Source organism: Crotalus tigris, unplaced genomic scaffold (assembly GCF_016545835.1).
Source record: "Crotalus tigris isolate CLP2741 ecotype Arizona unplaced genomic scaffold, ASM1654583v1 scf7180000017775.1145084777:2100578, whole genome shotgun sequence".
Classification (NCBI taxonomy): Eukaryota; Metazoa; Chordata; class Lepidosauria; order Squamata; family Viperidae; genus Crotalus; species Crotalus tigris.
Genome location: NW_024096626.1, coordinates 878,034 through 1,022,212, shown reverse-complemented (window position 1 = coordinate 1,022,212; position 144,179 = coordinate 878,034). Strand labels below are relative to the sequence as shown.

The window sequence follows — 144,179 nt, the reverse complement described above, 5'->3', positions numbered from 1 at the left end:
CCCTCACACCCCATTATGCACAGTTGATGCTGCAGAGCGCAGGCAGAGGGCATGACCGCCATAGCGCTGGTGGGCTGCCTGGGCGATCTGCGGTGGGCCTGGAGGCGGTGAGTGGCCCTGTGGGCAGGTGGGGTGGGGGATGGGGGGCAGAGTGGGGAGGTTTACGGGGTGGAGCGGGAGCGGGCCAGTTTTTGGGCACTCGGCCTCTAAAAGGTTCGCCATCACTGCTCTAGTCAGTATTGGAGTGAAGGATCACTAGAAAGTTAAAAACAATAATACACAAACAGCCAAGGGACACTATTTCAGTATTACTGCCCAGAAAATTCCATAAAGTTATTAAGAGGTGAGCTCAGTTTTGGAAAAAAAATCAGATCAATCTTTATTATGGTCATAAGCCAGCTTGGAAAAGAAACTTTAGTTTTTACAGGAGTCCTAGTTTAATCAGGAATATTTTCCTCTTGCTTCAGCTTTTGAGTCTCTTTTGGGTGGTGTTTCTTTTCTCCCTGCTTCTTCTTTTTACCCTATAATAAACTGCTTAAAAAGCAGAACTTTTGGGGGAAAAGTGAAAAAAGCATTCTTTGCTAGATTTTATGTATTCCAGTCTGAATGGAATAACAAAGAATGTCTTTTAAACTTTTACCCTGAAGTATTTAGGGCTGTTTAGTTGACCTAGAAGAAGTATGAAAATCCAAAGTGTGATTCTCTCAGGAGTCAACTATGATATTGCCCAGCTCCTTTGAAGTCCATGATACCAGCTGTCAGCTCCTCAGTTTTTTGCCTACATATCTTAAAGAAGCATTACTTCCCTTTTTTCAAAATATTATACTGCATCCACTAATATAAGGAAATTGCAATAAAGGAGAGAAAATCAGATATTTATTTTCTCTTCCTCTCTCTTCTTCCCCAGCATTGTGTCTATAATCTTTGCTCAAAGTCTGGAAAAGACTTTGATTGAGCAGCTCAATCAAATTCTTTCACCCTACCTGAGGTGGTGTGATAAGGGTCCAAATATAGACAAACATGCAGTTCCATGTTTATATTATTGAGGTTTGTGCATATGTAAAGTCATTTGACAGAGACTGAAGGGAAGAAATGAATAGATCCTTCTCAGCATGTTTGGCAATAGAAGTTCCCTACCCCTCCAAGAATACTACCGAATATACAGTATACATTCAGTATATGCAAACTAACAAGTTCCAAGTTTTGGAAGGAAAAAGACTCAGTAGTCATGGGGCCAGCCCGACACCTCTTATTTTTCAAATTCCTCAGCAGACCTGGAGCGGTCTTATTAATTTCACTTTGTGGAAAGAGATGCAATTTAGCATAATTATGTTGCCAGTACTACTTCTCAATGGTCATTCACATAGGAAGGGCATTGTGTGTAATTCTTAAGAGCCAACTTCATCAATGTGACTACAATGCCCATATTTATTTAATCTGTGAAGGATTTCATTTGAATGAATAACTATTTTTCTAAATATTGTCAAGCACAGTATTTTTAGCCCATTAATTGCTCCCACCACATGCCCAAAATATGTGAGTTTCTGCTTGCTGATCAAAGTAGCACTTATGGTTTAGTTGATTCATGACTAACTGGTTCTTTTTTGTAATGGGCTGACATTCTTGTAATCCATAGTATCTTAAGTAACAATTTCCAATTCAATATTTGAAGGTACTTTTCTTTCTCTTACTCTTTCTGAATGTTCAGCTTTCACAGGTGTACTTTACCACTAAGAAAAAGGTTTTAGCTGTTCTTATTCTTCATGTCAACTATTTTACTAAGTATGCTGCTTGACTTTACCATTTTGTTGTTAATATTTAATAGTCAGTCAGAACTTTTAGTTCTAATTCTTCTTTTCTTTCAGCTGATGAAGTGGCTGCATATTTCAAAATAACTATCTATTTAGACAAACAGATTAAGTCTGTTTTAGATCCTTACTTCAATTCCATATTTTTTTAATATGCTGTACTTCTTCTAAAACTGTTTTTTCCTAAGTTGTTCTTGTCCTTAAAGAGACTTAGACATTTCAAAATGAAGATAACAAGTCTTCATTTTGTGTGAACACAAGAAGCACAGTGCTGATCTCATAAAAAGTCAGTGCTGTATCCCCTTTACGGAAAGTAAATATTCTGTGTTGCTAATGTGGTGCCATATTCTAAATTAGAAGGCCTGAATCATCCCTTGTTTTCCAAAATTTTCCACCTCCCCCAAATTCCTAGAATACAGTAATCAGATAAAAAGAAACAACAGATTGAAAGCAACAGTAACAGTTTGGAAAGTTGATTAATAGAGATACATATATCGACTCATTTTTTTTTTGTTTGGACTTTCATTACAGATAAAGTTTAATCCTCCAGATTTTGTCTCTACTGCTTGTCATCCAGAACTGTTGATCCTATGATGGGGTTGATGGGAGATAGAGTCCAATAACACCAGCTACCTCTTTACTTTGAAGGCTTGGCCTGTAATGGCCAAGTCCATTTTCCCTGAAGTGGCAGAAGCCATAAAGGGGAAAGAGAACTAAACCTGGTTTGTTACAAAGGGGCTGTTTGTAATCTGTTTTACCCACAGAGGGAATAGAATTCTAGTCACATTTTCCTTGTTTTCCTGAATAAAAAGCCTGTAAAGTTTTCAGGCTTCAAAATGTTTCACTTCTGCAAATCTTAGTCATTCCATGTTACAATGGCACTAGTACTCTAAGATCAGTTTGACAGTTCCCATTATGTCTGGCTCATTGGGTGAGCAAATCTGAAGAGGGCCTCGCGGGACTGTAAAAACAACTGTCACACCTGTTCTTGTAGCTAGTGTGATCCAGCTGGCTCAGTGTGGCTCTTGGGAATGATACCTCTCTCCCTGTACGGTACATGCTACAACAGCATCTTTTTTCCAGTGCACGTACTGTATTGCCTGATTAACTGAATCAGCTTTTCTGGTAGAACTTAAATCTGGCAAGGATGAATATGAAATGTTTGCTTTTGTAGTAACTACCAGTCCCTCTCTTAATTTTCTTCTCTTTTGCCTTCTACATAATATGTATAACTAGTTCTGATGTTTATGTTAACATTTATTGCTTCTTTTTCTGCTAAAACAATTAAGAAAAAACATTTATATCTTCTGTTTCGTAACATCTATATGACTGGAAAATAAATGTACAGAGATGAAGTGAGGGGAGAAAATGGCTTGAATTATCAGACCATTTTGTAGTCTATAATAACATGGTATAATTTATATTCAGTGTAAAATGATGATTCTGATGCAAAAGCATCTAAAACAGACATGTCAAACACAAGGCCTGGGGGCCGGATGCGGCCCGCGAAATGGTTTCATGTGGCCCGTGAAGCCATTCTGGAAACAGTGAGGGAACGGCCCCCTCTGCCTTGGCCCTGGCCCAGGCCAGCCAATGTACAATTTTGTGGTGGCCATCTTGGCACTTGCCCCAGTCCCACCCCCTTCTGCCAGAAACCCTCAGATCTGTCCCACTCCTGCCCAGGCCCCCACAGGCACCCTTGACGCGAATGATGTAGAACTGGCCACACCCACCCAGTAGGCTGCACCCACTCTGGCCACACCCACCCGCCCCCCCCAAGGGCAACCGCAATGCTGATGCGGCCCTCAGTGAAATTGAGTTTGACATCCCTGATCTAAAATCACTCCTGATTTCTGACAAACATTCTGAAAGAACAGAACTTTGGGAACCATTTCCTATGCAATTAAATTAATAACAGTTTTAAAATAACAATTATACACGCAGCATTTCCTGATGCAGTCCTGTAGCCTCAGGGATCTTCTCCCAAGATGAATGGGCTTTCCCCTGTAAGATCAAAGACATAGAAAGGGAATCATCTTGCATGCCTATCAACTTTTGTTGCTCTGCTGTTCCCATCCTGATCTCAGTAAGCCTCTGCCAGGATCCTTACTTCTCCAACCTCTGCCCCTGCACCATCCAGACAGAATCTAAACCACCCGATGGCTATGTAAATAATTTCCCATCTCTCGCTTATAATGGAAAGGAAATATTATCACCCCTCCTCACCCCTACCTCATGGCCATTATTGCTCTGCCAGTCTGCAGTCAAGAGTGGGCTACTAGTTGCTTCTCAGATCCTTCTGAGGAAAATTCTGGGTTCTGTCTGGGCATCAAAGAATTGCCATATGTATGTGTTCATTTTGATCATCATAGGTTGATATCAAAAAAGGATCATATTGTCAGTCCTATACGGTAGTATGGGAAATGAGGGGGAAGAGGTTGTTATTAATGGCTTGCATAAGGTCCCAAATGGCTGGTCTTGACAAAACTAAGCAAAATCAGATCTGGTTAGAATTGAAATGCCAGTCCATCCAAAAATCTCAAGGTGCAGAGTGGTAGGGTAAAACCACAAAGAAAAGAATAGAAGGAGCAAGTAGCAAAGCAGTTTCATGTTGTTGCCAAGAAAAGAAGACCCCAGGAATTGAGCTTGACTCTAAGAAGTTTTTTTTCCTGATACAGCCCAACACTTTGTTTCTGACACATTCACCATTTGAATAGGGAATTCCTAAGTTAATCTTTCAGCAACCATATCATATCATACTATATCACTTCACTGGGCAATACTGCTAATGAAAGCCAGAAAACAGAGGATTTAAATTTAACACATATTATACTTTATGTTGGTTTATATTCATTTTGAGAGGCAAAAAGTGCAAGCAGAACTTCTAGTATCTTTTGCAAAAAATGCCGTAGAATTTAAAAATTAGAACAAACACTCCAGACTGATCATTGACTTGTTCTGGAATCGTATGACTAGCAATGCATAATTTTTCCATTAGATGTCTCTAGTACCTTGATGTTGAAGGGGAAAAAGTAACAATGAGAAATTAGCAATTATATAGAATTAAAAAGTGTTGACTTGGGGAACTAAAATACCTAAACATTTGATCAAGCCGTTCAAAGTAAATAGTATGAACATTACGAAGCTTTTGTATAGAATAAACAATATTTTATAAACTATATATTTACATGTAATTGAAGATAGAATTTGGCTGTCATTTTCATTTGAAATGGCACAAAATTAAAAAGTTTTCAAAGTGCTTGATGGTGGCTGCAACAAGCTTTTTTTAAAAAAAAAGTTTGACCAGAATATTTCTAAAATTTATTTTAAACGTTCAACTAACAAAGTTACTTTTCCTGCTTTTCCTTCTTAAAATTATTGTTTTAAATTCAGTCACAAGTTGGCAGTTACTTTCCAAAGGACTTTTCAAACATTAACAAATGATAACAGATTAGATTCTTTGAGAAATAATTTCCTTAGAAGAGTCACTCTTGTTGTTACTCAAAGGGATTAACAAAAACATTCCAAGGTCACACAGTGAATCAGTGGCAATGTGGCACTGAAATCACAAATGTCACAGTCCTCAAACATCACTTTCACGGTGGCCAACATGTTAATCTTTGGATATAAAGTGGTTTCAGCAACATGGAGCACTTTGTTCACTGTTCCAGCCAACTAACCAGTCACATCTATAAATTCCATATCTGTGATATCCATTCACACATATTAGCTGTAAGGTAAGCATTATGTAGTATTCTGAGCAATTGATTCTTTTTTTATTGTTGGAATGGTTATGCACCTTCATTTAGCCTGAACAAGAAATAAACAAATCACAATCATATAGTACTTCTGCAAATTACAAGGTTCTTCCAAGCTTGCTGTTATTAATCCTGATACACAGTATGAGAAATTCTATTCTGATCCTTTAAATAATGGCATCCAACCCAAGAGAACCAGCAGAATTCATTATCACATGTTTTAGAAATGGTCCCCACTCGGAGTCATTTTAGAAAGATTAGAGAAACTCCTGAAAAATAAAACTAACAGCTATTATTAGTCATCATAATTCCATAAGGGCTAGACAATGTTTGTGCCACCATGCTATATTTGGCTTTGTTTCAACAAAAGACTGGAGGGAGGGAACATACTCAAACAGTAAGCCAGAAAAAAAAAAAAAAAAGCAGGAGGCATCAGGGCACACCGTTAAAACAAATAAATCTAAAATTGAACATAAATGAATAAATTAACCCCTTGTGCATGCCCCTCCCCCATCTTTTTGCTGACCTTTATAGATATCTAAGATCAGTTTGCTGAAATTCGAGGCAAGGTGGCAGGAGGCTTTGATGGATATCCCAAGGCTTTCTGGATGCCGTGAGCAGTCCAAAAATTGCTCACTTCTATGCATTGATTCTTCTTGGTGTAGGTTTCTTCTTGGACTAGTTTCTAAGAAACACAAGTGATATGTTTCAAAATGTAACTAGCTAGTTTTTCAGTCCTGTAGTAGCAGCAACCTTCTTTATACTTTTACTTTTTTTGAATTTGTGTTTGCAAAATAGGGATTGGGTAGAATAGCACATATCTTTTTAGACAACTGACCATTCAATTTAAACCAAGCAAAATGGAATCTTCCTCCATTGTGTGAATTAGTTACAGATCCTAGTGTTTTTGTTTCTTACCTCTAATGAGGTTTGCATTTGAAGTTTCCTCGTTCCCATTCAGCCCATTAACATGGTGCTATTTTTCTGTAGAAGAATATGAATAGAAAGAAAGCTGTATCTATTCATTGCTGCTGACTCACTAAAGGTAATTAAGAATGCACGTAAATGTTTAAGTGAATGAAGGTCTCTAAGGCAAAGAGACAAGGCTAGGAAAAATTGTGAAGCACTAATTACATTAATTGCAATCAATTTGGGAGCATTGTCTTCCTCCATGCTTCTAATGTCAATAAGCTTCTGAAAGTCATGTGCCATGAAACAGGCTCAGTTTAGAGTCTAATATCAGAATTCATAATTATTTTATTTCATTTGAAAGAGTTGGGCAAAAACAAGATGATGTTTGTACGGAATTACAAAACTGGTTTTTAACTGTATCTATAAAGTTCAGAAATTACTATTTCCACCATGGCAACCATCCTTTTATATGGGAAAAAGTAAAGGAGACTCCTATGATGCACAAGTGATATAGAAGAGTTTTATGCTTTCTGCCCTTGGTACTTTAATCTTTAAAGAGAGGGGCAATGCTACTATCCTGGTTGACATATCAAATGTAGAAATACTTAAGGATGCAATGGCAACTTTTGAATAGATAGTCCTACAGTTGTAATATAAATTCAATTTCTTGGTTGTGGTAAAGCAGACTCCCCATGTCAGATAAGTAGAGTTCCAGCTTTTTTCAAATGTATGGTCTGAGGAGAATTACGGGAGTTGAAATCCACTACTTCTGGAAGGCAGCAGATTGGGAAAAAATTTGCTTTAGTGTAGCAGTAGGCTGGGACTCTGGGAAAAAATATTTTGAAGGAACTCGTAGAGTAGGTTTCAGGATTGCTGATCTGTTCCTTAGAGAGGAATAAACTGCTAATGATCAGATACAGTATATTCAGTTGGTGTTCTTTGGATGGGAAATAATGACAAGAAATCTCTTTCCTTGTATTGGAGAAATAACGAATGCCAACTATTAAGAGCAGCAAGGAAAGTGTTTTGTAATTTTGCAGTTGGAACTGGGAGAGGGGAGGAGAAATATTATTAGCTAGTATGAACTGAAGGAAAAATGTGGAAATTTACATTACTGTACTACTCTCTGGAAATGCAAAGTTAGATTAATATTTCTGAAGTCTGTTATGAAACTATATTTACCTTCATTCTCTTTTGCTGGCTTAATTAAATTTTCATTAAAATATGTCTAACCTTTCTTTCCTTCCTTCCCCAAAAGCCTCTGTTTATAGAATAAATGTTTCAAGGACACTCAAGTTTTTAGATCTCTCCCATCTAAACCCCCCCTCCAAAGGTATTGGAATTTCTCCAAGATATTCTCACTTATCCAGGGAAGTGGACTAGTTCAGTTATAAGTGATGATTTTGAAGATTTTTTTTTATAAACCTTTCTCAAATCATCCCTACATGCAGGCTATAGTGTTAAAATATACATATGTTTGATCCACAGACTTATGAAACTAACGAGTGATTGAAGCTGGCTTTTTTGTGCGTAAAAGAAGATATTGCTCTACAGAGATTCTCTTGTGTAATAGTGTGACTATAGACTCTCAGGCAGTGTTTATCAACCTTGGCAACTTTTAAGATGTGTAGATTTCAACTCAGCATTCCTCAGCTAGCGTGGCTGGGAAATTCTGGGAGTTGAAATCCACACATCTTAAAGTTGCCAAGGTGAGAAACACTGTTTAGGGCCTACTGGTAGATATTCTGGCTGAGCAATCTGTGCTTGGCTTTAAATCCCCCAATGCCAGTAGAGGCAAGCCAGCCAGCCCAATTTCTTTTCTTGCCATTTCCTCCTTTGACTATGCTGTCTGTCTGATCTCTCCTCTTGCTTGCTATAAGTAAGACTCTAGGGATGTTGGGATGGGAAGGGAGAGACAACAGGACTAGAGACAGAATGAATTAGAATAGTTGGAGCTCTTATTGCAATGAAGGAATTTAAAGACAAAGTGTAGATGGTTAGGTTATGACAAATATCCTTACCTACCAATGGCATAATCTCAATTCATCAGCTTTGGGTTCATGGTAAACCAAAGCCAAAGATACTATATTATAGCTCAGCATGCTATGCAAATCCCAATTCATTATGTCCATGAGCAATCTGAGTCCAATTCTCTCTTGTACACAGTTAAATGTTTTCCCATGCCTTCAATGTCATTGGTCTTGTGATTAAACTCTAGAGATCTATTTAAATCTATGGTTTTATTCTTGGCATTATTTGTACAAGCTAAAGCAGAAATATCTTTGCTTAGATACTTTATTTATTCACTGGGCTGTGCCAACATTAAACGTAGTTGTACTTATACTGCTTATAGGAGCTGCATAGAAAACAAAGAATCAACAAGAGAAACTTTCCTTGTGTTCAGCACTAGCTGCAGCTCTGACATTGACAGCCAGTCAGGCCAGCCTACATGTTAGACAGGCTGATTCAGAATCGCATCTGCAAGTGAGACAAGGTTCTTCAACATGTGCAGAATCAGAATGCTAGAGATAAAGCTTTTGGAATCCTCTTAAAATCAAGGAGTGGAACTCAAAGAAGAAATTCCAGAAATATATGTATACCAAGGCTACACAATAATGAAGTTTATCATCTTCTCAGCAACCTCAAAATGAAATCTCCCCATGAAGTTGAAGGAAGCCCAGATAGCTGGAACAGAGGAACTTTTGTTTTGAAAATTGCTATTTTACAAGAAAATAGGTAACCAGTCTAGTCAAGAATTTGTGTTTTATATTCTCTCCCCCCCCCAAATGGTGCTAAATTGTCTAATTTCTCTGTATAAAATCAGGACTTCCTCTGTGTAAGTTCTGTTCTCTGCATAAGATCAGGAATTTGTGCAGTCTCAGACTTTTTATTCATATCCAGATTGTACAAGAAGGAATAATATTGTCTTTATTTTTATAATTTGTAATACAAGAAAATTGTTCACAGCATCTCTTCAAGATGTTGCAAAGGCTAGGATGGCTCTCTTTGTAGTAGATCAGTGCCATCTTGTGGTCCACCTGGACCACTGAATTTTCTTCTGTAATTTTTTTTCAATTTGTCAATGACTTAGGCCAGGGGTGTCAAACTGCCAGCCCGCAGGCCCGTTGCATCATATGGAGACCGTACCCACCCCAGCTCGGCAATGCAAAAAACATTGCGATACATCGCGACACGTCACGTGACATGGCGAGCTTGACATCTATGATTTAGGCAGATGTATTGTTTACACTTTTCTATATAAGATGTTTACATTTTGATAACTACAGTTAAAAGGCAGTTGCATGCTATGTTTACTTTTTCTTTGAAAAAAGATTTGGTTTTCTTTATTTCTGATGAGATTGGTTTATCTTCCAAGGATAGAAGGGAAGGCTAATCATGTAGTGAAATACCTCTACACCATATTGCTAGGAGGTTTCACCATTGAAATTAGGTGTGACAGCTGCTGCCTCAGGCAGGCAAGTTGGGCCAGGATATGAAGACCGAGAAGCTTGTGAAAAGGACATATTGAAAATCTCTTTTCCTATGGGCTCAGCTGGTCTGCTACAATCTCCATGTCTAGAAAAGCTTTCTAAGATCTTTTCTTGTAAGGCATAACATAGGAGGCGTCCTTTAAAAAAGGAATGACTCGACTCTGCTTGATTCTGATTTTCTAGTACTCAGGTTTTCTTTGGGAAAGCAAGATTAGGCAGGAAAGACCTTGCTGATTTGGGGAAAGTTCCATTCTCAAATTAGCATGTATACCATGTACAATGGAAAAGTTTTGCAAAGAAGAACCTACAGTATAATGTTTATCTTGCTGCTGCCAAATCTTACATTAAAAAGGTAACTGAAGGGCATGAAGGAAATTGTGTGTGTGCAAGATTTATCACCAGCCAAATGTCCTTGCTCTGAGTTGAAAACAGTATTACTTTCTTCACTAAGAAACTGCAGCTGCAGCTCTCTCTAACATTTACTCATGTCAGGTTTATAAGATGTGGTCTATTTCTATTTTTCAAAATAGTTGTAGATTTCTTTTCAAGATGCGGATTGCTACTGCTTTTAAAGAGGATGGGAAGCAAGAACCTCCTCTCCGTATTGTGAGTCCTTCCACAAAATGGATGCACTGTTGGGAGGCACTGTTTATACACAAAATGGCTACCGGGATAAGTGTCACAAAATACTAATTTGTCAAACCTAGTGAGACTGCTCCCTGCTGCTTTCTCTAGCTGTCCACTCTCTCCACCATTCCAGATAGGTTCTATTACTTCAGTTCACTTCAATTCCAAAAGCTCTAGCAATTACAGCTGGCCAGGTGTGGAATCTTCTGTGTTGTAACACAGCCCTTTCAGCAGTTCCAAGAAGATTCCACACACCCATTTGCACTATTCAGGTGACCCTGAGGGCACAGATAAACCTCCAAGTGGCCTCCACAACTCTCAGAAAGAGTGCTAACGACCAGATGGCTGCAAGAATACTGTAGAAATCCTTCCACTCTCCACTATTCAGTCAGAACTGAAGAAGCTTCTTGGATGAGAAGTGAAAAATCTTCAAGAAAAAACAAAGAAAGTCCAAGTGCCTTTTGAAAAAGCACCTTTGGGACAACAATGATCTGGATGACTGAGAATCTCCATAGACAACCTATTCCTTCATTACTTAATGTTTCTGTCCTTTTCTGTATTTATAAATAGAAGGCAGGTATTTTTAATTAGACACAAAGCTTCTTGGTGTCTAGGAGACACTGAAACTGAATTTGGTTCATTTAAAAAACAAAACCCCTGAATCTTGAGCTCATCCGGGCAATTCACCCTGTCACCCTGTCAGTTAAATTTTCAGATCTGAATTTTGGGAACCTTACTAGACAATGTTAATGTTTTGAAAGAGTAGGGTAGAGATCTCTTAGATCTCTTAGAACCACTCAGCAACTGTAATGTGCTTCTCTTCCATTCTTGAGAGAGAAGCAAAGTTTGCTGGCATAAAAATCACTATTCCACAGCCTATTTTTATTATGTTTCAGCAACAAGACTAAGTAATACTGCTGCCCTTATAGAAAGTAACATGAGTTATTATTAGGATGGCAACTGGTACTTTTCTTACAAACAAGCTGCAAGAACACCACCACATCAACCAGCCAACTTTGAACTGGGAAACTCTACTGCTAAAATAACCACTCCTTTCTTCAGGGAACTGGAAGTGATATAATATTTTAAAGACATGGGCATCAAAACAATCCAGGTAGTCCTTGAATAATTACCACAATTAAGCCCAAAAGTTCCATTATTAAGCAGGACAGTTGTTAAGAGAGTTTTGCCCCATTTTACGACCTTTCTTACTACAGTTGTTAAATGAATCACTGCAGTTGTTAATTTAGTAATAAGGAATATGGCTTCCTCGTTGTGTTTGATTGTCAGAGGATCACAAAAGATGATCACAGGATCCTGAGATGCTGCAACCATCATAAATATATGCCAGTTGCCAAGCATCCAAATTTGATCGGGTGACCTTGGGGATGCTGCAATAGTTGTAATGTATGAAAACCAGTGATAAGTCACTTTTTTCAGTGCCTCTATAACTTTGAATGGTCATTAAATGAATGTTAACTCAAGGACTACCTAAAAATTACGGTAGAAGGGAATATATGTAGCTCAGGATTGAATTGTCTTTGAGTCCTTAGTGCTCTCTGAGTTTGATTGTCCGCTTGTATACATTTCATTACCCAACTGGGTAACATCATCAGTGTGAGTGCATGTGAGATTTTTATATAATGACTTGCCTTCCGGTTTTGGTGGGGTGTGGTTTTCTTCCCAGTAGTTCCTTAATTTGATATGTTTATTAATTTAACAGAATATAAAATACAGAAATAGAAAAAAAATGAAAATAATGAAAAAATAGGAGAGGAAAAGGGGAAGAGGAAAAAGTGTAGAGGAAAGGGGAAAAGAAAAAGAAAAGCATTGACTTGTGTCTCCTTTTGGTACAATAGAATAAGGTAATAATATACAACCTCGACTCTTTACTTTTACATATATATATATATATACACACACACACACACACACACACACAGTACTAGCCGTTTCTATAATGTGGAATTAATTGCATAAATATGCCCATAGACATGCTCCCACAAAGTCCTTGAGATAACAAACGGACTGCTCCAGACACGGAACACATTCATCAGCCATTTGGACAGGGTCTGATAAGAACACTGGAAGCAGGATGCATGAATTATCACCCACCTGCATAGCCTTGCATCTGGAGAGTGTCTGTTATGTGATACATTGTAACCACCCCTATATACGTCTTTTGATTACGCTGTGTGATGTAAAAACTATAGTAACAATAAAATAGGGTGTTGGAGTCAGCTCTGGGCTCCCATCCCGAGATACCTGCGTGCGTGTCTCATTCTCCATGGGAGACCACCACATCTGGTGACCCCGACGTGATCCACTGAGGGATACGTCCCTGCCGACCCTTTACTTATCGCCTGGAATAGGCTTGGTGCACCCGACGAAGTTGCTGGCAACTGACTCCTCTTCGTAAGTATGGGGGGTGGAATGTCTCACGCTCAAAAGCAGCATGTGGAAGAGCTGAGGCTACTTGGCAGGAAAAAATATCTTACTGATCAGGAACAGAAATTAACCCGTCACCTTTCTAAATCTGAGGCTGTTAAATTGCTTGCTTACGTATGGGCTAACTGCTCATCCTATCCGGAGTCTGGATCTTTAAAAGTAGATACATGGAGGAAAATCGGCGCTGTCCTCCATCAGTCTCCGAGAGCCCCCCCAGAGATTTTGTGCCTTTGGAAAATTGCCTATACCCTGATTCAAACCCATGCTGACTCGCCTCATCAGCCTTTATTAGACCCTCCACCGTATAAAAGTCCGTCTGTTATGTTGGCCACTCCCTTGCCACCTGGAGCTGGTTTTAACCCTCCTTCTGCCCCTGCAAATTCTATGGACCTGATAAACAACAAACAGCCTCTTCTGTTCCTGCCACGTTGCCGCCTGTCTCCCGGCCCGGAATCATCCGTGGCGCTTTTCAAAAAGCTTTGAACAATGGTGATTTGAGCGTTTCTGAACTATCCGAGACAGAGTTGTTCCCTGTTACTTATCAACAGACCGCAGCAGGCATAGTGGTTGATTGGGAAGCACTTCCCCTGGCTATGATCCGAGAATTGAAAAAGGCTACAAAAAATTATGGCATAACCAGTCCCTATACTAGAGGACTGATACACTCAGTTGCTAGTGCATATCAAATGTTGCCTCAAGATTGGAAAGATCTGTTCCGCATGCTTCTTAACGGAACGCAATACGTAGTTTTTGAATCTGAATATAAGAGAGAGGCACAAAACAGAGCTAATCACCCAGGTTCACAATGGACCAGAACAACTCTTCGGAGAAGGCAATTTTGCTACCCTTAATGCTCAGGCTCAAACTTTCACCCCCTTTGCATTTCTCATTAATACTTGTGTTCTTTCTGCCATGATGAGTCTGGCACCCCGATTCCTGCCATTCGCCAAACTGCGAAATCCTATGCAGACTGTGAATAAGTTGCCATTGAGCGTCAAATTTCAAACAGAGATGCAGCAAATGAAATCCTCATAAAATTGGCTTATGAACATGCAAATGCGGACTGCCAGTCCATTCTTAAACCACTTGTTTCCAGTCCCACGTGCGGACTAAAGCCTGCCGCATTGTGGGAACCAATGCTTTTCAAATGGACACTCTTGCAAATCCAAAAGGGGAATCAACCCCAAGGCACTTGCTTCAATTGTGGAAAACCTGGTCATTTTAAAAAGCAATGCAGAGCCCCAGGATCGACCCGCTGCCAGGAGCCAAGCCCAAAACTGTGTGCCATGTAAAAAGGGTTTTCATATCAGGGACCTTCATTTGCTTAACAATATGGACTTCTGATACTGTTGCTAATGGAAACAATCAACAGCATTAAAATGATTAATCAAGAAATGGGGACGAAATATTAGGGAAGTTGCAGTTTTGACTCCAAATGGCTCATCGCCAGTATGCTTTAGATAGGTTATTTTAGCAGCAAAACAGGCGGTGTGGATGTGGAACATAACTTAATTCATTCTCATTGGATTGTATGTATATACTTATTTGATTTTCAACCTAAATATTTCTGATAAACTACAGCAAGGAAAATGGAATCTATGGATCCAAAATAATGAGTCTCCTTACCCGATATGTGGCTACTATGTGGCCGTAGAGCTTATCGCCAGGTGCCTAAGGATTGGAAAGGCACCTGTACACTGGGCCTTTTGACCCCTGCTGTATATGCCTTGCCTCATCTCCCCGATGGACGCCTGCGGAACAAACGTGATACTGGCTCCTCGGATCCACCCCTAACATTGGGTGGTAGTTTAGTGACTCAAATCAGCAGAGGAATACTACCCAATCTAGGAGTTGCCATGAACTATAGGGACCTTCATTTGCTTAACAATTGGACTGTTCATATGTTTAATGAAACAATCAACAGCATTAAAATGATTAATCAAGAAATGGGGGAAATAAGGGAAGTAGTTTTGCAAAATCGGTATGCTTTAGATATTATTTTAGCAGAAAAGGCGGTGTATGTGCTTTAATTCATTCTCATTTTGTATGTATATACATGATTTTCAACCTAATATTTCTGCTACAGCAAGGAAAATGGAATCTATGATCCAAAATAATCCCTTACGCAGCGATGGATCAGGCACCGTGGATATCTGGGGTGCCCTTTGGTCCTGGCTACCGGATGGATCCTGGCTACGATCTTTGATTTCTATTATAGTAACCATTTTGATATTAATTGTATTGCTATGTTGTTGCATTCAATGTATTCCCTCCCTCCTGCAAATGTGCAAAAATGTTACGCCCTCCACTAGGAAGGATGCCTTAATCAGTGAATCAAGATCCCTTCTGGAACTGGAAGTGAGTAGCATTAAAAAAACACAAAAGGAGGAGATGTGGAATTAATTGCATAAATATGCCCATAGACATGCTCCCACAAAGTCCTTGAGATAACAAACGGACTGCTCCAGACACGGAACACATTCATCAGCCATTTGGACAGGGTCTGATAAGAACCCTGGGGAGAGCTTCCGGTACGGGGCGACGGCGATGGCGGCTACTTAGTAGCCGTCCAGCTGGAAAGGTGTCAGAACCGCGGAGCACAGCGCGTATCAGCTGGCCCGCGGCTCGGAATTCCCTTCCCGGGCAAAGGGAAGGGATAGAGAACGCAGGAGTAGAGGTAGAACCTCTGAACCCCCTCTGGATTTATTCCTAGAGGGGGTGGAAGGAGTGTTCCCTCGGAGCTCTTGCTGATCTCCGCCTCTCAGCTGTTTTTGTGCTTCTTTGGAAGCAAAAGAAACCGTCGCCTCTATCTCCGCGATTACAGTGTCTTGGTGAGTAACTTTTGAAGCGGACAGAGCGGTTTAAAGGATTCTTTTTTAGTCTAGTGTTTTATTTCTTTCTTTTAGTTAGTTTTGGTTACCTTTCCTTTGTTCTTTCTTGCTGGCATGGAGAGAGAAAATAAGATGGCGTTTTGAAAGTGTCGGAGGTTTTTTTTTTTTTGTCTCTTTGTTCTTAAAGTACTGGACTTAAATGACTGTTTCTGATCTCTTTGTTCCTGGTTTTGGATTTCTCTTTTGATTTTCTTCCCTTTTCTTTTTCGGACTTTTAAGGATTACAGTATTTTTTCTTTTTTTAAATTCTGTTTCCCTCCTCCCCCTTTTTTGGGGGGGAGAAGGGAAGAGAGAACTGTGTTTCATAAAATGGCTTCAAAGAGACAGCCGCCTTCTATAACACCTAAGGTGGTTTCCTCTCCCACAACTCTAATTGCACAACAATCACAACAACAACTCAAACATGCACCACCGACCCAGCCACCACCCTCCCCTCCTTTGCCAGGTCTGTCAGCACAAGAGATTAAAGGTATAATGGAAGATGTTGTATCTCAAATTAGAGATGAAATGAAGCAACTTGTTACACAGATTAAATCTGAAATTAAAGAAGAGTTAAGTGGGATGAAGGTCTCATTAGAAGACAATAATACCATTTTGCGGCAAGATATAGTTGCAGCTGTATCAGGCTTGGCTACGGTGATGGTGAAGCTGGACTCGAGAGTGGAGGAAGTGGCAGATAAAGTTGATTCTTTTGAGGATAAATTCCAAGATATGGAAAGGAAGATGGAGATTTCACAAGAAGATATCCTTATGTCTCAGTACAGAGAGATGGAGTATGCCCTGAGGATCAGGGGTCTTAAGGAAGACATGAATCAAGACCTGATGGAGATGGTGCTTACTGATTTAGCTGTTGCTATGAATATGGATAAAGGAGAATTACGCAGAGAAGTGGAAAAAATTTACAGAGTTAACTCCTGGATTGCGAAGCAGAAGAATTTGCCTAGAGATGTTGTGATTTATTTTACAAAGAAGTCTCTGCGCAATGAAATTATACAAGCTTTTTATAATAAGAGATTCCAGATTGCTGCCCAAGATATCATTATTTTAAAGGAAATCCCATCAAAAATTTTAAGAAACAGGAAAGATTTTGCTTTCCTAGTTAATGAGCTTAAAGCCAGATTGATGCCATTCAGATGGGAGATCCCGATGGGTATTGTTCTGAGCCATGCGGGGATGCGTTACAGGTTGAATACGGTTGATAAAGCCAAAGAGTTCTACAACACGGTCCTGGGTGCAGGCTCAGCTTCATCTGTTCAGAAACCTCTGAGTGGCAAAGAGTTGAAACAGCAATCCGAAGCATTAGGTCTGGTTTCCACTGGGATGCTGCAAGCTGAATGGCAACGTCAAACAGAGGTTAAAGAGCAGAGGATGACCCGTGCAGCATATAGACGTAAGGAGAAGGAGCAACACAAGAGAGAGATTAAAGAATCTTCTTCTGAAAGTGTTTCATTGCCGGTGGGAGGAGCAAGACCCAAGAATTCTGCAACACTTGCAGCAATGGCAGATCTCCAGGGAGTCTTCTCCAGGCTCTTGGATGAGGGAGATGGCAAAGTTTCTGACCTGGAATGTTAACGGTTTGAATTCCCCACAGAAAAGAAGGAAAATTTTTTACTATTTAAAGCAACACAACAATGATGTTATTTGCTTACAGGAAACTCATATTTTACTTAAGGATCAGAAGTATTTAGTTAACACCCATCTGGGATCTCATTTTGTATCTTCTGCTCCTGGGAAAAAGGGGGGAGTGGTTATTTATGTGAAGCAAAATTTACCAGCTTGTCTGGTAGAATCAGATCCCCAAGGAAGATATGTGATGATTGAACTTGGTTTATATGGTAAGAAAATACTTATAGTGGGACTATATGCACCAAATCAGCAACAGGAACAATTTTATAGATTGTTACATCAAAAAATAACTTTGCTGGACTATAGATCCGTAGTATTAATGGGTGATTGGAATGGTGTCTTAGATATACAAAGGGATAAGAAAGGTTCTTCCCCTCTTTTTAAACAGGCAAAACTACCTAAAGCCTTTTTTGATATGAAGGAGGATTGGGAATTAAGGGATTATTGGCGGGAATGTAATCAAGAGGAGAGAGACTTTACTTTTTTTTCGGATAGACACCAATCCTTTTCAAGAATTGACTTTTTTTTTATTACAACGGATTTATATAATAGAGTAAAGAATGTAAAGATTTTTCCTAGATCGTTGACGGATCATAGTCCAGTTTGGATGGAGCTGATTCAAGAAAAAGAGGAGAGAAGATCCTGGAGGGTGAATGAAAACTTATTCAGACAAGAAATGAATGTTCAAAAGTTAAAGGTGTGTTTAAAGGATTATTTTGCTTTAAATATGTATAAGGGGACTTCAATGTCAATGGTATGGGATGCAGGTAAAGCATTTATGCGTGGGATCTTGATAAAAATGAATAACTTTCACAAGCAAAAGCAGACTCAGAAACATAAAGAGTTGGAAGATGAAATTAAATTAAAAGAAAAGTCTTTGATTTTAAATCCTTCAGATGAAAGCATTAAAGAATCTATAAAGTTGTTAAGAACACAATTTAATATGTTGCTGGCGGACCAAGCTGCAACTAACTTATTGTTTATGAAACAAAATACATTTTGTAATGCCAATAAACCAGGGAGATGGCTGGCCTATCAATTAAGAAAGAAACAGAGACAGAGAATAATAGATAAAATAAATTATAAGGGTAAATTAGTTTTTCAGAAGGAATTGATCAAGAGATCTTTTTTAGACTATTATCAAAAACTATACAAATCTACTAATGTGCAAATCTTAGATATAAATAAATACTTAAGCGAGGCTAGTTTTCCCAAATTGACAGAGGATCAGAAACATGAAATTAATGGCATAATTACTAAAGAGGAAATTGTGATAGCAATTAAGCAATTGAAATCAGGGAAAGCACCGGGTACGGATGGACTGACAGCTGTTTATTATAAAGCTTTAATGGAGGAGATGATCCAACCATTAGGTGATCTTTTTAATGATATTTTACAGGGCTCAGAGATTCCTCCCTCATGGCGTAGTGCTTTCATATCTTTGATTCCAAAGGAGGATCAAGATCTTACTTTACCAAAGAATTATAGACCTATATCTCTTTTAAATGTTGACTATAAGATATTTGTTAAAATCCTAGTAAATAGGCTTATGAGGGTTGTGCATCATCTTGTGCATAAAGACCAATCTGGGTTTATAACTGGTAGGTACATGAAAAATAATGTTAGACAAATTATTAACTTATTAGAATATTTAGACAAGAACAACCAAGTCCCCGCAGGACTGATATTTTTAGATGCTGAAAAAGCTTTTGATCAACTGAATTGGCATTTTATGCTAAGAGTAATTGAAGAGATGAATTTTGGTGAAAAGATATTACAAGCTCTCACGGTAATATATCAAAAACAAACGGCACAACTTATTGTCAATGGAGGTTTGTCAGAGGTTTTTACAATAGAGAAAGGTACTAGGCAGGGATGTCCATTATCACCGTTGTTGTTTGTCTTAACACTGGAAATACTGTTGATCAAAATTCGAGAGTCGCAGGAAATTAAAGGAATACAAGTTAACAAAAAAGAATACAAGTTAAGAGCTTTTGCGGACGACTTGGTGGTTACTTTGTCGCAACCTACCCATTCTGCAGTAAAGTTACTACAGGTGATCCATTATTATGGTTTGGTTTCGGGTTTTAAGATTAATGTTAATAAGACTAAAATCTTATCCAAAAATATGACTATTCAGGAGAAGCAAATTTTGGCTAACTTGACGGGTTTTGAAATTGTTAATAAGGTAAAATATTTGGGGGTGATGTTATCTGTTTCTAATGCAAAATTATTTAAAAATAACTATGAAAGGTTGTGGGCTAGTGTACAGAAGGACTTGAAGAATTGGGAGAAGTTGCAATTATCTGTCATGGGAAGAATTGCAGTGATAAAAATGAATGTTCTACCCAAGTTTCTTTTTTTGTTCCAAATGTTACCGATTTTGAAGAATGAGATTAATTTAAGTGAATGGCAGAAAGGCCTCAATAAATTCATTTGGGCAGGGAAAAAGCCAAGGGTTAAGTTTAAAATCATGCAAGACTTCCGTGAGAGAGGTGGACTCAAGGTACCAAATTTGAAATTATACTATGATGCGGTGGTTTTAACATTAATTAGTGACTGGGTAAATTTGACAAATCTTGAGATACTCCATCTAGAGGGATGGGACTTACTTTTTGGGTGGCATGCCTATTTAATATTTAATAAAAAAGTGGACTGGGCTTTCAAATCTCACATTATAAGAATTTCCTTACTTAGGATTTGGAGAAAATATTATAAAAGTGATTTTAAAGTACCATTATGGGCTATACCTTGGCATGCGATAGAAGGAATAAAAAGGGGTGTTAAAATGGATATGGTGTCTTATAGACAGCTACTCAGATGGGACGGACAAAATTGGCAGCTAAAATCACGGGAAGAGTTAGCACAAGTAAATAATATTTATTCTTGGTTTCAATACAGACAATTAGCAGATAGATGGAAGCTGGATTGTAAGGTGGGTTTTCTTAGAGAAGATGAAAATTTTATTAAGCAAGTGAAGGATCAAAGACAAACTCATATTAAGAGAATTTATGGGGTTCTAGTTGAGTTGGATTCAGAAACGGAATTAATCAAAGATTGTATGATTAGATGGGCGCAGAACTTTGGTGAACCAGTTCCATTGGATACTTGGGAAACCATTTGGGTGAGAAATGTCAAATTTACACAAGCACAGAATTTAAGGGAGAATTTTTATAAAATGTTTTATAGATGGCACCTTGATCCACAAAAAATGTCTTTCATGTACCCTGACTTACAGCCTAAATGTTGGAGATGTGGTTGTTTGGATGCTACCTATTATCATATTTGGTGGTCGTGCAGAGAGATAAAAGCTTTTTGGATTAAGATATGGTGGAATATTCAGAGAATTTTTAGAAGAAGGATAAAATTTACTCCACAATTATTTTTATTAGGCATAGTTATTGATTGTGATACAAAGGAGGTTATACTGATGTTAAATTTGATTACAGCTGCAAGGCTGTTAGTAGGACAATACTGGAAGAAGGAATCTTTGCCTACAATGCAGGAATGGTTCCTTAAAGTGTCTTACCTGGCGGAAATGGCAAAGATTTCGGCTTTTTTAAAGGAACAAACGCAAGAGAAATTTCTTGCTGTTTGGGATAAATGGATAAAATTTATACAATTTAAATTGGATATAAAAAAATATCACATAGCTTTTTCATAACTTTTATTTTTATTTATATATATATATACATATATCTCAGTGTTATATCTTCTTTTTTATATTTATATATATATATATATATATAAAACTTTTCTAATTCTTTTTTAATTAAGCCTATATTCTGCTCTGGGAAGCTCAGGGGGGGGAAGGGGGGGCGTTTTGGGGGGGGTTGGGGAAGGGGAGTTTTGTTATGTCATGTTTAGTTCTTTTTTTGTATAGGTTGTTTTTCGTTTAGTTTTTTTTCTGTATAGGTTGTTTTTCGTTTCTGTATTGTTATTTTGTTTTTTTTGTACAAATTTATAAAAAATTTCAATAAAAAAAAAAGAAAAAAAATAAGAACACTGGAAGCAGGATGCATGAATTATCACCCACCTGCATAGCCTCGCATCTGGAGAGTGTCTGTTATGTGATACATTGTAACCACCCCTATATACGTCTTTTGATTATGCTGTGTGATGTAAAAACTATAGTAACAATAAAATAGGGTGTTGGAGTCAGCTCTGGGCTCCCATCCCGAGATACCTGCGTGCGTGTCTCATTCTCCATGGGAGACCACCACACTATAACAATAAACGAGACCCAGAAGAAGGGCATTCTCCGTGATGGCTCCCTCTATCTGGAACATCATGCCTCTATCTGGAAATTAGACTGACACCCACTCTAACACTCTTTCGGAAGGCCCTGTAGACGGGGAACGGGATGGAGCCCATTGAATGGCTGGTATGAATGTGTGTTGTTACTGGGGTGGGGGTGGGGTTATTATTTTATTGTTTTTATTTCTTTTATATTGTGCTTTTATGTCTTGTAAGCCACCTTGAGTTGCCGTGTGCGACTAGATGGCAATATAAATTTTCTAAATAAATAAATAAACAAACCTCTCTAGTCAGCAAAGCTCAAAATCAAAGTTTCACTTTTCTTCCACTTCATGCACAAAGTCCAAAAGCAGCTTCCAAGTTTTTTCTTTAATCAAAGCAATCAATTTTGGCATCTCTGCTAACTTCATCAACTTTTGAAGCCATTCATCCGTTATGGGTATCAAAGTATCCTTCCATTTTTGTGCATAAAGTATTCTTGCTGCTGCTTTAGCCATTAAGCCCAGAAGAAAAGTCTCTGGTTTGATCTTTATATTCACTTTAAGAATCTTCTGTGTTAAGATGTGAATCTTAATTGCAAGTATTCATTCCTTTGACCACAAGAGGGTCACAGGTACTATCAACACAAGGAGTATTTTAAGGCATTTGAGAGAATTTAAAATAATAATATCTGTAGTACTATTCGGATACCATCAGCATTGACAAAATTATCATCAGTCAATTGTAAAAGGCAGCTTTATGTGAAATAGCTTATATCCTATGATGATACATCTAACATCATCAAACGGCCACTTCTGCCTATCCTAGATCCTTGGGAAAGATGGATAAAAATGCCAAATCCACTTTAAACATTTGACTGACTGTGCTACCAACCATAAAATTAGAAGTAGTGATGGTAGTAGTAATAGTTGTACTTAAGGTTGGAAAGTCTCCCTAAACTAGAGCCTTTGCTTTCCCATTTTCACATTTATTTGGGAGGGAAAAAATATGTCACCAAAAATTTTTCTGCTGAATTTTAGCAGCCCAATTTCTGGATTTTATGATTGAAATGAGGGTTGATTTTCAGGACATTTTCCTCTGACCTTAAAACATGACAGGATCTAGGTTCAGTTCCTCATTTTACATAATCCAGTCAGACTATTCCTTCCCCAGAGCAAAGCCCCTCTAATCCTTCCCTTGTTGAAAATGAACAAGTATTGCTCACTGTTGACAAAGGCAGAAAGACTTTGGGCAGCAGAGATCCAGCCCTGTGCAACTGATTAGGGCAGACCTAATAAGGAAATTGTAATAAAATAGCTGGACAACATGGGCCTAATCCCATCTATATTCTGGTTTACTGACTAACAAGAGCCAATAATTACTTCCAGCACTGGTGCTGCCTCTACCGTAAAAGAAATTTTTCTTAACAATAAAATAGCTCTCTTTAAACAGTCAAATTTATCCAGTTTTCTCTGTATGGTCCCAAGATCCTAATAGCAAATCAGAATTCTAGAATTTCCTACTCTACAATTAAACATCATCATAAAACGTCTTGCTTTTCTTGCTCTCTGTTCCTCTCTTCGTGAAGGTGAAACCCAACAATCATTAAAATAAATGTCAGTTATTTCTTCCTAGTATTGTGTTTTCTTCTGAAACTTCCATGCTAGGGGTGCTGATTGTGTACTGAGAACTGCTTTTGGTCTGTGAGCCATATAGCCTTCCAATTTTTCTATTGTAGGAACATTTGCCATCACCTCAAGCATGAAGGAACTGAGAGAGAAAGGAAGCATGACGTTGAGCAAACGTTGGTATTCGGATATGTGAATATCGTAGTCTTAGTGGTTAAGAGATTCTGCATCTTGTCAGAAAGAAAGAATAACCAGTTCATCTGATTTTCACAGTAACCTTCCTTCCTTTTCTCCTTGCTTTTTCTGCGGCACCAAGTCACAGTGTCTTTTTCTATACAGTAGCTTTATAAAGAGTGTGAGTACATGAACACACTCACATGCCCAATATATGAGAAGTCAAATCAGTGGGGATTCAAGGGTGTTGTTTCACTTTATGGAATAATCTCTTCCTAGGAGCAAAACTTGTGCCAAGCTTAACAGTATTTCATAGACGGTTAATACTGAACTATTTCATTGATCATCAAGAGCTAATGCCAATAAAATACTGCTGGGTACCTGCAGCTTATGCCATTTGATATGGAAATTTTTTTTAAATAAATTGTTTTTATTTAATTTCTATGTTCTACATTCTGTTGTAGAATGGAGCTGTGCTTTTATTATTGTGCAAATGTAAGAACTTGATTGAACTTGTATTGGGTTGCAATGAATGATCTGGAAAAGGGACTTAGAAAAAATAAAATAAAATAGCAATCCCAGTCGCTCTCACAGTAAACTATTTTTGCTTATTTCCTTCTACATTTATCTGGCAATGTAGCCAGTGATGAAAGAAGCATACAATAGGTAGATAAGAAACCCCTTTTAATCTTGTTGGCCTCTGATTTCATTAAAGAAAGCTGAAGATCAGCCTAAAAACTATCACAATCTGGTGGCATTTGCAGCTATTTTATCCAGTGAATCAGTGCATTTGGGAAACTAGGAAGCCTCCATATGAGGCAACACATTACATCTTCATGCAACAGATTTTGCTGTTTTTAAGAAGCAGCTAAAATTTGCATCTAGCATCATCAGTGAAGTATAAATAAATCATTTTTATCTCTGTTAAAATAGTGCCTTTGAAACATTAACTCTGTTTTTGTTATTTGTATTTTTAGTGCTCCAGTTTGTCTTCTTGGTCCCACAAGTGATGTAAAAATTAGTTCAGACCAAAAGTGCTCAAAATAGTTTTCAAGGACAAAGAGCGCCATAACACACTCTCCCACTTTCTAATGGAACATAAATACTATCCAAGAGCTCAGAGGTGTCCTCCTTTATAACAGACGATACCCAGCTTAATTCAGGGCTCGGTGGGGTTTAAGCCGAAAACCTACTTTCAGAATGACAGATCTTGTAAAGATTTGATGAACATCTCTAAAGTGTTTCTTCTTGTTGTTGTTGCAAAGCAAATGATACAAACACCTGAAATCAAAGGGGAGTTCTATTTCTGTCTTAGAATTTATAACATTTGGTTGTTGAGTTTTCATTTTAGAAATTTGTCATTGCATTTTAGGTAAAACAGGAAACTTCATATTGATACCATAACCTTAAAAGGAATATTATACACTTTAGAAATGAAAGTTTGTTACATGTGTGCCCCATGCTCTTCCAAGACTAAGACTAAAATCTGGTAGTATCAGTTTAGGAGAAAATAATCTTCATCAAATGCATACTACAGAAATTAGCAATTGGTCTATTGTTTTCACTAATATTGTGGCAAAAGCTGCCTTCCGATTTCCTGAAAATTTTCTTCAGTTGCAAAACAAACTTTTATTTTTCTACATCATCCACAGTCCTTTAGAATAACTATAGGTGTTTTGTGCGGCATTTTGGAACTTACTTTATTGTTCTGAAGCAGCAGCAGATAGTTGCATGTTTTAGTTAATTAGTCACACACTTGTGCATCACTTTGCAACATCCCTGGCGGCTTTTGCTTCCTGACTTGAAGAAGCCTCATGTGAGAAATTTCTTATACAGTGGTTCGCACCGGTTCGCACTGGTTCAGTAGAACTGGTAGCTAAATTTGGCTGAGTTCGGAGAACCAGCTGAATGCACACTGCTTCCGGAAGTCCAGTCTAGGCCTTGGAGGCCTGAAGGAGGCTTTCCAGGCTTAGAACGGCCTGCCAGAAGTGCATGGATGCCACTTCCAGAAATCCATTCTAGGTCTCGGAGGCTGGGAGAAGGCCTTCCAGGCATAGAATGGTCCACTGGAAGTGCATGGATACCACTTCCGGAAGTCTGTTCTAGGCCTTGGAGGCTAGGAGGAGGCCTCCCAGGCCTAGAATGGCTCTCTGGAAGTGCATGGATGCTACTTCCGAAAGTCCGTTCTAGGCCTTGGAGGCCCAGGCCTACATCCAATAAAAGAACCAGTTGTTCAGGTATTTGAATCCCACCACTGTTCTTATAACTATTGGAAACCATAAAGTTGGCAGTTCTCTGGAAAGATTCTTGTACAGTGAACAAGACCCTCTCATACCGCTCAGTGATCTCATAACTTAGATATATTTTTAAGCCTACACTTCATGCATGAAAACTTCACCAAAATTTTATTTTTCTATGGAAAAAAAGGTTTCTTTTCCATCACAATAAATATGACTTTTGAAATTCACTGGAGCAATTTTCAGCAGTTTTAGGGTTTTTTTTTTCATTTTGTAGGATAGTTTCTAAGCCATCCTTGATTAAGATAATTAAAAGAATAAACATTATTTCCTGTGTTGTCATCTCCCTGTAGCCTCTTTGCATCCACCTCAGAAAATTACTTTGGAAGCTAAGAGCCCTCTTTCACAACCAAGGTTGATACTGGTGGAAGAAGAAGAATGTAACAATTATTGGTCAGTTAGTAATGTTCTTTCAAGGGTAAAGTATTTAAGCAAAGGGTGGCTATGCTCCTCTAGTCTTCTTGAATGAGGATACCTATAGGACACCTGCATGTATGTATATATGAACAGCATAAAATGGCAGGTATGACTGGATGATCAAAGACCTGCTTCTTTTTAATGTGCGTCACATATATGCAGATAAAAAGAGGTGGGGCTTTGATTGTCCTGTTACACTTGCCATTTTCCCATTGTTGATTCCCCCACTTCCTGGTGTATTCTCCTGGCTATTTATATGTACTGTAAGCATGTCAGCACTTATTATTTTAATTGTTCTTGGACTAGGTTCATGTCACCTTGAAATCTAAACTGTTTCAAGAAAGCTTTGGCAACAACGTAGGAGGTTTTCAGTCCAAACTGAGGGTTACCATGTTTTCCCATTTATCCCCTCTCAATTTTCTCTTCCAAAAAAGCAATGTCAGTACCTTTGGGTAGATCTTTCTAGATATTTTTGTTTGTAACATAGTTAAATTTATGCATACAAAATTAAATTATTAATATATAAATACACACACACACAAGCAGAAAGAATAAGTACATTAAAAATAATTTCTTTCTATCCAATTGCTTTTAATGACTTTTAGACTTTTAGATCTATCCTTAACATGATTGTTATAGTAGTATAGTGGCTTTAATTTTTCATTTATAAGTATCAGGTCATTAGTCAGAATTCAGCAGAAACTTTTAAAATTATATTTTTATTTTCTTTAGTTTCCTACTTTTCTTTGATCGATGTAATGATCTATAATTCTATTATCCATCTACAGATAATCCTCATTTAATGATCATTCAAAGTTATGACAGGTTTTAAAATGACTACTTGAAGTTATGACTGCCACTTGCCCCCTGCAGTTATATGGCTGCAGTTACAGCGCTTGGCAATTGTTTTTCATATATAAACAGTTGTAGCAGCCCATGGTTACATAACTGCAATCTGCAAAAAAAATAATAAAAATTGCCAGTTTCCAGCAAAATACGACCATTTGGAAGAATGTAATCGCTTAACAACCATTTTAAAAATGATCTTTAAATCAAGTCCAGTCACATGGTGCCTCAATTTATGATCACAATGACTTTTGACCAAACATCAGAGTTATGTTGTGGCCATAAGTCAAGGACTACCTACCTATCTATTGTAGTGGAGAAAATAAGCAAACAAAATGAAAGTTGCAGCCTTTTCCTCCCTGTCATGACCAAGATAGAAAGGCAATTCGGAAATAAACTTCCATTTGGTTATCAATGACAGACACTCATAGATACAGAACTTTTATTATACACATTAGAAAACTACAACATTATATTACTTTTCGACATAATCATCATTCAAATTGAGGCACTTGAGACACTTGTCATAACGTCTTACAAGGTTTGAAATCCCTTAGTAGTAGCCGCTTGGCGCCAAATCTGGGCTATAAGGAGGGTGATCAAAAACATCCCAACGGAACTGCTTCAAAAATTCTTGGGTGCGTTTAGCAGTGTGCTGACAAGTATTATCGTGAACCAACACCACACTAGAAGTGGTGCCATAGAAAATTCTGCCAAATGTGAAGATGCCAAAGGTGTACTGCAAGTGAAGTTCATGGAGCATGGTTCAACCATCAATTCAGAAGTCTACTGTGAAACGTTACAAAAACTCAGACAGCAATGTCTCACGGAAGCCAACGGATGCTTGAATACCATTCTCCCACCCATGCATTCCATCCATCCCCCTCCTTGTTATTGTCAAGCTGTGAGAGAAGGAAAAAAATATAGGTGAAAGTGGGAGTCAGTCTTGACAGCGAGGCAGTTTCCAAGCACACAAATTGCAATCATGCAAAGCAGGGGTGGTACAATTGTTGTAAATGGAAGGAAAGGTTGTAAATCACTATTTCCAAGGCTGTTGTAACTTTAAGCTATTGTTAAACAAACCATCATAAGACAAGGATGACCTGTATATCTTAAAGTATGTGCATAGGATTGTATCATATCTATCCCCAAATTTAACAAATCTAGGTTTTCTATAGGCACATACAGCATATGCTATGATATAAAGAATATATACTATTGGACTTAAAACAGAATAATATTCATCTCAATTTACTGGTTTTATAAACTATAATTTATTAACCCTTCCAACCACTGGGTGCCACTATTGGTTTGTAAGGTTAACTGAACAGAAATTTTGCAATTTGACCCATGTGTGCAAACATGGAGCGGCATGTACACTCAGATGATTTGGAATTCCAAAAACTTTGGAAGTTTATATATATTTACTCAAAATAACTTCTCTTCAATGGGATTTACTCCAAAGATAAGTCTTGCTTGTAGTGAATATGCCAGTGTGTGTTTAATAAGAACTTTCACTGAACTTTCCTTCACAGGAAGGAAATTGGCATTTCTTTTTTCCTATTTCTTTTACTGAACTTCAAGTGTAATATGATTGTAAAGTTCCATAAACAAGCATGGATAAAGATGAAAAGGAAAGATGAAGTCATAATCTTTTATTTCTATGGTGTTCTCCAGCGGTCCCCAACCTTTTGGGCATCAGGGACGGGTTCTGTGGAGAGAGGTTTTTCCATGGACCGGAGAAGGCGTGACTTCTCATGCTGCCTGCATCCCATGGATGGGGCTTCTTTTGCTTCCATGGACTGGTTTCTGATATGCTGCGGACCGGTGACAGTCCATTGACTGGGGGTTGGGGACTCCTGGTGTACTCCATAACAAGATTTTTTTTTAATGTCAATAATTATCCCTGGAAAGTTCTATTGGTTGCACTTTTTTGCCAGTTTGGAAGTACAGTAATCCCTAAATGCATGAATGAGATTCAGCGCAAGTTCCCTAGATCCTAGATTTTCTGTTGTCAAAGCAATTGTGCTACAATATTCCACTCCACAATACAAATATTTAACAATCACATTTTCTCAGAAACAGGTATTTATCAATTAATCTAAGGTTAGAAGAAAACCTGTGCATCAGAAAGATTGGTATACTTCAGTCTTCCTCATCTTTGCCATGCATTGCAATTCAATCTTTCTCTCTCTCTACCATGTTTACAGTTTCTACTTTCAATCCCACCTGCTCCAATACATGCATAGCAAAAGACTCTACACCTAAAAAAGATGAAATTCCTTCTATTTTATATTTAAGAACAATTACAATAATGGAGAAGAAGGTAGGGAATCCAGGCCCTTTTAATGTGGGCCAAGAAAAGTAAATGTTCTTAAATGCCAATTTGTATCTTGCCTATTAAATTCTTCTCTGCAGAAACAAACACATTTCACGTTTCGTCTTCTATTTCCTAAGACCATTTTAATAAAATTCATATTCGTGTGTGTGTGTGTGTGTGTGTGTGTGTAAATTTAAGGTTCTGACATTTATTTATTTAAATGTAGTAATAATAGACAATCTTCCTGACTGGCAAGATGAAAAAGCAGATGTTATATCGGGGAAGAGGTTTGCATTTTACTACTCAGTGAGAGAAATTCAACAGGAGGTATCTTCAGTTTTGAAGAAAATTTCTGGAATATCAGGCCATTTTTCTACTCAGGTTCAGGATCTTTTTCAGGAAATGGTAAAAAAAAAATCATAGATGGAATACCGCACCTTTGAGCACCTTTGAAAAGTGTTGTTCTCCCATCTTTTGGTTTTCAAATCTTTAGAGAGCCTGGACTGCTCTGCAGAATAAAAACTCCACAATATCTTTTCCATGAAAGCAGCAGACACTTAGACTGCAAGCCACTGATGTAATAAAACAGAGACTTGAATTGAAATTGCAATGGAAGAAATAGTTACCAGAGTCTTCATTTGAGATTCCTGTTACACATTTCCCTCCCCTGCCCCAAATTACCTTTGCCATCCTGTTCTCACTGCTGGCAAGACATGCCTGTCCTAGCCCTTCATGCCAAGAAGCCCCTTGGCACAAAGTTGGACAAGCCATCTGGCAAAAGTAAGACCCTTTGCCCTGGGCTGCTGGGCTGGGCTGGGTGCCACAAGAAGCAGAAGCAAGAAGGTAGCAAGGAAAGAGCAGTCGCAGATCTACAGCATGCTTGGGAACCCCATCAGAGCCTGGTCCAGCAGCAGAGCACAAAGGGGTCTGCTTTTGCCAACTGTGCACAAAGGGGCTTCTTGGCATGAAGGGCCAGGCCTCATTAGGAGTGGGAATAATAAGGTGGCAAAAGTAAACTGGGGCAGCAGAAGATAGGGCTGCAGGGGGCCAAAATGACATAGATGTGTGGGGAGATAGCTGAATGGGTTGCAGTGCCCCTGTGGTTATAAGTGTTGGTGGGTAGCCAAGCACCCTAATTTCAATCACATGACCCAGAGGGCTGCAGTTTTGGACACAGGTCATGAATCCATTTTTTCAGCATTGTCGTAACTTTGAATGGACTCTGAACAAATTGTCATAAACTGAGGACTACTCACACTGAACTATGGCAAATAATTATTACGAATAGAAATAAATAAGTTGAGATGTTTTAGTGTATGAAAGACAAATAAAATTATGTTACTGTATATACAGTATTTGGCCTGATACTGGAATTGCCTGAGTATTCTCTTCAAAACATCTCACCGCACAGGCTTGACCTTTTCTTTTCCGCTTTGGGGGAATAAAAATGAAAGTCATCTGCCTCTTCTCCAGGACCATAACAAAAACACTGAAAGCTACTTATTTATTTGTAAATGCACATCCTTCTAAATACTACTGACTTTGATGTCACAGACTACATAACACTTCTCTGGAAACTATTTGATATAACTGTTCATTTTGGAAATTCTTGTAACATTAACAATTACAGCCACACTGCAATGTTAAGGGACACAGGAAGCTGCCCCTAACTGGGTCAGAACTTCAGGTCATCTAGTCAAATATTGACTAGAGGGAACTCAACTTTTTTCATGGAAGACCTTATCTCAGATGTACATGATGATACTAATGGTTTCAATCTGGCCAATTTAATTCAAAGTTTAGAACTCTGCTACTGGGTTATGGATTTTCCCAAGGAAGTAAAAGGCTGACTTACACTTTCTTTACATTCAAAGATGTCAGCATTATTTTGATGGAAAATAGTAATTTGAACAATGAAATTCATTTGACAGTTTACATATATTTATCCTTCTATTCGAAGGCATTTTGGTGCAATGAAGGCTTCATCAATGAGCAAGGAAGCATCCAACCTCCCCATTGAAGCCTTGCTCCCATCTGCCATTAAGCAACCCATGAAAAGATTTTAGGAGATGACCTTCAGGAAGAGGTGGGTCACCCAAAACCACCTTATTCAGCATTTTGCTGACAGAAATCTCCATTAGATTTTTAAAAAGAGGTTCTAATTACTGTAGATACAGAACTAACCTTTAGTTATCATCAAGGTTGATTAGTACATGTTCATTTCTATAGATAAATCAATACATGAAAATAAGATAACTAGAAGAATGTGACAAATAAGACAAATTATTTCCATGGGCTACCAGAAATTCTGGGACATTGGGATTATACCTTAAATTGATATTGCTGATTGACTAGATGCCATCATGTATTTGTCAACTCTTAATAACCATGCAGATTTTCTTCTTGATGGCACTGCTTATTGTTGCTTAATATTAAAAACTATGCCATCATTCTCAAGATTGTATTGTTGAACCTCCTCTCTCTTTGGCTCACTGTTTCTGTTTCTGATTTCTTTGCCCACATCTGATTCTGTAGCTGAAACTAACCAAGAAGAACAGTGTTTTATTTATACTACTCATAAAGCCATTACTCCCTTCAACTACTCCCTTCAGTTACCATTTCCATCTCATGTTCGATGGGATTAAATGTTTATGTGGATATTCAGAGATGACTGTGCATTTTGTACAAATGTGGGAGGCGGCATTGGAGCATGGGAAAGATAATATATGAAATTTGTTTATTGATTGGACATATCATGCTGGTTTCTGAGTTAAGATAATAGTCTATACTGACAAGACTGAGAAAAGCTTACAAGTACATCCTGATTGTGCTGAGGTGCATGCACCAGATAATATACTAGACAAGGAAGACAAATAAGAGCCAGCAGCTCTGGATCATAGTGGAAATAAAGGTGCTGTGAAATGTGTACAATACAACTGAATATATTAAACATGCTTGGGCAAATACAATAAAGGAATAAAGACATTTTATGTGTGAAACTTAAATTGGTTCATGGTTAAATCAGGGTCTTAAGTACAAACTTAAAAGCTACATTGGATGCACCTTTGGTTTCCTTCCAACAACAAGTACTTTTAATAGTCAGTGTCACAGAGGCCAAGGCCACCCTTTTCCCTAGGTGGAATGGTACAGCTGCTTCCTATGGCAGATTTTCAGCGCCACTTAAGAGTAGGTGGTTGTCACTTATCCAAAGTGTTATGCTGTCTTATTACAGAATTATAACATTTTCACTTGGAGGGAGAACATGATTTTCTGCCTCTGACCTAAACACATCTTGGGCCTGCACTAAGACAAGCAAAGTATTGTATTACTATGATTGTGATTGTATTATGGTTTTTAAATGTTTTTAAAATGCGTAGGGGGCTTTCTTCTTGAGTACAATTATAAATATACATAAACATAATTTAATGTTTCTTCCTATATGAAACAATTCTTATGTACCGTATTTTCTCTTTCTTGGTTTAAAGCTTATCCTAACTGCTTTGCTAGACTGTGTTTTTCATATTATGGATAAGGATTGCTTTGCAAAAAATCACCATTTCATTAAGAAAACACACCCTGGGCCGATAATCCATTCTCAGAAGCTGGACAATTATTTGGACTCATTAGATCCCTTATAAACTGAAGTCCTTAGCAATGTATTTCTAGATTACAATGCTGTAGGCAAGAAAAATAGTAGTGGAGATCATTTAACACCCCTGGGAAGATGTCAGGAAGGAATTAATCTTCTATTGCTAATTCACCCAATGCTGGTGGATCAAAAATTGCCATTTACTGGGTGACAGTTCTGTATGGTAGAACCTGCACTAGTAATCTTGAGTCATATTTCCTTCCCCTCTTAAGAAATTGTGATTTAGGAAGGAAAGTGTAGCTATATTAAAAACAAAGTGTCTCTCCCTCAATCATATAATTTTGATTAATATTTTTGTTATTTATGTAACTGCAATGAAGGGTCAACACAATTCTTGGTTGATTGAATCTTCCCAGCCACAGTTTTGGGGACATAGGCAGCACCAGTAATATCGCCATTATCACACTATAGAGAAGATATGTAAAATTTAGACCCAAACCCTCAGACTTTGATAGGTAGAAATATTCTTCATGTGCCCAGTAAACTGTGACTCATTACAGAGAGGAAGGAATCCTGGAGGTGGAATATGAGAATACTGAGTCTCATCTGCTTCTGTTGAAGTTTTTTTGAAAAGTGTCCTTGATGTTGTTTTGTTTCCAAGGTGTTGCAACGCAGAAAAGAAGCCTGTTTGAAAAATATATTTACGTGTTCATTTACAATGTAGATAATTGTTCAGCCTTCCATTCTTAATCCAGTGCAGGAGTACTTAGTTGGTGGTCTATAAGGAAATTAGATCCAGCATCTAACAACTTTGTACTTGGATTCTAAGGGAATCTAGGAAATTTGGAATACGATATGGGGAAAAAATATTCAATTTCACATGCAAAGAACATAAATGATAAATCCATGTATGTGCTTCATATATTAATGTATTTATATTACTAACTCAAGAAGTTTATGAGAACATTTGCTTTCCTTTGCTTCTTTACCCTAATCATAAAAGGCTTCATCTTATTTGAATGTGTGAATCCAGTATGAAATTTTCATTGCTAAATTATTTTTTTTCAATTATCTGTGATTAAGCAAGTTTTTTGGTCCCTTAATTAATAATACGAAAATTAAATAATCATTCTTGATCCTTTATGATCTTATGGATAATGATTGCTTATGAACTAGGATTTCAATAAACTTTAGTAAAGATTAATCACTGCAACTGTCTTGTTTCTATTTGGTTTGCTTCCATTATGGAACAGGTTCTAACAACTTATAACCAGGAAAGTTATACTAAGGGATATAGTCTGCACATTAAGAACTGACACGAAATAATACTTAAAAAAAAACTAAGAGAGGATGTCTCTCAAATGGGAAAAAAGGTCCTATATAGGTATCTGCTTCCAAACTAAAGTAGTAGGGAAGCAGCCAGGAAGAATACATAATGGAAGGAACAGGAGAAGTTGCGACAGTAAGGGAACAGGAATTTTATTGCAATATGTATAATGCAGAGTTCTGCACTTCTTCAATATGACTCAACATGAACCATGCCAAAACAATTTATTGCCATTTCTAAAATTATTCCCAGATGTGTGGGTTAAATATATTTAACTCAGCAGTGACCCATGCTAAAGTGGAAGGGTAAATAAGCCCACAGGATTATGTACTTAGTGGGGAGGCAGAAGACAGACAGAGATGTTGGAGGTTGCTGTTTTCTGCAGATGCTTAGATGTGCACCTGAACAGACCTTTTGCAAAGGAATTGTTTCATGTAACATAGAATGGGTAATGTATGCAGTTTGTTTCTATTGATAGCTTATGTATCCCCACCCACTTCTACCAGCAATGTTCAATAATCACGTTGAATGTTCCATATGGCAAAATATGTTATGGCAAATTACCATACAACGTGGAAAGCCACAGTGTGAAAGTGTTTCATGTGATTTCCACAAATCCTTTGCCATTTGCAGAGAGATTTATTGAGAAAAACATTTCTTGGTGTGAAGAGGAAATAGCTATAAACAAAATGAAATGTTTGGTTCAAGGATAATATCCAGGTGACAATGACTGTCAATGTAAGAATTTTTCAAGTTTGCAAAATATATTTTAAAAACAAAGCAAACTAAGCAAGCTCTGAAGGAAGTTTTTAAACATTCCTGAAATATCAATTAATCTAACATTTTACTGTTATCTACCAAAGATTACAGAAGCATACAAATGATTTGCTGGATTGGGTAATTCTTGGTTAGTCTTGATGAGCTCTTCTGAAATGCTTGTAGTCTTTAAAATTATGACAGAATCACTCAACAGAATATGTCTTCAGGAAAAAAAATGAAAACAAAATTATATTTGTATAGTTTCATGGCTTTCCCTTCTTAATTTAAAGAACTTCCAGATGGAAGATTTCTTAAGCACAGTTTAATACATGTGACATCCAAGAATCACATGGGCCTTGTGCCAATTACTTTACTAGTCTCTGCTAAGCCAAAATTAGCAAACGTTCTTGTAGAAGCATCCTGGGTGACACATGCCAAGCTGAGATGCAACTTCAGATCCCCCCCTCCCACTTTTACTTCAAGATGCAGCTGGGGCAAGGGTGAGGGAAGTTAATATCTGATTAAGCATTTCCTCAGATTGACATCCTCCTTTTGAGAGTCTCAAATGCTAAAGGATGTCTCATTCTGGCACCATATTACATTCCACATTTTCTACAGCAGGCCCAGTGAAACTGCTCTTCTTTTCTCTTAGAAAATAAAACTACTATAAAGAAACAAGTGAGAGGAAAGAGGGAGATTAAAGGGCCTTTTCCCATCTCTGATATTTTTCAAAGAAGAGGGATTCAAATCCAACCAGTCTTCTAAATATATACTTCTCAGTGAGAACTCTATGCAGGTAAATGACTTAGAAAAGGATACAAACTGTACTAGAGAAGAAAGCATTACATTTCATCCTTGATAGCCATAGTTGTGAATGTATTCAGATAGTGGTAACTCATCCTTGAACACCACTCAGCTAGACTATGCAATGTGTATTGCTTCCTTTGGAGATGATTCAGAAGCTACAACAAATATAGAATGCAGTAGTTGGATTGATGATAGAGTGCAATCCACTATTGGAAAATAACATCAAAAATTGCTGCATGGGTTCAACTACATTCAAAGTTCAAGTCAACATTCTGATTATTATAGCAGTAGCACTTAGACTTATATAATGCTTCACAGTGCTTTACAGACCTCTCTAAGCAGTTTACAGAGTCAGGATATTGCTGTCAACAATCTGGATCCTCATTTTACCGACTTGGGAAGAATGGAAGACTGAGTCAACTTTGAGCCGGTGAGAATCAAATTGCTGGCATTCAGCAGAATTAGCTGCATTGTAACCCCTGCACCATCTGGGCTCTAAAAGTCCTTATAAAGTTCTGTATAGTATACATATCATCAAGCTATATCAGAAACCACCTTGCCAGATGTGAATCTTTCCAATCTGGACATTGAGGAAGGGCCTCCAAGGGTCCCATCTCAAGAGTTACACCAAATAGGGACTGAGTGTCAAAAGTTTTTAGTATTAGCCCCCGACTCTGAAATACATGAAAAAATATGAATACACCTCAATGAAAATTTTGACTTTTTCAACACATTTCAACATAGAGACTTGACTTTTATTTCAATAATCTTGATAAAAGAGATATAGCCAATTACATCGCCATTGACTCTTTGTAGTCCATTGTGTAATTTGAATAAATATAAATGCAAATTTTGCATGTGGAAAGCATAAGCATATCCCTACATTTATCCCTACCTCAAAATACCTAAACTTAGAATCAGGCTCACCAGATTCTCTGATACAGAGAGAGATCAGATTCTAGAGGATCTGGGAGGAACTTGTATAATTTACACCTCAGACATTTGGTTTTATTTGCTATTTGTTGTTAAAGAATATGGTGTCACCATGCCTCGATCAAAAAAGTTGTCTGAGGCCTTAATAAGAAGGTTATAGGTGCCTATAAGTCTGGGAAGGTTTTTTAAAAAATTGCCAAAAATTTGGACATCAATCATGTTACTGTCTGAAAGATCACTTACAAATGGAAATTTCAAACAACTGCCAACTTGCCCAGGCCAAGCCTTTCCAGCAAGTTCAGTCGAGGAGCACAATGCAAGATGCTGAAAGAACAGCAGAATTTCAACATGTGGCCTACAGGTAGCTCTCAGTACTAATGATGTCAAAGTCCATGAGAAAGAAGCTGCACAAATTAGATCTATATGGAGGTGTGCCAGGAGGAAACCTTGCTTGTCCAGAAACATCAGGACAAGACTAAAGTTTGTTCATTAATATTGAGGCAAAGACCAAGGTTTCTGAAACAAAACGCTCTGGATAAGCAAGGCAAAGATAGGAGATATGTTTAGCCAATACCAAAGACAGCTTATCATCAGAAGAACCTGATACCAACTGTAAAGCACAATGCTGGAAATGTTATGGTACGGGGCTGCTTTGCTGCATCAGGGCCTGGGGCACCACAGGATTCATTACGAATTCTTCATCGTACCAGAGGGTGCTCGAGGATAATGTGAAACTCTGTGTCAGAAGACTGAAGTTCAATCAAAAGTGGACATTGTGAGAATGATCCTGAACATTCCAATAAATCCACCAAGAAATCACTAAAAAAAGAGAAAAAAAATGCAGGGTTCTGGAATGATCAAGTCAAAGCCAGGATCTTAGTCCCATCAAGATGTTGTGGGCTAATTTTAAACGGGCTGTGAATGCTCTAAATCAGTGTTTCCCAAACTTGACAATTTTAAGGCATGTGGACTTCAACTCCCAGAATTCCACAGCCAGCATTGCTGGCTGTGGAATTCTGAGAGTTGAAGTCCACATGCCTTAAAATTGTCAAGTTTGGGAAACACTGCTCTAAATCCATCAAACATCACACAGCTGAAAAAAAATCTTCTCTGTGATAGGGAAAAAACTATCAGAGACTGTAAGAAATCCCTACAGGCAGTCCTTGGCTTACAACTGACCATTTAATGACTGTTTAAAGTTATTATGGCCTTGGATAAGATACTTTATGGTCTATAAAGCATTTCCTGTTGTTGTAAAACATTGTGTGTGCCTCCTCCACAGTCACATGATCATATTTTGGGTGCTTGGAAACCAGCTCACATTTATGACCAGTTACAGCAGGGGTGTCAAACTGCCAGCCCGTGGGCCGGATGCATCATAGCAAAACTGTACCCACCCCATTGCCAACAATGGCAAAAAAAGTCGCAATACGTCGCAACATGTCACGTTGCAAGTTTGACACCCCTGAATTACAGCATCTCACAGTCATGTGACTTCAATTTCCTATTTTATTATTTTTTTTTGCCACTTTTTAGCAAAAAACACCCATTCGGGAGGATGGATTTACTTAACAACTGCATAACTCGCTTAACAAACTCCATAAAAATTTTTGCAAACTTGTTGAACCCCCACATACTATAGATATTTTCTTCCAAAACAAGTCTCCCTTTTTAGCTGAATAATAGAAAACTCAAGATTACCTTTATAAAATCAGTATTCTGAAAAAATATTTAGTATCCCTTTGTTAAACAAAAACATTTTCCCATACTGTACATCCAGAAAAGGAACAGTAAAATACAGTTGCAAGCTTTAGCTCTTAAATATAATATATCCAAATCTAAACAGATTAGACGAAACCAGTCCTCAGGTTTGTTTTGTTTTGTTTTTAACACTCAGCAGCATGGATATCTCCCTATCAGCCTTAAATTTCCGCTATCTTGAACTGCTAATTAAATCATATATTATATTTGATTGGATAAATTGAAAAAAAAATATTAAATGAATGGCCATTTAATTAACTAGTATTATCTCCATTTGAATGGTCAGAAACCCAGGGAATAAAATAAAGTCTCAAGGCCATTCATCTGACCCTCATACACTAGGATGTTGCAGGTGTTATTACAACATTGTGTTTGAGCGTCCAAAACTTTTTGCAAATAGGGAAGCTGAGATCATGGACAATATATCTTTGTAGTTCATTAATATGGAAAATGGCAAGCTTGCACTTGACTTGCCATGGATTATGATGGTAAAACTGAATTTCACGAGATGCCATATTATGTATTGGTGAGCTACATTAGCTTCAATCAGTTCATTCTACTATAATACAATTTTGCTGAAGATGTCTCTGGTTTAGCCACAGGAAATGCAAGATGTGCCAGTGATGCAGAGCTGAAAATAAAATATAGTCCTTTAAATAAATAAAATAAATAAAATAATTAAACTGTCCTTTAAGAATTAACCCAATGTATATTAATTATAGTAGAGTACAATCTTAAAAATATAATCCTTTAAAATATTAAATATGGTTACTTTAATTGGGCTATTTCAGTTTGGTGATTTCAAGAGAAAATAATGTATGAAAATAAAATTTTAATAAATTATGCTTTGTCCAAGAGTAACTATGTCTACGTACATTTTCAGTGTGTTTCAATATTGTCATATGCAGAAAATAAAAATTATTGCATTGACCATTTTTGTTAGTGCGCAAGCCAAATGAAATCCTATCCTTCATTACATATTATTTTAAAACATGTCTTCAAGGTTACTTTTAAACATTTGCTTATGTCATGAGTTCATACATCAAAAGGGATTCCAATCCTTCCTCCAGTCCTATTTTTTACTCTCGCTGATCATGAGCTACCAGTCCCACTTTAATTCGTTTTACTCTTTGAGAACAAAATTAGTTGATGCACTGCAAAATTATTTTCAAGCTCAAACTTGAGCTTATCTCCTCCACAGCCATTTAATTATACTTTTAAAAGATAACAAATCACTTTTCTTATCTGTCTCTTTAAGCTAAACCAAACAAACAGGTTTCCTGAACTTGAAGAGTCCATTTAATGATGATTCTCAGAAAATGCTACTGCTAGATACTGGCCATTTTTCAGCTTTCTGAAAATGGAATTCCAGAACACATTTGTTCACATGTAATGTACAATAAGATGCAAATGTAATGTATAATAAGGTGCATTATTCTAGATTTAGGATTTATTGAAGATATTTTTCCATTATTGTGAAAACAGGTTCAGAAATTTTGTTATATTCAGCACCAAAATTGAGACACTATATTTTCTTCTCTTTTGCTTTTTTAATTTTATAGTAGTTATGATAATGGCTTCATTGCCATCACTGTGCTGAGTGGTGTGGTAGGCATCAAATTCAACCAGCTTGCAAAAAAAAAAAAAAAAAAAACAATTGGCTCTCACAAAGCAGATTCAGCATACTACTACTTACAACCCATCCCAAAGGAATCCAGATCTCAGGAAGAGGAGGAAGAAAAGAACTTAATACAAATTAATATAAAAAAGATAATATAACCACCAAGAAAAATAAATATAAAACCAAAGTTCAAAGTTGGTCACCTTGGATTGAAAGCCCACTAAAATAAAACAGCTTTAACTTGTCTATGGAAGCCCAGCGGAGGCTGCTTGAGCTTCTGGTGAAACTATTGCATAAGATGGGGCCATCACAAAGAAGACCTGCCATCTCATCCATGTTCTGCAAACTTCTTGAGAGGAGGCCATTTTCAGCAGGCCCATTCAGGATGACTGGACTGGACAGATTAAATTCTAGCATCTCCTAAGGGTGCCTCATTTAAGACTTGAAACAGTAATAACTAGTACTTTGAATTACCTCTGGAGGCCTACTGGCAACCAGTGCAGTGATATGAGTAAAGATGTAATTCTGTATTGGTGGACCACTTGCATTTGCCACAGCTTCTGGGTTAACTGCAATGTGGCCTCATGTAGAGCACATTATGCTAGCCTAGTTGAGTAGTCATGAACATATGAATTACTGAGGTCAGATCATTCTGGTCCAGGTAGGATTGTATTTAGTATACCAGCTAAAAGTGGTATACATGAGTTTTACCTCCTTGCTAATCGTATATTGATAGATAGATAGATAGATAGATAGATAGATAGATAGATAGATAGATAGATAATCTTTTTACGTCCCTTTGATCCCTTATTTCAGGGTGGAGTCATGGTGACTGAATAGAGCTGAGCGTTTATTGGCCAGATGCCCTTCCTGATGCCTACGCAGAGTTCCCAGCAGATATTTTCTCTTTGCACTGTGATAGAGAAGCATCTGCCACTGCTGGGATTGAACTCTCAACCTTCCAAGTGGGAGGTGAGTGTCTTCACCTCCAGGCCACCACACCACTCATACATACATACATACATATATAGCAGTGGTGGGATTCAGCCAGTTCGCACCACTTCAGCAGAACCGGTAGCTAATTTTTTGTTGCCAAGGCCCAGAACGGATTTCCGGAAGCGGCATCCACACAAAGAACCAGTTGTTCATATATTTGAATCCCATCACTGATACATAGTATGTATATATTAATCATTTTCAGACATTTGTGCTTACTAAACTCATCCTTATATGAGTTGCTTTACTTTCACAAGAACTTCAAAATGTAGCCAGAAAGCACCTGAAAAAAATGCTGTGTTGCATGTGTTTTCCACATGTTATTTCTTTGTGTCCTGTATGTACATGTGATAGGAGGATTGAAGGAATCAGATGAGCCCAGGTAATAACTACGGTAAATGCCTTTCAATGAAAAGTTTCCAATATATTTCAGAAATACTTTAACTGTCTCTTTTGGGACATGCAGTCAACATTTTTAAAGCTATAGTCATATACATATCTACCTAGAAGTGTGATGCTTTTAATAATGTGGGGTTTGCTTGATCTTCATATGATTAGATTTCAGATAATTGCACAACCTTCCATCCACATTTTAAAACAAATAGCAACTGCATGCCAAAGGTTAAAATATTTAAACTATAGTATAATGGTAGATATGGATAAACTGCAAATATTTGAAAGCAGAAACATCTCAAAAAAGTAGGGCATAGGCATTTTCATTTTTTTAAAAAAAACCACTATTCTGCTATTATATATTCTCATGCATTTTTCTTGAATTTTATACTACATACAAAAGTATCTTTCATAAAAAAACATCAAGCATTACATGTTTACTCCAGCCTTTCTACAAAGAATTAGAGAAATGTGTAAAAGACTTTCTTCCACTGCATTCTTTTTATAATTCCATGAATGAACAGAAAGGGAAAACAGTACAAAGGCATTCCATGAGTTTCAAAGCTGAGCAGAGATTTAACCTGATGTTTTTGTGGCCCAAGACAGCACTAATACAATTTCCACTGCTAACTCTGAAACAATGGGAAAGGAACAGCTATAGAGCAAGCATAAAGTAGGACTCATAATCCTGCAAATGCTTGATTCAGTCTTGCAATCTTGCAATGAAATCATTGAGACTTGAAAAAAAAAACTTAACTTTTATTGGATCATGACTATGATTAAGCTAAAGCTACTAATCAAATTTCCCATTCTTTAATCTAAAATGAATCTAGGGCAGGAATTCACTCCCAAAGTGGCTTAGGATAAATTTCATGAAAACAATGGGGAGAAACCTATTTCAGTATCAGCATTTGAATGTACTTTTTTCCAAGTGTTTGCTTCATGAAATCATCATATAGTATTTATGTCATCATACTGTTGCCTTGGAAATGCATGTAATATAATATGCAACGTTTTGTTATTGAAGGAATGAATGGGAACAGCAGATGGCTGAGCAGACAGAGTAAAAGCACTGTTTAAACAACAGATATCATTTATACATAGCACAACTAGCAAAGAAAATGGTGACACTCTTGCAAACACAGGTCTGTCTTTCCAAAACAAAAACTATCATACTTTGTCCTGAAGAACAATTCAATCTTCTAGAATGATGGTTGCTCCCATCATCTCCAACCAACAGTCTGTTCCCACAACTCATTTAACTAAGTTAATTAAGTGTTACAAGAGACCAAAACAGGAGTTAACTGACCCAATCAACTAACACAATGGCAAAATTTAAGTCATAGTAGACTCAATCCTGTGCAAGATTAAACTAATCCCATTCCGTAAGTTTTGCTATGAGAACATATCGTATCAATTAATTGACCCATTTTGCACCAAGAAAAGGAGCTGGCAAAATAAAACTGCTTGCAGCCACTCACTGAGTTCCTTGTAGGACTTACTGAAGTGAAACACTGCAGTTAGGACTGACTTACCTAGACCAGTCTGTGCCACAACGCACATTCAGCAGCAGCTATTTTCCAACAGCCTAGATCAGCTGATCTCACTCAGTTCCATTGCTTTCAGTAGAACTGGTTTGTCTGTTTTGTAATAGGGTTGGGATACTATTCTTGCCAAATCTTTCTCTTTTCTTATCTGGGCTTAGTACTGGCAATAAGAGGATATTTAAAAATTGGAGTGAGTTCAGCAAGATTTCTTCCAGGTTCTCTTTCTAGCCCAGAGTTCTATCTTTATATTTGAATGTCATTCAAATCAATATTGTGAAAGAATTTGAAATGAACAAAACTTTTGTTTCTAATATGAATCCATTATTGTACTGGAATAGATCTTACATATCCCAGTAAACTTAAATCATTTGCTTAACTGTTTTAGAGAAGAAAGAATCATGAAAATATTCCTTGTAGCGGTATTTTCAAAAAGGAGAAGGTCAAAGAACACAAGGAGGCCCAGAAAAAGATGGAGAAACAACATCAAAGACATATTACAACAATAAAAATTAACAATGGTTGAGACATCAGAAGAGCAAGAGCCAGAACTTTGTATCTCCTTCAACACTAGAAGCAGTAAGTGAGGAAGATTCCTGTATTATAGGTAGAATGTAATAAAATAGTCCAAACCCTACACATGTGGATCTGGTTGCTTGCACCTGACATAAACAGGTTTCATTCAGGCGGAGCTCCCAAGTAGGAGCATCTATAGTATCAACACAGTAAAAGTTAATTTGGACTACACATTCATTATGATACCAAGGCCTACCAGAATAATGAAGGTATATTTTGGATGAATAGTCATGGTTATAAGCTTAAAACAGATGAATGGAAGACCACAAAAGGTGTGAATTAAAGGTAAATATGTGGGATAAAAAACATACCTTGTGCCCTTAGAACTTAGACATGTTTGCAATAAATTGCGTACACAACTCTAAAACTATTACTTGGAAGTAACCAGAGTATATTCATATATAGAAAGGGTAAGAGGAAAATGATACTATCTTTGTCTTCCCAGATAACAAAATACCTTGAACTGGCTTTGGATATTTTCACCTGGCCACATATTCTCAAATATATCAAAGTACAAACTTAACACTGTCTTACATTGAGCATTCCACAAAACGAGGCATGTTATGCTGGAAGAAAGAAACTAAAAGGGCCAAGCTCTAATGTTTCAACAAACATGCATTATCTCTGAATCTCCGCTACACTGTTTTGTACCTTTCCAAATTTCTCAAGTCTGTTGGCACATACAGAAAGTTCTTTAAACGAGTATCATTTCACAGATGTCCTGCACTAAACTCCTATCTTTCCCTGGGAATGCTGATTTGGGAAGTTGTACCCCTATTCGTCTAGGGATTCCTTCGCCAAGGAAGTTTGATTTCAACTGCTTATTTTTTGTGGTCACAATTCTGGTACAGAATGACCGTACTAACAATACGGAGGAGCGGCGGAGTGGGGTATGAATCGGAGCACAAAACACACCATGCAGAAAGGCTCGTCCTGGGTTTCCGGGCTCGAGGAGCTGAGAGAACGAGCAAAGCCCAAAAGGAACGCGATCCTCTTAAAGGCGGCAAGAGGAGAGAGACCGGGGGGGGGGGGAAGGAAAGCTAAGCGCTTCCGCTCAGGGGAAGGACTTGCGGCCGCCTTCCAATCCAGGGCCTCCCCTCTGCTACCCGGCAGGTCTGCACGCGGCCGTCTCGCTTCTTTGTCAAACGGGCAGGGAGGGGCGGAGGCAGGAGCCGGCTGGCAGGCAGCGGCTGCCCCGAGATAGAGCTTCATGTTTCGAACAAGGAAGCTGCTTTAAGGAGGACTGTGTGTGTGTGTGTGTGTGTGTGTGTGTGTGTGTGTGTGTGTGTGTGTGTGTGTGTGTGTGTGTGTGTGTGTGTGTGTGTGTGTGTGTGTGTGTGTTTTTGTGTGTGTGTGTGTGACCGAGAGGGAGCGAGCGATTGTGTGTCACGTGCTAAGCCGCTGAGGAAGGAGCGGGAGCAGCGGCCTCGAGGAGCAGCGTAGCTGACCGATTGCTCCTCAGGCGGCGGCGAAGGAGGGGAAAGAGATCTGAGAACCGCAACGCCCAAGCGGAGCTGACCTTCGGCTACTTGATAGCAGCTGCGGGGGCGGACGGGCGATAACTTAGACTGGGCCACCAACCCGGCGCCTGAAATGTTTTTCCTGGTTGCAGCGCAGCGTTACGTACTTAGACCAGATCAGACTCACCAGCTTCAGGAAGAATTTAGCCGGCCCTTGGAGACCCCAGCGCCACTCCTCCGGTTGAGATTCTAGGAACTGTAGATGGGCTCCGGGTTCATTAGGCCAGAACCGCCACCCACCACCATTGCCGGCCTGTTCTTAAGAATGACCTGAAAGAAATGGCCCGAGCGCTCGGTTCTTTCGCTGGGAGAACGGTCTGAGAGAAGGAGACTTTGAACTCCACGCCATTATCTGCCAAGTTTCAAATCGGAAGGTGTATAGCACGTAGATCAGCGAGGGAGTGCCTGTTTAGCAATAGCACTATCAATGGTGTGAACTAGGAAGCCGAAATTCTTTGGAGATCCAACTTGACCCATTTTGGACCTCCGCGTAACAAGCAGTTTTCCGTTTCCTCCGCTTCCTCTATCCGCCTTCCTAAGACGTTTAACTCAAAGCCATTATTAGAAGTGACACCCCCACCCCGCCAGTTCTGCAGCAAATCCCGTGAAGAATGCGCCGGTCCTAAAACAAATTGTTTAAAAGTGAGCTGTGAAGTGAAATACAATTAGTGAAATAGAAGATTCCCTTTCCTCTTCGGGCCTCTAACTTTTGCCAGTAGAAGGAAAACAACACTCGGAGTGATTTATTCTTCAACAAATAGAGCTGAGGTCTGGTTTTTATGGACAGGCAAAAAAAAAGCACCTTATTTAAGCTACGTGCAAAGTGCATGTTGCCTGCTACTATTGTAAATATCAGAGATAAATATTGGAGAGGGGTTTTTTTTAGAATCTTCATCTACTTTTAAAGTACTATTCACTCGTCCTTGAGTCAACAGAAAACAATACCAATACATAACCCACACTGCTAATCCCTGTTGATAATTCCTCTCTTGCCTCTGTTCCAAGTTATTGCCAGGTTCCTGATTAGGTTACAGGGTGACAAGAATTGCAAGTTGCCAAATGAAAGAATGAATGAGTAAGGAAGTATTTTAAACACTATGACCCTGCTCTTGGTCAATCTTGGAATAAGTGGGGAGAAACATTAACCCTGGAATAGCTATGAGCTATTCTCACATATATTCTGGGGATGAAATGAAGGCAACTTCATGGAGATAGAGCAGAAACATGTGGCAAAAGAATCTGGGTGGTGTGATAAAGTACAAGTGAGGGAGAGCCTTGAAACTTACAGATTTTGAAGGGCAAAAGACAATCTAGTCAAATCCCCCCCCCCCCATTACAGCAAGACTGGTAATTCAGGATACAGCTTCAAGTCCCTGACAGTTGTCTATCTAGTTTCTATTTATATATTTCCAGTCAAGAAGAACCCACACCATCCTAAAGCAGAAATTTCTCCTAATATTTGGCTGCTTTTTAGCAATTTCTGCCAATTGGTTTTGTTCTTATCTGAAGCAACAACATGCATTCTCTTCTGCATGTCAGCATTACAGGTATTTGAAGGTCACCATCTCTCAAAAATCTCATTTCTAAGGATTATTTATCCTTTGATTTGGTTTCTAGGCATTTCACGATTCAAGGTTGCTCTTCTCTGGGTTTGCTGCAATTTGTCCACTTCCTTCATAAAATGTGGTGCCCTTTCAAATATAGAACTCCTAATGTGGACTGGATAGTGCAGAAGCAGGAACTAGATTTCTGGCCATGGATATATTTAATGCAGATAAAGAGCATGACTTAGCCTCCACTTGTAGGTCATTATGACATCATAATGTTCTGGCAATTCCAAATTTTCTCTTGGACACACAGTGTTATCTTTACCTTGACAGCCTTAAACCATCATTGATTAATCATTACTGATTTTAAAATATTGTAATATATGTTCTCTTTAATCAGGCACTACTATTTTCCAACACAGCTTTGAGACATGTAAAATTTGTAATACTTTATCACCCTTAATTTTGGAGGTGAAGTAGGCTGATCTGTTGTGGACATGATTAAAGGTGTGTTTCAGGAATCCTGCATGATGCAGTTATTTCAAGATGCTTCTGAACACTACCAGACTTAAGTTTCACTATTTCTCTCTGAGCATTCAGTCTTTGCATTAGCACATTTTTTTCTTAAATATCAACTCTTCCATCCCTACTTTTGAAATAATCTTTTCCAACAAAGAGGAGAGCTTCAGTATTTTATTTGAGGATGAGGCATATGAGTTCTGCCATTTCAATAGTGTTTTCAGATGTATCCTTGCTTCAGCAGACCATTTTTCCTCATTGCATGTTAACATAAATTCCATTTTACAATACAAGACTTAGCAAACTGCATAATCATAGCTCCTTTCTGGGGCTATTTCAGCCCTTGGGTCTTTCCATATGTTTCCTTATTTCGCATTATGTTTACCTTGAGAGATGCCCACATGGTTTGTAGGAAGTGGGGCAGACAAACCATTTCAGAGAAACTTGGCAAAATCAGACTCATCCCATTCGTGCTGCAGTGCCATGATTAGTGTATGGTTTTTTTTCCTGCTATATAATGACCTATAACCAGCGGCATACTCATAAATCAGGATAATAGCATTTGGCAGTGACTTGGAACAGATGCAGTAGAGACAGGATAGAGATTGACAAAAGGGGCAGCACATTTTATATTAGCTTTATTTTATACATACATTACACATACACATATACATGTAACCACACCTTTCTATTATTCCAAAACACTCTTACTCTTACATTTCACCCAAGTATTAATGCACAGATGTTATTCTTTAAGCTTCTCACATCTGTCTTTTTGAGATGACTTTCTCAATCTTCCCATTCTTGACCCATTCACCCTTCATATTTTTGTTTTGTAGTCTGATCTTCATTCATTCATGACCAAACCACTTCAACATACATCTTTTGTACTGGTCATTCACTTTGGTATTCAGTCCACATTCTTTCAACATCATTCATTCTTGACTCTTAACATTTCTTTTTTAATCACTCACAATTCTTATATATTCTGTTCCACTGCATTCAAAATTCTTTTCTTCTGGTACATTCAGCTTTCACCTCCAAAGTAGACTAAAGCATGCTGTTATATGTAGCCATTTTTTACTTTTAACAATTCCATTCCTTTTAACCATTCCATTCCCACCCAAAACATTTCTACCAGCGTTTACATGTCTTACATTTTCTTCATCCATTTTTCTGTTTTCAGTAAACATTCTACAAGGTCACTTTAGATAGTGAAATGGGCAGCACTGAGTTAATTAACATAAAGGTACACAAAAGCACATAGATTCAGCTATATGCTCTCGTTTCTTTTGGTCATTTATGTATATAACTTGAGTTGTTTGTTCCATTTTCACCTGTCCAATACAATTACAGTATCTTGGTCTTTGATTCTTTAATTCTCAGGTGAATAAACCTTGTGGCATTATATTATCTAATATTCCCAGAAAATAATTTGTTTTCTTAGCCAACCACACATCATCTGAATACAAAAGCATATATTTACCCACAGCCAACCAACATACCTGTATCATCATCACAAGCTTTTCTTGCACATTTAGGCATTACTTACTTTGATTCAGTTTTCCTATTTGGGTAGTTTAGTATCTAAAATGAAAGTACCAACAGATGCTAGAAGTCTGTTAGCGTTGTCCTTTAAATATATCATCCTGGGTCTTTGGCTTGCCCTTCAGATCTTTTATTGGCTATTTCTAGGAAGTGATAGGTGGCTTCCTCCTGGAGTCTGCTAGACCTGGAAAAGTGCAGCTCTCAAATGTCCAGTCTTCAGAATTTTCCCTGCCAATGTTTTACCTACTCTTTGCAAGGTTCTATACCCATCCTTTTGCAGTGCTGGTGACCACTAGCTTTCCTCACATATTTATCTTGCCACAAGTTATTTGCCATTACCACTACTTGGAGGAGTCAACACTAACAGTCATTTATCTATAAATTTATTAAACAACCCAGAGGACATCACACATCCTTTTCATATTCCCTACTCAATGTTGGACCATTTAAATATTCCATTTATTCTCATGCATACTTTATTCCATAATATATCATTACATTCTATTACTACATTCAGTAACCAACCTTCAAATCATATTCATGTAAAATACCCTATAATTCAAGTCTATTCATTTTATCAAATGCTTCCTCTAATCCCCCCCCCAAAAAAAAACCTGCTGTAAAGTTTCTATCTCTCTCACACACATTTTTCAATAAAAACATTAAGCAAAAGTCTTCTTTGCAAATACTTTACCAAGTATAAAGTTATACTGTTTTCATATTTTCCTTATTGTCACTACTTGTGTCTCTTCATTTAGAATACTTTTAAACCCTTACCCAGGAATATTTAACAAGTTATTCTCTGAATACTTTTTGCATTCACTCCTGCTATCTTTCCATTTTTATGCTGGAATAATAACTTTCTTCCAATCATCAGACATAGATGCAGTCTTCATATATATTAAACAAGTGGCACTCTATAAGCAAATACATTCACATTTCTTCACTTATATCATTGACATATACAATATTATGCATTTTCTACAGATCCCCAGTATTTGTAATTTCCTATTCATCATAATTTGCTTGGATACTAATATTTACAGCATTAGTTTTAATTTCATATAATTCTTTAAGTTACCCCTTCTAAAATTCCATTTCTGTTTTATCCCAATCATTTAATCACATTTATTTTCAATTCAATTCATTCTGCTGAAAAGTTCATGTTTAGCCTTTTTTACTTATCCCAAAAACAATGTTTTTATTTCTATAAAAACCACTCTGCATTTTCTAATTTTCTTTCTTAGGTTTAATAATTGTTTGCTATCTTTGAATATCTTCTTTACAACTATGTATTTATTTATTAATCAAATTTATTTGAGCCCATCTCATGGTTCAGGCCACTGAGTGAACTACATTTTCTTTTCTACTTATGTTATACCATATATTTCTCTACTTATTTTTATAGTGCTCATTTATGTATTTTTCTTGTCCGTGTTTTTTTTTAGTTTATCATTCCTTCAAGGACCTTTTTAAATAGTTCCTATTGTCCTATATATTTTATGGCACTCTATAATAATTTTTTAACTCTGTTTCCAAGCAGTTTCCACATTCTCTGTCTTAGATCTAATCCCATTCATTCTTGGAAGATTGATCTATTTTGCATTTTTTTAATTTATGACTTCTACATTCTTTTTTGCAGTTATTTTGTCTTTACTTTTGATTCTTTTACTTTCCTTTTCTTTCAATGTACATTTTTCCCAGGTTCCATATGGAACATTTTTGGGATAACAAAAAATGCCTTGTTTCACAGAGCTTCTTGGACCCTTGTATTTTTCACTAACTCTCTGAAGTGTTTTTTATAAGCAGTCAAACCAAATCTTCTTTTAGAGATAGCCATGGTTCACAAATAGTGTGCTGGGGCACCCTGGAACAAGACATGGAAATTATAGGATGCTGGGCTATATTTGAAATGTTGGCATTATCCATTTAGGAAGCTGGGTTTTCAACACTATTTTGGCCTGGGGCTTGATAAAAAAAATCCTAAGACACTAAGAAGCAATGAACTGAGAAAATTTGGGAACCTCTGAAATGTATTTTCATTCCTTTATATATGCATGTATGAACAGACATGCTTAAAGTATGAATTTAAAGTAATAAACCCTTTTTGTAAGCATATACTCTCTGGTCACTACAATTCTTGGGTCTCCAAACAGCCCAATAATTTTTTTCCACTTTCTTGTTTCATTATCATCCATCCATTCATGTCATTTAGAGGAATACTTTTGCCTAATTAACTGCATTAATTCAGAATTAACACCACTTGAATATCACATCCAACTATTATCAATGATTTTCTTCTTTCATATGTTCCTGCTATAACATAGAAGACACCAGTCATACTTTCTGACATATATGTTAACCCATATATTTCATAATGAAACCTATATCTTCCCTTTTCTACATGTGTTAATTAACTTTTCCCCACAGTATCAGACCACCTTTATTCATATTTATTACATTCTTCCATTTAGTTTCATAGACTTATACTGTCTTTTTCTTTGTTTCATTTTATTCACTAATCCCTGCTTTTCACATTTATTCCTCCCACATGCCAAACCATAGTTTTCCATATGCTCTGATTATCTTCAGATAATCCAACAGAGCCTGACCTCTACAGCCCATCATGCCTTTCCTCAAATGAGGTTTTTACATATTGATAAAATAAAAATAAACCCTGTTGCTGAAACAGAGAAAGTGTAGGCCGATTTACCCTACACTAGACTGTGAATTGTAAGAAGGATTAGCATTAGGATTTGTCACATTTTGGTCAGTACCTTATGCTACAAGTGCAACTAAAGTCCAAGGTTTACCCTAAGCACATTTACAGTATCATTTAGACATCATCAGGCAAACCAATGTAACTGTTCCTTGCATCCCACCCTCTATAAGATATGTACATATGTGTGTGCATATCTTTCTCTCACACACACACACACACAAACATATATAGAGATATATACATATATGCATGCACATATGCACTACCTACACACAGGAAACCTTTCCTTGATTGCCAAATGCAAGGCCACCCTAGCATTAGCAATTACATAAGAGGATGCCAGAAAATTAATGACTTTACAATTGGAGTGCGGTTCTGCTGCGACATTGGCACAATTCGAGGTCACCAAGATTTTCTTTCAAGTCGTCTGTCTAACGGAGGAAATACCAGCCTTTGAGTCAGTTTACACTTGGATTTTTTTGGCCACAGAATAAATCGCTGAGCCTACACAACTTCGGTGACGATTTACTAGATGACAAGAGATTTGTGTGTGCGCAGCCACACAAGCGACAGGAGGGAGTTTCATCATAAGACCATTCTCGTGTTTCCCCCCCCCCCGCCGCCTCCCTTCTACCTCCATGGAAACCTGCTGTGCGATTTGCTTGCTAAAGGGACAGCTTTGAGAAAAGCAGGCTGCCTTGCAAAGCGAGCGAGCAAGCGGGCCTGTCCTCCCTTGACAAGGACAGTTGGCATGTGTGACAGCTGCACAGTGGCCGGGGATTATCTCTCTGGCGCACACAGCCGCCTTTGCGTGGCAGGCAGGAAGGAAGCCAAGGGCAGTATCTCCCGGGACTCACGCTGCAATTTTCGGCGCGACCGAGAGAGGCAGCCTGAGCAAACAAAAGCCTTTTCTATCCGCAGCTCGGACGAGGTTCCGCACAAAGACGCTTTTCCTTGCCGTTTGACCCAGCCACCCCCAGCCAGCACTGAGCTTCTCCCGGCAATCCTAACCGCGAACGAGCGCGGCAGCTGGTCACATTCGCTTCCTGCTCCAAAGATCGAGGAGCAGAGCCGCCTCTCGTGGCCTCGGGAGGGGAGCGCGGTGTTTTGTGGTCGGTTAACCGGCCGGCTGGCCGGCTTGCCTTCCGCCGCTCGTTCACCCGTTTGCCTGGCGCTGCCAGCCAGCGCAACTACACAACGGCAAGCTCCCATTTGTAGGCCTTGGCCGAGAAGAAAGAGCCAGTGTGCGGCCGTACCCCAAGGTGGCTGAACGCCAGCAATTACGGGTTCCCGCTCTGGCGCTTCCCTCTCCAGCTGGAGGTGGAGTTGGCGAGGGAGCGCGTTGATTACAAGCGGCTTGCGTGATCGCGCGCAGGATTAGGGCTCGGGCTGAGTAAGGAAGAAGACGGAGGCGCCATTTGCTGCCGCAACACACCACCTCTCGGGCGTACGAAAGCGAGTGGCAGTCGGGAACCTCCACAGGGCATGCTGAGGCGGGGAGTGAAAGGGGCGGGCGGGGCCGGGCTGTTGACAATCTGCTAGGCAGAAACTTACTAGCTCCCGGCCAAGTGGGAAATGCGGGTAGTTTCCAGTTTCCAGACATAGTAATAGGAAACCACATGGCGGAAAGTCCTCCTACCCTAGCCCTGAATGAGTTGCAGGCTGGCGCAATACTTAAAGGGCGAGACGCCCGCTTGCATTCCCTAGTGGAGACGTTCGTTTAAAAATGAAAAGGGGGAGGGAAGATTGCACCTAATCTCTCCCCAAAAGATTTTTTGACAGGACGGTAGATGAGACGGTAATATACATTCGGTAAAAAAGCCGCTTCCCATACATTTCTATTCTTCTCCGTTTAAAACAAGGTGGGGGTGGGGGAAATCCGACAGCGCTGGGCTGCTCCCAAGCCTCTAGTGTTAAATCGAGACCGACTCAGTCAACCCCTCGGCTAATCTCCCATACGCTAATTGAGAGAATGTCTTTATGAATGAATGCGTCCGACTATGCCCTTAAGGCAATCGGCGTTGCCTACCTCTGAGAGGGGAACTGGTAACGAGTCAGGCACATTACGTCAGACTGGAGGTTTTTCTAAAGAGAAAAATGTGGAAATAAGGCTCGAGGCTTTGGTTCCTGATGAGCGATCCTGGGTTAGAAAGGATAGAGGAGTGTTGGTTGAGAAAGACAGCCCACCCCGGCCCTTCCTTTTCCCGCGGATTGTGTTGAACTGCCTTGTGTTTCAGTTGGACAGGATGCAGGTTAGTTATTAATACTCCGGCTGCATGAATGCTTTGTCAGTGGATCCCTGACATGATACAGCTAACAATTAAAAGTTAAGAAGCGGTTCTCTGCAAACCTTCCTATTGTTGGTGCCAGGTTTCTGTACTGAATAAACAGGAAAAGGTTAAAAACCTGAGCCTGCCCACCTACCAATTTATTACTGGTAGGCCAAATGTTTTTCACAATGGTGACTTCCTCTGAAAATCTAACGCTTGAAAGCCACACTTCCCACCCTTCTTCTGTGTTTTTTTTGGGGGGGGGGGAGTTGCCAAGAATAAACTCTCATATGAATGTTGTTCACCATTTGCAAGCAACACAGCAGGAGTGATAGCTTCTGACCGAAAGACTAGACAAGCTTGAAGTGACAGGCGCCGGGATGTCCTCACTGCTGCGGCTGCTCTTGAAGGAGTAGCCGATTAAGAGTGAGGTGTTTCCTGCTTTCACAGTGGGCTTTGCGCTTGTATTTGTGCATCGAACAGCATCTTGGCTCTAGGTTCAACCTACAAACATTTCTTGGCAAGACAAATAATGTGCCTGATTACTTGTGTCTGTTTTTCAATTGTGTTGATGGAGCTGGGTGGCCGAAAAGGAAGATTTCAAATGTGGAGTTTGCTTGCCAGGGCTCTTCAGTCTGAATCATATTTGGTGATCTTCTTAACTAGGCATGCTGGTGTTTTGTTTAGTTTTTTTTCTATGCTGTTCATTAGCAGTAGGATTTTCTATGAGCAACACTTAAAGAGCATTATGCTTGGGGACTTTGAGAAGAAATTAGAGGGCCACCATTAGTTTATCTACTTCAGTATGAACCCTGAAAAGATTTAGTGTGAATAAAAAGAAAAAGAATGATCATTTAATTCATATGCCAGTCTAGCATTCAGTTCTCCCATTTGAGAAATAATGAAATGTTTCCTGGGTTGATTGAAAATAAATTAAATAAATATTACTTGCCATAAAGCTAATGATAGAAACTATTTAAAAACATAAAATGTGGCACTTCAAGATTATCTGGTAGGTGTCTTGAAAGATGTCAATGGGGTAATTATTAATTTTGACTGTTACTTGTGTCTGAATCTTACTTACAGAATAGATTATATCCAACTTAACTGGATGCTATTTATTTAAGAATTTGATCAGAGGGCAACACATATGAATAAAGTACATTAATAGTCTTCTCTTTCCCTTTCTATTTCCACTTCTAGTTTGTTGTTCAGAAAAGGGATGAGAAACCCACATATTACCAGCAACAGTAGAGTTTCAGAGTAATCCTTAGTGACCTGATTGTTAATGAGGTAAGTAGATTTGACCTGTAATAAAACATTGTGCTGTCCTGTGTGATATACTGGAATCACCCTAACATTAAAAAGAGCAATAAGCAGCCTTTTCAATCTACTCAGGCCAAGAGATTCTGATAAATGAATACAACAATGCTTTAAACCTTTCTGTGTAAAAAATCTGATAGGCCAAAATCTTTCAAAATTTTGATTCCCATTATTAAAAACATTGGGAATGAGACTGCCTCAGGGTCAGGGTGAATGGCTTCCACTGCAAGATGTATTACCAAAGATGCAATAGAATAAGCAGTTTTTGCTGGCTGAAATGGACAAAGTCTTCATATATAGGCAAAACAAGGAACATCTGAAACATGGTAGGCCAATGTAAGTTGTACTGAATACAGTTTATAACTACAGATAGAGAAAGAATGGCTCCATAGGTGCATTGTACAATCTGATTCCACCCTGATTTTTTTTTAAGAACCAGTGCCAAAAATTTATTTCCAAGTAAATACAGTACGTTTGTTTAGGATTGCAGTCCAGTGACCACTGAGTTCTGTCTGATTAAGACTTTGATGAGAATTGGAAGCTTACATCGTCCTTGGAAATATTACTTTCCCTTTTTTAATTAATATTCCATGGGTCAAACCAAACACCGGGTCCATGTTAAGTAAGAAGAAATGGGGGGGGGGGCTCAGATTTCCTAATTGTAAAATCGGGCCAAAAATAAAAAAGCTGGCATGGAGACAACCGTAGCTTTCATTTGGGAGAGCAAACACGGCGGTGCAACATTAATAACTGGGCCTTGCCTGTCTTTTAATAGCTGTTAACGTCAGTGAAGGCGCGTGAATAAAGGTGTTGAAAAGAAGTGGAGTCTCAAAGGGGGGGGGGTTCTTTTTCTCATATGCACCCCCGCTCTTTTTTTTTTTTTTCTATCAGGCAAGGCAACATCTGCTGTATGTTGCATAACGACCTCTCGGTTAGTCGTTTCAATGCAACCTTATTTGCATCAAGGAAGAAAGGCGAATGTTTTTCGGCTCTCCTCGAGAGCCCTCCCCCACCCTGCCTCCGAGCCCTGATTTGCAGCCTCCTCCGGCGGGAGAGCTCTCCCTAATTACAAGATCTTTTCCAACAGGGGGCGTGTAAACCCAGCAGCAGTTTGACTTCAATTCTGTCTTGGCGACATTTAATAGATTCTGGCAGCGTTTTCACTTACAGCCCTTCGTTAGGAGGGGGAATCGGGAATAATTACCCGGCAATAAAATATCTCTCGGGCACAGAACCTCGTGGCGCGAGGTCTTCGCTAGGAGGCTATTACTCTTGTCAATATTTTTTAGAGAAATATATTTGATTGTGGTTCCCCTCCCCCTCCTTCCAGCCCTTACACACCTGACAATTAGAAGAACCGGTGCGCACACACGCGCACGGGCACTCCTGCTGATTCGCACTGATTTCTGTGGAATGTGTTTACTCTTCCATTTGCATCGGAAGCGGGTGATAAATTTCATGTCCAGTTAAAAGAGGCTTTATGGAATGGGGACGGGGAGGGAATTCTTTTAAACTGTCCTAGGCATTAAATGAACTATGTCTGACTTCCAGAAAAACTGCAGTAACTGGGTGATTTGATTGAAGGACTGTGGCCTTTCACTCTAGGCTGGGATAATTGGAATAAGAACCTTTGAGGACCAGGGTGTTATTTCTTTTATTAGGCCCGCAAATTATTGGTAGTTGTGCTCCTGAAAATCTTCTAATCTAAAGGCATTCAGAGTTTTGGGAAAGCTGCTTTCAGTACTTTCAGCCTTAACCTCAATCTTCCCAGTGACTGGACAGCTTGTCCACCCCACCCCACCCCCCACCCCGGAAAAAAAAGAACATCGCCTGCAACCCCTCTCTCCAATTGAAGAATTCTTCCTGAGTTAACGTGTGCATTTCATTTCATGAAGGAGAGACAGGGACACATGTTAATGGGGGAGGGGGGCAGAGTGCTTATTTGTTTTAAATGGCTGCCCTGATAGAATGGAAGAACCCCCTCCCCTCATTTGTTCTCAAGAAAGACCTTTTTGCCTTTTTGCTATCTCATAATTCATAAACAGGGACCTATAAAATGATGAAATAAAAGGTGATGTGTTTAATTTTGATTGCTGTGTTGTATGAATGTAGCCAATTACATGCTATGTGATGAACCAAGTGAAGAAAGTAGTGGTTTAGTATCTGTTATTGATCCACGCTTAATCTTACAACCTTGAGGTAGAAATTGTAACTTTCCAGCTGGCTTGAAATCTGGCATTTCTTGTCTATATGATTAATGCATACCTAAACGTCTGCAAAGAAAATCAGAAACAACTCTCTCCCCCACTTTCTAATGGGTGATCCATTCCGATCTGTTCCCGGGATCAGCATCTCTCTGCTGCCCGTTTTCCCTTCTCTGCTAGAATAATGCTGGTTCTCCTGAGGCCCAATGCAAAACCAGATCAGGTCAGATTGCTCTTCAGGATCCAGCTAACAGCCCGATGAATGCAAAAAGAGAATCATAATCCAGCACACACTGCACCCACCAGATAGGACACATCCAGCATGTGAGCAAATATAAATGTATGCATTCCTTCATCACATTTCACATTTATAGGAACCCGGGATGAGTGGCTCAGGAAACCTGGACAGCAAAAGAACTGCCTTTCACCCTGAGGTATCTGGGCCAATTTGGGATCAGCTACCATAGTGGTTGCTTCCCCCTTTCCTCTGGTCATGCCTGCTCTTGACCGGGAATCCGATTACCTCACCCTCCTTACATTGACATGCTGGTAGTCGCTCCAGGCCACTGGCAGACCTTGTTCTGTCAGCAGCAGCAGCAGCCTCTCAGAGGACTCCCTGCAAATGCCGAAGGCTGACACTCTTTCTCTCCCCTTCCCACCCAGCCACGAAGTCCGATCGATCAAACAAATTATATTCAATAAAAGCTAGCAGGAGGCAGGAAGCTGGATCCAGGAAGAGCAGCAGCAGCTGCCTACACATTTTGGAAAGGCTGCCAGAGGAGTAAATAAGAGGAAAGGAGGTTTCCCACACAGGCAGACTGATTTGTTCCACTCCCCAAGAAAGCTGCAGTAATGGAAGTGGCCCCTAAGACTAGCTCTCTGGCTAGAGCCAGCCTGCCTGCTTTCTTGAGCTAAATGGGATGAGCTCCACTGGACGCCAGCGGTCTCACATGACCCGTAAGGCACCAATGCTGGAAGCACATTTATCTGGAAAAAATATTCTTTCTGGACTTGAAGAAGTTAAAATTTTCTAAGAGGTTACTGGAGGCTGCAGATATGTTAGATTAAATTTTATGACCACTCTTTTCTTCAGATTTAGCACCTAGCCAAGCATGATTGATTTAAAAAAAGAATCAAGCTTGGAAGGTCCTTGGATAGGAGATCCCTAGGATCTATGGACTAGACTAAAAGCACACATACAAACACAGACCAAAAGAAGGCAATGACAGACCCTTTTGTACCGTTGCCAAAAAAAAAATTACAGAACTATTACCTTGTAGTCAAGCTCAGCTGGAGGAGCCTTACATTTGTGCTGTTTCCCATTCAGAAAAGCCTTGGGATTCCTACTGCACTAGATTATTAGAGGTTGAATTTATGTAAATATTGGGTACTTGTGACATGAAAACAAATTCCTTGTCCTACCAGAATGGAATAATGTGAGTCACAGAAGGAAATGTTATGGAAAAATGTAAGATATGCTGGTCAGATCCTTGAACAGGAATCTGCTTAGTCCCTCGGGGAGTCGGTCTTTTTACAACCTTTGTTGCAGAAAAACAGCCTCAGAACATACATTCCCCTTCAATATTAAGCCTTCTGATTTTACCTTAAGCCCTGTCCTCATTTGCACCAAAACCCTGACATCTTTCTTGCCTTGACCTCAGAACGTCATCCTTAGCTTCTCCCAAGCCCCTGAACAAGTCATTAAGTCATTATTAGCAGCACAGGTATGAAAGAATACCTGCTTCTTATTCTGAAACAACAGCCTTAAAGCATCTGAAGCTTCAGATACTTTAATGTGCATCAATACCTATTACTTCAGAGTAGGTTATTAGTAGTAGGTGTAAGCAAAGGTGTGTTTTGCTCTGTATTTTCTTTACCTCTTTCTTCCCACCACACCCCTCCTCCCCATCCCCCACAATTCTGGAAACAACTCTCCAGGCTTCCAACAAAGTTGAGAACAGCAAAATGAATTTTATTTCATGGTATATGGTATGGGAGGAGAGGAAATGATGCTAATCCACCTCCATCCTATTCACAAATGAATCTTTAATTGGAGGCTAGGGTTAAAATGCAGACAGATCTGCCTTTCCTCCCTGCTTCCACTGGCACTTCCTAACTGAATAATGATAGAAGGATTTGCTTCCATTCTCTTCGAGGTTATTTTTCCCTAGCCTAGTGTGTTCCCATGCACTATTTTTAAATGTCACATGATTTTAACTTGGGAGATATCCAATAGCATGTGGAAAGAGGAATAGGCTTACCAACTTAAGAGAATTTCAGATAGAGCCTCAAAGTCAGAGTTATCCCATTCGTTCTGCAGTGAGTGTTTTCCCACTGGGTGATGATAGGTTGAAAGGAGAAAGAAACACAACCAAAAGAGAAAACCAGCTGTCTTGCTTATAACCATTGGCATATTCTCCCTCTTCTAGGACAAGACCATTTTGGCTTCATCTTGGGACAGATACACTAGGCAGCACAGACTTTCACAATGGAAATGGCAACTGTTATGTTAGCATTGTTTTGTGCTGATTCAAGGAACAGTAGGAAGCATTTTAATCCAATACTGTGGAAAGTCTTCCTCCTTTTCTTGTTTTTCCCCTCTTTTAGAATGTTCTTTAGTGATTCGGGATTAAGTGGACTTTTCTGCAATGCTCTGGCTTCAAATGCACAGATGCAAAGTAAAGCATAATAAAGAGTGTAGGATCACATTGTTTCTGGAGCATAACAGTGTCTGCTAATCTCCCATCCTGTTCTTTCGCCCCACTCATTTAAAACAAACTGCCTACTCAGTGTCTGTCTTACATGTAATGTAAATGAGAGAGCATCCTTCACATTACAAGGATAATTTAAAATGAAGTTTAACTTCCTGAATCTCTTGAAAAAGCTGGGTGTTTCCTTTTGTGAATGGCAAAATTGACCTGTTATTGAAGAGAATATATGTAACTTCATAACAATCAAATAAAATAGTAACCTGCCAGCTCAGAAAATAAGAAATCCATTTAACCTTTTTTTAAAAAAATATTTCTTGTGAATTTATAGTGGCTGCCATTTCTTGCGGATATACTTGGAAAGTATTGCTGAGATAAGGGACAATGGAAAAGCTTCCAAACTGATCTTGCCTCTATCCTAGTGCTTTGTCTTTATTCATAAAATGCAGGTATTAGTCAACTAGAATCAAGAATAAAAAATGCAGAAATGAAAGGTGGACATTCTGTGGTTCACAAAGATTGGTGGTCTGCATAAATCATCTCAATTAGTCATGCTGTTTAAGGCTGCTAGAAGCTGGAATCCAACAAATTCTGGAGGGCAAAGGTTACCCATCCCTGTTTGGAATAAGGCTTCATCAGCTGGTGTCTCCAGAAATCTTAGCCAAAACTCTGGTTATCTGCATTTGCCATTCTGCTGGAGGATTATGGAAGTTGAAACCTATTACATCTGGAGGTCATAAATATACATCTGAAAGAACAGAATTACAAAGCTTGTTATAGATGGACTTTAAGTAGAGGGAGGAGAGAAACAGCATTTTTCTAACCTGAATATTAATGAATAACTGTCTAGAAAATGTTTAAGTATTAGTCTAGTTTTACCAGCAACATTTTGCTCAACATCTTACTTGCAGGATTAAATCCAACTTCTCAACGAGTTAAATAAGAGTTGTGTGCATATGCATAACTCACACTAAAGTTCATGTGTATGTTCAGAACTGTGGCTTTAATCAATAACACCCTCATCACAGAAGAGTAGTTTCCCTTAAACATTTGTGCCAATTTCTTGTAATGAGGTAAACACACACACACACCACACCCATACACAAATGCTTTTTGAAACAAACTTGAAAGACCAAATACCTTACATCTCAGCTACAGATATGAATATTTCTCAGTGCAGATAAGACACCTTTGTCTTTAACATTGCTGTGCCATAGTTATGGTGCTTAAATAGCTATTAGGAAATCTCTCTATTCAACATATATTGATGGTGAGACCTGAGGATTCCAATATACCTGAGCGATACCGATTGGGGTATATCCTTACTAGGTATGTATAAATTAAAAAAAAGCATGACCACCTCTTGGGCTGTGGTGGTAGAACCATCCTTTCTTGAACTATAGATTCCTTATTTACTTAAGTTTTTATGTATTTATTGCTCAAAGCAGTGAGCATACCTAATACACCTCCTCCCTCCTATTTTCCTCACATCAACTCTATGAGGTGGGTTAAGCTGTGAGAGAGTGACTTGTCCAAAGTCACCCAGCCAGCTTTCATGCCCAAGGCAGGATTAGAACTCTCCACCTCCTGGTTTCTAGCCTGGTGGCCTAACCACTAGACCAGTGGTTCTCAACTTGTGGGTCGGGACCCCATTTGGGGTCAAACGACCATTTCACAGGGGTCGCCAAACCATGCTGTCCGCCATTTTTTTCCCTTTTCCCTAGCTGTCCTACTCCCTCTTATTGGTGGCCACACCCACTTGGGGGTCACCACAACATGGGGAACTGTATTATGGGGTCACAGCATTAGAAAGGTTGAGAACCACTGCACTAGACCAAACTGGCTTTCATGCCAAGTATAAGAATCCCAGTTGGTCAGATGTGAACTTCATATGGTAATAAATAATGTAGTCTGCTTTTTCCCTTTCAGCCCAGTGCATAAGGAATGCATTGGAAATCAAGATGCAAAACACAGAAGCATGTACTGAAAGATCCACACGACCTGGGAGGCTGCATATGAAATGTTCTTGCTTGCCTAAAGAGGAGGAATATAGAATGTGATCAATATATTTGAGTTGGATGTTTAGCATTGAAGCCAGCCTCTGAAAGCCTAATTAATAGGAGGGTCCAGAGTGACAGAGACTTTGCCTTGGGGACACAACAGAATACAGGCTCCTGAAATTGACTAGCTCTGTCTGGAAAGAGATAGGAAGACTCCCTCTTTTATTTTCCTTCAAAGGCTGTGGAGCTGATTCACAGGTCCTAGAGCAGTGGTTTTCAACCTTTCTAATGCCGCGATCCCATAATACAGTTCCCCATGTTGTGGTGACCCCCAACCACTTATACATCACCGGGTGCCAGGGGCATGGCCAAAGAAAAGGGGGAAAAAATGGCGGACAGCCTTGTTTGGCGACCCCCCCCCCCCGTGAAATGGGGTCCCGACCCACAGGTTGAGAACCACTGTCCTAGAGAAATGTGCTGGACATCTCCTCATCACATCTTCTTTCCGAAGGATTTCAAATAATGCAGCAAGATCTCTCAGATAGCTTCCAGGATATGTGGCCTTGCTGTTAACAAATGTTTCAATTTGGGGTGGAGGCTGTCAATTACCTGCTGTGCTGTGAGTCAGCCCCCCTCTCCCACCAGACTGGAAAAAGAGCTGTGGACTGTTAACCTCCCAAGCCTGGCAGAGCCTCTTTCACTTCCCCTTTCTTTCTTATGACATATTCTCTCCCCACCGCCCACAACCCCCAAGCAAGCCACCCCTGCCTCTCCCACACCAAGAGGGTGTGCTTGCATAGGATTAGTCAGGTCCTTTATCTTGTGAATTATCACTATGTATATCTACATTTGAACCATTTCAATAGGTCATCTTTTGCTAGGAATGAGGCTGCCTTCCTCCCACCTTCAATCTGGCTTATTTCCCCGGCCTTCTAAAACCAGAGTGGGAGGACATTCTTAAAAAAGAAAAGAAAAAAAAAAGATAAACCTCAAAGCCCCTCAGTCTGAAGCAGTTAAGTGTTAGTGTGTTGGTTCACCTACGAACATTCAAGCCTTAAATGCAGAAAAGCAAATTGTAGGTTTGCCAATGGCTTGATATTTTTTTTTCCTTTGTAAACAACAGGCCTATGCCATTTAAATATGTCATTTAGTCTCCAGAGTCAAAGCAGCTCTAGGATGAATGAAGAAATACCACCAAGCTCATTTTCTTGCAAATTAAGTCTTGAATATTCCAAAATAAAGCAATTTATCTGTAATTTACCTGGAAACAAAATCTATTAATCTCCTTGGGAAATAAACTTTCTGAAATGTCACAATCAATACAAGAATTTTAAAGCAGACTCGTGTTATGAGTATTGGATCAAGCTCACTGTCATTTGAAAGGTACTAAGTTTAGAGGGAAAAAATAGATGACAGTGGATCTCTTTTGGAGAGCCATTTCTTTAGTCATGCCTATCTGCCTTCCGCATCTAGCAACAGAAACGCAAGGGCCCTTCCTGTTTGCTCCTTCCTTCTAGGTGGAATTTTATCGTCAACTTCTCTCCAAGCAAGGCGCCCGCTACCCCGGACCCATTGCGCGGGAGGTGTGAAGACGCGTTTCCTCTCTCGACACGCCGCCACCGCTGCTACCGGCCGCTTGCCTTTCATCTCTTTTGCCAACGTTTTGGAGATCTAAGCGGATCGGTACCCTCCGCGACTCCCCTTCACCCATCGCTTCGCCTGCCTCCCCATCGACCACGCCGAGGCTTCTCTGACGGTGAACGCCACGTAGGCGGCAGCCTATAAATAATTTCCATTATGTTCAGCTGACAGCGCGAGACGATTAATTTTAATAGCTGTATATTTGCCTGGCTCGCCTAATGCCCGGTAATGAGATGAGAAGCCACCCAACCCCAGATGGCTCCCTCTTTCGAGGGAGACGGGGACGGAGACGACGGCAGAGAGGAAAGGACAAGGCGGCCGGGCTCCCGTGGGCACGGGCTCTCCTTAGCCGGAGCAACTCGGCCGCCGGGCCCTGCAGCGTCCTGGGCCTCTGAATCCCACCCCCGCGCCTTTCTTTCTCGGTGTCCGGCCCATTTCCTGCCCTCGGCGTGGGAGGTCTCGGCGGCCAGTAAGCCCGGCTCCTTCCTCGGCTTTGAAACCTTGGGAGAAATGGTGGATGGCCGCGCGCTCGCTGGCCTTTTCCTTCTGGGAGCGGTTTAACTTTTGCTGGCCTCTGAACCCCACCCCGAGCCTCGTCCTTAGGGAGCGGGGAGGGGATGGCGGATCCCAGCCCGTCCGATTAACCTAAATATCCCGACCTCCGGGCTAAGAGGCGAGAGATTCCGCCTCTCCTTCAGCGCGCCGGTCTGCGTGTGGTGGCGGGAAGCCCGCAAGGAGCGGGCGCTTCGGGAGGAGCTGCTGCCCTTCTTTCGGAGCGTTCGAAGGGGGGCGCGCGCGGGCGCACGCGCTTTGGTGCGGGAGCTGGGAGTAAACACGCCGCGGCCGCTCCTCGGGCGGCTGAGAGAGAGAGAGAGAGAGAGATGGGGGAGGGCGGGGGAGGGTTCCTCTCTGGCTCTCTCGCTCCTGCGATTGACAAAAGCCGAACTGAAGAGGGAAGCGCGCTGGAGCAGCGCGGCGGGAAGGAGGGTGATGGGGGAGGGGAAAGAGAAGGCAGGGATTGGAAACGCCACGGAGGGGGACTTCTCGCTCCGCCGGGGGTGGGGGGAGGGGGAGGGGGGAGGGGGGAGGGGGGCGGACTTCCTGACCTCCAGCCCCAAGCAGGCTGTTCCTCGCTTTGCCTCCTGAGCCAGGTGGGCTGGTTCTGCGGCGGCAGCAGCGAGAGAGCACCTGTGCCTTCCTCTCTGCCCGTCACGCCCCCACACACACAACCCCCCCCCCTCTGAACTACACAATACTAATTGCCACAGGTAATTGCGTTTCTCTTGAAGGTCATATGAAGTCCTCGGCTGCAGCGTGTGTTCAGTTCTTCTTTCCTTTCCCTTTTATCCTGGCAAAAGGCCTCGGTGGGCGCTTTGGCGTCCTCCCTCCCCCACTCCCGGCTCTTGGCGGTGTTTTAAATATAAATGGGCGGCGGGGGTGGAGGGGTCTCCCTCGGTCGACGCAGAAGGGCCGTAGCCTCTTTTCTCTCTCTCTCTCTCTCTCTCTCTCTCTGCCAACGTTGAGGTAGAGGCGAAGGGAAAACGGAATAAATAAATCTCCGACCAGCCGATTCTGCCTGAGTTCTCAGCAGCTGAAAACGAGGAGAAGGAAAGAGTAAAAGGAAAGGCGAGGACAAGCGGAGTTTGAGGAGAAGCGGGTGTTTTTTTTTTTTTATTGCCAGAAAATAAAAACAAGTAGAGTACAGACACAGCCCCCCCCCCTCTAAAAGGCTGGCTCGGAGAGCCTGCCAGGAGTCTCAGACGAGCACAAGCCCGGAGCAGCACAGGGGAGAAATGCGAGGAGACCGGGTCTAGAGTCTGACCTCTGCAAGTACTAGAGCTGTCCCGGAACAGCCTAGAACGACTCCATGAAGCAGGAAGAGAAGGTGCAGTGAATGGGCCTCTCTCTTTTCAGGATTTTGTGTGAAGCCGGAGAAAGGTGCCTCCAATGTGTCAGGAAGGGGAAGAGAAGTTTAAAGGACCAAGCTGGTTTTCCACTGAGTCTTTCCCAGGACCATTCATTATGTGTAGGACTCCCCTGTTGCACGAGGCACTGCCAGCAAGTGTTTCCAGAGCTTCTGAAACCCGGATACTATTAAAAGTAGAATGGGAACAAGCTCAGCCACATTATATGGAGGGTCTCAGTCATCCAGGTCATGGTTGTCCCAAAGGTGCCTTTAAAAAAAAAAGGCAACTGCACTTACTGATTTTCCTTTAAAATATTTCACTTTTTATCAAGAAGCTTCTTCAGTTCTCTGTCACATGCTTTTGAAACCTGAACATGTAGAAACATTTTAAATGGCATTCTTGTTTTCTCCACACAAACTTGGACAAGATTGATCTAGCTAGTTATCCATTGCTAGTTATAGAAAGCAGCACAAGAGCCAAAACTAAAATTAACCCGTCTAAAATACAATTGTTTTGGTAGATCTCTTTGCAAACTAAAATACTTTTCCTAGTGTATGAAATCTAAAGGCTTCATGACATTCTTGAGATTAGTGTAATAGCAATTCTACTCATCAGCCTTGTTGTACCTTGAAAAATACAAGATCAAAATATTTAAATTTACATTCACAGCAATACTACCCTCGCAAAAACTCCCAGATCATCTACAACACCCCCCATGTCACTACAATCTATTAGATTCTAGAAACAGAAGACATTCAGTACATTACATTGAATAATCAGCGAGACTTTAGTTTGAACAAGCACCTAATTGTTTTAAATGATCGCTTATTTTAACTGAAGAATTAAGCCCATGCTTAATTTTATCTGAAATTAATGAAATTTAATATTTCACTTAGAGCACTCAGCATTTAATTTCTAAGCAATTACTAACATTATCTGTAGTTGGATCTGAAAACTTACCTATAAATTCAGGTGATAGAACAGTTTTATAAACTATTGATATTTCATTTTCATTTTGGTTCTTAGGTATGGCTACCAGATTTAGACAGAAAAAAATCAGGACACCATTATCTGGGGTATGAACATTTTAACTCTTTGCTGCCATTCATGGTCATATGGATTTCTTCAGTCTAGACCTGATAGTCCTGCTTAAGCACCTGTTTTCAATTCTTTGCTACTTCCAGATGTCAGACTTTGATTCCCAACTATAATTTTCTCAGCAATAGACAAGATGGCAGAGGGATTCTGTGAGTGGTCGTCCACACACCTAGAAATTGCCCAGGTTGAGAAACACAGCCTTAGGAAAAAGTGAAGATAAATGTCCTCCAACACCAGATCAATCACTGACTTACCAGGTTTTCTTGGCAACAATACATAAGTAGTTTGCTATTTTTTCTTTGATATATTAGGTGTGACTTATGCTGTAGGACTTAAGCTCCTATAGCTCTGGAGTTTCCCCGTGAAATCCTATCCAAGTAATAATCAAGCCTAACCTTATGTAGCTTTAGAGCCCAGAAAGTTCAGCTCATTATGTCACACTCTGAGGCTGTTTAAAAACTCAGAATAAATACGTGAGGGAAGAAAGAAAGATGGAATGGAATGAATGAATGTATGTACAAGTCTGCTGGAGGGTAAAAAAAGGGACAGTGTGAGGTAACTGGGTCCCACATTTAAAGATTTAGCCCTCTCATGGTTAGAATTAATCTTCCTTAGAACATATCTTCTTCCCTTCTTAAAATCCAGGAATATAAGCAAGTCACTGGGGTTTTCCCATACTTTTTAGGGTCTTCATTTGCACATTTCTATTTCATCTCAAATATGCAGTACAAACTTACAGGCTTGGCTTTACTTTCAACTAAACATGCACAAAATAGCAATATAAAATTTCTACCAGCCTCTTTTATTTCCTAAATTCACAAGAGTGCTTCCTTTTAATTTTCAGCTATTTCAAAATTTAGGGTAATGGGAAAGGGCCACTTTCTCATACAGCATCACATTCTGCAATTGACTGGTTCAACAATCTCAAAACAAAGGACGAAATTGACAATAGAGCTGACAATTGGATAAAGAATAGTGGGAGGAAAGAGGCACTCTCAAGCAGGAAGTGGATTAAAGATGCAGTTCTGAGCTGCACTTGATCTACAGCAATACAGTAATGAACTCTTAGCATATATATTATCTGCAGACTGAATATGGAAACTAATGTAATACTGCCATATTACAGATTCCCACCTAACATCTATTCTGGGTAGAGGAGTGAGTATTACACATTCAAATAAACAAAACAGTAGCATTGAGTTGTTTCTTCAACTCTAAATACAATTATCCATCCATTCTGGCTAACAAAGTGGACTTTTTTTTTTCCCTTTTTCCTAGAACAGTCTTCATTCATTGACATTTCTTTGTTGAATTCTCTACAAAACTAGTTTATCATAACTTTTTTTTGACAAGGTAGACTAGCCATCTGGACCCATTCAGACTGCAAAATAACAATAGCTTTTCATAGGAATCTAATGCTTAACAGGACAATCTGAGAATATCGGATTAGAAAATATTTATTATTATTCAGAGTACTATAAAGTAAGAAATCTGGGCAATTAGATCATGAGCTTCGTCTGGGACAGGAAGGGTCAATTTGGGTCTGATAGGGTTAAGCAGAGATAAACTGGGGTTGACCTTGGTCTCATCTACAAGACTGGGAGTAAAAGAGTAGGGTTCCCTTTTTGTTTTTATATTTATTTTCTCCATACCAAAGTTATTAATCCCTAAGTTAATTCAACTAAATTAGTTTGTGATTCACTGCCTGGGATTATTTTCAAACCAAGTAAAGAAGGGATTTTATACCAATATACTCTTACTTAGCTACTTCTCATTCAAATTTATTTAATTCAAGATCACCCAGAGCTACTTCTAAACACGCCTTCATTCACAAAAATATTTTCCATTACAAATGAATATGTCTGCACCTCTCTATCTTTGATATTCAAATTGTTGCCATTACCATTCAGATCAGTTTATTGACTATAGTGATGAATTCTGATCAACCCCTCTCGGCAGAGGCCCCAGATTAGTGGAGTTGCTTTTGGTTCACATTTTGTACCAGCTTACAGAAGACTCTGCAAGTTGCTGCCTGTTTTCCTCAAGATTCAATCACATAGGAGGTAAGATGTACCTTAGTTTAGTGTTTATACCAGAAATAGATCACTTTCTTGCCTATTCTATTCTGTTATCCTTTGTATTATATTATTACTATTCTTACTATTATATGATGAACAGTTGATGGGTGGCATATTATGTATGGGATTTTATGCTTCTTTAGCTGAAGCTAAACAATAATAGAAGCAAACCTGGGGCAAATGGGATTCCAAACCAATGGAAGGAAATCACAAGAGTGTTCCAGAATCTTTATTTCTTTATATTCAGGAAATCAAGATCACTTTCTTGGCTAAAGTACTGATATGACACCTAAGCTTCATTCTGATCATAATTCTTAAGGGAAAATATTGCAACCTCAAAAGGAACCTCAAAAGCAAAATTTGTAACTCTGGTATACACATTTTTAGTTTTGGAAAGTTCGTGTGGTACTAAAAAAGTACAACTGGATTGAGTTTTCCTTCAGAGTTACTTTTACTTTTCACTTATTCAATGTGGTATCAATTATCTGAGTCAACCTATCTTCTGATAATGAGGAATAGAAATAATTCCAATCAAATGGTTAGAATATAAGGATAATTTCATACACACATGTGATACTAACTTAACAATGTCAAAAATTATTTGTCTATGAAGAATGTCAAGATCTGTGAAGACATTTCATGTACAGATTTGATGATGTGTAATTTGGCTTGTGAAAGGTACCCCAGTCTCCCAATACTTAGTCTCATTCCACAGGTATTCATCCCTGACACATAGATGTTTCAGTGATTTGGGATTCTGCTTTTAGCAGCATGGAATCTTACTCCCATAGGAAAGGCGTCATATAAGATTATCAGTCTTTGACCCAGTTGATGGCTTTCAAACAAGCTTGCCTTTTCTTTGGGACAGTAGGGATTACATATTCCTAGGATGCATTTAGCTCCTTCTGCCAGCAGGTCAGAGGCCAGAGTGCTCTAGAATTGAGGAAAGATGTGGTTGGCCTCCTTCTTTACTCCACATCAACTTGCTCTGTATTTTGCTTTAAGACTGTTACTCTTGCCTCAATGTCTTATTTCCTGCCATAGCATATTACTCCTAGAAAGTCTCCTTCACTGATGGTACAGCAATAAAAGGCAATGTAAGATTCCTTAACGGAAGGATCAAAGAGGAGGTGATGGTAGGCTAGTTTACATCCACTTTCTTAAATAAATAAAACCCGGAAGAGGCAAGGTCTTCTAAGAAAAGAAGCTATTGCTCAGAGTAGACCCATAACCTGAAAAAAAAAAAACAACTAAGCAAATAAACAAAAAGGAACTTTTACAACACCTCCACTGAAGCAGTTTTTCAGAGGAAAAGCCAGCATGGAAATGGAAATTGTGCTGAATTAATCATAAACCCCAAAGTGGTAATTAGAGAAGTCAATGAGGAAGGCCAGAGAGCATTTTGCAGGAGATGGACACCTGAGATTGCCTAAGCAAGAAAGGAGAGGGAGTTGGCTGAAGCGAAACAAGCCAGAATCATCACTACTCATACCACCAGCCATCCTCCCAGTTTTTCATGGGTCAGAGAACAGGCTGCTTTAAAAAACAAAAAAAAAACCAGAAACCTTTTCCCAGAGATTCCAAGAAGAGATGAGCTTTTAATATATGGGCTGCGGGGTGGGGGCTAGAGGTGACTTTGTAAAGAGGTGGATCCTTCCGGAAAACTACCCTTCCACCCAAATAAGCCATTTGTGTCCTTCGGGAAGTCGTCTGACGCCTTCCTTTTACTTGGACATCCGCCCGTTCCCTCGAAACCCCCCCCCCACCTCCACGTCCAGATTGTGACCCTGCCTCTGCCTGCTCGGGGTGTCAGCCAGAGCGCTTCACGAAAAGGCTGGCCCTCTGCCTGCAGCTTCCCCTACGAAGAAGGGAGGGAGCCTGAGAAACGCGCTTCTGCCGGGGGAAAGACAGCAGTAGTCCGAGGGAGGCTGGGCGACAGCGAGCATCCTAAGGGGGGGGGGAAACGCTCGCTTTGCTCCTATCGGTGCTTCAGGATTTACAGCACAAAGTGGCATCAAATAGGCTGCGGCAGACAAGACGGTCTCGGCCCCAGGGGGAAGAGCTGGTGGCCCTGCACGGGCCTTAAGATCTTGAACAGGAGACCTTCCCCTTCTTCCCGCTCCAGCCCGGCTCAGCCCGGCCCAGCGCGCTGCCGCTCCGTTTCTCCTCCCGCAACCCGCCTCTTGTTACCCTGAGGCACCCGAGCGCGAGGTGGAAGTGGGGGGGGAGGCTACCCAGCTCCGCTTTTCAGCGCACTCGAGCGTTGCCGGAGAGGGAGCGTCTGCCCGGGAGGATAACCCAGGCTTAACGCGGCCCTTATTCGCCGAGCAGGCAGTTCTTGGCCAGATGCCAGAAGCTTCCTCCTTCCTCCCCGCCACGCCCTGAAGTGCCCTGAAGTGCAGTGAAACTCCGGGGAATTTAGATCCGGATGTGGCAGGCGCGATCCAGTTAAGCCTGCCGTTTCTGAAGGGAGCAGTCCGCTACGACTACCCTGGCTCCTCGTTCAAGGCACTCGACGGTGTAAGAGCTCGATGGAGCAACTCGGTGACATTTAGAGTTTCAGGGGTTTGCCACCCGTGTGTGTGTGATGGAGGAAGTCATCTCAGAGCCCGACCTATTTCTCTTTTACTCCAAAGAAAGCCAGACCCCGCGGAGTTCAGCGAGGCTTCTGCTTCAGCCAAAGCTCGATCTACAATCTGAAAAGACGAATGCATGGACAAAAGTACCTATACGGTGTGTGTGTGTGGGGGGGGGGGAATAATTCCCAGCGCTCAAAAAGGAACTTGGCTAGGCACATTCAGGGGGATGGTGGAATAGGTCTGAATTAAAATCGGTCTAGCTTATGAGTAGGGATGAAAAGCAAGTAGGGTTGGTTTCCCCTGTGTCCAGGGGGCAAGGCTCTAACATGGGCAGCTCCTGTACTTTTGCCAGTTCGCTCCTTAGGCGGGCCGGTCGTGGGCCTGGCACTGTACTTAGGGAGGCAGCAGACAAGACCACAAGAACATGGTTGACTCTCGCTGTGCGTCCCAGGCTTGGCTGGGACCCAGAACCCTAGCTAACTCGCCAGCTCTGGATCCCAGCCAAAGCAGCCAGCTGAGAGGTATTGCTGCAGCTTTCCTACTGGTGCGTGCTTTGCCGTGGCTGCTGCTGCTGCTGCTGCTGCTTTCCGCTCCTCCTTTCGTTCCCGAGCAGTGCAGAAGCGCCTCCGCTCCGAGCCCCCTCGCTTCGCAGGGGATGATGGATCGTGCCTGGCGGGGGTGATTTGGTGTTGATCGCACATTATCGCTGGCAGGTTGGACTGGTTGCTGATGGACTGCTTCCCCCAGCGGCGCCCGCCCCCACAGCCCTAAAGAGAAGGATATAGAGAAAGCTGCTCTCGCCGTTTTTCTCTTTCAGCTCTTTCTCTCGAGTGAGAGTTGGCGCTTCTAGGGCAGAGACGGGCACCGCGTCCGGTCCCTACTCAAGAGAAAGTTGCCTTTGGGGCTGCCAGTGGTCGGGATCTGCAGAAGCTGCCATGTGCGTCGCTTTCTGTTTCCACCGTCGTCGGTCTTGGGAGCCTCAGCTCCAAAAGAGAACCCCGATACTGTCTATTCCACGTGACTCCAACGCCTTCCTCGGAGAAAAACGTTTGGCACGCCAGAGATTCAACGGGTAGCCCCGGTTCGGTCGACTTGTCCCCTCCGCCTAGAAATGCTGGATTTCTTCATCCGGCATCAAGAAACTCTCGACGTCCCGCGCTGGGAGCGTCTGCTGCCGGCGCTGTGGAAAGTCCCACTGCCACCCCCGTTCTCCCAGATCCCTGGTAGGATTTTATTGTCCTCGCTGGTGTCACTGCAAATGAGCAGGATTAGGAACTGGCAGCCTGCCACCTCTGCTGCCTGCTAGACGGAAAACCCAGTCTTGCCAATGGCACGTTTCTAGTCAGAGTGGAAAATAAACAGTCCAAACATATCCAAGCCCCAGCGCAATGTTTATTGTGATCGAAGGCTCCCTGGCAGGGATCCCTCTCGCCAGATGCTCCCAACACATTGGAAGGAAGATTAGCCGCTGCTGCCTTCGCGTATCAGGTTAAGCCACCGTGCGCTGGTTTGTATGAGTGGGATTCAGAAACAGGCCAGTTTCTGTGGAATGAAAACCAAGGCCTATGACTCATCCCGGAGAAAGAAACAAACAATTGGGTTTTGGTCAAGTATCCGAAGTCGAACAAATTATGGCTCAGCACAAGATGTGAATTTTAAAAAGATGGCCCTTTCCTTACTTCCGGTATAAACAAGCCACTGAATGCCGTGGCAATCCCTTTTTCCCACTTTAGTCAGAGGATACCGGCCTTATTTCTAGCTTGTGCTTTAAACAATATCAGCTCCCGGCCTTTTTAAAAATAGCTAAGTTTTTTTCTGCTCAATATGAGCATTAGTATAAGTGTATACACTTTCTTTCCCTTTCTCCTACCCATTCTGGATAGGCCTATTAGATCTGTACTGTACAGATCTGAACAATGGCAAAGAGAGATAAATTTCAATTTCTTTGCGGCCACCCAGTAGTCGTGGTCCGGAATTTTACGTCTTAGAACCGGAAACTTTATTGTGACTGGCCACACTTCATGAAGCAATGGTCGAGTCTAAGAGGAAGTGTCTCTGTGTTGTGAAAGAGGCAGAACATCAGCAAATCACCCCCTTAAAATATCCCCCCACCCCGACCACGAGAACAGAACAGGTTACTAGCTAGGATCGCAATGGATCAGAGCAATCTATCCCAGTGCAGGCGAGAAGTGCAGCAGGGCCAAGTTACGAGGAAGATCCCTGCTTCCTCAGTCTTTGCTGTCTTACGAAGGCAGCGCGGACTGAAACGAGCACGGCTCTTCTTACTCCTGTGCCAAGCCAAATGTAAGGCTGTGAGAATTGGTTCGATATACTGTGAAAAAAGAGCGGTTCGAATATTTTCCAAGTTCCACTTAGGTAACCCTCTCCCCAAGACCCCACCACCGCCACCCTCGGATTTCAGCCTCCCCGGTTTGTGGTGAAGCCGATGGTGTCTGTATGGAAATCACGTGGAGTGTACGAAAGAGCAGCACGCGCTCCCAGAGAGGAATGTCCTCAAGGGGTCCCTTTTCCGAACCCTCGGAGGCCCCCGCGCCTCGTTTGGCTACCAGCCCTGCGAGCGTGCCCGGGGACTTGGGCTTGGAAGACGGAGAGAAGTTCTTGGACTTCAGCACGGGTGCGATCGACCCCCACAGGACTGCGCAGGCGCTGGCGGTTGCCCTGAGCCTCCAGCTCTCCGAAAAGCCCTTTGGAATGAATGGCGGTGGCGGTGGCGGGAGCGGTGCTGGGCGTACTGGACCCTCTTGGAGCAGGTGAGTGGACGCAGAGGAGGCGGGAGTCGGCCAGCAGCAGGCGGATCGAAGCCGGGAAGATTAACCCCTGGGCTGCCGAGCGTCGCCGATCCGCCAGCTCGCCCAGCCACGAGCGTTCTCCCCTCAGTCCATCCAGGCTGTCCTCTTGGGCTGCTGGTGTCAAACCCGGGGGGGGGGCTGTCGAAAAGGGGGAGCGGGGGACCTTCCACCATCCCTCTCGGCTAGGAGGGGACGCCGGGCAAGCATGGCAGGCGGTTTTCCCAGCTCTCTGGGGTTAACTCCTCCCTGCAGGTTCAATTCGCTAAGGGTTGTTTTCTGTTTAGAAATCGGAGAAGCGAAGACTGTTGACAGGGAAGCTTTTCCTCTGGAGAGCTCAACAGCTGCTCTCGGGCAGGCAGCGCCTTGAAATCTATTTAAAGGGAGGGAAAGGGGAGGAGAACAAAGCGGAGATGGAAGAAGCCGGGAAGACAAGCCGAAGCTCGGAGGGGAGGGGAGGGGAGGGGAGGGGGAAGAGGTGGAGAACAGCTACGAAACGCCGCTTAGCTGTGAGCCCCGAGCTCTCACATCTGTACATGCGATCGATGGCAAGGATAATCCTGGTGAGCTGCAGACCTTCGCCTTCTTTGCTCCACCTTCTCATTCCAAGAAAGAGAAGACGGCGGCGTTGGTAATGAGGGCTTTCTGCCTCACAATCGCGTCCTCTCTGTTTAATAGTAATTAAAAAAAAAAAAAAACAGGAGAAGGGGGAAATCCCAAACCGAGCAAAATGGGTCGATTTACTCTCTGCCCGAATTCACAGTTGACTGGTGAAATCCAAAATCTTAGACTGAAGCAATCCGCCCTGGCTTGATAACTGGCTGCTTTTGTGATATGGCTTTGATGATAGAATAACACATTTTCCAAAGGAGTGAATTTAGGGCGTGTTTTGCAATACATACTAAGACGGTTGAACTGGGACCAGCCTGATGGAAGAAAACACACGCGCGCTTAACTGTAATTAAAGCCCTCGGGATGGGGTGGGGGGGGCGGTGTTTTTGACTAGATGTGCGTAGGGGCTGTGCTATTTCGGATAAGAACCCTAACTGCCTCATCCAGGTCAAAATATTTCGATGTGGTTTTTGTGGGAAAACCTCTCCCCCCTATTGAGTCCCAAGCCTTGAGATAATCAGCATAAATCTATTATTTCGATCCAACTGGCCTATGAATCTTTTCCAACAGAAGGCACAGTAGTGACCACGTTTATCACAAATTTATACTAGACCTAGCCTTTACTCTTAAAATAAACATGGGGGAAGAAGGAAGGCAAGTGGTTCTTAAATTGGTGCCACACAATATAAATAATGCAGTCTTGTCTTGGGTAGGGTTGCAGCCTTATCCGCAGCGAAGGCCACCCTTTCCCCACAACCAGACAAAACCTTCTGAGATGTCAATAGATAACAAGATAATTCTCCGAAGTAGCTGAACCTGACCAGGCGGGCTATTTTTTTCATGCCTCCTGGTATTAAGTGGGCTCAGTGGCTTCATTCCTAGTAGATTGGCGAAGGCCTTAGGATGGGCATCGGTGTCCCACGTGGCTGGTCTCCACTCACCCAGCTGGGTTATAGATAGGGTGGATTGCTGGGTCCTATCACGCAAACCCCCGCCAGCCCTCGGCCTCCCAGAGAATAGTTCACGCACATGGTCCGCATTTGCAGAGGTAACAGCCTGTTTCCTTTCGCTGCAGGCAAGCAGGCAGGAAGGGAGGGAGGGAGGGAGCGAGGGAGCAAAGAGGCTCCGGATCAGAGGAGGCCGATCCCAAGCCCCGAGGGCCTTGTGCACACACCGCGGTCTTCACCGCAAGCGAAGGCCCAGCGGATCTCGGCTCTCTCCGCTGGGCTGCGTCTCGGGCAACCTCCTCCGTCAGCGCAGCATGCAAATGTCCCAGCACGCTCCAAAGACCCCGCGGCGGCGGCTGCGAACTAATCGGAGCTCCTGGAGCTTCCTTTCAAGCTACCCTTTGTGCGTCGGCCCCTCCGAAGGCGAGGGAGGGAGGGAGGAAGTGGGAGCGTCAGTGCCTCCCTCTCCGCTGCATTGAGGGAAGGTGAGGCCTCCTCTGGGAGAGGAAAGGAGAGTCCCAGCTTGCGCTTATCAGTCCAAATAGAGGCTTTCAGGTGAGCAAAGGAGGGGGCAGGAAGGGTCGTAGCTGTTCCTGTCAGCTGGACCTAGCCTCGCAGCTAATTTTAAAATACAGTCTCCCTTCTCCTCATAAAAAATTAGCCGAGCAACTTTGCTTTCCACTAACAGGGATTGGAAGCTGGAGGTCAGAACAGAGTTGTGCCTAGGAAAATTTCCTCCCCACCCGCCATTTCCAAGCCAGTGCACTGAGCAGTGCTCTCTCAGTGGTAGAATGGATTACCGGGGATTGATACTACCATAATATTGTACCATATTATATGGAATAGCGAGTTATATGGAATAATTTGAAGGCAGCAGCCTATGGGCCCGTTGTTTCTGAACTAAGGTCCATGGAAGTCAGTGAGAGATGAGTTCTCCTAGCGAGCAGATCTGCACTGAGTGGGTAAAAGGAAACTCAGGATCATGTGCTTGTTCCTCTGTATCACACATTTAATGGCATGCGCCACCCATCCCATAAAAGGCATTTAATTTCCAAATATAGTGGCACTTTTTTCTTTAAAAGGAAAACTACTATTTCAAATTGATTTGCTACCCTTTTAATCAAAAAACGATAAACTGTTTTTAAAGAAACTTTATGTATCACCCAACATTGAACAGAGAGAACTTTTCATCTCAAGCAATGACCATGAAATGATATTTATCAAAGCTTAGCTGAGCAAAGATTATGGGCCAGCCCAGAGTAGAATCATGTCCTCTTTTCTCTGCTGCAGAGGCCTGTTTCCTGCATATAGGAAAGCGCCAGCATAAACAATCTCTGCAACTACTTTTGAGTTTAATTTTTTTTTCCAGCAGGGAAGCTGCTAGCCAGGAGCTCTGGTTCCTTTGCCTTGAATTGGATGATTGTTTGCATAAACTCTGCTTTACAAGAAAAGAATGGTTGGCATGGGGGGGGGGATATTGCTGCTTTAAGCACAACCATATTGGTGCGAAGATTTTTCAGTCAGCCAGGGCCCAAATATTCTTATACAGCACCCACTGAAGAGCGGTGAAAGTAGCAGGTTGTTTCTGAAACAAAAGTCATAATGAGAGCTGAAAAGCTGAGAAGGTACACCCAATTGGGTGTCACATTATTGTCCTCCCTACTAGGACACATTTCCCATAAATGAAGCTGCCATTTGCCCGTTCCTGCTTGGTATCCAGAGTGACAGAGACATTTTGATGGAAAGGACAGTGGTGCTGCAGCAAAACTATGTTGCATTCCATGTACTCACAAATTTTATTTAGTGCCCTCTTAAGAATCTCCCCAGCAGTCCTGTAATATTAGATGAGGTATAGACCGTCTCTTGCTCCGCAGATGTTAACTGCCTCCTCCCCACTATATAATTTGATGAGGGAGAGTGGATGCAGGGTCTCAAAGACCTCACTCCTCTGACAGAGCCAGTCCAATTGGCTGTAGCAGCCTGTTTGTTGGTCTCTCTTTGAAGCCAGAGGCTTTCCTCAAAAAGTTCTGCACTTTGCCTGCCCACATTGCCTTCCCTTGGCCTGGTCTCACCATGCTGATTGCCCTTTTCTTTTCTGACCACTGATTAGCCAGGGGAGCCCAACCACCCCCCTTCCTTACCCCATCTCTCCAGCTCTGGCCTCCTCTGCTCTCCTAAGAAGCCCCCTTTGCACCAGTTCTGCTCTGCTCTCCTAAGAAACCCCCTTTTCTCTACTCTGGCTTTTTAAAAGAGAAGGCTTGTTGTATTCTCCCATAGAGAAGCCCAAGGTTTTCCCTCACAAACAATGCTTACATTCAGCCTATACAGCTCCCTTCTGTGGGACTCTGGCAAAGAGAAGTACCATTCTTTATAGTTCGTGACAAAGAAATTGCAGCCCAACGGGACTAAGGGAGGCTTGCAAATTGGGCTTTTGCAGAATCAGAGGCGGAGATCTGCAAGCTGTCTTAAATACAATGGGCTCTGCCAGGAAAAAGAGGGCTCTTGAAATCACTTAAGCTGGCCTATCTGATGGGAATGCCTCTAACAGCATGAACCACCCAAGGGCCTAAGAGGAAATGCACCCATCTGGAGTGGTTCGATCACTCCTTGAAATCCATGGGTCTTTTTCCCAAGATTTTGATTGCCTATGGGAATATCTTGGTTCAAATCACCTTATTGTACAGTAAAACACAAGGATTCTATAGTGAATCAGACCAGTAGGAAGGGGTCTAAAGTTGCCAGTGGGTCATTAAGATTCAAAGTGTCCTGATTTGTTGTTGATTTTCTTCAGATATCTGGGGCTTACTTCTACATTACTTACTTTACTTTTTGGGGAAAGGAAGGGCAGATTAGTTTTTGGATGGAATGTTTTTTTCTCTCTCAAATGATAAGATTATTTCTCATTTCATCTAAACTGGACTGCACGCTTTTGTACATATTAACCAATTTAAGTTAATGGAAAACCCAAGTATATAGAATTCGTGAAGTTTGACTGTGATAGTAGAGCTGATCTTATTCTGGCAGTAAGGATTTTAAAAATATTAAACCAGATCAGGTCATATCTTTTGGATAGATTTTATTCACAATTCAATTTTAACTATAAAATAGCACAAGGTTCAGTGAAAAATATTTCTCTGGGCCAAATTCTTCTGTGTGTTTCATGAAATTGTGCTTTCTCCCAAGTCTTTCTTTATCCCTTTCACTATCTGAGGTATATGTATGATACTATCACTTATAGCAACTGATTTATGAGTTTAGGTCTTTCCACCAAGAACCCATGGATTGCACTAATCACTTTTTGGAGGTCACCTGGGGCAACTGTGGCTGGCACTGAGTGTTCCTGTTATGCTGAGGGCTCAGGGCAAGGGAGCTTGGAGGCCCAAGGTCAAAGGTCTTGGCCTTTGACTGGATGTATTGAGGCAGATATTGGAGGATTTAACACTTGGTACACTGAGTTGCAGCACAGCAGCAGCCAAGGCAGCTTGGAAATGTCTCTAGTTAGTTCACTAGAAAAAAAGCTCCCCCCCCCCAATAGTGGAAAGAGAAAGCACTTAATGGACTGGGTTGACTGGGAACTGTTCCCCACTCCTTCCCTCCCTGGCTAAGGATCATAAAGGTATTTGTTTTATTTCTATGAGAATAATTGGTAGCTAGCCCTCAGTTTCAATCTCCCAAACATCATGGTTACTTGGTCAAATGCTGAGGTGTCTGTAGTTATGCTTTATCAGTTTTTAAGGATCCACAGGGTCTGCAAATCAATTTCTACTTGTTATTGCTACATGCAAGGCAAAACAAAGCCTTGATTTTACAAGATATCACTGAGAAGTCCAGGGGATGTGTATGTGCCTCTATATCAAATTTACTCCAGTTATAAGCAGAGCACAAGGAATGGACATAGGTATGTCCTGAGAAGTTCTCTTTAATAAGTATGGACTGATTGGGCTTGGGGGGAGGGGAGGAGGGTCTGTACTTTAGTTCTGCTTAAGTTAAAATGCTAGTCCACAAGAAGTGGCCTTGGGCTCCAAATGGCCTGGGGCTATTATAATCCATGAGGCAGTAGAAGGTTGATATGTCCAGATAAAATGTGCCTTTGACCACGTGGAGGTTACTTTGTGTTGCAGTCCCCCTAAAGCAGTGTTTCTCAACCTTGACAATTTTAAGGCATGTGGACTTCAACTTCCAGAATTCCACAGCCAGCAACGCTGGCTGTGGAATTCTGGGAGTTGAAGTCCACATGCCTTAAAATTGTCAAGGTTGAGAAACACTGCTAAAGGGAACAAGGCTGCATAGGAGAAATGGGTCATTCAGACCCACTCTCCCTTAACCAGTCAGGAGGTTCTTCTCTTTCTCAGCAGACTGTAATTGACCTTGACTGCTCTGGCTGGACCGTTGTTCAGCTGAGGGAGGCTGAAACACCCAGAACGTTTTTCCTTCCTCTCCCCTGTCTCACACTTTCTCTTTCTGTGGCTCCTCCAGCAACTGGTCTTGGGAGTGTTATTTCTATCTTTTGAGAAGACCACAATTCTCTCTGTGGCGATTCCTTCCCACCCAGAGAGGGACCTCGGGTTGTAGAGAAGCCAAAAAGCAAGGTCTGAGGAGGATCCTCTGCTGTTGACTTCTAATCTCTCTCCGTCCCCCCCCAAAAGAATTGCCAAGCGTAACTATCACTTACTTTCTCTCCCAAAGGTGCTGGAGCTTGGATTTAAATGGGGGTAAAAGGGCAAGGACTTCCGTTGGGCTATTGCACCAATTGGATTCTGGCATAATAACTTTGGGTAGGCCATGGGACCATTAAAGAACAACAATGAACGAGGGGCGCCGCCGCCGTGTTCTAGGGAGCCCTGCAGGGGGAGAGACCTCTAGGAAACCATAGGAGATGGCGGGGGGGGGGCATGAGATTGGCCCTCTCAGGAAGAAGACAGCTTTCTGGGTGTGTTTTTTTCTTTCTTTCCCCTTTTTCATGACCGCATGCCTGCTGACTGTTATATGCAAGGCATCGCTGTAAAAGCCGAGCATGTAAATAGTTGCCTAGGCATTGAAACGCTAATATAAAGGCAGAGCGCCGTGCGTTTGACCGCCTTTGGCAACTGAGCTGAGAAAATGCAGCACAACATTTGGAGAGCGAATGGATTCGGAATGGAAAAGTTGATTGCCTGGGAATCGCAGTCAGGCCCCTGATTCAAACCAGCGGCTGTGGGGCCGGGGCTACGGCTCTCCGTCGATTTTAAAGGTCTCCCCCTGAGGGAGATGGGAGGGTCTGGAAACACGAAAGACAAATAAATAAGTCAACTATTTGAAACGGAGGAGTTTACTGTGTCCTCGGAATTCAGAAAGGAGTTGTGCAAGAAGGCACGGAGAGAGCCTGGCCAGGCGTGGCTTCGCTCAGGTCTCCGCGAGTGGAAGTTCGGAGAGATTGCAGAATTCATCTTCTGCTTCTTCCCGGCTGCCTGTTTGCCCGGGACGCATCGCGCCTGCGCACAGATCCCCCCAGAGGAACGCCTGCTCAGGAAGCGTGCCCTGAGCTTTCCCTGCCGCCCTGAGCAGCCTCTCCGGCATCTCGTTCCAGCAAGGCATAATGCCACATTAATATGAAACGGCTTGCTACACAAAAAGGCGTTGCTAATTAGGAAATTGATGGGAAGGGGGTAGGGGGCTGCGCGCTTTGTATGAGCTGCCTGTCGGGAAGATGGAACAGACGATTCCCCTTGTTCTGGGGCTCCCCAGCTTTACAAAGTTTTAGAGGCTTTAAAAAAAAAAAAAAAGCAACAAGAATCTGGACGTGCAGATGGAAGACTCAAGGCCGCTCTAACAGCTGCTCTGTGCTCCGCAGTTTGCCAGCTATGCCCCTTTTGACTCCCCCCTACTTGGATCTGAGAGGGTATCTTTCTAGCCACTCCAGCAAAACTCCCAAGGCCTGGTTCTCTCGCTGAGCTGGAAAAGCATAGCCTGGATTTGTCATATTGCCAAGGAGGGTCTTACATTGTGGGATTCCTCACCCTTGTCATTAAGACAAAATAGTCACTGGAGGTGGAAATCTCACATGCCAAAGAAACCCTTGTTTTGGACAGAGTTTTTGATGTACAGCAGGGGTAGTCAACCTTGGCTCTTTTATGACTCGTGGACTTCGACTCCCAGAATTCCTGAGCCAGCTGTGCTGGCTCAGGAATTCTGGGAGTTGAAGTCCATGAGTCATAAAAGAGCCAAGGTTGACTACTCCTGATATACAGTAACCAGATCTCTCTCTCTCTCTCTCTGCCCAGTCTTATAACATTCCCTCCCCCAAAGTTCTGTAGTCTCTAGGGTCAGGTTTTCTCTCTTAGTGAGTGATGGATGGAGTTTATCAGATTCTCTGGTATTTTGAAGAAATTTGGACATCCCATTTGCTCAACATGTTGCAGGTCAGAATCTGTTATGTTTTCTTTGTGCTGCTTTCATCTGACCTTCTCCTTTGACCTCAGCTTGTAAAATAAACAGAAGAAATTTTCATTCCCTGCATTTGAAAATTAGTTTACTGCATGGGTTTCACATCTACAGGGATACTTTGCTTGCATTTTAATTGGTTTTTATGTCATTGATTTCTGCAACTATAAATTGACCTGAGTAAATGCAGGAGAGCACATTCATGTCTGTGAATTGGTTCAAAATCTTAGAATAATGTAAGAATGTTTTAAAAGAAAAACAAAATATACATTCAAAGTTGAATAGAACTAAAACTTTGAAACCTCTCAGGGTTCAGCTCTGTTTATTTCATAACTTTTTTACATGCTAAGGAGTATATGGATACTAAATATATATGGCATATTGGTTCTATAGAGCTTTTGCCAAAGAAGGTGGCAGAGGACTGCAGGCTTACTTTTTCACTGTATCTGTCAGGACAAATTTTGTTGGACTTTTTTAGAAGAAAGACATGATAACAGCAGTAACATAAAGTTAGTTGCATTGGTAGAACATGTTCAGTTTCAGCTAATCTACAAAAACTGTTCAATAAGGTATCAAGAATTAGTTACTTAATTATTAAGGGTTCCTTATACCAATGGTTTTCACTTACTGACTGCCTTGTTTAGCAACTGTTTGAAGTTACAACAGTGCAAAAAAAAAAACCCTAGCTTTGTGACCAGTTCTCACATTTATGGCCATTACAACGTCCTGTGGTTACATAATCACCATTTTTATGATTCACAACTGACTTGCATTTGTGACAAATAGAATGAATAGAGTAGGTAGAATTAAATCATGGTCATGTGATGTTTTGCTTAATAACCAAAGGGCAAGTGAGATTATAAGCCCATTGTGGTTACACAATTTTCCACTTGATAACCATGGTCTTAGTGATGGGCTTGCTGCCTCTAGTTGCAGTTGCTAAGCAAGGACTATCTGTGTTATGAAATTAGTACATGTGAGTACTTAAATTTGCTATGAGCATTTTAGACACTTTTTGTCTGTAAATTTTTTTTATAATGTGCATTATTATTGTTTTGGTATTTTATGATTTAACTTCTATTTGGGGACAATCTAGAAAACTTTGGTGAAGGGTAGCATAACCCATGTAGAAATATATATTTGTATCTGCAAAAAGCTGTGCATTGCTTTCTTTATAAGGAAAGTTATTTTTCATGCTACATCTTGAAATGTTTATCACCAGAATTTTGTTTTAGCAATGTATTTACCTTCTAAAGCCTAAATAATTGCTTCTGCGTGGCTTTATAGTTATCATTAGATTTTTATTCTATACATACATACACACACACACACACACACACATGAATATTCAATGAACATTCAGTGAAAAAAAATTCAAATTTGTCTAATTGTATATAACATTTTTAATATGGGATATTGGATTGGCAAACGTAGGTATACGACTTTGAGAGCAGCCCTATATGTTTAAGATTATAAGCCATGCTTTTTTTCATAATAAGTTTATCCTTGTCTTTATCCCTGCAAAACAGTCCCAAATGTGCATAGTATACAAGCTGGGCAAAAACTGGTGAAAAGAGATTTTAAAAGAGTAGCATAAGATTGTCCTCTGAGTACCAATAGGAGATATAGAAAATGGCCCAGAAAATTCCTGGAAACCTGAAAGGGACATGGGTTCAGTCATTTCTATAGAGGTATCAAGAAACTGAATGGATCTAATTCCCAACTTATTACCATTTTGACCTGAATTTGAGCCAGACAACGAACCATTTGACAAACTAGTTTTCCTTCACAGCTGTTTTGGTTCAGGTTTTCATCCACCTCTTCAGGTCCTCCTTATTCATCCCATAGCCCTTGCTTAACATTTTCCTGCTTTGCAAGAATCCTTTCCTTTGTCCTGTCTACCACTCTGCTCAGCTAGATGGGAGAAAGTCCTTAACATGTAGGCTGCGGGGGGGGGGGGGCTCCTTGGATTGATTATCCAGATCAAATGGCCATAGTGAAGACTTTGGGCTCCCCAAAACCCTATTATGAAATCCACCAACAGATCCGCAAATGTCCTCTTATTTTGAGAGCTCATGCCTTACACTTGACATTTGCAATCTGACTTGCATTCATTTTTCTAAGACTCATTTTGAATGTTTGAGGGGGAAAAAAAATCACATGTTGAGTTGGGTGCAGCAATTCCTCCTTTCTCACATCCCAGTTTGTTCAGCTTTGGGTATTAAAGCCGTCAAATAGCAATGGGTCTCTCATTCCAGCAGTAGAATCTGGTGGCGTTAAGCTGTGATAAAGAAAAGAACCGTTCCCCACCCCCCTGGATATGGCCGGAAACAAGAAGGCAATGAAATGGACCGTTTAAAAGAGTCCCAGGCTTCAGTAATGTGGTTCATTTGGCAGGCAGATCGTAATCTACAATGTGGCATCTCCGTTGTTTTCTTCCCAGACGGCGCCTCAGCAGGTGGCAGCACCTGGCTGAAGTTGTCTAAGTTCAAATGCTAAGCAGGGTCCGGCTGGCTTTAGAACTTGGACGGGATTCCTCCAGAAAATAACAGGGCTGCGTTAAATTAGAAGAAGGCAGCGACAAGTAACTCCCATGCCTGGCTGCCAAAGAAACTCTAGCGATCGTTCCCGAAGAAGTCAACGAATGGAACTTCCTGAGCCCTAACGCCCTTTATACAGCACAGCAGCTCCTCAAAAAGCACACATGCCGCCTTGGTGATCCTCAGCCACCTTTGTTTACTTGACCACAGGAGCATTTAATGTGTGTTGACTTAACAGAAACCGCTCTCTCAAGTTTGCTCGCTTTGAATCGGGCGCTCTCCTCTGCTCTACTCAGAGGAGACCCGAGCTCGCTCAATGCTTTATTCATTCCTCGGGCCTCCATATTGGCTGCCCCCCCCACCTCCCGCCCCGAGGGTGGGGGAGCTTCTCGGCTGCCTGGCTTTCGCTTCATCCCCCCCCCCGCCGGCGCACCGCCTCCCGCCTTGGCCAGTTGGGCCCTGGTGCGAACGCGGCCGGCGGTGTGGAGAGTCGCCGCAAAGGGAGAGCGCCGCTGCCGCGCTTCGCCTGTTGTCAGTTTCATTCCGCGGCCACCAGCGGAGGCGGTGCGGCAGGGAAACACAAAGAGGGGAGGGGAGGGGAGGGGAGGGAGCGAGCGAGCGAGCGAGCGGCGAGGCAGGCAGGCAGAGAGCGAACGAGGAAACAACAGTGGGGGCGGGGGTGGGGGAGGAGGAGGAAGAAAGAAAGAAAGAAAGAAAGAAAGAAAGAAAGAAAGAAAGAAAGAAAGAAAGAAAGAAAAAGAAAGGAAGGAAGGAAGGAAGGAAGGAAGGAAGGAAGGAAGGAAGGAAGGAAGGAAAACCCGGGCGGGGGAGAGAGAGGCGGGAGGGGGGAGAGAGAGAGAGAGAGGGAGCGATCTGGCAGCTCCCAGCGAAGGGGGAAGGGCTGGATTCCAGCCGGGAGGTTTATCACCTCGTCCTTGGTTGCGCCGGAGACTCGGCTGAGAAAAGTTGAACCTCCCTCACCCCGCCTTGCAGCTGCCCGGATAGCAGAGCAGCCGCTTTTTAGCGAGCTGCAGGCTGGCGATCCTCCGGCGCGAAACGACTGGCTGCTCCCCTTCTGCTGAGAGTAGCGCTTAGCCGTTCGTGCGTCGTGTGTGTCAAATAAATGCCTGATTGAGGCCCTCAGCGGAGGAATTAGCTCGCCTAGCGCTGTAAATGAACAAGAGACAGGCTGGCAGGCAGGCAGAGGAGAAAGTGCTGAGGCATCCTGGCTTCGCCGTTTAGCCACGTACACGCCAGGATTTTTGATGGCTCCGGTGCTGTTGCCTTCTCCGCTTCTCACTCCTCCAGATGCATTCCTTTCCACTCTTCCCCCACAAAGGGGGGCGGCGGGGGGGGGGAGAGAGAAAGACAGCTGGGTCACAGGAGCCTCAAACGAGGCTGAACGACAAGCTCCGCCAGAGCGCTCAGTTTAATTAAACCAAACAGCATTCCCGCGGTGCTCTCTCGGAGACGGAACGTTCCGGCCCGGCTCCATTCGCCACCACCCGTCCCCTAGCTCTTGCGCCTATCTTCCCTTAAGCCCAGGCAGTCTTTGGATTCCCCGTAGTCCTTGTGACATTGCCTTCATCTCATCCCGCTCCACGAAAGAGCCAGCATTAACTCGTCCTTGAGTCGTGTTTTCCACTTATTCAGACACCGTCAAGGGCAGCCTGTACAATCCATTAGGCTTCGGGTCCTTCCCCATTGCTGAGGTGGTGCTTTCAACTTCAGAAGGCAGGAAAAAAAAAAAAACTCTGCCTCTCGACTTTTTTTTATATCAGCTGACTTCCTTTCAAGTTAATGGGTGATAAAAACTAACAAATGCCTTGGGGCTAACCTAGGATGTAGCCAGAAAAAGAGGGAACACCCCCTCTTTTTTTTTACACTACTACAGCTAAGGATGACTTAAGCCTCAGAGCTGAAGTGCTACCCACTACTAGGCATTGGGGCAGCTTGGATTCAAAGAAAATTGCTTGGGAACATAAAGGGATGCAAAATCACACTTGTCCGGCAACTCTTTTGTGCTAAAACAGCAATGAGAACAAGTTTCATACCCTCCTCTTCCTCAATCTACTACCGGGTTGATTTGATCCTGGTCCAGAGAAATTTCTTGGACTAACTTTTGATACAGAAAGATGTGGATGAAGGTGAGACAGGTGTTATATCCTCCCATCAGACTTCCTTTAAATCAGCCTTTTTCAGTGCAATGGCCTCTAATGGCTTTGGATGGCAAACCCAATTGTTCCTTTTCAGCAGACACCCAGATAACTAAGCTGGGGTCAGTTGCCAAAGGCTGGAATACTTTTCATAAGAAACTGAGAAGCAAAGGGCAGTTGGGAGCTGCCCACTGTCTGGGGCCTCAGATTTGTGCTGCAGCACACCTTTGGCCTCCCTTTGCTGCCATTCTGATGGGTCCTGGGTTTGGAACCAGTTGCCTCAGACCCAGAAGGCTTTGCTCACCAAAGGTGCAGAGATGGGACATGCTGAAATGACCAGTTTGCTGACTGAGATCCATGCACGGATTTTTTTTTTTTAAGGAAATCCTTCCTAAAGCAGTTAATAAGACTAAGACCAAGAACTAAAATGTCGTCACTTTTTGCAGACCTATATAATTAAGTTCAATCAGGCTTCCCTGAGGACTGGATTTTATGCAAGCTACATTTTCTTGGGGAGTAGGGATGTTTGCTTACTTTCCAACATATCTTTGAGAATCCTTGTGTTGTTGTTGTTGTTGTTAATTGCGAAGTCATGTCCGACCCATCGCGACCCCATGGACAATGTTCCTCCAGGTCTTCCTGTCCTCTACCATCTTCTGGAGTCCATTTAAATCCTTGTGTACTTACCTGTAATTCCAACTGTGAGGCAAAAGGACTTGATAGATTTCTGGGTTTTACACACATTACAGGAAAGCTTTCCGTATTAATCACCTTACATCACTTACACCTGCCTATCTGCTCATCTGTCTAACCCACTCCTCTGTGTGGTTTGTTCACACTGAAAATCGAGTGTCCTACTGGCCAGGCATTTAGGGAGCAACTGGACTCTTCCTACTTGTTCCACAGCTTCCCTGGAATATGTGGCCAAATATCAGACCATGCACAGAGGCCCTTGTCAAAACACCGACTCAAGGGTTGTGCTTGTGTGTTCAGAGACTATTTAGCAGCTGATCCACTAAGGCGTTTGGCTTCTTCGTGTCAGATGGCAGAAAAGCACTTTGCCATGCCAGCCCTCCGGATGTGAACAGCAGCATCTGGAGCGTGTGCCCTGGCAGCTATCTGAAGCTGCTCTTCCCGTTCTCCCTGTGAGAATGTCAGATTTCTAAGGCAACCTCTCCCGCGATCTGCATTTTCTTTTTTCTTTCTTTTTTTTAGGAATGCGGACAAATCACCCTGACAAACTCTAAGTTAACTTATGTGATAAATGGGGGGGGGGAGGGAGGCAGAGAGGAAGGATAAAGGGAGAAGGTGAGGAGGTGGAAGCAGGAAATTGCTTTAGGCTGCTATCTGTGTTTCAGATTTCAGCCCTGGCTGACATATCTGGCTGAACGCCACAGTCCTGCAAATGGAAAATCGGGTGGCGCTGAGACAGAAAGGGAGGAGGAAGTGGGGCGCGGGTGTGTAGGCGCTCTACGCTACTGGCAAAAGAGCCAGGCCACCGCCAACCTTCCACCCCCCCCGCGCTTGTCTCCATCTCCCCTGGGCGCAGCTAGTCAGCCTCACCGTGCAACAGAGGGTCTGACTCTAGTAGCGTGGGCATCTCCCACAATCTGCTTGGGGGCAGACATTGGCGCTCGCGAAAAGCTGCTGATCGCTGCCATTGTTGCACGAGGCCGAAATGGGAATTAGAGCCCAGTCCGTGGCGGGAGATAAATAGCCTCTGACAGCACCTCCTGGCAGAGAGATCATCTTCAACTGCAGGCGGGCGGGCGCTTCCAGGCCGGAGTTGCTCTCTCTCTCTCTCTCTCTCTCTCTCTCTCTCTCTCCTGCGCTTGGCAGTTGCTCGGCACCTGGGTCCGACCCCCTCCCCTCCGATGTCTCTGCTTTCCTCTCCGCCTCCACCGCCTCGAGCAAGATTGCCGCGGTTGCATTTTTAGGCTCAGTGCAGATCTCAGAGGCTGGGTTGATTTTGTCCACCTCAAAGCTCAACTTCTCGCGAAGCCTTGAAACCCTAAAGACCCCAAGCCGGGTCTTCGCAGTCCTCAACCGCCTGGGGAAGGCGAGCTCAGCCGCTCCTCTTCTGGAGCGCCTTCCAAGAGACTCCCTGGGCGCCTGGGCTGCGTCCCAGACAGCAAGTCAAGGATATGTCCCCTTCTTCTTGGCTCTTGTGTACAAAACGTGCGCCTTTTGAAAGGGCCGGCGTTAAACCTGTAGACATCGGGGTAAGGCAAGAAAAGAGTTGGACAGTGCGACCTTGGGCTTGTTGGCAGGGAAAAGAGCAGAGTGGATTTACTTCCAAGCAGGTGGGCATCAAGCTGCAGTCTTAAGCGGGGGGGGGGGGGGGATGCAGCAGGCCTACCCGTGCGATTCAGTTGCTGGGCGACCTTTGAAATGACCCCAGCTAGCCAAGATACACTAGCTAGGAATACTCACCAATCTCCGGGACTGAAGTGCAACTGAAATCCGGAGCTCTATGCGGTGCCAATGAAAACTGATCCGCCTTCTTGAAGGTGCAAGGCTGTAAGCGCTGCCTCTCCCTGCCTCTCCCGGAAGAGGACAGCTGTTTCCTGAAGGCCTCCAGTGGGCAGCTTTCCTGTCATGACCAGCCTTTCTACACTCTCTCCCGGCTTAGGTGGAGCCATATGGGTAAAAAGGGACAGAATCTGGTTTTCCCTGCTAGGTAAAAGCAATCTCTTAGGGATTTAAGTTGCAATAACCCACCAACTGGGCTGCAATAAGTTAAGGATATTATCATGTTTACTGTAGTTAGCCTAACTGTGGGAGATAGCCGGTTCTTCTCCAGGTAACTTTAGTGCAAGTTCATTCCCAAGCCAGGTTTAACCACACATTGTCCCTGGCTCACCGGGAGAAATAAGTTTGAAATTTCACCCCTTGGTTGACTTCTCCCTTCTGAGACTTGGTTCATCTCCACCCCGACAAGACTGAAAGAAATGCTGATTTCTCCTGCTCTAGGAAGAAGCAAAGCTTGTTTTGCACCAGGCAGCCATTAGACCTAAGGGGTGTTCACATTTGCACTTCATTTCAATATAAACGTGCCCTGCAAACCTCCTTTGTTGTGTCCCCATGACACGACCTTTATGTCTTCAGCCCAATGAGTCAGGGAAGCTTAAGTTATCTTTAGCTGTACAAGTGTTGAAGTATTGTTTATTCTGTAAGCAAACAGCAGCCAATGACAGTTGCCATGTAGGTAAAATAACTTATGCTTCACCATTCATTGCATCAGAGATGATGACAAATAGTGGGTGGGATCACAGTGGCACTTCTTGGCCATCCCTGGCTGTGCAAACCTATCCCTTTTCTCCAGGCCCACTTGGCCTACCTGCTGTCATTCTACTGTCCTCTTCCTAAACAGCTGGATCCAGTTCTCACACAAGATGTACATAAAATTCCTTTTCAGAGTTTGAAATCAGCTAACATAGCATGTTCAGCATAGCAGGCTGAAATAATGTATTATTAAACAACCCAACCAATTCCACCCTGTAGTGGAGAAAATAAGGCTAGCAAACAAAATGGAGGCTGCACCCTTTTCCTCCCTGTCCTTTTGATGTGACCAGGGTCAAACCTAGTTCATCTCTTTGCCTAATGACATCAGAAACAGACTAACCCTCCCTGGTCCAGACAAAGACCCCCTGCAAGCCCATCTAACCAAGGAATAGAAGCCTCCCCATCAGCTCACAGTACAGCCCAAGGACAGCTCTTAGAAGGCAATTGCAACCTAAAGAAACCCCAAAGTTCCATCCTCCATCAGCTCCTGAGTCCAGCATTTCATCTCCTTGGACAGTGGACTTCCCCAGCATATGTACACCCTCCTGAAAGGCTGTTTTGCCCAACAATAGAACTTATCCCAGTTACACCAGCAAGGACATGCCTAGTTTCCCAGACCTGACCACCCAATCAAAGATTCCCCCTCCCCCCTTGAAGCCTTCAACTTTTATAAAAATCTTTTCCATTGTTTGGAGTCTCTCTTTCTTGTAAAATAGGTACTCAGGGCCCTTGCAATAAAGCTTGGTTCAATATTGTGTTCAGTCTTCAGACAATCCACAACACCCTCTTAGTTCCCAGTTCCAAGAGAACAGGGGTCTTTAAACTTGGCCCTTTTATGACTTGTGGACTTCAACTCCCAGAATTCCTCAGCCAGGCACACTGGCTGAGGAATTCTGGGAATTGAAGTCCACAAGTCATAAAAGGGCCAAGTTTGAAGATCCCTGCAATAGAACAATGAGGTCAGTGGTTGCACTCAGATCTTCCTTAGCTCCAATAAGACTTTGTTTTGCTTTCTAAGTTTTATTCCTCTCGGGTAATTACAGAATACTGTGTAGGAGGAAGAAGGTAGAGTCCTATAACCAGACTTGCTCCACTCCTGCTGCAGCACCCCCAGGATTGGTGGTTATATTTCCTGCTGTTGATGTGCAGAAAAGGGAGGGTAGCAAAACTAAAGGAATCAACCAGTTGCTTTGCTTACTGCATGGTGCACACCCAATACAAGACAACAGCTTTCTGGAATGAGTCTGAACAGAGACAGAATAAGGATTAACAATGAGGACAGCAGATGGAATCCTGAGGTTGTTTTCTGCTTCCCAAGACTGAGTAGCTAACACTTTAATTCAGCAGACAGGAAAGGTCCTAAGGGTGGCAAAAGAGCATAAGTTCAGGCCCTGTTGCTGGTTGAGTTTGTCATGCTTTGACAACCCATCTTCACCCTTCATCACATGACAGATTGCATGATGATGGTGATCCCACAGCATCAAATTGTTATTAAGTACAGTAATGCAGTATTTCCTCATTAAGCTGGCATTATCCCACAAAAACTCTTAAGATGTGGACAATACATAATTCTTTGTTACCCATTATCCTGAAAAAAAAATCAGAAAATGTGTTGTAGGTTGACCAGATGTGTCTTTCCAGAGGTAGGGAAACATGGGACATGACTAGCTCTGTCGTCATGGGACAGCCATGACCCTCTCATTTAGCATTTTGCACACCACTTCCACCATTTCCCTCTCACTATTTTTTTTTAAATCAGTTTTATTCCCAATTGTCAGTAACCTAGAGGCAAGCAGATTACAAGTATGTTACTACATTCTTGGGCTATTCCAATTTGAATGGTGATCTGAAATTTATTTTTATATGCAGCAACTCCATTTTTTTCTCACTGCAATGGCAAGAAAACAAGGAGGAATGTTGAACTGAGTCTGTGTTGCTTATTTGCCAGTTTCTCTGTATTTGTCAGTTTCAATCACTTTCTTCCCTCTGCATGAAGAGAAATGGTTCTTCAGCAGCCAATCGTAATCAAGTCTCCTGTTCTATAGGACTGAGCTAGTTATACAGTTATAGAAATGTCTGCCTTTCTCTACTCTGAGGCTATGTCTGTTCTAGTGTTTTCCATACATTTGTTTATGTCACATTACTGTGTTTTAGTTTAGAGAATCCCAAATTAGGGTAGGAGGAGGAATCTATAGACTACTTTGAGAAGCATTGGCAGCATTTTGAAGTGAAACCCATCTCATTCTTTTTTCAGTGTCCTAATTAGACAATTCTTTTCCCTACTGGGTTGTGATGTGCTGACAAGGGACAGCAGCCAAGCCAGAGGAGGAAACAAATTACCTTGAGTCTAATGATTGGTGCAATCTCAAATAGGACAATTTGATTCCACAGTAACTCAGAGCATGCCCAGTAGAGGCAAGAAAAGTCTCCTGCAGTGGGATAGCAAATAGTATGCTTGCGTTCTTCCACAGAACTTCCAAGAGCAAGGAAAAGTCTGGAAATTAAGAATGTAATCCTTTCTATGTTTCCGTGGAAGTATATATATTAAGTCAGATAAGCAGCCCTACCTGAAAGTAAGTCCTAGCGAACTTGGGGCCATTTCCAAATAGATCTATTCAAACCTATTGGGAAGCTCTGATCAGAATGGAACCCTCCAGAGTTGCTGGGAGTTGGATGGTGTATAAATTTAATAGTAACAACAAGATTCAAAGCCAATCCTCTTGTTTCAGGACATTCTGACTTAAATTAGTACAGATCGAAACCCTAAACACACCTAGTTTGGGATAAACTGTAGGAATCTTTCTTTCTTTCTTTTCTTCTGTCAATCATGACTGATTCTCAAAGACTGCCTGGACAAGTCCCTGCAATTTACTTGGCAAGATTTTCCAGAAGTGTTTCGCCATTCCTTCCTTCTTAGGGCTGAAAGAAGTGACTAGCCTAAGGACATCCAGATGAATTTATGCTAAGATGAGGGTAGAATGCAGAGTTCGCTGGTTTCTATTCTGGGCCTCGAAGACTACACCAAACTGGTTCTCATAGTGACCACACCATGCTTTAATTCTAAGGATATGTACCCAAAATGTGCCAAAGGAAGATATATATATTTGTTTTCTGAGGTTTTCGCGGGTGTTTGTATGTAGGTCTTTGGTTATTTGGGTTTTCTCCTGCATCAAATTGGAAGTGTCTTGGTGACACTTGTCATCTTCAGGCTGGTGTCTTCAGCTTCTTGCTTCTAGGAGCAATATATATATATATACATATCTGGATTGGATTGTGGATGGTACTCTGGTGCTTGTTGCCTTTTTCTTTTTCTTAATTACTGTTCCATTCCTGGTAGCCTTTTTGTCAGGTCAAAGCAGGAGGCTCCTGGAAAAAACATCCTTGCCTCAGGCTTTTCCTGAGGAGGGAACTCGGAGGAGCTTAAGGAAGACTAGTTTGTGAGTGGCTTGTGGAAGAAGAGTGTTGGAATATTTTAAAGAAATTATCTTCTTTAGAATCTGGGATCATTGCCTCCCCAGGAGGAGAGGCCAGAAGATGAACCATTCCAATGAGTGAAACTTTTCAACCCCACTCTGAATGTATAGAAAAGAGCCTTGTCATTTTGCCTGATCTGTCACATATACGAAACCCATGCAAGCTAATCATGCTTTGACCTAAGATGTCTGTTTCCTACAACTCTTAAGACCATTTCCTCACTAATGATTTATAACATCATCCAGCCCTCACCGCAATAAGATAACTTTATGGAAGAGATATTTTTTATTGCCGTAAGGATGGCTGTTTAATGTTATACAATACTATCGTTCATTAATGAGAAAATGGCCAGGTCAATGTGATTGATCTGGTTTTTGGCTTATCCACTATAGCTTTCAAGCCATGGTTTAGGTTTAGCCCTTTGCATAAGCTTTACTTACAGTTTTGCTTCAGAGCTGCCTGCACATTAGAGCAGATCTGGATTCAGAGATTCTCTAGAATATCACAAGTCCTGGACATGTAAAGAGCATGGATTAAGACTAAGTATACTTAGTGGATTCAGTGAGAGTTACCAGAAGGAAGTTTAAAAGAGCTTTCATTTCAGAACTGAACACTATTCTGAAGAAACTGGGGAACTGGCATATAGTATTAGCCCAGTGGCCCATTTAGCTGAGGATTGAGATGTTCAACTGCTAAAGTTTTGAAAAGCTAGTTTGGTCAGGTCAGCAATCCATTCCAAGCAGGCCAATGTTCAATTCTCTTTTACCACTATGCTGCAAAATATACCTTATGCTATAGCTGTCTTAAGAGCTTTAGAACTTCATCTTAAAAAAAAAACAGGAAGTAAAACCTTTACTTTGTTTGTAAGACTCAAATGCTGCCTCCACAAAAGCTGCCTGGTTTTTGTGGAGGACTGGTTACTGTGCAGAGCTGCAGTACTGTCTATTAACATCATCAATAGCACTGATGATGTTACCTAGTTTGGGCAATGAAACATCTGCAAGAATACAAGCAAGCTCAGAGAGCACCAAGGACCCATCACTGTCTATTAATCCCTAAAATGCAAATTATTTGTCATTCATTGAGTGAAACCTTAGCCTAGGTATGGGAAAAATACCGACAGAGGGGGATTTTGGAAAGGGAAAAAAGCCCTGGTTTTGTTGTTGTTCTCTGTGAATCAAATTTTAGCAAAGTCTCTCTGCTCCCTTGGAATATGTGCCCAAGAAAGCAGAAGCTGCCTGTATCATTCACTGGCAGTGGAAAGCCCAAGAGACTAAGGCATCATCCCCAGGAAGTGGGGAAAGCTGCTTTGGACAACCATGAGGTGTTTGCCCAGACAGAAAAAATGCAGGCACTGTTTGGCTGGGTGCTGCTGTGCAGTCACATTTATCTGTGCTTTTAGGGGATTGATTTCCCACCCCCTACCTCCCTGCACTGGTGTGTCTCAAGCTAGTCTCGTAAACTGCTAATGATTTATTACTTAAGCTAAGTGCTTAATTTGTGAATATGAAACAGATTAAAAGGAGATCGGCATATTTTAGCAGGCAGACCACGGCAAGGCCAGCAGCTGTTTCAAATTTGGAGGAACATCCAGCCTTTTGGAGAATGTGAGCCAAATCCATGAGGAATGGAGATGGAGCACACTCCTTTCTGGGATTTGATCCTATGAAAGACCACATTCACCATCCTCTGCTCCGCTGGCTAGGCCAAGGGTTTTGTTTTCTGTTTTCCCTCTTAGACACACTGAGTTTCCTCCATTGAGTCTATTTAAACTGATAGCTTGAACTCATCCTAGACATGCCTACATGGAAGTAAGCCTTATATTTAATAGGTTCTGCTCCAATAACAGGATGTGAAAACCAATTCTTCTGACCCACAGACACTATAAAACGTTGGGGCAGGGGTTTCACAGATTATTTGGCTTTGTAAAACTGCCAGTGAGTATATTTATTGCAGAAGTTTGGGTACAAAATTTGGGGACAGTAAGCAATTTAGTAGGCAGAACTATACCGCTAATGGCTATATCTGTATCTTTCTATTAGTAACCCAGATTTACCATTAAGTTAACCAATTTAAACTAACTTGCTGGCAGAGCAAGCATCTTCTAGATTTCAGTAAGAATTATTTTTGGGATAAAAAGACACAGAACTATGCATTTTCAGTATGCCACCATCCCACAAAGCCTGAACATGAATGCCATTTTACACATTGATTCTACAAATAGTTCAAAAGTAATAAGAGGTACTATTACTGCATGCATCAACCGCATGCTTATTAATGAAGGTGAAACTACAAACTTGAATCTAGAAATATTTAATCAGGATACATCAGCAGCAACTACTAATAGCGAGATAGGATTTATCTATGGCTTTGAAATACAGACTGTTCAGTTTTGGGCTTCAGCTACAACTCTAGATCATAAAACATAGGAAAAAATATGTGGAAGAATTATGCTTAAGCTTGCGGATGTGAACCTGGGCCAACAGAAAGGCTGCCTAACTGTAAGACCAGGAAGAACTGAAATGATTAAATATAGCAAAAGAGGTTTGTGTACACACACACACACACACACAGAGAGAGAGAGAGAGAGAGAGAGAGAGAGAGAGAGAGAGAGAGAGAGAGAGAGAGAGAGAGATGCAAAACCACAGGACTGATCTTTAAAGAGTTAACTAAATTGGTGCAACTCCCTCCTCCCCTTCCCCGTCCCCTTCCTTTTCCAGGATTAACTCCAAATCAAGCCAGTGCAGCCGGGACTGGTGGTCCCAGCAAAAAGCACGTGATTCTAAGAGCAACGTAAACATCCAGTGGAGAACAAAGACAAACCCTTACAGTCAGTTCTGCAGGCAAAACATAAGGAGTGAGGAACAGAAGAAAGTTCTTGCCAAAAATAGCCAGGAGATAATCAAAATAAATGCTTTGATCTTGCCTTGCTCAGGCTGGCGGCCACTTTGTGTGGAATTCCCTGCAGCTCTCTCCCCAGAGGAGGAACCTGCACAATTAAGCCTTTTCCTTTGAAAAGAGGCCTAGCAAAGAAGAGAGCTTGGCTTTTGTCACTTCCAGGCAGCACCCTACATCAAAGGGGAGCGGCTGCTCCTTTAAGGCTCCTTGAACTGGGCACTCCATTGAAGCCACAGAGCTAGCCAACAACGTCCCTCTCCAGGCTTAAATGGCTTTGGTTAAGAGCAATCCTGTCCATAACGGGAAGCCACTGGGAATCTGGGGAAGACCAGAGAGAAACAACAGGGGGGGTAAATTAGCATTTGGATAGAATTCACTGAGGGAGCCCCATTCTTAGGACCTTGTGTTGTCCCAGGGGTGATAACCCTTGAAAAAATATTGCTGTGCACATGGTAGCTAGCTGTACTTAGTTCTATTAACCTGAACGTGGTTTATTCAATTTCCCAATGGTGGAGGAAAGCCATGCTCATCTATGGTGGCAAAAAATCAGGAGGAGTCCAAAAGTATGTTTTTCTGACTCATGAAAGCTTATGTCTTTCAATAAAATGTGTTACTTGGAACGGGTGCTACTAGATTCCTTCACAGTTTACCCAATGTCCTGCATTCTTATAACAGGAGGATTACACAGGTAGGTTTCCACAACCTGCCAACCCTTTCAAAATCTAGTCAAGTGAATTATGTTATATGAATGTAGTCATATAACTGTGGTGGCGAACCTATAGCAGAGGCGGCACTGGAGCCCTCTCTGTGGGCACGTGTGCCATGCCCCGAAGATGGCGAGGGACTGCCCCCCCCCCCCCCCGCCATCCTGGCCCCACCCACCTAGTCTGCCATGACCACCGCAGCCACGCCCACCCGGCACCCCATGATAAATAAGTGGGTTTTGGGTTGCAGTTTGGGCACTGGGTCTCTAAAAGATTCGCCATCACTGTCATATAACAATAGGTCCAGTTGTCAAAAAATAAAATAAAATCCCAAAGCCAGGGTTGCGAAAGTTTTCTGTCTTTAAAACTAGAGATTGTTTTCATGAGAGTCCACTCTCCTGATCTTGTGTGACAAGATCAAGGGCTCTAGTGGTCTATGTGGTTCTATGAGGAAGCTATATGATGAGGATGGCACAGTCCTTTGCAAGGAAAGGTGCCCTCACAGCGTTTATGTATAAGTAGACCAATTTACTTTGAAAAAAAAATTAATTTAAATTAAACAAAAAAATAAGGAGAGGGAGCAGCTTCCTTACATGCTGTCATTTTCTCCCTTGGGAGATAGTCCCTCTGGACTTTGAGAACCTCGAGAAATTCCTCTTGGCATAGTTCCCGAAGGCAGTTGCAATTAATCCTCCTGTTTCTCTCCTCACCCCATCCTATGAAGTCCCTCCTCCATTTCCTTCAGAGTCGTTTTTTGAAACGGTTTTTGAAACCTCTCGAGAAGAGGAAGAGAAAGACAGAGCAACTCATGCTAATTATATCTCGCTTGCTAAAGTGTTTTCCTTTTACTGATTCGCGCTTTCTGTCTGCTTGATGTAGCCAAGGCCTCGTTTCTTTGTTAAAATCCTTCCGAGGTCTGCTTTTTTTTTTTTTTTTTTACAGAGCTGAGTCTCGGAGGCTAATGCCTTCCTTCTACGCTACTTAAGAGAAGGAAGATCCCTCTGAAAGCAGATTTAAGGTTATTATTTGTCAATCGGACTAAAGAGTCAAAGTGCCTAGCTGCAGCCCGGAGGGAACTCTCGACCCCGGGACTGGCTGCTCCGCATTGATCTGCGCTGAGATCGTTTGGGACCACAGAGGAAGACTTAAGCGCGGTGCCTCTTCAATAAGCCAGACTTCTATCCGTTTCAAGATGCAGCAACAACAGCGTTTACCTCTCTCGCATTCAGAGAGTTCAAGGCGCCCCACGTGCAACTTTAAGAGAGATCCTGAACCTCCGCCCTCGCCCCCTCCCCCTTTCAGCCATGTCGCTACACTAGCCATGATTCCTCAATAAAAATAGCTTCGGATCAAGTTCGACCTCTGGTGTTTACACATCGACAACGAATGAAGGCCAATGTACGTGTCCCGGGATGATGTTGCACGATCCAATCTGGGTCGGTTCGCCAGGACCAGAGGTTTAGTCTTCCGAGCTCGGAAGACTAAGCCTCTGGTCCTGGCGAACCGACCCAGATTGGATCCAAGAATACCTTGGCAAGTTCCTCTAGCTGACCTTGGACACACGCCAGATACGTTCAAGTTGTTTTCTTGGCAACAATCCTGGTTTGTCACACTCTGATTCCAAGAGATAGCTAAACTGATTCATTCTCTCTCTCTCTCTCTCCTTGTGTGTGTGTGTGTGTGTGTGTCCACCTGCTTTAGCTGTTGCCCTAAATCGCTCCCTGTGGACTGCCAAATGCTACCATTTGCCAAACACTTCCAGTTCGAACGTTTGAATCTTTGTACGATTTCCTCCCTGCTAAGGTTTTTCTGTTTTGGGAAACGCGTCCTAGCTCCTGGAAACCTTAGTCTGATCGGAGGCTCGAAGGTCGCCCTTGGTCTGGTGATCCAGCCGGATTTTGCGCCAGTCCGCTCGGCTGTGGCGCTGGGTACTCGGGCTGGCGGATTCCCCTTCTCTCAGCCCCGAGACGGATCAACTATGAATAGCCTAAGCTCGCTTCCTCCCGGTGCCCCAACAGCCAGCCCCGCATGCTGAGTGGGAGGAGGATTTTCGCCAGGCTTCCAGACCGGGGGAGGGGGGGGAAGGAGCAGCGGAGAGAGGGAGAAAAGGCCTGGCGTCGTAGAGGGGAAGCGGATTTATAGCCGCGAGCTGCCCAAGCAACGGCAACAGCCGTGTTTCTACACAACACAGCCCTTTCTGCACCGAGGAGGAAAGGCGTCGGCGGAGGGCGCCCCCCGACCCACCAAGCGGCCCTGCTTTGCTTGTTTTGGACAGTGCTTCACCGTGCCGAGAAAAGCCTCGTGTCATCCCCAGCAGTAGAGAACAGACCGTGCTGGCGAGGAGACAAATGACTCGCAATGCCCTTGTTGCGCCCAAAGTTATTGCTCTTGTGAGCCGCGGACGCGTCTGGTGCCGGCGCGGCATAAATAGCTGGAGTGGGGGGGGGGGAGAGAGAGAGAGAGGATGCGCAGGCCAGGTGTGCCATGTCACTGAACAGATTGCAAGCAACGGCTGATCCCTTGTCAGATGTTGCTGCCAATTACCAGGAGAGAGATGACAGAGAACCGAGCAGCCTTTGGCTAAAGGAGCCAAAATTGAGTGGGTGGGTGGGTGGGTGGGGGGAGTTGGAACTCGGGGGTAGAGTTGACTGTGTAGTCTTATTTGGGAATGAACCTAGGAACCAAGATGTAAAGAGGGGGGGGGGCTTGCTTAAGCTGAAGTTAAAATCGAGGCTGAGTGCCCTCTAGTCTAGAAAGAGGATTTCATTTCATTTCCCTCTGAAGCTTGTCTCTGTGTGTGTAGCTTCAAAAAGAACAAAACAAGAAATATTGCTCTGCTCCGCACAGTAGGTAATTCGCATCTAAAGCCTCCTCTAGCGATGTAAAATGTAAAAAGCCGGAGAATGCAATTCTAGCTAGAAATAATTTCTACAGCAATTGATGGGGTTTACTTCTGAGTAGATATATTTCCTTGCTAAAAGTCTATCTGCAACTAAGTGAATATGCATAAGGTCTGGTCGCAAGTAGAAATGTTCTTGCAATAGAAGTTGTCTTAAAATTGCTACCAGCACAGAAGCACTAAAATGGTTAGATTTAGGAAAGTGTCTAAAATGGAAGAACACTGGTTCAATTACTAGGTGGTAACAGGTAGGCAATACAAGGCAGCTTACAGGGAAAGTCACTTGAATTTGTCAAGGCCTCTTAAATAGAACTGAACCGCTGTACGAGGAGAACCTTTGTTAGTCTCTGATAGCCAAAAGCCAGCAGGAGTCTGGTAGCACCTTTTCCGACTAACACATTTTTAAGGCATGAGCTTTTGAAAGCTTTTCTTAGCCTGAAAAGGTGCTACCAGAGACTGGCTGATCACAACTTTTTTCATTAGGGACACAGGCATGCATGCTGACCCCTTTAAAGGGAATCTTTTGGTCCTAAGTATTGGTAAACTCATTCCCAGATTTCCAGATGTCTGGGGGTGCAACTGAGAAAGGGACAAATTAAAAATAGAAATAAAAAAAACCCACAAAATTTTAAACATTGTGTTAGGGTGTATGAGCAAATATATCCTGGGGGCCTCTTGCCATGCATTGGCATGTTTGGCATTCCTGGGATTTTCTCAACTCAGGTACACAGGTTTGGTCCTTCTGGCAAGAGGTTGAAATTTTATATTTGAAATTTAAAACTTCCTGACAGTGAGGACAATTGACCAGTGGAACAGCTTGCCCCCAGAAATCGTGGGCGCTCCATCACTGGAGATTTTTAAGAAGAGGCTAGACCAGGGGTAGGCAACCTTGGCTCTTTTATGACTTGTGGACTTCAATTCCCAGAATTCCTGAGCCAGCATGGGAATTGCCTACCCCTGAATTAGGCTCCTCAGTCTGCCTCTTCCGCCACCTGGTGGTCAACCAGATATTTACAGCCCAGGCAGGGAAAACCCTTATTTAGGACTGATTTACTTTGAGGAACTTTTCCATTTAAACAAATCGCTGGCTGATATGGAAGCTTTATTGACAGCAGGGTAATTATGATGTACAAATATAAAAGCCCGATCAATACCAAGAAGAAATTTTGCCTCAAAAATGTATTTGATTCATTATAAAATATTCTCCCTAACTCTCTGGGCCAGAGGTAGTCAACCTTGGCTCTTTTATGACTCGTGGACTTCAACTCCCAGAATTCCTGAGCCAGCTGTGCTGGCTCAGGAATTCTGGGAGTTGAAGTCCATGAGTCATAAAAGAGCCAAGGTTGACTACCCCTGCTCTGGGCCAAACACTGGAGCCCAATCAAATTAGGGACAGTATGTAAATGCTCTCAGTCTGGAAAAAAAAGAGTAGAAATATAAAGCAGTTTACAATGTAAGACAATATTTTCCAGCCTTGCCCACTTTAAGATGTGTGGACTTTGACTCCCAGAATTTTGGGAACCTAAATTCACACATCTTAAAAAGGCCAAGGCTGGCAAAATACTAATGTAAGATATTCCATTTTAAAATTCACTGCTACGATTTGACAGTGCAGGACATGCCTCCCAACACTGATGGGCTGCAGTTCCTAAGCAATGCCCAGAACCATGGCCAATACTTTTATGGTACAAGGATTCATGGGAACACCAAGCAGGGCTAGAGAAACAGCAGCCCCTGATCGTACTAGTGTGTTTGTGTGCTGCCAGTGGAACAGAGCTTTGCCTGGTTCAGTTGCTGATTAGGATATGTGCGGTGTGAAAACTCAAGTCATATAATACCTATTTTGGTCATATAATAATGATTGCATAGGAATTCCCTTTTGTAAAAAAGTAAGATTAACTATGCCCAACTCTTACCAACATAGTGGCCATCGAATGCATGTCCAAGGATAATGTTGCAGGATCCAATCTGTGTCAGTCAACAGGATCAAAAGTTTAATCTTCCGAGCTGTCAATCTTGTGCTGGAGCCCATCCTAAGGAAATGTCTCTCTAGTAGAATGTGTGGTAATCTAATATCAAAAAAGCTGTGTAAATCATTCTTGCTTCTCTTGAGATGCAAGAAGACCATGGGACAAGCCTAAAACAAGTCTTCTTAGTCTTCATGTAGCTGCAATTGTTTCAGGTTTTTGAGGAGTGGTTCCAGATTGGATGATTTGTATGAGCCTATTATCTAGTACAGACATGTCAAACTTGCAACGTCATGTGATGTCATGCAACATATTGGAGCTTTTTCCCCATTGCCGGCAATGGGGTGGGCTCAGTTTTGTCATGACATGTCCGGCCCGTGGGCCAGCAGTTTGACACCCCTGATCTAGTACCTAAGCAAGTAATCTTTTAGCATTAACTGTAATCTTGAAGCTTTCTTTTCGGCTTGTCCTTCAGTATTCCTCTATATAAATAGAAGTATTCATGAAATTTATAGGCCATTAGAGCAGGTTAAGAAATTTTTAATTGGAAAGATCTTTGAAAAATCAGCAAAATGTACCACATAAAGTGTAGTTACGTATGTTTAAACAACATTCATTAGTTTGATAAAAAATGAAACAATATCTTTTATAAGCTTACAATTTTTAATATTTGAAAACCCCAATAAACAATATAGATTAATATGATGGAGTCATAAAATATATCTTGTCTGAAAGAAAAAAACATGGAGAAGATGGTAAATGTTATCACATCTTTTTACTGATGAAAGCTTTCATGTTCTATTCTGCTTTTTTATCAAACTGATGTAGGAATGATAATAAATTCGAAACTATGTCTCAATTAATGCTGCAGTCATGGATATCATAGTTGGGGAACTTCTGATCTGCCAATCTTGGCTCTACTCACTGGAATGTTTCTTAACTCGGTACTTCTTGGGGTTTTATTCTGCCATGTACACTTTCACTCCAGTGAAATGGGCTAGTGCTCAAAGGCATTTCACACTGAGAATGCTTTTCAGGGCTGGCTAACTAGTGCTTTGTCTGCCTGAAATTTCACCAAGGGGAAGAGTGTAGGAAAGGCAAATGAGTTTGGAAAGTAACTTCTAAATGGGAGAATCTTTAAGCACTGATTTTTATTGCTTCACTTATTTACTTGTGTTCTGTACTTACAAGAAAGCCCATCTTTCTGGAAGCTGTCAATCAATGTGAATAATAAATCTGCCTCATATCTTTCCCTAACGTGAAACAAATTTACAGAGGAGGAAGTTACACTGAAATTGGCAGGGTATACATCTAACACCCATGTCTGGACTGCAATATAAAGACGTTGATAAAAATATCTCAGATGAATTCATTGTTTCATACATGGCAATTCTGAAATCTGTTTAGGATTCACACAGGATTTTGCAAAATAAAAACTAAATCATAATTAGGAGTGTGCAATCACATTTTACCTGAGAACTGGTAACAACAACAAAAATTATCAGGTATCCCACTGCCTGATTTATACATCTGGCTCTGGCAACATCAGCCAGTAATATAAAAATGTAATTCCAACAGATAACATTTTCATAAATAAAGTGCTTGTAAAAAATATTCTTCAGTATGACATTGTTCAACATGCAGGAAAAAAGCAATCGGTTCCATAGGCTATTCCACCAGCTGCAGCACATCTCTAATACAAAGGATATTACTACCAATTCCTAATGTAAGTGAATATACTTCCTAACCATGTTTACCTAGTATTACTGATTATATCCAGTATTTCAATGATCCATAAAGGAAACAGTGTGCAACAGACAGAACCACCTATTAGCCCTACATGAAATGCTAGTTACTTTTGAAATAGACTAGCATTTCAAAAGCAGACTGTCAAATGTTATGGTGTGTCTATATCTCCAGTTAGAAAATAGAGAGATTGGCATCTCACCTAGTACATATACACACACTGGCATTCCTGAAGTAGCACTATGGATCTCAGCCAGAATAAAGCCTACAGGAATTAGTATAAGCTTCATGTCAGCAGCCTATAATGTTTGACTACTCTCCCTATTGCCCAAAGAATCAACTATCAAATGGTAAGTGAAAAAAAACCAGTTTTGCACCAATGCTAGATTTGCTTGATTGTGTGTGTGTGTGTGTGTGTGTGTGTGTGTGATCTCTTTTCATCCAGTGTTTCCAATGCAACTGACATTGTGGCTTCCGCTAGTTAGCAAGATAATGTCAAACTTGACTTCTGATGTTTACATGGATATATCTAAATGGTTTTCTTGACTACTCTAGAGAAACAGCTTGTCACTGCTTTCTTCCTGGGTGTACCTGTATTCTGGTGTACAGCCCTGATGGATTTCCTGATGGTTTGCTACCAGCATACTAACTGGATTTGATCCTCCTTAGGCTATTTTTGAAATCTGCAGTGTAAGATAGGCATAGTCCAATGCATGGGGAACCTAGCATATTGAGAGGGATTGGTGTGGGAAAGAGGCTGTAACTTTCCTTTCTAGTGATTGTGCCCCCAATCTGCTAAAAGAACTTGATTAGTGTGAAAGCTGGTGTTGCAGTTCTTTTTTGGGCCATTATCCAGTTATCCATTTTGTCCTAAATCAAAAAAAGTGTTGCAAGCTTCTTCTTTTTTTTCAAATAATGTGTTAATCAGAATCCCAGTTTCCCCCCAAACATTTTGGGAACCAATATATGTTTCATTTAGACCAGAATTAATTAAAGAGTGATAGAATTCTTAGATCATTTGAAAGCTTTGTGCCTAAGGTGGGACTAGAACCCATGGCCTCCTGGTTTCTATGCCTTAACTACTACACCAAACTGTCTCCCAAGGGTTATGTGGTTCCCTGTTAAAAAGATATATAATTTGCTCTGCTATTATTACAAAGATTTCTTCAAATTCCATTTCTAAAGATGAAAGTTGGAAAGATACTAAAGGGAATACAGTATATGGGACTTTTGTGCTAGAGTGGACTTTGATGATTCCATTCTACATATCTAAGGATGGAGAAAATGCCTACAAATTTTTGAATTGCATCAACAGTTTCAAAAGCCCACAGGTACTTCCTGCTTTTTTAAGGAAATGGTTTGTTGCTACACAAAATAAAATAAAACAAAGCAGAAGAGCACATAATGAATTGATTGCACCAAGAATTTATATTTTATCAGTGGGTTACCCTGACAAAATTTAAAATGAAGTAAATAAGAATGGTTGTTTTTATTATATATCTTCCAATTTGTAAATATAAAACATTTGGGGGATAAAATGATAAAATTTTATTAATTGTGTTATTAATCCATGTAGCTGTTACATTTGTGCTTCTTTTCCTTCCCTATGATTCTGGGTCTTGGAAATGTCAGAATCATATATGTCAAATGGGCGACAGTATACATTAATTAAATAAATAGATGTATTTATCCGAGAATCCTTGAGACCTCGCAGGATCCCTGCCCCAGAGGTTGTTGGGTGTGAGTCCCTTCTCTTGAGGTTGGATTCAAGGGTTCAGTTGGGCTTGTTGTTGACATACCTGCCTCCCAGCTATGTGACAACAGCCCTGCCCAAGCTGCTGGAGGAGGTAGCCGGGTTGGCGGTGGAATTCCCCAGGCTTATGGTGCTGGGGGATTTCAATCTGCCGTCACTCGGCGAATCCTCCGGTGTGGCTCAGGAGTTCATGGCTTCCATGATAACCATGGACCTGACCCAGATAATTCAGGGTCCGACCCATAGGGGAGGACACACGCTCGACTTGGTATTCCTCTAGGGGCAGTGGAGACGTGATTTCGATTTAAGGGGTATAGTCACTTCTCCCTTGTCATGGTCGGATCACTTCCTGTTGAGGTTAGATTTCTCGGTCCTACTCCCCCACCGCAGGGAGGCGGAACCGATTAGGTGGTTCCGCCCCAGGCGTTTAATGGACCCGGAGGGGTTCTGAATAGCGTTTGGGGATTTTCATGATTCCCTCCTCCACGAACCGGCTTAGTCCTTGGTTGCTGCTTGGAATAAGGCGGCATCAGGGGCGTTAGACCGGATCGCGCCTTTGCGACCTCTCCGTGATTGTGGATCCCGGAGGGCACCTTGGTTTACCAAGGAGCTACGGGAGATGAAGCGTCAGAAGAGATGTCTAGAGCGACGCTGGAGGGCTAGTAACTCCGAATCCGACCGGACACTTTTAAGAGCCTATATTAGGACTTATTTAGTGGTGATACGAGCGGCAAAATGTTCGCATTTTTCTGCACTTATTGCGTCTGCAAAATCTCGCCCCGCCGCCCTGTTTAGGGTGACCCGTTCCTGACTTAACGTTCGGGAAGCCGGGGAGCCCTTACAGGGTAGGGCGGAAGAATTTGTGCAGTTTCTATCAGACAAAATCGCTCGGATTCGGACAGACCTAGACTCCGATTGGGCAGGGCCTTCTGAGATGACCGGGGCAGGTCTTAGCCCAGTTTTATGGGATGAATTTGAGTCTGTGACCGCTGAGGATGTTGACAGAGCGGTGGGAGCGATGAGCGCCTCCACTTGTTTATTGGACCCGTGTCCTTCCTGGTTGGTCTCGGCCGCCAAGGAAGTGACACGAGGCTGGCTCCAGGTGTTGATCAACGCTTCGTTGAGGGAGGGGTCTTTCCCGCAATCCTTGAAGGAAGCGGTTGTGAGGCCCCTTCTCAAGAAGCCTACCCTGGACCCGGCTGATTTAAATAACTTCCGCCCAGTCTCCAATCTCCCCTTTTTGGGGAAGGTTGTAAAGAGAGTGGTGGCGCTCCAGCTCCGACGGTCTCTGGATGAAGCGGATTACCTAGACCCTTTTCAATCTGGCTTCAAGCCCGGCTTCAGCACAGAAACTGCTTTGGTGGGCCCGAGACAGGGGTTATTCCTCTGTCTTGGTGCTACTTGACCTCTCAGCGGCTTTTGATACCATTGATCATGGTATCCTTTTGCGACAACTTGGAGGGGTGGGAGTGGGAGGCACTGTTTTATGGTGGTTCTCCTCCTACCTCTCTGGCCGGTTGCAATCGGTATTGGTGGGGGGACAGAGGTCAACCCCGAGGCCCCTTGAATGCGGGGTGCCGCAGGGGTCGGTCCTCTCCCCCCTCCTATTTAACATTTATATGAAACCGCTGGGTGAGATCATCAGACAGCACGGGGTGAGGTTTCATCAGTATGCTGATGATACCCAGCTATATATCTCTTCCCCGAGCTCTCTCAGTGAAGCGGCTGATGTGATGGGCCGTTGCCTTGAAGCCGTGAGGGTCTGGATGGGGGTTAACAGACTCAGGCTCAATCCTGACAAGACCGAGTGGCTTTGGATGTTGCCTCCCAAGGATCATGTTAACTGTCCTGTGTTGACTCTAGCAGGGGAAAATATACCTCCTTTGGAGCGGGTTCGCAACTTGGGTGTCCTCCTTGTCACCTCACGCCTGGACTACTGCAACGCGCTCTACATGGGGCTACCCTTGAAAAGTATTCGGAGACTACAGTTGGTCCAGAATGCAGCCGCGCGAGTGATAGTGGGTGTTCCTCGGTACACCCACGTTACACCTATCCTCTGTGAGCTTCACTGGTTGCCTATTGGTCTCTGGGTCCAATTCAAGGTGTTGGTTATTACCTTTAAAGCTCTATATGGCTCAGGGCCAGGCTATTTGCGAGACCGCCTACTACCTCATAGTTCCCTTCGTCCAGTTAGATCCCACAGGCTGGGCTCCTTCAGGTCCCATCGGCCAAGCAGTGCCATTTGGCGGGGCCGCGGGGGAAGGCTTTCTCTGTGATGGCGCCCACATCTTGGAACCAGCTCCCCCTGGAGATTAGGACTGCTCCCACCCTGTTGGTTTTCCACAAGCTGCTTAAGACCTGGCTTTTCCGGCAGGCCTGGGGTTTATAAAATCTGACACCTGGATCAATGTTTTTGTATTGTTTGTTATGCTAAGTTATATTGTGTTTTTATTGTTAGCCGCCCGGAGTCCTGCGGGAGTGGGGCGGTCTATAAATTTTAATAAATAAATAAATAAATAAATATGGTAGACCGTCATTATGAATGAAGATTAAAAATAAAATTCTTATTTTCTACAAAGCAAAACAGTAACTCTATGTTGGGGAAATCAGTCAGCAATTATAATGAAGAAGATTATGCAAAATGGCACAAACATTGAGCATGAGGATAGAAAATAATGTGAATAGAGAAGGGAGTGAGAAATACATCCAAGGTTCATCTCATATCACCTGAGTCATTTGTCTTCTACAAATAATATATAAACATTAAAATCACACCTCTGTACATATTTTGGAACATAGAACTCATAGCAGTGATTTGATATCCATTCAAGAGTTAGCTCATTTAATTATCCTCAGTGGAAATAAGACTAGTTCATCTGGCTCAGAGATCAGTTTCCCCTCCCATATAGCCTTCTAGATGGAATCATATAATTTGAACATAGGTTAACAGCTGTATATGAGTCCTCCTATTGAACCCAACCACTAGAAATCACTTTTCCTTTTTGCAAAAAAAGATAGTGCTATTTCTCAGTGATTCCATTTTTCCTCTGCTCTCTTGAGACAAATGATAATCCTATCTATCCAATCATGACAGGAGCTACTGCAGAATTCTAGATGAAGATTCCTTCCTCCATTTAAGTTCACATAGGAATCTACACTCAATTTGCCAGCAAATTTGGAAAACTCAACAGTGGCCACAGGATTGGAAAAGGTCAGTTTACATTCCAATTCCAAAGAAAGGCAATGCCAAAGAATGTTCAAACTATTGCACCATTGCACTCATTTCACATGCTAGTAAAGTTATGCTTAAAATCCTACAAGCTAGACTCCAGCAGTATGTGGATCGAGAACTACCAGAAGTACAAGCAGGATTTCGAAGAGGTAGAGGAACTAGAGATCAAATTGCCAACATACACTGGATCATGGAGAAAGCTAGGGAGTTCCAGAAAAACATCTACTTCTGCTTCATTGACTATGCTAAAGCCTTTGATTGTGTGGATCACAACAAATTGTGGCAAGTTCTTAAAGAGATGGGAGTACCAGACCATCTCATTTGTCTCTTGAGAAACCTATATGCGGGTCAAGAAGCAACAGTGAGAACCGAACACGGAACCACTGATTGGTTCAAAATTGGAAAAGGAGTCGGGCAAGGCTGTATACTGTCGCCCTGCCTATTTAACTTATATGCAGAGCACATCATGAGAAAGGCAGGGCTAGATGAATCAAAAGTTGGAATTAAGATTGCCGGGAGAAATATCAACAACCTAAGATATGCAGATGATACCACTCTACTGGCAGAAAGTGAAGAGGAACTAAAGAGCCTCTTGATGCGGGTGAAGAAGGAGAGTGCAAAAGTTGGCTTGAAACTCAACATTAAGAAAACCAAAATCATGGCATCCGGCCCTCTCAATTCCTGGCAAATAGATGGGGACGAAATGGAGGTAGTGACAGATTTTATTTTTCTGGGCTCCAAGATCACCTCAGATGGGGACTGCAGCCAAGAAATTAAAGACGCTTGCTCCTGGGGAGGAAAGCTATGGCAAATCTAGACAGCATACTAAAAAGCAGAGACATCACCCTGCCAACAAAAGTGCGTATAGTCCAGGCCATGGTTTTCCCAGCTGCAATGTATGGCTGTGAAAGTTGGACCATAAGAAAGGCTGAGCGTAAAAGAATTGAGGCCTTTGAACTATGGTGCTGGAGAAGACTCCTGCGAGTCCCTTGGACTGCAAGGCGTTCAAACCGGTCAGTCCTAGAAGAGATCAACCCTGACTGCTCTTTAGAAGGCCAGATCCTGAAGTTGAAACTCAAATACTTTGGCCACCTAATGAGAAGGAAGGACTCACTGAAAAAGGGCCTAATGCTGGGAAAGATTGAGGGCAATAGAAGAAGGGGACGACAGAGAATGAGATGGCTGGATGGAGTCACTGAAGCAGTAGGTGTGAACTTAAATGGACTCCAGAAGATGGTAGAGGACAGGAAGACCTGGAGGAACATTGTCCATGGGGTTGCGATGGGTCGGACACGACTTCGCAATTAACAACAACAAGGGATCTATCCTGTTTGAAATTGCAGTGAATAACATAAGCAAATACTTATCACTTTATAAACTAAAACTTTTGAAGTTGTAACCGTGAAAGAGTTTAATAGTTTAACTGCTCTGGCTCAGTGTAGATAGATAAGTTTAATAAAACCCTTGTGGAAATTTGTCAGCATATCACTCTTTTCACTGCTGCTGAAACAGGGTTTTTTAAAAAAATGTCATGGGAGTTGGAATAAATACTATACTTAACTTTTATAAACTGTTTATTTCTTTTAGATATGAATGAATACATTTAGGTCTTGTACATACATAAATGACAGGTGCTTTAGAAGTTGGATATTTCTTCATTTTGATTTTAATTATTATAAATTATTATCATAACAGTATATTTATTTGTAAAATATGAGGTCCCTTTATTATTGCAGTGTTCTGCCAACCATTACTGAATGTACCTTAAGTACCTAATTTTCTGTTTAATAGCATATTATGGCAAAAAAGTTGATATGAAACTAATTCTTTATAATTGCAGTATTTAATGTGCATTATCCCCAATTCTACAGAACTTGATAAACTAACTTTGCAGCAACTAGTGTTGGACATTTTAATCTATTCAAGAAAAATAATTCTACAATTCTGATATGTTCCATGATTTTTAATTTTTTAATTTTTACATATTGTTTTTACATATTAACATTTTATTGTACACTACCCAACGTCCCCCCTGAGGGATATGGTTGATTAAAAAATGTGAAAAATAAAGGAAATAAATAATTACTTATTAATGACCAGGATGATGGGACATATTAGGAGATCTGTCTACTACCAAGGTTGTCAGAATCAGATTGCAATCTAATCTTGACAGATTGGGAGAATGGGCTGGAAAGGACAAAATGTTTTTTAATAGGGAGAACTATTAAATACTACATTTAGAGAAAAAATGTAGGACATGCATAGAAGATGAAGGATCCATGGCTACATTTGACAAGGATTATGCCAGTGATGGCGAACCTTTTAGAGACTGGAGTGCCCAAAAACTGGCCCCGCCCCACCTGCTGCAGGACCACTTGCCGCCTCTAGGGCCTGCAACAGATCACCCAGGCAGCTCAGCAGCGCTATGGCGGTCACGCCCTCTGCCCGCGCCCTGAAGCCTCAACTGTGCAGGGTGGGGTGTGAGGGCAGAGTCTTGTCTATGCTGCCGGCTGCCATGTCCTTGGCTGCGCTGCTCCGCGTAGGCCATGCTCAGGGGCGACTCTCCTTCAGGGGGGCTGCTGGAGAGGAGGGGGTCACGGGGGAGGCAAGGCTGGGGCAATGGCATGTGTGCCCACAGAGAGGGCTCTGAGTGCCGCCTCTGGCACCTGGGCCATAGGTTCGCCACCACTGTATTATGCTATTTGACAACAAGCTGACATGAAAAGTATGAGACAGCTGCTACCGTAGAAGATGAATGCAGTTCTAGGCTGCATTAAAAGAAGTGCTGTGTCAAAGACAGGTGAAGTTATTGTTTCTCTCTACTTGGTACTGGTGAGATCACTTCTGAAATACTATGTACAACTCTGGTCACCCCATTTTCAGAAGGATATTGACATGTTGGAAAGGGTTTAGAAGAAGGCAGATGATATAGAGACTCACAAACATGCGGTGTGAGGATAGGCTAAAGGAACTTGGGATGTTCAGTATGAACAAAAAAAAATGCTTAGGGGACACATGATAACTAGGCTCAGGTACATAAGGGGAAGCAGCAAGGAAGATGGGTCATGAACAAGAATGAGAGCCAATTTGGTGTTGCCATAAAGGTGCTTGTCTAGAAACCGGAAGATTATGAATTTTAGTCCTGCCTGAGGCATGAAAGCTGGTTGGGTGACTTTAGATTAGTCCAGGGGTAGGCAATCTTGTCTCTTTTATGACTCGTGGACTTCAACTCCCAGAATTCTTGAGCCAGCATAAGTCATAAAAGAGACAAGGTTGCCTACCCCTGGATTAGTCCAAGGTGGTTGTTGTGGGGAAAATAGGAGGAGGAAGGAGATGTGTTTGCCACTGTGAATTACTTAAAAAGAAATAAAGATGGGATTAAAATAAACTAATAATTTAAATCTAATAACTATTTTCATGACTACAGAATTAGGACCAGATATAATGAGTGTAAGTTATAAAAATCTGGATTTCACTTCAACATAGGAAAAAACTTCCTGATAATAATATAGAACAGTCTATTTATGGAAAATATGGGTCCTCCGACTCTAAGGATTTTTATGAAGAGAATTAACAAGCTACAGATCACAGATGCTTTAAAAGGTTTTCCTGCATGCTGAAAGTTGCACTAAATGATCTTTATGAAGACTTCCAATTCTACTGATCTAAGATTCTATACTTTACAAAGAGAGGTATTTTAACATTATAGTAGTAGATTGGAATTGATAATAACCTTTCATTTCTAAAATGAGGATTTATTCTAGAGATTTTATTGAAATGGTCAACCCTGGAAAGCTAAGCTAATAATTTGAGAAAACTGTTATTTGGGATAAAATTTTGCCATTTGTCTGAATAAGTATTTGTAAAAATTGCTGTGCTTTTGGGGACCTTCCATAAAGCTGAACAGATCATTAGACCTAAACTTGGTTATAGTTCAAACGCCAATGAAATTACAAAATGATTTGAGGAATTATTGCTCCTCTGCCCCATCATCTTCCCAAGATTCTTGGGAGAAAAAGATGGCACTTGTGAGATGATGCATGCTTTCTGAGATCCTTTGCAGATTACCTAAGTAATAGGTAAATGATTTTTCTTTTAAAGTAATACATTTTTATAATTAATTATATTAGCTGTAATATCCCATTATCTAGCCAGGGAGAAATGCATGAAGAATGAGTTTCTGCCTGCACAGGCAATACAGATGCAAATGCACATCTGGATATATATACGGTAAGCATATGCTACGATGGAGAATATATTTATATGCTAAGAATCAAATGAAATAGAGTTGGAAGAAATGGACAGTTGGAGATCATTAAATTCATCAACAGTTAGTTACTATTATTTGTTATTAGTTTCTGTTTCACTGAAAGAAAATTCTGTTTGATCTCTATGAAAACGATCGGGAGAGCTATACATAGCTCATATGGGGCCTATTAGACTGGCTGAAAAGCTCTTTTGATGCAGGCACATATTCCTACATGTAACTTCCAAGTCAGATATTTTGTGGCTGGTGGGAATAATTATAGAATTTTTACATATGTGGTGGGTGCCCTCACAGAAGTCTTCATGGGGGGGTAGGGGTAGGATAGTCATCAAACCAGCTGCCATGATGGGCATGGGCAATCATAAAACCCCCACTTATCAGTCAACTGAATGACTGATTTTCTTCTCCATTCCTTCTGGCCTCCCAGCTTTCTTTTGCGTTATCCATTTAAAATTTGTACCTTTTCAAACAAGGCATTGTTTTCCTATAACTTTTATTGGCTAAGAATGTTTATGGGGTCCTATTATCTAGAAGCAGTACCATATAAATTAGATACATAAATTATAATATTAGTTGCCAGAACTTTGTTTTTCAGCTTGCCAGATTCTTTTTTTTATAATAAAAAGAATATAATAAAAAAATAAAAATTGGGTAGGACAGGGAGCCTAACAGATGCAAGTGAACTATTACTGGGCACACTGAGCTGAATTGTCTCAGCATGCCCTGGTTGACATAAATATTAATAGTAAATGACAAACTTCAATCAACAAAACAATGTCCACCAATTAAAGACAGAAGATGAGGTTATATTCATATTCATATATTCATATTTTTGGAAGAAACTATATTATAAAAGAACTAAATGTAGGGGTGGAGAGAAAATAAATATGTCCAAAGTTCATCTTTTACAATATAAACATTTTAAATATATAATGCAAAAAATAAATAATACACACATATATTATAAATGTTTAAATAAATACATACATTTATTTTGATACTGATATCATGGAATCTGAAGAATTTTGACGAGTTCTTGAGAAGAAGGAAGATGTAACAGCAGTTCCTGCTCCCAAAGTAATACCTTGTAGAAATACATCACAATTTGATAATAACACTCAGCTGACTTTTTCTTATCTGAAAGGATAAGCAAAGTCTGATTGAGTTAGTACATGAAGGAGAGACCACCAGGAGATAACAAGACTGTAGGCTAAATTAGGAAGTTGAAAAAACATGACAGAAATGCCTTCCACATTGCTGCTAAGAAAACTATAAGCTAAAAAAAAATAGTTGTAAGTTCCTTCCATTCATCTAGAGCACAAAAAAGGAAAAGGCTCACAATACTGATGTGAGGTTGTAAGAGAAGAAAAGAGAGCTTTAGGACATCCAGTCCCAGCATTTACCTTATCACTAGAGTACTAAGAACAGAACACTCTTAATAGGCAGAGGAGCATCACTACTGAACCAAACTGTGATCTTTACATTTTCAAGCCATGGGCATGGAGTGATGTGTTTGGTTTTTCATTCTGTTTCCAAACAAACAGGAGTTTTTACTTCATATTCCTTTCTAAAAAATAAGACCCAACGTTCATTTTTTTCTTTCAACTCTCAACTGTTACACATGTCACTAGTATGTACCCTGCAACAGTGGTGGGATTCAAATATGTGAACAACCAGTTCTCTGTATGGATGCCGCTTCCGGAAGTCTGTTCTGGGCCTGGGTAACAAACAATTAGCTACCGGTTCTGCTGAAGTTGTGGGAATCAGCTGAATCCCACCACTGCACTGTGAGCTTTCATATATTATGTTAATTAGGTAGGAAACAACTCACAAATGTAGGATTATTATGAAATCAACTGTGCAGTGCTAAGGTTATATTCCCTTTAAATCCTTACAGTACATTTTAAAATAGAAAAAAATGTGGTATAGTATAATCCAGTGATAACAATGTTTCAAAGACTATGTAAGCTGCAGCTAAGCAATGATAGCTTGTACATTGTTTTGCACCAGAGGTTAGCCAATACACACTGAGAAATTGTGATGCTCTTCCCAAAAACACTTTTCCCGTTTCATAAGTTGGCACAAAATCAACCCATTGTAAGATTTATCCAATTAGGCCAATTTCAGATATAATAATTCTATTATATAGGTGTCAGGTGGCACTCGGTTGATAGCCTGACTCACAAAAAAATAGTATATGAATACCAGCCATTATAATATTCCTTTTATTGGTTGGTAATTATATCCCCAATTCATCTCATATTATTTAATATATAATGTAGTTGCCCATTACTACTGGTACTTAGTAGACTACTGAATATACAGATCATGTAATAGTCTACTGCAGTGGTGGAGAACCTATGGCACGCGTGCCAGAGGTGGCACTCGGAGCTCTCTCTGTGGGCACACATGAGTTGCCCCAGCCTCACCTCCCCCGCGACTCTCTCCTTACGAGCAGCCCCCCTGGAGGAGAGTCACCCCCGAGTGTGGCCCACGCGAACCAGCGCAGCCAAGGACATGGCAGCCAGGCAGCATAGACAAGACTCTGCTCTCACGCCCCATCGCGTACAGTTGATGCTCTGGGGGGTGGGCAGAGGGCATGGCCACCATGGTGCTGCTGGGCTGCCTGGGCGATCTGCGGCAGGCCCTGGAGGCAGTGAGTGGCCCTGCGGGCAGGTGTGGGGTGGGTGGAGCAGGGGTGGGCAGGGGGTAGAATGGGGCGGGTCCAGTTTTTGGGCAATCACTGGTCTATTGAATAAGGGTAATCTATCAGAATTTTCAAACCTGGCCCCTTCCAGATGATATCTGGATGCTGTCTCAGAATTTTGAGAGTTTCCCTCTTAAGGAAAATTAAGGGGAAAATGTCCTATTGGGTAAACTACTGGAGTAAGTTTCAATAAAAAGTTAATTTGCTTTTCATCTACTTTGTGCTAATTCTTGAGACATCATAAAACCTTTCTGGAACAAATGTTTTCATAATGTGGTAATATGGATGAGATTTGAACTTTACAGATGAAGAAACCAAATCTAACTTATATAAGCAGATTGATTTTGCTCTAAAATGCCTATATACGACTAGTCAGAAAAATGAACACACAAATTATAATATTTCACATTCAACATAAAAATACTTTCTAAAATTATTTAAAGGATCTCAAACTTTGAGGAAGTAGAAGTTAAGATATCTATGATTGAGTATTTTTTACATTCTTTAAATTGCTTTTCTAGCACCTATGACAATTTTATTAACAAAGCACCGTAATTCTTATATGAATGGGGGAGAATTACAGTGAAGTGCAGATGTTTTTGATAATCTAAATGGGACGGGAAGAAGGTATGTAAATCATTTTTCCTCTTCCAATAAATACTACTAACTGTTTCCAGTTATATTTCTTACTCTATCCCTGAGACGAGAATATATCTTAAGGCAGTGGTGGGATTCAGCTGGTTCGCACCAGTTCGGCAGAAACGATAGCTAGTTTTTTGTTGCCCAGGCCCAAAATGGACTTCCGGAAGCAGCATCCACACAGAGAACTGGTTGTTCACATATTTGAATCCCACCACTGTCTTAAGGTAAGATAGAGTTCTCCAACCTGATATCTTTCAGATATTTTGGGATTAAAATTCTCAGAATGATAAGCCAGTAGTTGGTTAGGAATCATCAGAATTATAATCCCAAAACATCTGCGGCAGTCCCACTCTAGAGAAAAGGAGGCAGATCACAGTATACTAGTAATAGCCACTTAGATAGGCAGCAAATAAATTTAACAAATAAATAAATAATCTATTTATGGCACAATAAAAGGTAAAGGAATCCTTGTGGATTTTATTCCATTAGTCCTTGTTGACTATAGGGTTTGTTTTTTATTCATTTTATTATTTATGCCACAATAACTCTAATAATTTTACTATATTATTAGTATAGTACAGTACAGTACAGTATAATACGAGAAATCTCAGTGTGGATCTTTGTCAATAATACCCAAGTTCAGATTGTTTTCAATTTTTTTTTCTTACTTCCAAAATTTGTATCATCTGCAGAAGGATTTCAATTGTGACTCTATCCAATACTTCATTTTATTTTTTCTTTCCCTAAAACAGACATGTCAAACACAAGGCCCAGGGGCCAGATGCGGCCCGCGAAGTGGTTTCATATGGCCTGCGAAGCCATCCTGGAAACAGTGAGGGAACAGCCCCCATTGCCTTGGCCCTGGCCCAGGCCAGCCAGGAGCCAATGTACAATTTTGTGGTGGCCATCTTGGCACTTGCCCCAGTCCCACCCCCTTCTGCCAGAGACCCTCAGATCTGTCTCACTCCTGCCCAGGCCCCCATAGGCACCCTTGATGTGAATGATGTAGAACTGGCCACGCCCACCCAGTAGGCCACACCAACTCCATCCATGCCCATCCAGTAGGCTGCACCCACTCTGGCCACACCCACCCGCTCCTCCCAGGGCAACCGCAATGCTGATGCGGCCCTCAGTGAAATTGAGTTTGACACCGCTGGCCTAAAAGGTAACAGTTGCTGTGAGAATGCTACTTTTTAATGCGGTCAGTATTCACATTTAAACATTTAATCAAAAATGTGACACCTTCAAGTTTCAAGCAGGAAATAACTCCATTCAAAACAAATATAATGCATAATAGAATATATTTCTGGCTGTTTTGGTAGTAGTTCTGATGCACACACTAAGCCAGTATTCTAAGCGACCCTTATTGGGAGTGTAATAGAGTTGCCTTTGAAGAGGGTCTAGGCTCTACGGAGTTTCAGCTGGTACTACTAAATAGACTGCCTGAACTATGGTGTCTTTATGTGACAGATCATATTATACATATTAGTCTTTCTCCAAATAGGTAACCAGAAAAGCCTTGTCTAGGTGTTACTCAAATCTACTTCAAAATATTTTAACCTCCCTCAATTTTATTATTTTACATTTATTTATTTATTTGATTTATATAGCCACCCATTCCACACAAGTGACTCTAGAAGTCTTGCAAGATTAAAACACACAAATCCGTCACACATAATCCTCCCTTCCTTTACCCAGCCCCACCCCAGGGCTGACCCAAATGCCTGGGGAAACAGCCAGATCTTCCCTGTCTTACAAAAGGCTAGCAGAGCCAGGGCCATCTCTGGGGGTGGGGGGGGGGAATGTGTTTCACAGGGTAGGTGCTGCTACTGAGAAAGCATGATAAAATGCCATTATTTAATAGTAGACCCACATGCATGTTCCATGTTTATGTTCCATGAAGAAAAACAAAATGCAAAATTATTACTGTATATAGAAATGATCTTAAAATTTGTAAATTTTTTATTTTTATATTGCAAATTCTTGCTCCTGCTTCTCAGAAATGGAATTGAGTGACTCCCATTTGGGGCTAATATACACTTGGCGATATCTGCCATAGATGCATTTGATCTCCTTATAAAATTATCTATTCTGGAACTAACCTCATGAAAGAAAATGTCCTAATTTAACTATGAATTGTGTAAAAGATATTTTATTTTAGTGGTCCTTTATCTTTAATAATCTACTTATTTTCTTATTTTCTTTGACTCAGCAAACTGCACCTTTCCAACCTGTCCCAATCCTCCAAGATCTATTTGATGATACTCACATTTGTACTATAAAGTACAAACTGACACATTTCAACTTTGGCTACTTTGCTGAAACTAGCACCCTGTGACTATTTAAAAAAAAAAAATGGATTAGCTGCACATACTGTATAGTAGCTTTTAGGGACTTGAAGTAGTAAGTCTTGTGGTTGCCTAATAACTACAAATAGTGGTAAGTCCTCATTTAGCAACCACATTTGGTACCTGCAAGGAGATCTTCAAAGCAAAATGATTGCTAAGTGACACTGCAACCAGTCTTATGATCTTACTTCAGCTTTTCTTTACTCTTCAGGCCTGCAAGGTCCTAAATGAGAGGACTGTGGCCGCACAGTTACTTTTTTATTACTGTTGTAACTGTGGATGGTTGTTAAATAAGACAGTTACTAAATAGGATTACCTGTGTAGCTTCCTCCTTTCCTGGACAAAATAAATTAGACCCGATAGGTCTGGAAGTAACAATAACAAGGATACCTTGCAACTGTTTCACTTCTGAAACCAGATAATGGATAAATAACTTGGCTGCCTGTGTAATTTTTTATCTGGCAGCTTTCTATTATATTATGCAAAGCATATGAAAGAAAACATAACTTGGTATACAAACCATTTGAATAAAAACAATTAGCTATTAATTAATTTGAACCATTCTAAAGCTGCGGCCATACAAACTACAGTAGTTTTGTAACATAATCTTCAGTGCTAGCACAATTCACAAAGGCTTTATGGTTTGTTCATCTTGGTGGTTATTTAGTTTGGGTTTAGTGTAGCAGTGCTCAGGTTTGATAGATACTATAACCCACTAAAATGAGAAATGAATTTATGTGACTTCCCAATGAATAAAAGCAATGATTCAAAGACTGATTATCATATCTAGGGCACCATGAAAAAGGAGAAGAGAAAGACCCTCTTCTATGTTGCCCATGTTGCACACTTTGAGAAGCCCTGGCTTAATATATTATGTAAGCTCAAACTGTTGTAGCATTCACAGTATAATGTATGATTTATTGCACTGTGCTGACAATGGTTTGGAGTCAGTGAAACAAATAAACAACAAATAAATAAATCCCTTTCTGACTAAGAGTCTTTTCAATCGTGTAAATATCTAAAATTCCTGCACAGAGTAGAATTCATCCAAATTGACAAAATTTCCTTATGTCTTAATTACATATCATTTACATTCCAATGTATAGTAAATCAAACAATTATAAGAAATCAATGCATTGGGCAATGATGGGAACAGAGGCATAGAGCATCTGTGTTTGTATGCTGCTTAGAGTCGCCTTTGGTGAGATGGGCAAAAGAAGTGGGAAATAAAATAAAGATTCAGATCATTGGGAATTATTGGAGTAATAATCCAACATATCTGGAAGGTGCCAATTATTAGAAGGCTGTAAAATTCCATTCAGCAAATCTTCTTTTAATTCCTTCCCCTATATTTGTTTGCTATATTACTAAACTGTTGCCCCTTTCTAATCTTCTTTGATTCCTCTCTTCATTTTCTGTTTTCATTTCTAATTTTTCTTTTTTTAGACTTCTGTTTTTTAACTTATTTCCTAAGTATATACCATCATAAAGGGCCCAGCATATCAATGTTACTCTTCTCTTTGATTATAAATCAAATCAGTGATTCAGTATTTTAAGACTTCAACTCTACATCACCAAACCCATTAACACATTGGAATATAATAGATTATGTTCATATTAATGTCCTTATCAATGCTAGCTAGAGATTCTGTGTGTTCTCAATACTATCAGGGAACTTGATTAAGGAAAGTTGGAATGCAAGATTTTTAAGTAAATCAATAGACAGCTTAATTTCTGGTCAAATCCATATACACCAGCAACTGCTTCCAGAACGTCTAGCAAAATTAACAAATACAACTTTTGCTGACTTGCAGCAAGGATTTGCATACATGTCCAGGACTGCACTCCAAAAGTACAACTTCCATCAAACTAATTTTAAGTTCATTTGAAAGGCTTAGCATTTCCTCCTGTCCTTAAAATTCAAGACTCCCTCCTCCCCCACAAGGAAAGGGATTAAATTCTTCCCCCAGTCTGATAGGCTTTGACAGCCACAAAAAGAGCACTGGCAAAAGCCTTACTTTTTCTATTGCTGCTTTAGCAGATGCATTGGCTTCAATGGTTCTTACCATTTTTGTTTTATTTCATGAAACAGCAGGCATCATCACACATAAGACTTTATATATTAAAAAGTGAAATCAGCAAACTGCTTATAGATGAAGATAAATTACCAATAGCTTTAATGGGCCACTTTACATCTATCAGTAAGTTATTCAGAAGTATAAAGCAATATCCTTTATCGTTTGGAAACAGATGGAAGAGGGTGAAAACAAAAATCTAGCCCTAAACTTAAATCTTTGATGCAAGGTGGAGACCTGATTTAGAGAGGAACAGTGATTTTTGTTTTAAAGCCCTTCTCAACATTTACATTGATAAAACTCGGGGGGGGGGGAATGACTTGAGAAACAAAATATTATAGTGGAAATCATAAGATGTTGAAGCATGAAAATCCAAACATTATTAAGAATCTGACTTCCCCCCCTCCCCCCATATTAAATTCTGGGATAAGGATATATACTTACTGACATGTTTCTTCAGAGGCCAGAGAGGAAATCTGGAGATGTGGTAGCTACAAAAATAGCCCAGGCCTCCTGTGACAAAAAGAAGTCTATTAAAAATAGACTTGCCTAGCTAGCTATTTCCAGCTCTGGAACACTCACGGTCTGATGGTAAGAAATCTGGTCATTAGGCAGTGAATGGCTTTGCCTATAAGTGAAGAATATGCTAGAAGAGTAAACCTTTGGTGTCTTAAGGAGAAACCCCGCTTTTCCTGAAGGAGCAGCTGCTTTTGTTGACAATGCAATGGAAGGTTAAGCTATAAACACTATTTTAAATAGGAAAAGAACATGCTTCAGATCAAAGGCACTTACCAAAGACATATACCTTTTTGTACCAAAAAGTATTGGGAGGGGGAAATCTGCAAATTGCTGAATCTGGGGATTTTCCATTTCAATAAGACTATTCCAAAACAATAGCCTAGAGAACTAGCCAGTAATCAGCACTATCTGATTTAAGAGGAAGTGAAATAGATCATTGTTTTTCTCCCCCCCCCCAATAGTTGCTTCATGCCAAGTATACAGTATTATGATTGACAATTATCCTCTCCAAACTGCTGACAGTTTATGATATAGTTCACTTGGTTTACAAGAATCCACCAAGATTGCTGCTGTACTAAAAGTCTGAGAAAAGAGGTCATATTACATGTCTACATACAATGCTATCCTCAGAGTGTTTGGTAGGGAACATCTCTGTAAGTATTTGAATAATTTTCTTCTTAATGTTTCTACTTTGTGAGATGGACTAGGTTGAAAAAGACTAATTGATTCAAGGTTCACTAATGAATTGGGTGGAGGTCTAATTTTGTTCTCCACATTACTATGCTACAGTAGTGTCCAACCATGCTAATCATAGAAAATTGTTGTGCACATTTGCTAAGAAATAAGGCCCTTTGAAATATTCTTTTTAGTGTGTTAACTAGATTAATTGTCACTCAGCAATATGCAGCAGATGATTATTTAAAAAAAATACCTAGTGATTTTTGAAAGAAGGAAATTCTTGTGATCCTATCTTTTATGGTAAATCTCTTGAGCATTCCAAAGCCTACATGGTTGGTTCTTTTGTTCAAAATCCAAGGTAAATGATGTACAGGTAGTCCCCAACTTACAGCCATTCATTTAGTGACCATTCAAAGTTACAACGGCACTGAAAAAAGTGACTTATGACCGTTTTTCTCACTTACAACCGACCATTCCAGCATTCCCATGGTCATGTGATCAAAATTCAGATGCTTGGCAATATTTATGACGGTCACAGTGTCCCGGGGTCATGTGATCACTTTTGGCAACCTTCTGACAAGCAAAGTCAATGAGGAAGCCAGATTCATTAACCACCATGTTGCCAACTTAACTGCAGTGATTCACTTAACAGCTGTAGCAAGAAAGGTCGTAAAATGAGGCAAAACTCTCTCAACAACTGTCTTGCTTAGCAACAGAAATTTTGATCTCAATTGTGGTTGTAAATCAAGGATTACCTGTACTGATTTTGTATCACTATGTTCCAAATTTCTCAGATTTTATACCAAAAAATAAGCACACCTCTTTGAGTGACCAAATGAGCATTTTGTTACCTTCCTCTGGGAAAGCTGCAAAACATGATATAATCTTTATACAATCTGGCAATTTTTTTTTGTAAACATTGTAATATATATTTTAGATGTTAACTTGAAACTCTGATTTGAAATATTTCTAATCCTTTATCCATGGTATTATAAAACTTCTGATGAACACAATTATACAAAATTTTGGTTATACGTATATTGGAGATAAGACAATGTTGGTTTCAGAGTGTTAATGAGTTCCCAGAGAAGCTATGATAATTACTTTGGGGATGGGTATAAAGCCTGAGATTTATGTAACAAAATGGCAAAAAAATTGACCTGACTTCTGAAATGAAACCAAATTTTGATATCTGTTGGTTTATTAAAAATGGCAGGAAGCTTCAATTACAAGGTACAAGAAAGCAGCATTGCTAAGTTATGTAACTAGACATTTGAGAGAAAATGTTAGAAAAAATTAGCACAATGCTAGCATTGGCATTCTTTCTCCTCTTTAGCATTTATTGTGTGCAGTTCTGAATTATGTTGTACTCTTGTTATGTAACAGGAAGATACACCAAATAGAACCCATATTACTTGAACTGCTTTCATCCCAAGCTAAAGCAATTGCATGAAGCATCTTGTTAATTGGGCTAAATGGCACATTCACACATTAGTACTGAGAGTCCTTCACCACTAAATCTCTGCTCCAAAGCAGATATTAAAAAGTTCTATGAATAATCTTAAAATAGCTCCCCTTTCCCTACGCAGTACTAGAATAGTATTCTACATAAAGTAGCTTTTTGCTGGCTGAGGAAATGACCATAATATCACAAAGTAATAATTATGAAAAATGTCAAAGCAATATCAAACCTTTTGACAAAAATAATATTTTCAAGAGCTCAGGGGTACTTTGGATCTTTTGTGTTTTAATAAACATATTACATATGTTCATGCCAACTTTTGCCTCTAAATAGTTGCAAAAAGAGCTTTGGGCTGACTGGTAAGCCACCTTTGTGTTACTTCTTAAATAATAGTGAATTGCTTGAAATGGGTATATCTGCTTCCTAACAGAAACAGCAAAATTTCTAGCATAATAATTAAAATCCTGGGAACTCAGTTCATGATTAATTTCTAGCAAATCCAGTGAAGTTATGGAGATGGCAAGCAAGTCACTTCCCCAAGCATGTGATAAGGAAAAACATAATGGAAAATGAATGGGTTCACATATCATAATAAGCCATAGTTTCCTTAATCAAAATCAATTAAAGAAGTCACAACTAGCTAGATTCACACAATTCACTTAGCATTAAGTAAGGTTTTCAATGGATTTAGATGAGATGGTAAACCAAGAAGGAAACCAAGATATGGCTTAATATAGTATGTGAACTCAGATGATAAATGAAGAGCATTTATTTTGGGTGTAGAAGAGGGAATAGCATCTTTCTTCCAAAGTTCACATAACAACCTTTGATACATGCTTGTGGGGGGAATCTGAGAAACTCTCTGGTGAAAGCTGTCCAATATTCAAGTAATTAAGAACTCACTGTATTTACTATTGAATAACTATGTGGTAATTATTTCTACAAAGTGTTTTGTAGAATATTTTGAAAAATATTCTGACATGTAATTCCAAGCCAACAATCAAGACAAATAGACCACACAAGTTGACTTTTTTTTTTTAATATCTTGGTGAGATTTTGTAATTCTGCATACTCTTTTCAAAGAAGATTGAAGCAAAAGAATCCATTAAATTTCATGTTGTTCTTACAAAATCCCTTTCTATAACTTTCCACTGGACATAGATGCAGAACTTTGATCTCTATTTTTTTTTTTTTTTTATCTATTGTACCTGATTACATTTATTTCAGGGTGTCTTTCTCCCAATAGCTGATTTAGGATCTGAACTTTACCATTTCAATTTAAGGATATCCACCAGGTGAGATACTGAGAAGTCATGGGAGAGAAAAGAAAATGTTACCATAAAGAAGTACGATCTCTCTCTGTCCCTCCCCCCCACCATATGCCCCCTTCCCCAGTTTCTCTCCCCCGTTCCCCAGTTTCTTATTCCTAACAATCTCGGGCTTCTTCAAGGCAGTTAGCAGCTAGATTGGAGAATCGGGGAGGGGGAGTTGTTAAAAATTAACGTGTACTTTTCTTGCGCCGCATTAGGCTAACCTGGCTCTTGGCCTTCCATCAGAATTTATCCAAGCGTCTCCTTGCTCCGAGGCCTCGAAGCGGTGTGTGTGTGTGTGGGGGGGAAGATTCTTCCCTCCCCCCTTTCGCCGCCTTCACAGACTTGCAGGGTAGCCTGATCACGTGCTTGAGTTCTGTTTGTCTGGCCTTGGAGACTCTCGTCTACGCGTGGAGCCGGAGCTCGTTTTCCTATTTACATTCTGCCTGCCCTGGGCCTAAGCGGGAGGCCAAGCCGAGCTCACTTGCTTCTGTAGCATTTGCTTGTAGTTCCCCACGCCGGCTCCCTCCCCCAACCCTCGCCGCCTTTCGAGCCGTGGGAAGAAGGAGCGAGTGAAGAAGATAAAAGGGAGCTGCGTGCGGAACAAATGTGCTCGAGGGTGGCTTTCGGTGACGGAGCAGAACCTTGTAAATGAGAGATTTCCGTTCACAAGACTCCGCTTGCACGGTTCCTGTCCTGCCCTTGAACTGCCAAGCGAAAGCTTTGCGTCCTAACAAGAATGTAAATCAAATCGAGCCTGCCTGCCTGCCTGGCTCCGGGAGAAAGCGCGGCGGCGAACAACGCTTGGCTCGGTTGCTAAGTGCTGAGAAGTGGAAGGTTTTCTGCTCACAGCCACAGCCAAGCCGGTGGTCTGTTTGCCAGGCACTGTTTACTCGGCGCGCCTGCACAAATGCGCTCCCTGTTTACCAGGCAGAGCTGGCCGGAGGCTCTCGTTTTCACCAGAAGAAGTTGGGGAGGACTCCGCGAGATTGGCAGCGGTCCATGCTCAGCCACGATCTTTTAGATTAAGCCATTGTTCCCTCAAATTGCTCGGACTGTTTGGAATGGCTTGCCATACGTGTCGGCCAAAAAAAGGAACATAAAAATTCAAAAAAAGGGTCAGGATTCTACTCACTAGTACCACGGAGGGAAGGAACAAAGTGGGGCGTGCTCTTAACATGGAGCTGCTGAGGGCTCTTAAGAATCAAACCCTCTGACCCCCCCAAAGTGTTGCTGCATAATTCCAGCCAAGTTTGGGCAGGTAGGTAGATGTGAGTAAAAGAAAAAAGCACTCCACAGCAATTGAAAAATACTTTTCTTTAAAAGACTGAGGAGAGAGATGGTTGCTTTATTTAAGAGCTCACCCCACCTTCATTTGTTCTGTCCTTTTATGACCTCCGGTCAATCAGGTTTGCAGGACTATAACAGTAAAACCTGAAAACCTTGTTAAGCTGATGCAAGGCTGTGGCATGGAGGAGGGGAAGCTGCGAGTGAAGCTTTATCACACTATTTCCAGCTCTCAGAAGGAGAAGAAAAACATCTGTCTCTAGCTCACACACACCAGATCTCAGCCCTGATATTGAAAACACGTGCTGGCATTTTTCAGTACCGGCCTCAAATTCAGCCCTAAAGGGATCTCGACTCTATGAACTATCCCCCTACTTTATGAAATTAATTGGCTAGGAAAGGTGTTTTCAGACACCCATTTTACAGGTCCACTTGACATTTATTTGATAGTACCCATTTCTAAACAGTCCGGTAAAACTAAAGTGCTGTGACAGATCATTGTTGATGAATATGCAGGAACAAGGTTTATTCTATTTCTTATTCTTATGTAGAAGATCCCTTAGAGCTTTCTCCATATATGTGTTTGCCACCCAGTGTTTCTATGCTGCTGAATGTCAGTCATTATGTGCAACTAATAAACCAGAGGATCAAGCCAATTCATAATCTTGCTTGGCTGGCAATTCCACTTAGTCCTGCTTACCTGTCAAGGTGTTTTAAGCTGCAAGAGTGTCAGCAAGCAGGCTCAATTAGGACATGGCAGACATCCTTTCTGAGGAGGAAGCCAAAGCAAGCCCCTTAGAGAAGGAAATTAGCATCATCAGGCAAACCATTGGTCTATGTAGGTCATCCTTTTAGGTGCTGTGGCCTCAGGACCCCTGCACCCATTTTTTTTTAAAGAATCAAAATACCCACCATTCTGTCAGTCCCTACAGTAATCCGATTAACTCACTGCCTTTAAAGAAGAAAGTGCCTGGTGCCCCATAGCCTTCTGGAAAGCAGACAAAAGCCTAAAAGGCAAAACCTCCTGGGCAGACAACAGGAGGTGGAGGTTTGTTAATATTCAATCCGGAGCTAGATAACAGGTACTGAAAGGTGCTTCCCATTGTGGAAAATCACCATATACAGTGAAACTTGCCACTCAGAGTCCATTTGAAAAGCAAAAGCAATGAAGGATACAAAGCTTCCCGACTGGTGCCCTGGAGGGGAAGAGACAGGTTGGCTTCTCCCTGGGTTGGCTTTTGAGAATGTTTTCCATATGCTGACTGTGGATGATGGAAACTGTAAACTAGCACTTCTTAAGAGAATGGGGTTGAAAAAAGAATGTAAAATGGCAGAAATGATCTATTCTCTGATTCCTATCCTTTGCTTTTTCTCTATTCCAATATTACATTACCGCCTATTGGATTTCAAGTGCTCCAAAACCAGCACAATGGAGTATCAACGGAGTTCAAGAGGTTTTATGAGATAATTTCTGCCTAGACCACAGTCTTGATATTGGTGGTTCTTGTTGTGTATCTGGAGATGAAAGAGCAACTCTGTGCACAGAGTTCTTTGGCAGCACAAATCAATGATCTTAAAATGGACAAGTAGAGAGCTTCTAAGTTTCCCCAGCCATTTTCTAAAAACAAATAAAAGGCTAGCACCATTGCAAAATGTTAACAGGGCAAGCCAGTGACATCACTCATGGGCCTCTAGAGTGTAGCAGATCAGAGGTCAGAATTTTCTTGACCTGACCAGTCGCAAACAAACTGGTGGGACACTTCACTTTCATAAGATCACAAGGGAGCCTCCACTTAACCAACTATTAGACACAGCAGCAACAATAAGGAAATGGACAACAAACAAGAACACGGATCTTTACTTGCTGGGGATGTGTGGGGGTGGAGGAAGAAGCCGCATTGTAATGCAAGTACCTTAGCAAAAAAAAAAAAAAAATTGTAGAAATCTATACTTGAAAATTGGTTGCCTTCGCTCACATCAGTGTGTGTAAACCCTGAAATTTGCTGCCATTTCTATTTATGATCTGATTCTAGAGAAAGTCACTCATTGCCCCCCCCCGTCCCTGAAGGGAAATATCCCGTCTACTTTAAAGCAGATTGCAACAAAGACCTTGCAGGCGAGGCTGAGTGATGGCAATATTGTAATTTATACACCCACATTCGTAGAAACTCGCACACGCAAACAGGCAGACAGCTCTCGTAGTTCAATGTGAGGAACAATCTCCTGCATTTTGTTTGTGCTTCAACCACGGGACGTGTAGGAAGGAGACGGGAGGAATCGGCGAACCGCACGGATGGCTCCTTCGCTTTCTGAAGGGCCAAGAAAGAACCGGAGAGGCCTTCTCGCTTCTCTGCCCTAGCAGCATCCCGCGTCACGGCGTTCAATTAACAGCCTCTAAAATAGGCAACCGCCGCGCTGAAAGTCATTTGCAGGCTTCAGCCCCAAAACAAACCCTTCCAAATTCTTAGCACAACTCTCTGCGCTGTGTACACCGGAGCGGGGGGGATTCCTAGCGCCGCACGGGAGGGGGGAGGTAATTTGGAAGGGACTCAAAGAGCCGCTGGCTCTCTTTTTGCGGCCGAATTTCCAGGCAGTTAAACTTCTCCGACCACTGTGACATCTGCAGCGTTGCCAGTCGCAGAGAAACTCTTTCCCTTCCTCCCAGCCCAGCCCCCTCCATCCATCAGTAAAGGTGCTGGGCGGGGAGGAAGCAAAACAACAACAACATCAAAGAAGCAGAATGTGAGGGAGGGAAACGAGGGGAACACAGGGGCGAGAAAGAAGGGGAAGAGACCCGAAGGCACAGGCGGGCAACCCTATCGGGCTGGGAGTCCTCGCTTTCTCAAAGCGCCTCCCCTTTTCGGGAAGACCTGGGTTCAGGTCGGCCTTGACCGAAGGCACAAAAAGGTCGCAGTCCGAAGTGTAAATGGGACTCCGAAGGGAGAGAGGCGTGTGGCTCTGCGGATCCCCAAGCAGAGACTGGGAGGATCGATAACTAAATTAAGGGGACACTGGATCGTAGGTCTGGTTTTTTTTTCTTTCTTTCTTTCTTTCTTCCTGTTTGCCCCGGGAAACTGGAAGCCCAACTAGATCGGGGCGATTGCTTTGTCGGTGCCAGAAACTCGGTCAAACTCTCTGGCGCGGCTTCCTTCCTCCTCCCCGGGAGTCGGTGCAGCTCCTCCGCCCCTCCAAGCTCCTTGGCCTTCCCGCCCTGGTGGCTCCGGGGGCGGAGGGAGGAAATTGAGGGTGGGGAGCGGAGAGGACAGCCGCGAGGGAACTTTTCATTCCGCCCTTCTGGTTCGTTCACCCGTTCCCCTCCCCCACCACAAGCTGTCTGACAGGAAAATAAAAGGAAAGAAAAAAGAAAACAGGAAAGTTAACCAGCCAACGGAGGTGGGGGGAGGAGTGACAGGCGGAGCGGGATGAAGGAGAAAAGGCAGAGACCCACCGAGCTAATAATGGTGTCCGGCTGCATAAGGGGGAGCCTTGAAACGGGCCCGGCGAAGCTGCTGGGGAGGAAGTGGAAGCCGCGAGCGAAGGAGGCTGCTGGAGGGGAAGGGGGAGGGGAAGTGAGGCAGCGCCATCTTTTCGTGTCACACAGTCCCAGAGACTGACTGCCTCGTAGTCCAGGCGCCGCCGCCGCCGCCGCCGCCGCGCTCCGGCTTATCGCTCGTTCGCTGCCTTGCTTCTCGCCACTGGAAAGAGTGCCTTTGAGTAGCCTCATAGGGGGAGGCTCACAGCCCTGCAGTGTACAGAGCAGGGCAGACAAACACTCCCCCCCCCCACAGCCTCCCGCACCGGCCCCCCTTTCGCTCCGAGCTTTAGTCGCTGGCGTGGGGCAGCAACCAAGCCGACTCCGGGGCTTCCCTTCTCGTGCGCTGGCCCTTGACTTGGTGAGTCAGCGCTGTTGCAAAGAAGGCAGGCCGCGTCAGGCCTAGGGCTACGTACGGTGACTTCGCCTCCGTGCGCAATAACAGACGGGCATGTGGGCACACTGGTTTTCCTCTTCTCCCCCCCCCCCGTCCATTGCTCCCGCTCCCTCGCCAAGGCCTCCATTTGGCTCCTTTGGGGTCTCTCATCCTCCGGCGCCAGAAACCTGGGGCTTGAGGCCCGGAGATGCCAAGAGTAGCCAAGTGGCAACTTCCCGCCCGAGAGAGAGAGAGAGAGAGAGAGAGGTCTCTCTTCGCGCCCTTTTTGCCTCGCCTTTCTGTGCCTGCGAAGAGAACCCAGCTGCCCGCGGTGCACCGCTAAAGCCTGGCTGAGTTGGCGTTGGCGGCCGGGTGTTTCATTCTTATTCTTGTGGCTTTTCCTTCTCACTTTCTGCCCATCCCCCACCTTGGGCTGGCCTGGTTGGCAGAGGTTGCCGGCTCGCAGCCCTCTTTCCACCCTCCGGGCAGGGTTCGCTGCAACCTCTTGCTCTGGGGCCTGTGCCAAGGAAGGCTCGGCAGCGCCGGCTCGCTCTGCAAAGAGCTGCTCGCTTTCCTCGCCACACAGGTCGTAACTAAGTCACGGGCGGTATCGCAGCTTGCCTCGGAAGATTTTATCTGATTTTCTCTTCCCCCACCCCCGCCATTCCCGGTAGCTTTATCTCAGCTCCGTTTAAAGGAGGAAAGGCGCTTTTCACTGGGCTTGGCAGGGTCGCCTGCCTGCCGGCTCTGAGCCGTTGCTGAATGGCGCTTCGCGCTGCAAAGGTTTGCGTGCTCCGGCTCTGCCCTTCCTTGGCACCGCGAAGCTCCTTTGGGCCTGGCGTGCTGGAGAGCGCGAAGCACAGGCAGGGAGCCCGCTGGCATCCAAAGCGGGGGTTCTCTCGGCAGCGGCGCCCGGGGAAGCCTACCCTACTAGTCTGCGCTCGCTCAGTCTGGTAGCTCCGGCTACCACACAGGAGCAACCGCACCGCCGTCTCTCGGACCTGCTGATGCGAGAGAGAGCGAGGAGGGAAAGAGAGCGGGAGCAGCGCTTGGTGAAGGGGGATTTGATGGGTGGTTGGCTTGGAGAGGGGAGGGGAGGGAGGCTGGCTGCGCCTGGTAATGAGGGATATGAGGGAGAGGGAAGGGTGGGCTGTTTGCGCCTGAGAAGGGGAGGGCCGCCTGCCATTAGGGATGGGAAATCTGAAGGGGGGTGGATGAGCCTGAGGGTTTTTTTTTGTTTTGTTTTTTTGTTTTTAAACCAAGCGTCTTTGCGGGGGGGGGGTGGTCTGTTTCATCCCGGAGAGGCGGGAGGCGTGCCTTCTGTTTCTAATAAAGGAAGCGACTTTTCTCGAAGGAAAAGGGAAGGTGCTGCTGGTGGGGGAATTGCTTAAGATGATGGAGGTGTTAGTTGCCTTCTGGGGAGGTGTGTGCGTGTGTGCGCACTGTAGTCTTAGAAATGCAAAGAATGGCAACACCTAGGCAAAGGGATGGAGGAAGGGAAGAGCATTTCGGTGCTTTGGGGAGGGCATGTTAAAAGCAGCGGCCCCAGGGAAGGTTGGATTTTCTGCTGATTGTTGGCCGCCCCTCTGGGAAAAGAATTAATAGTTTGCAGATTGATGCTTGCTGCTCCTCAGGAAAAAAAAAAGGGTTTTTCTGGAGAGACATTGGCTGCCCTCGTAATAAAAGGGTGTGTGCACGTTTTAGCTACCTGCCCTAGGGAAACGAGGCTGGCGAAGACTCTTTGTGTGCTGCGTGCGCTGCTGGATGGCCCCGTTGGAAGAGAGGCAGCCACCGGCGACGACGGGAATGTTTGGGAGAGACTTGTCAGAGGGGATTTGATGTGCGTTGTGCTGGGGGAGGTGTCGCGCTGCGCTTCGCCTGTTGGGATTTCAGAGGGGAGGTAGGAGAGTCATCTCCTGTTTCTAATAAAGGAATCGGCTTTTATGGAAGGATAAACGCAGGCAAGCGCAAACGTGTGGGCTGCAGCCGCCGAACTTCGTTAGCTGCTAATCTTGCTGCCAAGATGAAAACCTTTTCCGATCCTTTGAAAGAGGATCGAAGCCTGACGTGCCCGGTGGCCGCGGCAGCCTCAGAAACACACGCTCTCTCTCGTGTCCCGTACCTAGAACATCTCTCGTGCCTTTCCAACTTCTGAGGGGGTCAAATAAGCAAAGGGAAACAACGAGGCGAGGCCCCTCCTAGCAGTTCCGGCTTTGGGGGATTGCCAAGTTTTCTTTGACTAAGGGGAGCTCTGGGGATGACTCATCACGGGCCGTGGTGAGGTTTGTAAGGGTTTTCTTTTCTTGTCACCTGCAGTTGCTGACCCTGTTGGCTCCTAGGAAATAGCTGCGACAGGCGGCTTCTGAGAAGGCCTAGCTAGATCCCCGATCTGGTGGGAAATTCCCCTGTTCTTACCAAGAGGAAGCCTCCCAGGGCCAAGACAGCTGAGGAGCTGAGAGGGGGAGGGAGATTATCTTCCAGCCTGTGGCCTTGAAATCCAGATATTTGCAGTCCCTTTTGGGGATGAATGCCAGTGTGCCTGAAGTCTTTTCCGGTGAGTCTTTTTTTAAACTTCAGGCAGAACTGTTTGGTTCTCTGCTGCTGTAAGCTGCTGTGTCAGCAGTTCCAACATGGGATTAAAAAAATAACTTTCATGCTGCTAAACGCTTTTAAGATGTATCTCTAGGCAAGCTACAGTCTGGCCAATAGATCTAAGTAGTACATTCCATGGACTTTCCAGTGGAATACCCACCAATGGAGTACTACAATGATATCAGAGTCATTGTGGCTCTGATAGGCAAGCTTACTGAAACCACTCTGTCCAGGTGCTTAAGTATGAATTTAAGACACATTTACTTGGACATAGATCACATTTAATATATCAATATTTTCTTTAGTGTCAACATGTCTCTATGTTTGGCTGAGAAAGGTGTTCCATTTCTGATATCTCTTTGTTATTTGGTTTTCTATACATTAGATGAATCTAGTTTCATCTAAAGGTTTTTGGCAGGGTGCATCTCTCAGTTGTCTTACTTGCAAATGTGCTGAGTTCAGAATTTCAGTTATTATGCAGCTTGCAAGACTGAAGTGTTTGACTCCATTTCATAGAGGAGGGGTTGTTCCCAGTAAGGGCATTGTTGCAATAGGCTGTAATCCACAAATGCTTCTACTGCTATATATATTTGCCTGGAAGTGCTGCATTTTTACTTGCCTCTCATACTTGTAACTTATAGAATTTCAAAGGAAATACATGTGATTATATAAAATTTAGAAACTCTGGAACATTTTGAAGTAAGGAATGCCATATCTGACACAATCTTTGGTGTCCATGCTTACATGACACACTGAACCACAAAATAGTCAAACACATTTAGCTAGCATGCACTTCACTTGATATTTAAGAGCATTCCACAAACTCAGAAAGTTGAACTAACTCTATTTAACAATAAAGATTGTGAGCTGATTTTTCCTGCATAGGGTGATGGGGTATAGTTCTCAGTAGCCTTATAAATTGCCCGAGAGAGTTGCAGTCTATCTGGAACCATTGTGACAGCTCTGAAAACTGATGAAGTGATATCATTGGCTCCACTGAGAAACATTTTCCACAATAGGTGATCAGGCAACAGGAAAACATCTGTTTAATCCATGATGAGTACACAAGTCATTTATCTGTACTGCAATTTTGCAGTTATAAAATAAATAATAAATCTGCATGAAACCAACCAGCCTGGTAGTGCCTGTCATTCACAGCCAGTAGAGCCTTGGTTTTGGAAGTTAGGAATAATGGGAGTTGCTATTTACAGGGCACTAGGTTGGGAAAACCTACTCTATAATTACTATCTTTTGAAGCAAGCAAGCAAGGATTGTATACATTTATGTGTATGTCTTGGTCCCTGCTCATAGTTGCAACCACAGGAGTGTAGAATTAGAACCCAAGGGGGCTTTTCTTCAAAAACAATTTAGTCTCATCTAGCAAGTTAGTCAAGTTGAAAAGAGCCTCAGGGTGGACCTCTGAGCTTTGCTGCAGTTATTCCTCTTGCTTTGTAGCAAGCTTAGGTTTTCTCCTCTATCCTCTGCTTAAAATTTAAGCAAACAAGTATAAGTGAATAGTTGCTGTTCTTTGATGAGTGGCCTATCAAACCCCAGCTACCCCAACAAAGATGAAGGAAAATAAAGAGGACTCCTTAGTTTGTGTTTCCATCTTTCTTTTGCAAGTGGTCCTGACAACAGAATTACCTGCCTGGTTCCAGTGAAGCCATCATATATGTGAGACGAGTAGCTATATAAATTGAACAAAGGTATAAATAAGCCACTAAGACAGCTACCCTTCCCCACTTTTTTTGCTGCTGCTGTACTAGGAGAGAGGCTAATAGGCCTCTCTGTGTTGCACAGATGCAGAGCCTGGATTAACAAATCCTTGTAATTTCATTACCATCTAACATGAGCAATTGGAGTTTGTAATAGACTGGGCATTTGGCTTGGGTGGCATAAGTCAGGCAAAAAGAAGTTAGCAGATTTAAAGTGTCTCCCCCACATTTTTGAGACCAATGCTTTCCTGAAAAACAGGAATGTTTGTAAACTGATCTGTTAAATTTATAGTTCTAATTAAATCAGATAAAAACTGAGTTTAGCTGTGCATGCACCTAGACCAGGGGTGTCAAACTCAATTTCATTGAGGGCTGCATTAGCATAGCGGTTGTCCTGGGGGGGTAGGTGTGGCCAGGGTGGGCATGGCTGGAGTGGGTGTGGCCTACTGGGTGGGTATGGCCAGCTCTACATCATTCACATAAAGGGTGCTGTGGGGGTCTGGGCAGGAGTGGGACAGATCTGAGGGTCTCTGGCAGAAGGGGGTGGGACCAGGGCAAGAGCCAAGACATGGTCCACTGGAAGAGCCTGCCGAAACCCCTCCTCCGGAGCCTATCAAGCTGGATATGTGAAGTAGGCGAGGCCATTTGCTGGCCACTTCCAGGCGATGGTTCATTTTTTCATTCCTCACAAAGGGTGACACCTCCCCAGCATGCACCCAGGGAGTGGGGTCGACGCGGCAGGGCCTGGTTCCTCCTTGTTTCCAGACGGCCTTGTGGAGCTAAGACTGAATGTGTTTCAGCATAGATGGCCACCACAAAATTGTACATTGGCTCCCGGCCGGCCTGGCCAAGGCAGCGGGGACTATTCCCTTACTGTTTCCAGGATGGCTTCGCGGGCCACATGAAACCACATCGCAGGCCGCATCCGGCCCCCAGGCCTTGTGTTTGACATGTCTGACCTAAACGTATCCATTGGAGTTCAATGAAATGTCCAGTTTAGCTGTTTGCATATTGAGGCAGCCTGTTTCCAGACTGACAGAGAATTAAAATCTCAGAACCAAACCCTCTTTGGTTTTACTTACAAAAACATGCAAGCAGGCAGCCCTCTGGACAATTTCATTTTTCAGGCCTATAAAAAGAGGTTTTCTGCTTAAATGCTGAACCCACTTCAAATCTTTTTCCTATTTTGCCTCTTGAAGTATTGGCATTATAGGAGAGGCATTCCTGGTGTTAAAAAGTTTTCAGGGTTCTGTGCTTTGCCAGAAGCTCTTGCTGTAATCTATGTAACTTCAAGAAACCAGGGAAATGCCTTGCTGGATGCCTCTCAATCATCAAAGAGATTTTGTCTTTTCCCCCTTTCTGCGAAAAGAAAAGCACATGCTTTAAAACTCAAGTCTTTCCCCAATTCACACCATTTCTCCAGCCGAGCTCTAAGAATTCACATTGTCATTTCCTCTGCTCTGCTGTGAATGCTCTTCAGCCTGAATGGAAAAGCAGCTGCCTCATACTAGCTACTGGGCCACAAGAATTTTCCAGCATCCTGTGCTCTACCTCAAAGTGGGGTTCTGGCACGGCCCTTGTGTGGTTCTGGTTTTCAACAGGGAGGAACCCATGGTGGCTCTGAGAAGACCACTATAGTGCCTCCAAAGCCCTAACCCCAGGGAAGAGAGGGTTCCTGCTTCATAGGGAGTAGAAAGAGGCAGAAAATGACTCACCACTTGTATCCAATCGCTAAAGCGTTTAAAGTGTTGGCTGGAAGATTATGGCTTTTTCTCCTTTCCCAGCATTATAGTGAAGTTCAGGAGAGAAATGGCCCAATGGCTGATAACCAGGGCTCTGTTCAAAATTCAGTGACCAGCTTGTACTTTGTATCATCTTCGATGCTGAATAGGAGGGGGCCACTTTTTTGGATGACCAAAAGAGAATCTTACTTGTGTCCCTTACTTGCAATCTGAAGTCTAGTGACACCATTATCCTCTGGGTGCAAGAAGGGAAAACTATTACTTCTGCCCCTCAGGTTATCTGCATTTTTGCAAGCTTGCATGTGATTGTCTGAATTGGTTTGCTATTTTCAGGGGATTTATAGGTAAAAGGCACTCAAGCTTGTTTGGATTAAAATGCGTTGATGAGAATGCCTGAGCCTTAACCAAGTGCCAAGTTCCCCAATCAAGTGCCATTTGAATGTCTTTGGGCTATAGTGCTCCAACAGTTTCAATATATGGGGAAGGAACTAGATAAATGAATGAAAATTTTAGTTTAGTTAGTTATCCGTAATAAAGGAGACACAAGGCAGGAATATCATAAAGTGAAATGATATAAAGTCTGTCCATATGACTGTAGAAATGATACCAAGACTCCTCATTACTGTTATTTTGACCCAAAAATGGTTGTATGACTAGATGCTATAAATCACTAATGCAAAAAAAAAAAAAAAAACAACTGAACTCCCGTCCAAAATTTCAAGTCAGAATGAGCCCAACTTACTTCTCTGTAGATCATTCCCATCTTTATTGAGCCCTGTAGCCTTTACATAAAGAATACAGGAAAATGTTTGGATCCTGACTCTAGCTTTGCTAAATTGGATTAACTGGATGGGGGAAGGCACTGAAAGAAAGAAAAATGATGAAAATTACTGGACATGTTTATTCAGAAAGACCATTCTTGATGCAATGCCATGTAGTCATTGAAACACAGTCTGAAATAATTGGGGAAGTATTCTTTCCTAGCTGACTGTTGGGATAAATGAGTTATATCGGATACACATTTGTATAAGCATGCTTAGAAACTGCCCTAAGGTCGGAGGCTTTTCTAAGAGATTCTGTTTCACCCACTTGTTTCTAGTAGAGGTGGGACATCTATTATTTGGGTTGGTCAGTGGAAACTAAGCCTGTCCTCTCTTGCTGGCTTGCCTCAACAGTTCTCCCTTGCAGACAGCCCTCTCTTCTGAGAGCTAAGAGAGCTGAACAAGGTTGCAGAGTGTAGCCCATTCAGAGCTTGTCACCTATGCTCCATGACTGGTTGTCAGAGCAGCAAGAGGCTAGACTCCCCTTTCACACCATCAGGCATGTCACTGGCTTCCCTTTTCCTGTTGTACCCCAGGAATGACAGGCAGCTCAACCTCCTGCTCTGTTTGCAAAGGGCAGCTCTTTGCAAGTCCCTCAGAAACTCTCCCAGGATTTCCTGGCCTAACATGCCAGCAGTCAAAATGGCTGGGCTATAAACAGCCGTTAGTGGCCAGGGTTCAATTGCAACAGTTCTGGCAGGGTTTGATGTAGGTGCTGAACATAATAAATAAATATTTTCTTCGGAATGATGGTCTTTTCAGTTAAACAAAGTAATTTCATTATTGGTTCTCAAACGTGGCCCTCCAAAAACATTTGTATGCCACATATAGTTTAGGCAGATAATTTTAAATGGTCCAAAACAGTAGTAAACACTTTTCATTACCTTAGGATGCATTACATTCGGATCATTTCCTTAACTTCACTCAGTGTTCACCTCCTATTCAGTCACTGGATAAATTCCTGACTTCTGCCCCAAACCTTGTCTTGAATATGCAACCAGATTCGCATTCAAAGTATATTTTCTCTGAAGGAGAATAAGGACCCTGGGCCTTTCCCACCATTTCAGATGTAACTGATTATATCTCCCAGCCACACATATCGAGAACTTGGTGGCTCAAAGTTTCCTTACCTGTGTGCTTTAAAATAAGTAGTATTGATTTTTCAAATGTACACTATGTTTATTTTTCACATTTTTGAACCACAAAACTTCCTCAAATTTTTTTTTAGATTTCCAGTTATTCATTTATTATGTATAAGCTGGGATATAATTGTATTGATAGAATTTGTTAAATTAACTTAAAAAACAACAGTCATACATCACCAGTGGCAGACGATCTTCCTTTCTTCTATTTTATTTAATAGGTTTACAATTAATATACCTATGTCAGAATAATATCACTTAATACTACGTATATCCCAACTTTAACTCTACGTAATGAGGGCTGTTTTTTTGCAATCTCTTCAGCATTTAATTGTTTATTTTGTTTGGGAAGAGGCATTCTGTCAAATATGGCCTGAAGTGGCATTGTCAGGAGAGTGCAATACCCCATATGCTGTTTATTCAAGAGATAGGAAGAATAATGTGAGGGAAGATATAGTACTCCCATCTAGATGGAGTATTGTTCACTAACATCTTTTCCACTGATCTAGATGTTGTTTCTTTCTGGGATGGAGATAATTACTACTTTCCAAATAATAAACCGTGGAGCAGAAGAATGGGAGGCACCTTTATGTGGTGTAAATAAGTAACATATTCCCACAGTTTTCTTGGAAAGATTTTGGGAGTGATTTGCCATTGTCTTCTTCCTAGGGTTGAGAGAGTGACTGGCCCAAGGTCACTTAGCTGACTTTGTCTCTTAAGATGGGACTAGAATTCAGTCTCTCAGTTTCTAATCTGGTGCCTTAACCATTACCCACATTGGCTCTTTTACGTAGATAATACTTAGTGATTTCCATGTCCTTCACTGGAAGGAAAAAAAGAGGAAAGAAAAAAAAAGCTTTTTCTAAGCCAGTGGTGGCGAACCTTTTAGAGACCGAGTGCCCAAACTGCAACCCAAAACCCACTTATGTATTGCCAAGTGCCAGGTGGGCGTGGCCCACTTGGTGGGCATGGCTGTGGTGGTCATGGCAGACTGGGTGGGTGTGGCCAAGGTAGGCATGGTCACCTTGATGTTGCTTGTGGGGAGGGATGCCTGTGGGGGCTGGGCAGGGTTGGGGGAGATCCAGGAGGGCTCTGGCAGGTGGGGCAGTGGGCAGGAGGCTTGTCCTGCAGGGTGAAATGAGGCAAGGTGAGGGCAGGGCTGGAATGCCATTGTCGCAGAGCAAGGCGAGGCAAGGGCCAGGGTGGCTGCTGCCTGATACCATCAGCCCCCCCCCCCAGGCCAGCCAGCGCATGGGGACCAACAGTGTCCATCAGCAGCACAGCCTGCCAGCCCCTCGACCAGCACTCTGGGGCTCTGCAGCCTACCACCAGCAGTTCAGAGAAGCCGCCACTGAGCTGGATGGCCTGCCAACAGCTGAGGAGGCGATGCAATGGGTTGTGCCTGGGAAAAGGAGAGCATGCGAGGCCAGGAGGGATGGAACAAGGGAAACCAGCTGTTCTAGGATGCATCCGGCCATGTGGGACCTTGGTGAGTTAGTGGGCAGCTGGTTGAAGAGGGACAGTTGCCGAGAGGGCTCCGAGTGCCGTCTCTAGCACACATGCCATAGGTTCACCACCATTGCTCTAAGCCTACCCCCCCCATCAAAAAAAATAATAAGAGGGTTGAGCAGAATTGCACTGGCAAATTCTATAAATGATATAGATATGATCACATATTCATCAAACCAGAACTTTTGTTTTTGACAGGCCGGCTCAGTTATTTTTGTTTTTCCAGTGTTAAGGTTTCAGAAATAAAAAGGCCTTGTTGTGAGTTCTCACTCACTTGTTGGCAGAGTCTGTTTGTGTGTATGTGTGTGTTACATGCCTGAAACATGTTTTTTCCTGTCTAGGGACTATCAGTGCTTTGTGTATATACCAGTGTAGGTGCCAATTGATGCATCCAGTAGAATTGCAACCAGTGAGAATTTTTAATCCCTTCTGCAGTATTCTTGATTGGGTCTACTCAGAAGTAATATTCATTTATTATTCAGGAAGCGGCTTCCAAGTCAGTTTATTTAGGATTACAGTCCAAGCATTTGACTTTCTAAAATAAAACACAGTACCTGTTAAAACATGCCTCTGCATTGGGTAGATGTCCTTGGGTTATAGTTGTAATACAAAATGTTGCTACACAAAATGTGGTTACTTTTGTGCAGCAAAGGCCTATCATAAGAAATCAGGAGACAGTGGTTGGGGAAATAAATGGAATTCTAGATTACTACATAAGAAATTCTATCTATTGCAGCCTGGTGTGTGTGTGTGTGTGTGTGTGTTTGTGTGTGTGTGTGTTAAATAAACAGCAATTTCAACGTCTTTTATTTTCCTGATGGTGAAATCAGGCGTGCAAGACTGATCATATCTGCTGTATAAGGCCAAGCCAAGGTGGCCTTGTTTTGCTATTCAGATTTCTCCATTCGCATTCGCAGCTTGATTTAAGGCGCACTCTCAAGGAGGGCCATTCAGAGCTCAGAATTGCGTAGAGTTGTTTGTAGTTTTTTCCCCCCCCCCCACTTTGCGTTGGTAGCTGAGCAAAGCGCTAATGAATTTAATCCCAGCGACACCCTTAGGAAGGCGAAAAGGACCGAATGACCGGGCGGAGGTTGATCAGGCCCCGGGCCTCCAGCACGGCAAGGCCTTCTTGATTGATAATGTGCCTTGGTAAAGACCGGCCTCCTGCTTTCCTAGGCAGAAGGCATTGTTGCCTGGAAAAAGGGGAGCGAACAACCACGTGGAGTTGGGAAATAGGAGCGCAGTGAATCCGTCGCCTGGCCGGAGCAGCCAGGAGGGGAAGCCAGGCGGAAGCAGGCGGCAGCACCGAGAGCCCATTCCCCTTTCGGCCAGCCATTAACAGCAGCAGCAGCGGCTCCAGGAGGAATTCGTGAGACAGGCCGGGCACCTACCTACCCAGGACTGGGAGTGAAGTTCTCGCTCGCTTTCGATAAAGGCCATCTGGAGCGCCGCTGTCTCCAGCTCGCTCTCCAGTTTTCCTGTCCCCGGGTGCAGCACCACGGCCTGACCTCTAGGTCAGCTCCCCGAGGACGGGCCAGAGGGGTCTGGCGACCGCGACTTCAGTTCCTTCGTCGGCATGTCCCTCGGCGGGGATTCCGCTCAGCCAAACGCCGCGGGGAAGGAGAGAGGCAGCGAAACGCCCACCAAGGCCGCGGCTGGGCCGCTGGGGAGGCCGAGGATTTGCCGTCTCAGGAAATCCTGAAGAAAGAACGAGGGGAGGGGGAAAGCCCAGCGCAGAACAGGAAGGGCAGAAAAACCCAACTAGTCAAGGTTTCCAGTAGGAACGTGGCTACGGGGGCCTCTGTGCCACGAGGGAGCGATGGAAGAGTGCAACCTCGATAGGGAGCCCCACGGAGAGCCCGGTTAAGCAAGGGCGCGATTGGAATCAGGCAGTCTGGGTTCAGCCAGGAGCCTGGCACGCCTCCCCAGGATTGCCAGGGAGTTTATATCTTTAAGAGGATCGGATCATAGTCCTCTGACAACTCCAGTTCGTTTAAGGCTACAGCCTCTCACTAGATAACGAGTGATAAAATAGGCTTCAGAAAGTTTGAAAAGAACAGCACTGGAAGGGTTTAAATCAGGAAATAATTAACTTTACCGGCTAAGTCTGGGAACTCCGAAAAGGAAGATGAAGTAAAACCTCTCAGTTCTACTTAGTTCAACCCTCAATTTTCAGCTGCTTCTATATCTCATGTGGGTGCAGCCGATAAATTTTAATCTCTACATTAGTTCTAAAATGTATATTTTATAAACACAATTACAGTTTAAAAGGGTGAGTCCTTGTGTTCCTTATTGGAGGGGGGGGGAGAGAAATGAGTGCGACGTTTTCAGACATATAAAGTCATGAACAGAAAACAAGACTGAATCCTCCCCAAATGGATTTCAGTCACTTCTGAGGAAAATCTTTCCCAAGCACTTCCAGTGCAGGGGAGACGCTTCATTTAAAACTTGTTCCCTTCCCCCTTAAGAGCATTTATCCGACTGCTTAGGAAATCGGTGTCTTTTTGTTGTTTCTGTCAGCTGTTTAGCAAGCTGAAGAGCTTGTGTGTACACCCAGGGTTTCAGGTTACAAACGTAGGTATTTTTCACTCCTACTTTGAGAGAGAGAGAGAGAGAGAGAGAGAGAGAAAGAGGCAGGTCCACCCCTTTCTTCTTTTCTAGGGTATAAAGGTCCAAGCCAAAACCAGGAACTGTATAAAATGCTTTCAAACCAGAAAGTTGTTCAAAGGAGCTCCTATTTTCCTTTAAGCACAAGAAATTTGCATGGTTAGAAAAGGGAACTTCAGAAGTGTTCTGGCATATTGAGTAAGCCACGTTTTAGACTAGGGAAATGTAGCTAGGATTCAGATTTTAACCTGCTTTCTTTTTTCCCCACAGATTCCTGGACTTCTTGATGACAAACAGGCTGATCATAGTTTTCCTGGAATTCTGTATATTGGATCTTCTTTCTTCTACTTTTCTTGTCTTGGTGTAAACGGTTTATACGCGCTTTTAAAGACTGGGGTGAAAGGGGGTGGGGATATAATTACCACTCGAGTGGGTGATAATAAAATTTCATTCATTTTCACCGGGCTGGTTTATGGTCCCTTTCCGAACTTGCTACTTTTCATGGTCATGAGCAAGACCTGTCCAGTTAGAAGCAGGTCCCAACGGAATATTACGTGACTTCCTGAAAAGCGTGTTTAGATCCACAGTTCTCGTACGCAGTTAGCTGGAAGTTTTTTTCCGAACAAGGATCGGAAGTAAGAATCGGAGACGGCCGCACAATACCGCTCAGGTTTCTTACAAAGCCAGACCCATAATGCTCAGTGGGGCTTGCTCCAAAGCATATGCATATAGATTGTTGGCATACTTAGCAATGCCTACTGTGCCTTTCCTCACTAGAGATGTATCTCATCACCCAGCCATAGTTGTCGCGATATAAAGCCTGTAATGAAGGGAAGCCTGGGTTCACTGCTAACGTATCGGCCAAGCACTGGTTGGTTGACACGATAGATAAATCTCTGTAATGAGGAACGGTGCTACCCCACTCCTGTGATAAATGGTCATGGAATGCGCGCGCACCCCTCCCCACTTCTTGAGGTACAGAGTTATTTCCTGTAGATTGCGTCTTGTGAATTCCAGCCACCGCTGAAATGCAGTAAAGAACCACGAGTCGCGAGCGGAAGAACCGAATAAGCGAGTATCAGTCAAGATGGGCGTCACAAACCCGACCTACTAAGTCAAAAATACCACTCTCGCAGCCGATCCGCCAAAGGAGCAGCGTCCCAGCGATCCAAATTGTACTGAGGGAAGCCGGCGTGCGAAGCGCTCCCCGCGATTTCCACGTCACATAGAAAGAAACGTGTTTGGAAATTTCAGAGCCAGTAACCGAGCGTCGCCTTTCAGAAATCAAACGAAGGGGAAGCCGTTTGTTATTCCGGAAAGTAGCTGCTGAAAAACGAATGTTTCTCATTACAACAGAAAGGCTCGGGGCAACGGGGCGGGGGCGGAAAGACAGAGAGCATCCCACGATGGGACAAAAATAGCGAATAGGGAAGACGAGCCAAATGAGGAGCTGTGGGTGCAGAGCTGATTGACAAAACACGGGAGGAGGGAGACACTCGAGGAGAAACGACGGTTTGTATGCTTCTGGAGAAGCGAGAGGATGGAAAGCGGTTCGTTTGGAGGCAGACTTAAAAGTACAGGTTGGAAGGAAGGCAGAGCACACGCCGTTCCCTAGAGAGAGAGAGAAAAAAAAAAGGAGGCCCTGAGAGGCATTTCCATGGGGGGAGGGGAGCGCGCTGGCCAGAGAAGATGGAAAGTGCAAGGGGGGGGCATATGGGAAAGGGGTACACTGTGCGTGACAATAGAGCGCGTGGGAGGGGAGGGGGAGACAAAGAAACGGTCCTTCTTGGGCTCCCGGGGATACGAGAGCAGAAGGAAAAACGTGGCGGCCAGAGAATGGTCTCACCTGGAGTGGGGGGGGGGGAAGAAACGGCGGGAGGCTAGGAGGCATCTGCTCCCTTAGCACGGAGAACGAGGATGACTTCTGCGGCAGGGGCACTTTTTCCTCGCCTTCGTGAA

The 144,179-nt window shown here is 42.1% G+C and overlaps 5 long non-coding RNA genes across 6 annotated transcripts; 3 read left to right on the top strand and 2 right to left on the bottom strand.

The window, feature by feature from the left end:
* Window positions 1–3,657: 3,657 nt before the first annotated feature.
* On the bottom strand, window positions 3,658–6,551 carry LOC120307402. Its single transcript, XR_005556521.1, has 3 exons — window positions 6,485–6,551; window positions 6,093–6,251; window positions 3,658–3,812 (listed from the first exon to the last, which is right to left on the bottom strand). It is a non-coding gene; the product is annotated as an uncharacterized LOC120307402 (long non-coding RNA).
* A 45,757-nt stretch (window positions 6,552–52,308) lies between these two features.
* LOC120307401 lies at window positions 52,309–60,885 on the top strand. The gene is made up of 3 exons (XR_005556520.1): window positions 52,309–53,893; window positions 55,115–55,204; window positions 59,868–60,885. It is a non-coding gene; the product is annotated as an uncharacterized LOC120307401 (long non-coding RNA).
* A 10,313-nt stretch (window positions 60,886–71,198) lies between these two features.
* LOC120307400 lies at window positions 71,199–98,689 on the top strand. The gene is made up of 3 exons (XR_005556519.1): window positions 71,199–71,603; window positions 72,267–74,220; window positions 98,235–98,689. It is a non-coding gene; the product is annotated as an uncharacterized LOC120307400 (long non-coding RNA).
* LOC120307397 lies at window positions 76,379–128,159 on the bottom strand. Of its 2 annotated transcripts, none has more exons than XR_005556517.1 (5): window positions 125,122–128,159; window positions 121,373–121,441; window positions 114,144–114,293; window positions 102,108–102,260; window positions 76,379–77,400 (listed from the first exon to the last, which is right to left on the bottom strand). It is a non-coding gene; the product is annotated as an uncharacterized LOC120307397 (long non-coding RNA). The 2 variants fall into 2 exon arrangements; XR_005556516.1 differs by lacking the exon at window positions 76,379–77,400 and adding an exon at window positions 96,332–96,906.
* Window positions 128,160–128,263: 104 nt separating this feature from the next.
* LOC120307398 lies at window positions 128,264–143,834 on the top strand. The gene is made up of 2 exons (XR_005556518.1): window positions 128,264–130,077; window positions 142,491–143,834. It is a non-coding gene; the product is annotated as an uncharacterized LOC120307398 (long non-coding RNA).
* The last annotated feature ends 345 nt before the right edge of the window (window positions 143,835–144,179 follow it).